Source organism: Mobula hypostoma, chromosome 10 (genome assembly GCF_963921235.1).
Source record: "Mobula hypostoma chromosome 10, sMobHyp1.1, whole genome shotgun sequence".
Taxonomy (NCBI): Eukaryota; Metazoa; Chordata; class Chondrichthyes; order Myliobatiformes; family Myliobatidae; genus Mobula; species Mobula hypostoma.
The window spans coordinates 45570967-45715145 of NC_086106.1; the positions used below are offsets into that span (position 1 = coordinate 45570967).

At 43.2% G+C, this 144179-nt stretch overlaps 1 protein-coding gene and 1 long non-coding RNA gene across 5 annotated transcripts; one reads left to right on the forward strand and one right to left on the reverse strand.

Moving 5' to 3' along the window:
* Nucleotides 1-16447: 16447 nt before the first annotated feature.
* Nucleotides 16448-94565, forward strand: LOC134352881 (probable G-protein coupled receptor 174). 4 transcript variants are annotated; one of them, XM_063060445.1, is made up of 4 exons: nucleotides 16448-16661; nucleotides 17141-17368; nucleotides 75212-75310; nucleotides 90346-94565. In XM_063060445.1, exon 4 carries the CDS (start codon nucleotides 90397-90399, stop codon nucleotides 91357-91359), a length of 963 nt encoding a protein of 320 aa, XP_062916515.1. In that variant the 5' UTR covers nucleotides 16448-16661; nucleotides 17141-17368; nucleotides 75212-75310; nucleotides 90346-90396; the 3' UTR covers nucleotides 91360-94565. The 4 variants fall into 4 exon arrangements, with proteins under 4 accessions (XP_062916515.1, XP_062916514.1, XP_062916516.1 ...); XM_063060444.1 differs by having other exon boundaries at nucleotides 90349-94565; XM_063060446.1 differs by lacking the exon at nucleotides 75212-75310.
* Nucleotides 58982-106058, reverse strand: LOC134352883 (uncharacterized). The gene is made up of 5 exons (XR_010019493.1): nucleotides 105773-106058; nucleotides 75177-75318; nucleotides 61841-61942; nucleotides 61124-61224; nucleotides 58982-60999 (listed from the first exon to the last, which is right to left on the reverse strand). It is a non-coding gene; the product is annotated as an uncharacterized LOC134352883 (long non-coding RNA).
* Between the last annotated feature and the right edge of the window lie 38121 nt (nucleotides 106059-144179).

The following is a 144179-nucleotide window of genomic DNA, read 5'->3' on the forward strand; positions in this document are numbered from 1 at the left end:
CTGTCAAAGTCCTTCTGTAACTTCCCTACTTCCTCAAAACTACCTCCCCCTCCACCGATCTTCATTTCGTCAGCAAACTTTGCAACAAAGCTATCAATTCCATCATCCAAATGGAATGATGAAAACCAGCCACTGCTTTATCCATGCCATTATACCATGGGCTCATAGCTTGTTAAGCAGCCTCATGTGTGGCACCTTATCAAAGGCCTTCTGAAATCCCAAATACACATCAACCGGTTCTCCTTTGTCTATCCTGCTTGTTATTTCTTCAAAGAATTCCAACAAATTTGTCAGGCAAGATCTTCCTTTGTGGAAATCATTACTAATCCCTCCACAATCTCTTCAGCCACCTCTTTTAGAACCTTGCTGTGTACACCATCTGGTCCAGGTGACTTATCTACCTTCAGACCTTTCAGTTTCCCAAGAATCTTCTCTCTAGTAATGGTAACCACACACTTCATGACCCTTGACACCTGGAAATTCCACCATAGAGCTAGTGCCTTCCACAGTGAAGACTGATGCAAAATACTTATTTAGTTCATCTACAATTTTGTTGTCCCCAATTACTACTTCTTCAGCATCATTTTCCAGCAGTCCAGTGTCCACTCTCAACCTCTCTTTACATTTTATGCATCTGAAGAAACTGTTGTTATCTTCTTTAATCTTATTGGCTAGCTCACTTTCATATTCCATCCTTACCTTCTGAAAGACTTTCTTAGTTGTTTCCGTTAGTATTTAAAAGCTTCCCAATTCCTCTAACTTCCTACTCATTTTTGCTCTATGGTTTTTATGTTGGCCTTGTCTTGTTAACCACGTTTGTGTCATTTTTCCTTTAGAATACTTTTTCCTGTTTGGGATGTAAACATCCCGTGGTTTCTGAATTGCTTCCAGAAATTCTAGCCATTGCTGCTCTGCCGTCAGCCCTGCCAGTGTTCTGGACAGCTTCTCTCTCAAGCCTCTGGAATTCCCTTGACTCCACTGTAATACTGATACATCTGAATTTTTCTTCTCTTCCTTAAATTTCAGTGTGATTTTGATCATGTTATGATCACTTGCACCCCAAAGGTTCTTTTACCTTAAGCTCTCTAATCAATTCTGATTCATTGCAGAACAGCCAATCCAGAATAGCTGATCCCCTAGTGGGCTAAAACACAAGCTGTTTTAATAAGACATCTCATAGCATCCCAGAAATTCCACCTCTTGGAATCCTGCACAAACCTGATTTTTCCCAATCTACCTGCATATTGAAATCCACCAGGACTTTTGTAACTTTGGTCTTTTGGCAAGCATTTTCTATCTCCCATTGTAATTTGTAGATCACATCTTTGGTATTGTTTGGGGGTCTGTATATAACTTCCATCAGTCTTTTTACCCTTGCAGGTCCTTCAGCTCTGTCCACAGTGATTCAACACCTTCCGACCCTATGTCATGTCTTTCTAAAGATTTGATTTCATGTTTTACCAACAGAGCATTTTTAATGCAGCCAAACTGAAAAAAACAACCAGAAGGACCACCAGTAGCCTAGTTGGTAAGCTATTGGAATTACTGAGCTGGAATTGCATTCTCTACACAACTCTTGGCAGCTTGCAGTCATGTCCAGAAACAACTCCAATTTTCATCATTATCTGCTGTCTCTGAATATCTCTGACAACTAATGAAGTCTTCACTGTGGAAGACACTAGAAGTGTGCCATATGTTTAAGGGTGTTTAGGAAAAGAAGTGAGTGCAGTTACTATTACAAGGGAGAAGGTGCTCGAAAAGCTGAAAGACTAAGGGTACTAAGTCACCCGGACCAGATGAACTGCACCCTAGGTCTCTGAAAGAGGTAGCGGTGGAGATTGTGGCGGCATTAGTAATTATCTTTCAAAAATCATTGGACTCTGGCATGGTGCCAGAGACCTGGAAAATTGCAAATGTTACTCCACTCGTTAAGAAAGGAGGAAAGCAGCAGAAAGGAAATTATTGACCAATTAGCCTGACCTCAGTGGTTGAGAAGACATTGGAGTCAATTGTTAAGGATAAGGTTATGGAGTACTTGGTGGCACATGTGACGGTGTCCTAAATTACCCCTATGAACTGTGCTTTTGAAAAGAGGGAGAGAGAGAGTTTTTAACACCAACAACTTGTTTTAAGAGAGAGACAGAGAGAGACAAAGACAGCTTTGGATGATGTTATGGGTTTTCTGCAGCATGTTTACATTTTTACAAGGACACTGGTTTTAGCTTCTGTATTCTAACAGAGAGAGGGGAGGAGCTGGTTGATGGACAGCCAGTATTCGGCACGGTGAGATAATTAGAGGGTCAGCTGTTAGACCTGTAGACACATGGTTTTGGACACTGAATGAGCTTTGTTGTGCCCACAGAAAAAGTGGATTTTGGAGAATCGATCAGGCAGATCGATCAGTGGCTCTCGCAGTGCGAAAAGGGCGTGACCAGTGGGGAGTTATTTGTGTGTCCACCCCTCCCCTGGGTTGATAATTCCACCACAGAGGAATGGTCCCCTTTGTTGTGGTCACAGTCTGTGACTTCTAAAGGATTCCAGAGCAGAACCGGAAGATCGACGACATCAGCTCACCTGAAGACTCAAATCTCTCCCTCTCTCTCTCTTCATCACTACTCAACTCAATACCACGAACTGAACTGAACTTTACTCATCATTGTAAGACTATCTATTTACCCCTAGACTTGAAGAAGTATATCTGCATTTATATTACTGTATTGCATAGTTACTAATAAATACCATTAGATAATAGCAATACTGGACTCCAAAGTGTTTTCCATTTTTGCTGGTTCTTTAACCCGTCACAGGCTACATGAAAAAATTGGGGCCTGCATCCGTGATATGAACAAATTGGTTGGGGGGCTTGTTTGAATTGATTGGGAAAAATCCCTTTTGATTTGCTTCTGTGGAATGTCAGCAGAAATGGAGTTTTGGATTAGTAAGTTTGTGGCAGAACCAACCCCTGAGACGTTGGATGATGCTGAAAGGGATGCGCTGTTGGCAGTTGCTCAAAAGTTAAGACTAAAGGTGACCTCTAAAATGTGGAAAGCATTCGGGGAGGAAATTTCCCAGTTTCAAGTGTTACTTTTGTGGGAAACCTGGTCATGTGGCGTCCAACTGTTTTGCTATGAAAAGAGAAAAAGGAAAAGGGAAAGAGAAAACCCAAAATGCCTGCGTTCAGACGGTTAAAACACCACTGAAGAAAGTGGGGTCTGACCGAGTTCAAGAGGGACTCGAGAGATTTATTTCAAATGGGTTTGTGTCTGTGAAGGAGGGGTCAACCCTAGTTCCAGTGAGAATCTGGAGAGATACTGGAGCTTTTCAGTCACTGATATTAAAGAATGTTTTGGAATTTGGTGCTAAGACGGAGACTGGTGAAAGACATATTATCAAGGGCATTGGAAAGGGAACTGAGGCCATGCCTTTGCATAAGATAATTTTGGAATGCGACTCTGTATCCAGACCTGTCACAATAGGGGTACGATTTGAACTACAGATAGACAATGTTAATGTCTTACTCAGTAATGACCTTGCAGGTGGAGATGTTTACCCAGCAGTTCAGCTCACAAGTAAGCCTGCTGCTGCTGAGGACCCGTCCATAGATCCTGATGTCTATCCCACATGCGCAGTGACCCGAAGCATGTCCAGAAAGGTTTTGATGCTAATATTGATTTATCTGAGACTTTCCTACCATCCCTATACCAACAGGACTTAGAGGGTAGTAAGACTGAGGAGACCAAGGAGGAAGGGAACGACTTGTCCTTATCGAGGAAGGAATTTATAGAGGAACAGAATAAAGATCCTGAAATTGTGGCTTTAAAAGAGACAGCTCTCTCTGAGGATGAAATTCAGAAAGAGACAGTGGGATATTACCTTAAAGATAGGTTGTTGATGAGGAAGTGGAGACCAGCCACTGTGCCTGCAAGTGAAGATTGGGTATTGTGCATCAGGTGGTGGTTCCAAAGGTTTACAGAGCTGAAATTTTAAACCTGGCCCACAAGATGCCTTTAGGGGGACATTTTAGAGTAAAGATGACAGTGCACAGGATTATGAGGGAATTTTATTGGCCTAACATGAGGAAAGATATTGTCAATTACTGCAGAGGGTGTCATACCTGCCAGTGTGCAGTTTTGGTCCCGTAATCTGAGGAAAGACATCTTTGCCATAGAGGGAGTACAAAGAAGGTTCACCAGATTGATTCCTGGGATGGCAGGACTTTCATATGAAGAAAGACTGGATGAGCTGGGCTTGTACTCGTTAGAATTTAGAAGATTGAGGGGGGATCTGATTGAAACGTATAAGATCCTAAAGGGATTGGACAGGCTAGATGCAGGAAGATTGTTCCCGATGTTGGGGAAGTCCAGAACGAGGGGTCACAGTTTGAGGATAGAGGGGAAGCCTTTTAGGACCGAGATTAGGAAAAACTTCTTCACACAGAGAGTGGTGAATCTGTGGAATTCTCTGCCACAGGAAACTGTTGAGGCCAGTTCATTGGCTATGTTTAAGGGGGAGTTAGATATGGCCCTTGTGGCTACAGGGGTCAGGGGGTATGGAGGGAAGGCTGGGGCGGGGTTCTGAGTTGGATGATCAGCCATGATCATAATAAATGGCGGTGCAGGCTCGAAGGGCCAAATGGCCTACTCCTGCACCTATTTTCTATGTTTCTATGTAAAACCTAACCAGGCTATCCCAAAGGGACCACTTCAGCCGATACCTGCTTTGGTGAAACTTTTTCTGGAGTCATAGTGGATTGTGTAGGACCGTTGCCAAAACTGCAGCAGGTCATCAGTACTTGTTAACGATTATGTGTGCTGAATCTAGGTTCCCAGAAGCTGTGCCCCTCAGAAACATCCAGGCCAAGACTGTGGAAAAGGCACTCAGCAAGTTTTTCACACTAGTAGGTTTATCTAAAGAAATTCAATCTGACCAGGGTAGTAGCTTTACTTCAAGAACATTGCAGCAAATAGTTTCTGAGCTGGGGAGGTTAAAAAAATTGTGTCATCTGCCTACCTCCCGGAGTCTCACGGGGCTTTGGAGCGGTTTAATTCCACTTTAAAAACCATGATTAAAACCTACTGTTATGAGAATGGCAAGGACTGAGATGAAGGGATACACTTACTACTTTTTGCCATGAGAGACACCATTCAAGAGTCCTTGGGTTTCAGCCCGTTTGAGCTCATTTTCGGCCATAGGCCCAGAGGACATCTGACCTTGCTCAGGGAGCAATGGTCTAACCCAAAAGTGTGTGTCAGCATGTTAGATTATGTTTTAAAATTTCGCAAAAGACTTAACAAAGCTTGTGACTTTGCCAAGAAGAACCTGCAAAACTCCCAAATTAAAATGAAACATTGGTTTGATAAGAGAGTGAGGGAACAGGTGTTTGAGGATGGAAATAAAGTGCTGGTGCTGTTCCCTCTTGTGACCAACCCCCTCCAAGAAAATTGATTCTTTGAATTATGTTATCGAAACTCCCGACAGAAGGAAGGCGACCCAACTGGTACACGTACATATGCTGAAGCCCTATTACGATCCTGAAATGGTACCAATAAGTACTGTTATGAAAACAAATGGGGCTGAGGAATTTGATAATGAGGTACAAGATAATTTTACCAAACTGAATATTGTATCAACAAGACTTGAGAATTCCACTATTTTGAAAAACCTTACTGGTAAAGTCTGTCATCTTGAGCCTGCACAGAGAGATCAATTGCAGGAACTAATTAGCAGGCATAAAGATTTATTTCCTGACATTCCAAGACGGTGCATAGGTGCAGTGTATGATGTCATTATAAATTCAGCCCAGCCCATTAAACAGCATCCTTAGAGAAAAGCAAAATGGTTGAAAAAGAAATTGGCTACATGCTGACAGCTGGTATCATTAGGCCCTCTACCTGAGACTGGGGGCCGCCCTGCATCCTTGACCCTAAGCTGGATGGTAGCATGAGATTCTGTACTGACTACAGGAAAATCAATGCAATAACCGAGACAGACACTTATCCTATCCCAAGAGTGGATGACTGTATTGTGTTACGTACCCCGTAACTGGGTTGCCAAACCAGCAGAAATGGATCACTCAGTTGGAGTCTGGACTACTGGAACTAAGAAAGTTTTATTAAAGAAACAAGCAACACAGCACTCTAATCAAAGGGATAATAAATGCAACAGTTCAGCAATGATAAACACACGTGTACACAGAATTAGGATAATAGGATCAATCAAGCTCTATCGTCGTCTAGGGGTAAATGACCAGTTTCAAAGTGACGCAAAGTTCAGTTCAATTGAGTTCAGTTCAGTTCACAGTAATCACTGCCGTGGCGGTGGACGGGGGGTGGGGGGGGGGGAAGGAGAGAGAGAGCAAAAACGAATGAATATTCAAACGGCTTCCACCCAGACCTTCGATATTCTTCGCAGTCAGCTTTCGGGCGAGCCCTTTGTGATGTCTTCTGAGGTCACTGACCGTGACCCCTCCGTTTCCAGATACGATCATTTCTCTGCGGTGAACCTGGCACTCAGGCAAGGGTGGACACACACCAGGTTCCCGCCGATCGTACCTTTCCACCCTGTGCGTCTATGGCTTGGTCCCGCGACCAGCCTTCCAAACTCCCACCGACTTGTGGGAGGCGCACCGCTTCCAGGGTCTCATTACCTCGTGGTGTCGTGTGTGTGTCGCCTTAGCGAACCTGTCCCTTTTTATCCCCCTGCTGGGGTATCGCCTGTCCATCACTTCAAACAGTTCAGGGTTCAAAGGGGGGCCGATCTTGACAGCTCTCCTTCCGTCCCTTCATTAACATCTCCAAATGCTGCTCCATTGTTTTCCTTATCTCTCTTTCTCCTGAAGACAGGTGGCAGACCAACTGCTGATCCCACTGGTGCCAGCACAGGACAGCTAACATCTTAATCTATGTGTATTCTCGTCACAATTGATAGAGTAGGAAAGGCTAAATACCCTACGAAGATTGACTTGTTAAAAGGATATTGGTGTGTTCCTTTAACAGAGGGGGCTAAAGAGAGTTCAGCATTTGTGACACCATCTGGACTGCATGAGTACAATGTTTTACCCTTCGGGATGAAAAATGCTCCAGGGACATTTCAAAGAATGATCAATTCTGTGATTAGAGGGTTAGAAAACAGAGGGGCTTATATCGATGATTTAGTCGGCTAGAATGACACGTGGGAAGAGCATATTGCAGGGGTAGAAAAACTGTTTGACAGACTTTCTAAGGCCAATCTCACTGTGAACCTCACTAAAAGTAAGTTTGGCCATGCCACGGTTACAGCTCTGGGCTATGTAGTAGGCCAGGGCTAACTGGCTCCTGTACAGGCCAAGGTTCAAGCTATTGCTGAGGTTCCTATTCCGACCAGCAAAAAAGCATCAAGAAGGTTTTTGGGAATGGTTGGGTATTATCGTAAGTTCTGTAAGATCTTTGCTGACATTGCTCTCCCCCTAACAAAACTTCTAGGGAAGAGTGAAAGATTTATATGGAGTGATTTTTGCCAGGAGGCATTTGAAGGCCTGAAAACCATCCTGTGTTATCATCCTGTGCTCAAGACACCTGATTTTTCCAAGCCATTTTCAATAGCAACGGACACTAGTGACGGAGTTGCTGGGGCAGTACTGTTATAGAAGGGTGTGGATGACATTGAACACCTAGTAGCCTATTTCTCAAAGAAATTTAATGTGCACCAGAAAAATTATTCCACTGTTGAAAAGGAATTACTAGCACTTATTCTGGCTTTACAACATTTTGAAGTCTATGTTTGTCCTGCCCAGAGACCACCTGTGGTTTACACGGATCACAATCCATTGGTGTTTCTAACTAAGATGAAGGATAAGACTAGACGGTTATTAAATTGGAGTCTGATATTGCAAGAATACGACTTAAAAATCATACACATCCAGAGATCCTTTGTAGACAAATTCTCCAATATGTCCTGTCTGAGCAATGCCATGATGAGTGATCCCACACCTCTGCATTAATATCTCCCCTTATCTCATGTCTAAGGCAATGGAAGGTCAAAACACTGAGCTGCCAGTCTTGCCCCTTCTGCAACCATCTTACTAATGTCTACAATACAATAATTCCACATGCTCCAAGCTCATCCACCCTACTTGGTACTCCTGGTACTGAAACAGGTGCCATTCAGAAGATTATTCCCACCTTTTGGTCTCTTTCTTTATACGTAGGCTCAACAATTTTTCTCAGAAACCACTTCACTATCTGCCCGAGCACTGTTTCCCAGCCCCTGTAGCTCAAATTTAAAACTCAGACCAGAACTATACTTCATACTTTATTGTCGCCAAACAATTGATACTAGAACGTACAATCATCATAGCGATATTTGATTCTGTGCTTCCCACTCCCTGGATTACAAATCGATAGTAAATATTAAAGATTTAAATTATAAATCATAAATAGAAAATATAAAAATGGAAAGTAAGGTAGTGCAAAAAAACTGAGATGCAGGTCTGGATATTTGGAGGGCATGGCCCTCCAAAAAAAAGGGGGCACACACCCCCACAAACCGTAGGCACATCCCAATTAACCCTGGCAACACCCCCACAAACCCTAGGCACACCTCGATTAACCCTGGCCAAACCCCGACACACCCGATGACCTGTGTCAGGAGGGGCAAGATCCAAGAAAGGCAAGTGTTGGACCTGGTTAATGAAGGCGTGGGCCAGATCAAAGTGGCAGGATTGCATGAATCTGAATCTCAAGTGAGGAGATCAAAAAGCACAAGAGGGCTGATTTGCCCACTGCCCGCATACTCTCAACCACCAGCAAACATTCCTGCAAGATCCTACTCCAATTCAGATATAGATTGTCCTATCTGTACAGGTCCCACCTTCCCTAGAAAAGGGCCAAAAGATCCAAAGATTTAATCTATTAAATCTATTTTATCTATTAATCTGTTAAATTTAGCCACAATTTAATCTATACTATCTTTCTGTTTCTGGCCTCACTCACACATGGCATGGGTTGCAATACTGAGATCACCACCTTGGTGGTGCTATTGTTTAATTTAGCTCCTAAATTTCTGAACTGACTTTGCAGAACCTCATCACCCTTCCTGTCTATGTCATTGAAATTAATGTGGACCAGGTCCTCTGTTTGCTGCAGAATGCTATGTACTCAGTTCAAGGTGTTCCTAACCCTGGAATTTGGAAGGCAATGTACCATCCGGCAATCTCATTCTCACTCAAGAACTTCCAGTCTGTTCTCCTAACCAATAAATCCCCTATTAATACTGCCTACCTCTTTTACCCCACTTCCCTGTGAGGCACAGAGCCAGAAACCACAGTGTCGTGGCTTTTCTCTGCTAGGCCATCCCTCCAAAGGAATCCAAAACAATATTTTTGTTATGGAGTGAGATGGCCACAGGTGTACACTCCACTGCACTGGCTACCCATGCCCTTTCCCTCTCCTGATGTCATAAGGGGGGCGCTGGTGGCGGACCAAAATGCAAGACACAGACACTGACGTACTAGGAATAGGACAGGACTAGAGGTAGGGACGTGACTGGATGCAGACTTGGACTAGGACTTGGCTAGGAAAGTGGTAGCAGGACAAGGAACTGGGAACTAGGAGCCTGGGCTTGGACTCTGAGACGGAGACTGAACAGGGACCCAGAACCTGGGTCTTGACTCGGGCTCGGACCCCAGAACTAGGTAAGAACATGACAAGGCTTGAGTTCCTCGAGGCGTGGACATGACAAGGCTTGGGTTCAGACTCCAAGCCAGAGACTGGACAAGGACCCAGAACCTGGGTCTTGACTCGGGCTCGGACCCTAGAATTAGGTGAGAACATGACAAGGCTTGGGTTCCTCGAGGCGAGGACATGACAAGGCTTGGGTTCAGACTGGACAAGGACCCAGAACCTGGGTCTTGACTTGGGCTCGGGCCCTGGAACTAGGTGAAGACATGACATGGTCGTGGGAGACAGGACTAGGCGAGACTACAGGACAGGACGAGAGAACTCCAGCACAGGACGAGAACAGGAAGCCTTGATTTGGTACTCAGGAACAGCCGAGCCTTGGACTTGGGACAACAGGAACCTCGGAACCTTGGACTTGGGACAACAAGGAATGCAGAACACAGAGCCTTGGTCTTGGGAAGGACAGGAACACAGAGCCTTGGTCTAGAGCATGGGAACACAAGGACATAGAACACAGAGCCAGGACCCCTTCTTGGGAACAGGACTTAGACTGGAACTCATACACAGAACACAGAGCCAGGACCCCTCCTTAGGAACAGGACTTGGGGCCAGGGCTCTACACAGAATGCTGAACACAACAAGAAAGTTCCCAACACTAGGTAGCGGCAAACAGCCAGACCTACCTAGCGAAGGCGTGGACACAGAGACAGGTCCCAACACTAGGTAGCAGCAAACGGCTGGACCTACCTAGTGAAGATGTGAACAGAGAGACAGTTCCAAACAACGATAGGCAGTTCCTTATCTTGCTCCAGCAGTTGAACTTGACAGCAGTACAGGCAAAGGTTACAGGCAAGGCAAGGCAAGGCAAGGCAAGGCAAGGCAAGGCTTCAGGAGGAAGGGCCAGAGAAGGGATTCAGACAGGGGGTTTTGACAGGAACAATCCAGCAACCAAGCCCTGGTCTCTGGAGGTGTTTATGTGTCTGCCCAAACGAGAATCATGTGCCTTAATTAGAGCACCCAACAGAACAATGGAAAACTGGAAAACCTGGAATGCAGCTCGATGGACCGGACCGTGAAACGGAATACAGACTTCATGGACTGGACCATGACACCTGATGGTCACACAGTTAACTGTGCCATGCACCTTGGGTGTAACTACCTCTCTGTGTTTCCTGGCAACCAATTGGCCTGTGAGTTTGATGTCAGTGGTGGGTAAATTGATGGAAAGTATTCTTAGAGATGGTATATACCAGGGGTCCCCAACCTTTTTTGCAACGTGGACTAGTTTATTATTGACAATATTCTTGTGGACTGGCCGACCCGGGGGGGTGGGGGGAGGTGGTGGTAGGGTTGCCAACGGACAAGAGTAGCAGTCAAATACGTTGTGTTTACCCAGAGAAACACTACAATGACCATGAAGCCTTGCACGGGCACCAGTGCACATGCGTGACTTGCGCATGCGTGTACGTGCCTATTTTTTTCTACAAATTGTTTTTAGCAATTCTGTTTGGGGGGGTGTTAATCACGACAGGAATATCGGTGATAAGTGGCTAATACACGCAATTTTGTTTCTAAAAGGGTTTATCTAACGAATTTAATATTAAACACACAGCGCATATTTTCCTTGCATGAATATAGTGATAAATCAATTATCGGGGAGATTGAAGTAAGTGTTGAATGAACTTCCAGTAGAAGTGGTAGAGGCAGGTTCGATATTATCATTTAAAGAAAAATTGGATAGGTATATGGACAGGAAAGGAATGGAGGGTTATGGGCTGAGTGCAGGTCGGTGGGACTAGGTGAGAGTAGCGTTCGGCACGGACTAGAAGGGCAGAGATGGCCTGTTTCCATGCTGTAACTGTTATGTGGTTATATAAGTCACTTATAAGTCAATAGCATTTTAAGTAATGTTTAGATATTAAACACACAGCGCATATTTTCCTTGTATGAACATATAAAATCATTGCAACACACCAATATCGCTGAATCAGTGGGAGCCCTGGGCTGAATACTTGTTTCCTACAACAAGACGGTCCTATCGAGGGGTGATAGGAGACAGCGATACTCGAAGGGGGTTCCTTATGTCCAGTCTATTCCGCAATTTAGTTTTCGTTGCATTCATTGCAGAGATATGTTGGAAATGGAAGCAACGTTTTCAGTGCTTTCGTGGTAATCTCAGGATATTTAGCCTTGACTTTGATCCAGAATGCCGGCAGAGATGTTATGACGAACAAACTTTTCAGCCCACCATCCATTGCAACCTCGAGGAGTTGATCTCCTTCCCGCGCTGACATGGATGACGCGCGGGTAATGACCTCGTGTGCGTTCAAGCTTAACGGTGGCCATGACAGGGAATAAGGAAAGGTGCAGCTGATTCCTATTGCCAAATCATATCGTTAACTCGCGGCCCGGTAGCACTTGCTTTGCGGCCTGGTACCGGTCCGTGGCCTGGTGGTTGGAGACCACTGTTATATACAATTATCTGGATAGACAGGGTCTGATTAGGAACAGTCAACATGGATTTGTGCGTGAAAGGTCATGCTTGACAAATCTTATTGAATTTTTTGAAGAGGTTACTACGAAAGTTGACGAGGGTAAGGCGGTGAATGTTGTCTATATGGACTTCAGTAAGGCCTTTGACAAGGTTCCACATGGAAGGTTAGTTAGGAAGGTTCAATCGTTAGGTATTAATATTGAAGTAGTAAAATGGATTCAGCAGTGGCTGGGTGGGAGACGCCAGAGACTAGTGGTGGATAACTCTTTGTTAGATTGGAGGCCGGTGACTAGTGGTGTGCCTCAGGGATCTGTACTGGGTCCAATGTTATTTGTCATGTACATTAATGATCTGGATGATGGAGTGGTAAATTGGATTAGTAAGTATGCAGATGATACTAAGATAGGTGGTGTTGTGGATAATGAAGTAGGTTTTCAAAGCTTGCAGAGAGATTTAGGCCAGTTAGAAGAGTGGGCTGAAAGATGGCAGATGGAGTTTAATGCTGATGAATGTGAGGTGCTACATTTTGGTAGGACTAATCAAAATAGGACATACACGGTAAATGGTAGGGCATTGAAGAATTCAGCAGAACAGAGGGATCTAGGAATAATGGTGCATAGTTCCCTGAAGGTGGAATCTCATGTGGATAGGGTGGTGAAGAAAGCTTTTGGTATGCTGGCCTTTATAAATCAGAGCATTGAGTATAGGAATTGGGATATAATGTTAAAATTGTACAAGGCATTGGTGAGGCCAAATTTGGAATATTGTGTACAGTTCTGGTCACCGAATTATAGGAAAGATGTCAACAAAATAGAGAGAGTACAGAGAAGATTTACTAAAATGTTACCAGGGTTTCGGCACCTAAGTTACAGAGAAAGGTTGAACAAGTTGGGTCTTTATTTTTTGGAGCGTAGAAGGTTGAGGGGGGACTTGATAGAGGTATTTAAAATTATGAGGGGGATAGATAGAGTTGACGAGGATGGGCTTTTTCCATTGAGAGTAGGGGAGATTCAAACAAGAGGACATGAGTTGAGAGTTAGGGGGCAAAAGTTTAGGGGTAACACGAGGGGGAACTTCTTTACTCAGAGAGTGGTAGCTGTGTGGAACGAGCTTCCAGCAGAAGTGGTTGAGGCAGGTTCGATATTGTCATTTAAAGTTAAGTTGGATAGATGTATGGACAGAAAAGGAATGGAGGGTTATGGGCTGAGTGCAGGTCGGTGGGACTAGGTGAGAGTAAGCATTCAGCACGGACTAGAAGCGCCAAGATGGCCTGTTTCTGTGCTGTAATTGTTATATGGTTATATAATCCCCCAGGTTTACGAATGGTCTGGAGTTCCTCTCGCTCCAGCTCCAATTCCCTAACACACTCTGTAAGATGGATGCCAGAGGTCCCCCTGTCCTCTCAAGTCCCACAAGAGGAGCTCTCCACTGTCCTGACTGGCATTTCCACCACTCTAAATGTGCAATAACAAAGAAAGAAATTGATCGGAAACTTACCTTTGCCTCCATCCTCTCACCAAAACCTCCTATGCCAATGCCTTAAGCTCCTCACTCTAATCCTGACCCATTCACACACTGGCCACTCCGCTTAAACTGAACTTCATTGTTGGTTCTCCTCAAGTACTTCCTTACCCAACAATTTCAAACATGCCAAATGTACCAACAAGCCTCACTCACCTTTCAAAATCTTACACTCATTCACCACAAGTAGAGCTTGTGCAATTTGAAGCCTACCAGATGCAGCAGCACACTCTGCTCATTTTTTCAATCTCACACTCACTTAGTTAATTGTTCTTACAGATGTGAGAATCCCTGCATTCCAGTTTGCTACAAACATCTGGGTGATAGAAAAACCTTCTTCAGAAACACACTGAGCCTCATAGTTTGAATCTATCTGCTTTGGTCTTGGATGCCACTGCTATGTGAAAAGAAAGCTTATGGGATGTTAGCTTTCATAAATCGAGGGATAGAGTTTAAGAGCCGCGAGGTAATGATGCAGATCTATAAAACTCTGGTTAGGCCACATATGGAGTACTGTGTCCAGTTCTGGTCACCTCACTATAGGAAGGATGTGGAAGCATTGGAAAGGGTACAGAGCAGAATTACCAGGATGCTGCCTGGTTTAGAAAGTATGCATTATCATCAGAGATTAAGGGAGCTAGGGCTTTACTCTTTGGAGAGAAGGAGGATGATAGGAGACATGATAGAGGTGTACAAGATAATAAGAGGAATAGATAGAGTGGATAGCCAGCGCCTCTTCCCCAGGGCACCACTGCTCAATACAAGAGGACATAGCTTTAAGGTAAGGGGTGGGAAGTTCAAGGGGGATATTAGAGGAAGGTTTTTTACTCAGAGAGTGGTTGGTGCGTGGAATGCACTGCCTGAGTCAGTGGTGGAGGCAGATACACTAGTGAAGTTTAAAAGACTACCAGACAGGTATATGGAGGAATCTAAGGTGGGGGCTTATATGGGAGGCAGGGTTTGAGGGTCGGCACAACATTGTGGGCTGAAGGGCCTGTACTGTGCTGTACTATTCTATGTTCTATGAAACGGATTGTCTTGTTGACTAAGTAGACATGCAGAGTGGAGAATCCTGAGACCTGCAATGTAATTCAGAGTGTAAAGTTAAATTTTGTAGTAAATGGGAGTGCTGACAAGATGAGATACAAAATGCAAGTCCATGGACCCCTGGCAGTGGCAGGAGAGATGGATAGGGTGGTAAATAGGGTACTTGCCTTCATTAATTGTGGAATGAAAAATGAGAGCTGGAGCATCATGTTAAAACTTTACAAATATTGCTTAAGCCATACATGGAGTAGCTGGCCAGTGATGTAGTGGCATCAGCATCAACCTTGAGGCCAATGGTCCCAGGTTCAAATCCATCCAGCTCCCTGAATGTTTTCCATCTGTGTTGAGTTGAGTGACGAGCTAGCAACTCAGCCTTGTAAAAGTAACAGATGAATGCTAAGGAAACAGCAATAAAAAATGCCACCCGATATGCCACAAGGCCGAAAAGGAACAGCAAGAAAACACACTATGTGCAGTTCTGGACACGACATGATAGGAATTATTTCCTTATACTGTAGACCAATTTCCCCCAGGATCAATAAAGTATGACTATGACCATGACTAGACACTGCTAGAGAGATTCAGCAGGATATTTTCAGTCTAGTTCACAATACAAAATTTCCATTTCTACGGATAATTCTGTTCTGTGTTTTCTGGACTTGTTTCTTCTTACCTTTAGTTAGACTGATTCTACTCTTCCAGTTCAGATTTCAGATTGTTTAATTCCACATTTTGATTTTCTGACTATTATCTCTGGTTAATGCTCTATTCTCATGTCAATAACATTGCTACCCCTCCTACTCTTTTACGTCTATTGTTCCAAAAACAAATCTTGGATATCTAGTTCCCAGCCCAAGTCACCTGAAGCACATAACTTGCATCACATTTAGGTATCATGGATAACTCTTATGATCCTTTCAACATTCAGATGCAGAAGATTTAGATTTGCCCGTTTCAGCTTTTAACACATGCTAACACTTTTGTTTATTTTCCTTAACTCGGTTGCATTTATTATCACTGATCTTACCATTATTAGTGCAAAATCAATTACCTGTACATTCCCATAGTTCAGACAAAGGGTCTCAAAACTGAAAACTCAGCTACGTCCATCCTCAGATGCTACCAGATAGATAGTTTCCCCGTTTGTTTTCTGTAGTTCCATCACCGCGCCCGTGGCCCAAGTTCAAACTACTCTTCTACGTTCTCCCAGTAAACGTGTAAGTTTCCTCCGGGAGCCCCGGTTTCCTGCTACATTCCAAAGGCGGTCCGTTTAGAGGGTTAATTGGTCACGTGGATGTAATTAGGCGGAGCTATTTCTTTTTTACTGTGCTGTATTTCTAAATAAATTAACACCCCCCGTTCTTCTTTCAGATCGCCCGCGTAATTCTGCGTTAGTTTGAAAATATTATAATAGTTTGCGTGAAACATAAGTCCTTGTACTTCGGACGCACGAAACCGGTACAGGAATCGGGGAGCTTTCACTATGAATCTATTTTTAAACGCGCTTTAGCTTCTTCAATTTTGAGCAGCCGTTAGTTTGTCGCTTAACGAAATCTTGCGATACACACGCCTCCGCAGACTGCCGACTTGAAATCATTGATCTGCTGAATCCGAACTCGGGACCACCTTCCGGCGGGTGGTACAAGACACCAAGTAATTAAAACAAAGTGCTCTCCGTGAACAGTCAGTTTGAATTTGTGGCCCATGTGCTCTGTGGATTCAGATTTGATCAAACAACTTCCCTGTTCAGTGACGACGGCAAGTGACAGTGATCACGGCAAGATCTAGACAACCGCAAGGAGGGTTCTGTCCTGCTCCCTTCGACCATTTCCGTGGCTCAGCCGTCTAATGCATTTACCTGCTTTCTGCAACCGTCAGTACTCGGAGGAACTGCAGAAGGAAGTGTAAACACCGATCAGTTTTGACATGCCATACTTCCAGCCGTGAGTACTCTGCTGTTTACAAAAAGTTGTAAGAGGTGTATGTGTGTAAGTCAGAAAGCGCGTCCATCTGTAACAGCGGCAATGATGACTTAAAGTGCTTTGGGCAAAAAATGTCACGTTGGGGTGTTAGAGGTTTCGTTTTAAGCGGAAAACTCATCTTGTTTAAAATTCGCGCTGGAAGTACAGGGCTCGTGGATCTGAGGAGCGTAGACTGACCGAAGGTACAGTAGTTGTGAAGCAGCTCCGACGAAATTACGCTCCATTTCGCAAGGGCGTAAACAGATTCATAAGAAAAAAATCTGAAGAAATTAAAGATTCTATGTTCCAAAATGGTATTCTAATATCCTGGTGTGAGCGGTTAGAAACTCACTATTTAACGAGAAAATTCAAGGTACCTTTCAAAACCTGATGAAACATCAAAATATACTCCCGCAACATGTACATTTATTCACTGTTTCCTGTTTTTTTCTCTGATTCAGTTTCATCGCCTTTGCTGACTTTCCACCACTTCTGCTCTGTTCATTTTTCATAAACAATTGTTTCGAATGTGAGCAATGCAGTCCTCACAGAATGAACGGTCTCACATTATGAGGAGCTTGTCCCACTTTTAATCAACAAAGGAACCCAGATTTGTATATCTGCAGCAAAACCTTTGATATCTTCTGAAACAGACTCGAAATATACAGTTTCTGTGTCAAAAAGTCCAGGTAATTCTTCAATTTAAGAGCTGAAATTATTGTCACTGCCGGGATGATTTATGGTGTATTTTAAGCATTTACTGTTTTCAGTTCTTGATTTCAATGTATTATTTTTGTCAGCATTATTATACTTAGCAAGGAGGGAAGAAATGGGGAATTTACAGAGCTATGAAGGGTTTGTCTCTATGCCCATGTCTCAATCAATTGTCTATTCTGCACAGATTCACCAAATACTTGGGGGTAACTGATTGTTTTGTGTAGAAAGTCAGCCCATTATTTGTCAGCATAAACTTTTTGAGATGTGTGCCGAGTTTGTATTGAAACATCATTATTTAGATGTACGGAAAATAGAAAAATAGGAAACCAGATCACACCCATTGGGCCATCATATAGTGCCTATCTAATTTAGCTAATGATGTCTGATTAAATTAATCCCTTGTGTCAAATCTATATCCCTTCTGCTGCTGCCTCAGAAGCTTTTAAGTATTTCGATGATACCTATCTCTGTCACTGTGAGTGCATTCCAGTAAACTACCACTCTATTTTTAAAAAAAACTTGCCTCACATTTCTTCAAACTTTTGCCCTCCCACCTTAAATGCATGTCCACGAGTATTAGACATATTGATCCTGGAAACATGATACTCCCTGTCTACTCTATCTAAGCCTCTCATTATTTTATCAGGTCTCCCCTCAGCCTCTCCCACTCCAGAGAAAGCAGCCCAAGTTTGTCATAATTTGTTTAACTTGATGTTATCCAAGAAGTAGAATCCAAGTATTGGTTATGTGATGGCCGTCTATCATGTGCGATGATGATTATTATTCTTGTGCAGAACATTTGTTATGGTGGCTGTGGAATCCAAGTTTTGAGAGCCAGACTCGTTCACAGTGAGGGTAGGCGAACAGTCCTGAGTCAGCTGGAATAATTACTGCTGCAAGTTTCCATTGCTCCTGGGCAGCAACAGATCTGCATGATGCCTCTCCTCATTTTGTCATGGGCGAGTCTTTCCAAGGCACGCCATCTAGTTCGGTCTTGTGCACACTGTTCCAGCTGTTTTGGAGTAAGTCCGGCCAATGCAATGTTACTTTCCACATAATCTTTAAATCTCTTGTGAAGCCCAACTTTGTTCCTCTTGCCCAGAGATTGCACAGCATACATGCCATTCAGTAGCTGTTGGGGATCCTGGAGTCCTCCCTGTGTATGACATATCCTGTCCATCCAAGGTAGGTTTTCAGGATCATAGTCTCAATGTTCATGGAACCACTAGCGAGGATTGGTTATGCATTCCAGTTACAGTGACTATAAAAAAAAGTATTCACCCCCTTTGGAAGATTTCATGTTTTATTGTTTTAAACATTAATTAACAGATTAGATTATGAGGACACTCAGTCCTCATTTATTGTCATTTAGAAATGCATGCATTAAAAAATGATACAATGTTCCTCCAGAATGATATCACAAGAAATACAGGACAAACCAAGACTAAAACTGACAAAACCACATAATTATAACATATACACTGTAGTTACAACAGTGCAAAGCAATACCGTAACTTGATAAAGAGAAGATCATGGGCACGGAAAAAAAAAGTCTCAAAGTCCCGATAGCCCCATCATCTCACACAGATGGTAGAAGGGAGAAACTCTTGCTGCCATGAATCTCCAAGTGCCGCCAACTTGCCGATGCAGCACCATTGGAAGCATCCGACTGCAGCAGACTCTGAGTCCATCCAAAAACTTCGAGCCTCCGACACCGAGCACCATCTCTGCCGAGCGCTTCGACCCCGCTCCGGCCACCGAGCAACAAGCAAAGCCGAGGACTGGGGCCTTCCCCTCCGGAGATTTCGGATCACACAGTAGCAGCGAAACAGGCATTTCAGAAGTTCCACCAGATGTTGCTCCGTACTCTCACGTCTGTCTCCATCAAATCAGGATTGTTCACAGCACTCTACCTGACAAATAACAGACATCACCACCAGAGTGGCCACTGCGAGCTGTGTCGCGCCGCCATCTTCTCCTCCTGCCAGTAATTTAATTTGGCTTTTTTGACACTGATTAACAGAAAAACACTCTTTAATGTCAAAGTGAAAACAGATCTCTAAAAAGTGATGTAAATTAATTATAGATATAAAACACAAAATAATAGATTGCATAGTATCCTTCCCCCCCACTTTAATATGACACAGCAAATCATCACTGGTGCAGCCAATTGGTTTTAGAAGTCACATAGTTAGTTAAATGGAGATATGTTTTAGAGACCTGTGTGCAGTCAAGGTGTGTCAATTGATTGTAGTAAAAATACATCTGTATCTGGAAGAGCCAACTGTTGGTAGTCAGTATCCTGGCAAAAACTGCACCACGAAGACAAATAAAAAAACACTCCAAGCAACTCCGCAAAAAAGTTATTAAAAAGCACAAGTCAGGAAATGGGTACAAGAACATTTCCAAGTTACTGAATATCCCTTGGAGTACAGTTAAGTCAGGTCATCAAGAAATGGAAAGAATAATGCACAGCTGTAAATCTGCCTAGGGTAGGCCATCTTCAAAAAAAATGGAGTGACCGTGCAATTAGACTAGTGAGGGAGGCCGCCAAGAGCCCTATGATAACTGTGAAGGAGTTACATATTTCAGTTGCTGAGATGGGAGAGGCTGCACATATAACTATTGCCCAGGTGCTTCACCAATCACAGCTTTATGGGAGAGTGGCAAGGAAAAGGCCACTGTTGAAAAAAAACATATGAAATCTTGGCTAGAGTTTGTTAAGAGGCATGTGGGAGATTCTGAAGTTAGCTGGAAGAAAGTTCTGTGGTCTGAGGAAACCAAAATTGAGTTTCTTGGCCATCAGACTAAACAATATATTTGGTGTAAGCAAAAACACACGTCATAAAAAGCACACCACCGCTGCCTGTGGGGCTGCATCACGCTGTGGGATGTTTCATTGCAGAAAACCCTAGAAGGCTTGAGAAGGTAGAGGGTAAAATGCAGCAAAATACAGGGAAATCCCGGATGAAAACCTGATGCAGTCTGCAAGAGAACTGCAACTTGAGAGAAGATTTATTTTACAGCAAGACAATGACCCTAAGCATAAAGTCAAAGCTACACAGGAATGGCTTAAAAACAACAAAGTTAATATCCTGGAGTGGCCAAGTTAGAGTCCAGACCTCAATCCAATTGAGAATTTATGGTTGGACTTGAAAACGGTTGTTCTCTCACAATCCCCATGCAATCTGACAGAATTTGAGCAGTTTTATAAAGAAGAATGGAGAAAAATTGCAGTGTCCAGATGTGCAAAGCTGATATTGACCTATCCACACAGAGTCAAGGCTGTAATTACTGCCAAAGGTGCATCTACTAAATACTGATTTGAAAGGGGTGAATACTTATGCAATCAACTATTTTGTGTCTTATAATTGTAATTAATTAAAATCACTTTGTAGAGATCTGTTGTCATTTTGACATGAAAGAGACTTTTTCTGTTGATTGTGTCAAAAAAGCTAAATCCACTATGATCCAATGTTTTAAAACAATAAAACAAGAAAACTTCCTTCTTTCTTTATTAATCTTTTTGTTGATTTGGAAAGAGCATATATACAAACAAGAGGAGAATTATCTCAAATATATATAACAATAACAATACAAACAGAAAGTGAAATAGACATTGTCAAAATCATACATAGTATTAAGCAAATATGTAATATATAGTAAAAAAGAAAGACAACTAATTCTCCTCTTATCAATTCATGGAGAGAAAAAAAACTTTAAATTTTTAAAATGAGAAGAAAAAACCCACTACACTATAAGAAAAAACCAAAAAAAAAGGGGACTGGGCGGTCTATTCTGAAGAAACACACATAAAAGTTGCTGGTGAATGCAGCAGGCCAGGCAGCATCTAAAGGAAGAGGTACAGTTGATGTTTTGGGCCAAGACCCTTCGTCAGGACTAACTGAAAGAAGAGCTAGTAAGAGATATGGAAGTGGGAGGGAGAGGGGGAGATCTGAAATGATAGAAGAAGACAGGACGGGGAAGGGATGGAGCCAAGAGCTGGAAAGTTGATTGGCAAAGGGGATAGGAGAGGATCATGGGACGAGAGGCCTAGGGAGAAAGAAAAGAGGGAGGGGGAAGCCCACAGGATGGGCAAGGAGTATAGTGAGAGGGACAGAGGGAGAAAAAGGAGAGAGAGAGAGAGAGAGAGAGAAAATTAATAATAATAATAAAATAAATAAATAACGGATGGGGTATGAAGGGGAGGTGGGGCATTAATGGAACTTAGAGAAGTCAATGTTCATGCCATCAGGTTGGAGGCTACCCAGATGGAATATAAGGTGTTGTTCCTCCAACCTGAGTGTGGCTTCATCTTTACAGTAGAGGAGGCCAAGGATAATGTTAAATAACGTTAGCTATGCTAATGAATGAATGACACCTGTTAAACTCACCTCAAAATGTCTTTTACATTTTAACCCACCATGGGCAATAGAAAAGTCACTGTTGCAAACAGTGCAGTGAGCAACACTGTCATTATTTTTGAGGTCGACTGTAAAGTCCACCCACAGAGAAAACTGATAGGTCTACTTAGCACGAAGAGAGACCAATCAGGATGCTCACTCTTGCTCTCCCTCTCCCTCTCAAAAAAATCGATTTCCAGGATATTGTATATAATTTCCAGGCGTCAGGGAGCCGCTATCAATATGTGGGAGACTCCCGGAATTTCTGGGAGAGGTGGGATGTCTGTATTTATCCACTAACTGAGAAAAAGGCATTAAACAATCCCCTGAAAACAAATCTGAAAAAGTTGTTATTCCCTTGGTTTTCCAAATTAAAAAGGCCTTATCCAAAATTGTGGACACGTGGCCAAGTGGTTAAGGCATTCGACTAGTGACCTGAAGGTCGTGAGTTCGAGCCTCAGCCGAGGCAGTGTGGTGTGTCCTTGAGCAAGGCACTTAGCCACATATTGTTCTGCGACTACACTGGTGCCAAGCTGTATTGGCCCTCGTGGAGAGGGGCGACTTGCAGCATGGGCAACTGCCGGTCTTCCATACAACCTTGCCCAGGCCTGTGCCCTGGAGCGTGAAGACCATGCGGAAATCCATGGTCTTCGCAAGACTAACGGATGCCTTATTTATTTATCCAAAATTGATGGTTTTAAAAAATAATTTAGATGGATATGACTAGAAAGAACAAAATTGTTTAACTCAAAAAATTTACGAAACTGAAACCAAATTCTTCTTTCTTTTTCTTTTTAAATCTTTTTATTGAATAAGTATACAAAAAGGTAAGCCATATAGGCACTAATACACTGTTAGAATATAATAAAATTACAGAAGATATTAATACAAAAAAAACTACAATGTAATTTAAACATAACGTACCAAGGTAATATAATAGTATACTAATTTTTATATATATATATATCAATAGAGAAAAGGAAAAAAAAACCCCACCGTGCAACTAACTAAAAGCAAAGCAAAGCAATGGGCTAACTTGAAACCAAACAGAGTTAAACTTAAAATCACATCCTCAATCCCGACCTCCATTAAAAACAGTAAAAAAAAACAAGAAGGGTATATATTACATTAAATGAAAATGTTGAATAAAAGATCTCCAGGTCTGTTCAAATTTAAATGAGGAGTCATAAAGATTGCTTCTAATTTTCTCCAAATTCAAGCATAATATTGTCTGAGAAAACCAAAAAAAGGTAGTTGGAGCATTAAGCTCTTTCCAATGTTGTAAGATACATCTTTTCACCATTAAAGTAAGAAATGCAATCATTCTACGGGCTGAAGGGGAAAGATTACTGGAAATTTTAGGTAATCCAAAGATAGCAGTAATAGGATGAGGAGAGATATCTATATTCAATACCTTGGAGATAATATTAAAAATGTCTCTCCAAAAAGTTTCCAGAGTAGGGCAAGACCAAAACATGAGTTAAAGAGGATATCTGCCCCGGACATCTATCACAAAAAGGATTAATATGAGAATAAAAGCGCGCTAATTTATCTTTGGACATATGTGCTCTATGAACAACTTTAAATTGAATTAGGGAATGTTTAGCACAGATAGAGGAAGTATTGATTAATTGTAAAATCTGCCCCCAGTCATCCACGGAAATGATAAACCCCAATTCCTGTTCCCAATCTACCCTAATCTTATCAAATGGAGCTTTCCTAAGTTTCATAATAATATTATAAATCATAGCCGATGCACCTTTCTGACATGGATTAAGGTTAATTATCGAATCTAAAATGTATGTAGGAGGAAGCATTGGAAAGGAAGAAAGTATAGTACTTAGGAAATTTCTAACTTGTAGATATCTAAAAAAATGTATTCTTGATAAGTTATATTTATTAGATAATTGTTCAAAAGACATAAGGGAACTATCTAAAAATAAATCCAAAAACCGTGAAATACCCTTAGTCTTCCAAATTTGAAAAGCACGATCCGTAAAAGAGGGAGGAAAAAATATGTTACCTAAAATAGGAATCGCTAACCCAAATTGATTAAGATCAAAAAATTTTCTGAATTGAAACCAAATACGTAAGGTATATTTAACTATCGGGTTAGACACCTGTTTAAGGCATTTCAAATCAAAAGGAAGAGAGGAACCTAAAATAGAGCCAAGTGTATAACCCTGAACAGATTGTAATTCCAATGCTACCCATTTAGGAATGGATAGTATATCCTGGTCAAGTAACCAGAATTCCCAATAATAAAATCTAAAGTTAGGTAATGCTAAGCCTCCATCTCTCTTAGCTTTCTGTAAATGTATTTTACCCAGTCTCGGGTTTTTATTTTGCCAAATAAATGAAAAAATTTTAGAGTCGACTTTGTCAAAAAAAGATTTTGGAACAAAGATTGGTAATGCCTGAACTATATATAAAAATTTTGGCAAAAAACTATCTTAACTGCATTAATACGACCAATCAAAGTTAAATATAAAGGAAATCATTTAGATGAAAGTTGAATAATATGGTCTATTAATGGTAAAAAGTTAATCTTAAATAAATCTTTGTATTTACAAGTAATTTTAATCCCAAGATATGAAAAATAATTATTAATCAATTTAAATGGAAAGTTATGATATAAGGGAAGTTGTTTATTAATCGGGAAAAGTTCACTCTTACTAAGATTTAATTTATAACCTGAAAAAAGACCAAATTGTGCTAATAGCTCTAAAACAGCCGGGATGGATTTTTGGGGATTAGAAATATATAAAAGTAAGTCATCAGCATAGAGTGATATTTTATGGGACTTTAAGCCCCGAGTTATCCCAGTAATATTTGGAGATTCTCGAATGGCAATTGCAAGAGGTTCTAATGCAATATCAAATAATAAAGGACTAAGAGGACAACCTTGTCGAGTACCTCGAAAAAGAGGGAAAAAAGATGAACTTAAAGAGTTAGTACGGACCAAGGCCACAGGAGAATGATATAACAGTTTAATCCAGGATATAAGTTTTGAGCTAAAATTAAACATTTCAAGCACCTTAAATAAATAAGGTCATTCTACTCTATCAAAAGCTTTCTCAGCATCTAAAGAGATAACACACTCAAGAACATTTTGTGAGGGAGTATAAACAATATTTAACAGTGTGCGAATATTATAAAAAGAGTAACGAAATGGTTATAGAGTCATAATCACATTTAATCACTGAAGAAATAAGACGAGAATCAATAAAGAAATAATCAATTCTTGAATAGGAATGGTGAACATGTGAAAAAAAAGAAAAATCTTTTTCCTGAGGATGCAAAAAACGCCAAATGTCCGTCGACCCAGAATCAGAAAGGAATGAATTAATCAAAGTTGCAGATTTATTAGGTAAGGTCCGTAGAGGAGCCAAACGGTCCAAAGCTGGAGACAAACAGGTATTAAGATCTCCACCCCAGATCAATGAAAACTCATTCAAATTCGGAAACTGATTAAATAATGATTTATAAAATTCCGGACAGTCCATATTAGGAGCATAGACATTAACCAAAACTACCTTTTTATTAAATAGTAGACCACTAACCAATAGAAATCTACCATTCGGATCAGAAATAATATCATGTTGTATAAAAGTAACTGAGGAGTCTATAAAAATAGAGACGCCTCGAATCTTAGCATTGGAGTTCGAATGAAACTGTTGTCCCTTCCAGAATTTAAAAAAACGTAGTCTGTCCCCCCTCCGCACATGGGTCTCTTGTAAAATTAAAAATTGTGCTTTAAGTCTCCAGAACATTTGAAAAACGTTTTTCCTTTTAATAGGATGATTAAGATCATTAGTATTCCAGGAGACAAAATTAATAATAGACTCCATAAACCCTAAAGTCAACCCGCAACAAGGAGGATTGACGATAGGCTCGACCCACGAACCCAGAAAGGGAACAGAACATACAAGAGATACCGGGAAGAAGAACGCAACCAATACTTCAATAATGTACATAGCCCAAGAAGAAGGAAACTAAAACGTGAAGCCCCTCCCACCACCACCCACCCCATGACCTCAAGGCTAAATCTAACGCAGACCAGCCCGAAAGAAGCAAGCACTAAAACTACCCCCATGACTTCCGGTATACGCTCCCTAAAAAAAGTGTAAATATAAAAAAGATCAGCTGATTATAAAACAGTAAAAGAATAAAAAAAGATAACTCAATTAAAATAAACACATACTATAACAGAATAAAAGCCAGAAAATATAAAAAAACCGCAATAAACCCCAGACCCATGAGTAAACAAAACAAAAAAAAATGAGATTATTAACATAAACTAGTTATAAAAACCTACAAAACAAAATAGATTTTAAAAAACTACAAAATTTAAGGCCACAAAGGAAATACGTAAAATGACGGTGAGGAAATAACCACCCAGAATCCCCTGGGAAAAAGAAAGAAATGACGCAGTTAAAAAGAAAGTTTGGCAACCATATTAAGTAATCAAAAATAAACTTTTCTGCCCATATAGGGCAAAAAAAAAATTAAGACCGACAAATTCACAACTTCCGATCAACGGAGATAGTTAAAAAATTACGATTAAGATGTTGAAGGTGAAAATTGATCCAGATAACTCTGGGCATCCGATGGAGATTCAAAATAACGGAGGGCTCCATCCAACGTACGAATCCTTAGACGTGCAGGGTAAAGCAGCGCTGGTTTTAAATCCATCTTGTAGAGTTCCGACATCACAGATCTGTAACGAACCCGGAGATCCATGGTCTTCGCAAGACTAACGGATGCCTTATTTATTTATCCAAAATTGATGAATATCCATCTAAAAAATAATTTAGATGGATATGACTAGAAAGAACAAAATTGTTTAACTCAAAAAATTTACGAAACTGAAACCAAATTCTTAATTTATGTTTAATAATGGGATTAAAATCTTGTCTACTAATCTTAGAAAACTAAAAGGGAAGAGGAGCTCCTGGTAAAGAGGCCAAAGAGAACCCCTTCACTGAGTTTTCTCCCAATTCCAACCATGAAGGACATTCATGTATGTCTGAATAACGAATCCAAAAAGTAATGTATCAAATATTAATTGCCCAATAATATATTCTAAAATTTGGCAAGGCCATACCACCATCCTTTTTTTAATTTCTGCAGTGAGGGTTTACTCAATCTAGGATTTTTATTATTCCAAATATAAGATAAGATTATAGAGTCTATTCTGTCAAAAAACGTTTTAGGAACAAAGGAAGGAACTGCCAGAAATATATATAAGAATTTCAGAAGAACCATCATTTTAAAAGCATAAATTTGACCTATTAATGATAATATCATAGGTGACCATTTAGAAGGCATTTGTTGGGTGTAATCAATTAATGGTAGAAAATTATATTTATAGAGGTCCTTAAAATTTTTAGTAATTTTAATACCAAGATAAGAGAAGTAATTTTTAGCAATACTAAAAGGTACTTGATGATTTTGTTCCAAGTAATTATTAATGGGAAATAACTCACTTCTATGTAAATTTAATTTATATACAGAAAAACTACTGAATTCAGAAAATATAGATAACATAGAAGGAATAAATTTCCTAGGATCTGAAATATAAACTAATATCTGAATACAACGAAACCTTGTGTACTTTGTCCCCTCTCTTAATACCCTGAACAGTATTAGGATCTCTAAGAGCAATAGCAAGGGGTTCTAAAGCTAAGTTAAATCATAAAGGGCTAAGAGGACATCCCTGCCTAGTACCCCTGTATAATCTTAAGTAAGGAGATTTTTTATTATAAGTTATAACTGCAGGCATAGGGGCTTGATAGATCAATTTGATCCAGGAAATAAATCCTGGACCAAAATTAAATCTCTCCAAAACTTGAAATAAGTAAAACCACTCCACCCTATCAAAGGCTTTCTCTGCATCAAGAGAAACAACACGTTCAGGTTCTTTAGATGGAGAAGAGTGAATAATGTTTAATAATCTTCGAATGTTAAAATGTGAATATCTATTTTTAATAAATCCAGTTTGATCACTGGAAATAACACTAGATAAAATACTCTCAAGTCTATTAGCCAAGATCTTAGAAAGAATTTTAAAATCCACATTCAGTAGAGAGATTTGTCTATAGGAAGCGCATTCAGATAAATCTTTTTCTCTTTTAGGAATTAATAAGATTGATGCTTCATAAAAAGTTTTCGGGAGAATCCCAGAGGATATAGAGTCAGTCAAGACTTGACATAAATGAGGTGTGAGTATTTCAGTGAAAGTCTTATAAAATTTCACTGTGTATCCGTCCAGTCCCGGGGCCTTACCTGTTTGGGAAGAGGATATAGTCCTTGCTATTTCCTCTTGTTTAATAGGTGCATCTAATGTATTCATATCTTGAATAGAAATTTCAGGTATATTCAATTTTTGCAAAAATCTATTTGTAAGAAATTGTCTGAAATTGTAATATTGTCTGAAAATTCAGATTTATAAAGATTAGGGATTTATAAAGATTAATAATACCTTATTAATTTCATAAGGATCTACTGTTTCATTTCTATCAGGTCTTCTTATTTTCAGGATCAGTCTTCTAGCCATATTTGCTTTTAATTGACCAGCCAATAATTTGCCTGACCTGTCCCCATGTATATAAAATTGACTTTTAGATTTAAGAAGTTGCTGTTCAATAAGAAAAGTCAAAAGCAAATCATATTGTGTTTGGAGTTCAACCCTTTCCTTAAAGAGATCTTTTCTAGCCATCACTGAATAAACTTTATCTATTTCTTTAATCCTATCAGTAATCACTAGAAGTTCCTCCTTGGTTTTCCTTTTTAAACCTACTGAGTATGAAATTATCTGTCCCCATAAGAAAAGATTTCATCGTAACCCAAATAACCAAATTTGACATTCCCTCAGTTGTATTTATGATTATGATATGATTATGAGGACACGCAGTCCCCTTTTATTGTCATTTAGTAATGCATGCATTAAGAAATGATAAAATGATTTTCCAGAATGATATCACAAAAACACATGACAAACAGACTTAAAAACTAACAAAAACCACATAATTAGAACATATAGCTACAACAGTGCAGAGTAATACCATAATTTGATAAGAACAGACCATGGCACAGTAAAAATAAATTTAAATTCACAGTAAGTTTAATTCAAAAAATAGAGAAATTTTCTCTTTAATAAAATTTATGAAAGTTGAATCTTCTAACAATGAAACATTAAGTCTCCACTGAGGTATCTGAATATTATCAAAAAACTTCAAAGTTAGTTTCATAGGTGCATGATCTGACAACGCAATCACATCAAATGCACACTCAGCAACAGAGGGCACGAATCATGTGTCCAGCAAAAAATAGTCAATTCTTGAATATTTATGGTATACATGGGAAAAAAAATCTTTTTCTTTAGTATGTCTAAATCTCCAAATATCCACCAAACCGTATTCTAATAAAAAAGTATTAATGCAAGTTGCAGCTTTATTAGGAAGCAACGGATTGGTGGACGATCTGTCAATCGACAGATTGAGACAGCAGTTAAAGTCACTGCCCATAATCAACTTATATTCATTTAAATTCAGCAGCACAGAAAATAGCTTCTTAGAAAACTCAGGGCTGTCTATAGTAGGTGCATAGACACACACCAAAGCCTCCTTTTGACCACATAACAGACCAGTAACAATTAAATATCTTCCAATTAAATCAGTAACAGTGTTAAAATGAACAAAAGGGATTTTAGAATTAATAAAAATAGATACCCCTTCCAAAATTTAAAAGAACGATTTTCATCCTGCCTACGGATGTGTGTCTCCTGCGCAAAAATAACATCTGCATGAAGTGTTTTTAATTTCTTAAAAATATTTCTGCACTTAATAGGTTGGTTCATACAGTTTAAATTCCAAGATATTATATTAATTTTATTAAGATCCATATTTAGAGTTTAATTAAAAAATTTTATAAAGTTAATGCGCAGGCACAAACTAAATCCGAAGAAAGGACAGATGACTCGATCAGAAAGAAAAGAAATATAATTGACAAAAAAAACCTCTCAGGACTGACCAGCCAAAAAAACCTAATCTAATAGACCCACACTCCTCCCCCGAAAACCCAGAAACTGTCCAACAGGCGAACGGCATGCTACTCTAATGACCCTTGACCCCTGTCTCCAGATAGCAGCCCCTGCTTACAAAGTAACATGTTACCACCACCAAAAAGCCATGATAAAGAATACATAAAGAAATAAACAGACTCCAAATATTTTCATATTATGTCTAACAATAGTTAACACCGAACTAAGGACGACCATCTTAAATCCATTTAAAATACGTAACCATGTATTCAAAAAAAGATAAATCCAACCAACTAATATATAACCATATAACAATTACAGCACAGAAACAGGTCATCTTGGCCTTCCTAGTCCTTGCCGAACTCTTACTCTCACCTAGTCCCACTGACCTGCACTCAGCCCATAACCCTCCATTCCTTTCTTGTCCATATAGTTGTCCAATTTAACTTTAAACAACAACATCGAACCTGCCTCAACCACTTCTGCTGGAAGCTCGTTCCACACAGCTACCACTCTCTGAGTAAAGAAGTTCCCCCTCATGTTACCCCTAAACTTTTGCCCTTTAACTCTCAACTGATGTCCTCTTGTTTGAATCTCTCCCACTCAATGGAAAAAGCCCATCCTCGTCAACTCTATCTATCCCCCTTATAATTTTAAATACCTCTATCAAGTCCCCCCTCAACCTTCTACCTCCAAAGAATAAAGACCCAACTTGTTCAACCTGTCTCTGTAACTTAGGTGATGAACATTCTAGTAAATCTTCTCTGTTCCCTCTCTATTTTGTTGACATCTTTCCTATAATTCAGTGACCAGAACTGTACATAATACTCCAAATTTGGCCTCACCAATGCCTTGTACAATTTCAACATTACATCCCAACTCTTATACTCAATGCTCTGATTTATAAAGGTCAGCATACCAAAAGCTTTCTTCACCACCCTATCCACATGAGATTCCACCTTCAGGGAACTGTGCACCATTATTCCTAGATCCCTCTGTTCCACTACATTCTTCAATATACTACAACTAATGCTAAAGACTTACAAAACAAAGAAAAAATAAGAATATATATATATATATATAAAATCCAAAACTAGATTAACTATTAAAGCAAACAGCTACAGATCTAAGTAAGTCAACCAAATCCATGTCTGGGCACTCATAAAACATGGAGCGGACTTTCATCAAAACCGTAACAAATAACTCCCAGCTAAGGATTAACTTTTCAAATTGCTTGCGAGGTGGGCTTAAACTCCTTTATAAATTTCCAACTGTCTTCTGGGGAGTCAATCTGTTTTGGACGAGTATTAGGTGGAGTAGGTGGAGGAGGAGAAGATGGCGGCGCGACGGCAGTGCACGCGCCCTCTCCGGTGATTGATATCTGTAATCTGTCAAGTAGGGGACCGTGCACAGTTCTGATTTGATAGAGACAGACATGAGAGTACGGAGGAACATATGGAAAAACTTCTGAAATGCCCACTTCGCTGCCACTGCTACTGTGTGGTAACCAGAATCTCTGGAGCAGAAGGCCCTGAATCCTCAGCTTTGCTTGTTTCAGCAGCCGGGGCGAGGTTGAAGGTGCTCAGTAGAGGTTGGCCCTCGGGAGGCTGTATCGGAGGGGCTGGTCGGAAGCTCGTATTTTTCAGATGGACGGACTCAGTGTCGGCTGTGGTCAGCTGCTTCCAAGGCATCGGCAAGTTGACGGTGCCTGGAGGTTTATGGCAGGGAGTTTCTCCCTTTTGCCGCCGCTATCGGGGACTCGGGAGTCGATCGACTCGGGGACTTTGAGACTTTTTTTTACCGTGCCCATGGTTTGTTCTTCATCAAATTATGGTATTGTTTTGCACTGCTGTAACTACATGTTATAATTATGTGGTTCTGTCAGTGTTAGTCTTTGGTTTGTCCTGTTTTTTCTGTGATATCACTCTGGAGAAACATTGTATCATTTCTTAATGCATGTATGCATTTCTAAATGACAATAAAAGAGGACTGAGTGTTCATACCCTAATTATCGGTCGAGCCAGATAACGCAAAGAGGAACAACTGTTAATCTTATAAAATTCAGCCATAACTTCCCAATATTTAATTCTTTCAGCTTAAATCTCTGGGGTAAAATCTTCCACCATACGAATCTTTACTTCACTATAAATTAGCTTATCCCTTTTCCTTGCGTCCCGAAGAATAGCTTCTTTGGTTGCAAAATAATGCAAACACAGAATCACAGGACGTGGTTTCATTTCGGCTGAAGGCTTAGGTGGTTGAATTCAGTGGGCTCTGTCCAGAATCGGACAGGCTTCGAGAATGTCACAAAAAAGTGAATATAACATGTTCGAAAAGAACTTTAATGGCTCACCAGTTTCCGTATTTTCAGGAAAACCCAGTCCCGTAAATTCATCCTGCGACTTCTGCTGCTTTCCAGATTGATCATTTTCTTCTAATTTCTTGATAACTCCGAAGCAGCCTGATTAATTTTCTGGCAACACACATCAAAGTTGCTGCTGAACGCAGCAGGCTGGGCTGCACCTCTTCCTAGAGATGCTGCCTGGCCTGCTGCGTTCACCAGCAACTTTGATGTGTGTTACTTGAATTTCCAGCATCTGCAGAATTCCTGTTGTTTGTGTGATTAATTTTCTTTTCCATAAAAGACAACTTCATTTCTTGTTCTTTAATAGTCTGATTCATTAACTCCTGTTCTCTTTCAATTCTGTGAGTGTTCTGTTTAAGCATCTGATACTGAACTTCCAATTTCTTCAAAGATTCCTGAACAGCAAAAATGTTTTTTTCCGGCTTTTCATGAGCGTCCGTCAGTTTATCGATCTTAGTGTCCACCGTACCGATCTTCGTATTAATAGCTTCTATTAAAGAGAGCATTCTTTCTGAAGTAGAGACTTCCTCTGATTTTTTTGTTTGTTCAACTTCGGGAAGAATTTTGCCACCTCTTAATTCGATTCCAGATCAAGTATCAGCCATCATAATTAAATCGTAGATCCTTCAGCAAAAATAATAAATCTTCAAACTTTAAACAAATCTAACAGTGGAAAGTAAGTTGTGAAAATAGAGCTACAATGAAAACGTCTTACTCCATGAGCCGCCAAGAGGAGACCACAAGAAAATTTCCAAGGGTGGTGAATACTGTTTATAGGCGCTGTAAATACTATGGAATTGTAATAATGAATACTCTGATCCTTATTTCCAGAAATATCTTAGCGCCAGAATTTGTTTTTTAAATTGTAGTTTTTATATTTTTGCAAATTTTCTGAGATGATTGAGGTGTATCGTTTCATCTCTTGTTAATGGGTTCACCTGGATTTAGAACATAAGATATCAGAGCAAAATAAGGCCATTCAGCCCATAAAGGCAATTGAATCATGGCTGTTATTTTATTTTCAACTTCATTTTTATACGGCGCTTCTATGAGCCTTCTCTCTATAACCCTTAGCCCCTTCTTCAATCAAGAATCATTTGGCCACCACTGCACTCACTCTAGAACATGGAATATAGAGCACTACAATGCAGTACAGGTCATTCAACCCTGACTTTATAAATTTATTCTAATATCAATCTAACCCTTCCTTCCTACATATCCTTCCATTTTTCTATCATCCGTGTGCCTATCTAAGAGTTTAAGTGCTCCAATGTATCTGCCTCTAACCACCACCACTGGCAGGGCACTCAACTACTCTTTGTGCTGTTAAAAAAAATCTTGCCTCTGGTATTCCCCCCCCCACCCCATACTTTCCTCCAGTCAAGTTTAAATTATGCCCCTCATACTAGGAAAAATTCTCTGGCTAGCTGCTCAATCTATGCCTCTTATTGTCCCTTGTAGACCTCAATCACATCAGCTCTCATCCTCCCTTACTCCAGAGAGAAAAGCTAGCTCACTCAACCTATCCTCATAATCAGAGTATCATCCTGATTGTAAACCTCCTCTGTACCCTCTACATCCTTCCTATCATGAGGCTATCAGAACTGAACATAATATTCCAGGAACACACATCAAAGTTGCTGGTGATCGCAGAAGGCCAGGCAGCATCTCTAGGAAGAGGTGCAGTCGACGTTTCAGGTCGAGACCCTTCGTCAGGACTAACTGAAGAAAGAGCTAGTAAGAGATTTTCCAGGTGTAGTTTAAGCAGTGTTTTAGAGAGCTGCAGCATGACTTCATGGCTTTTGAACTCAATCTCATGTCTAATGAAGCCCAACACACTATACACCTTCTTAACAACCTTATGAATTTGCAGAGCAATTTTGATGGATCTGTAGTCAAGGACCCTAAGATACCTCTATCCCCCCAAACTGCTAAGAATCTTCCCATTAATCATGTATTCTGTTTTCAAATTTGACCTTCCAAAATGAATCACTTAACACTTTTCTGGGTTGAACTCCATCTATAGCGGAGTACAACCCAGAATGAATTTCACTGTTTACCAATCTCTGGCTGAAGGAATTCCCCTTTCGGGATTTCTTTCACTGAGAACCGCTCCCACCCCATCCTTCTGAACTCCATCAAATACGGACCCAGAGCCATCAATCACTTCTCATACATCTAGTACTTCATTGCTGGGATCGTTCTTATGAACCTGCTCTCTCCAGGGCATTCTTTGTTAGACAAAAATTGCTCACAATATTCCAGATGTGTTCTGATCACCACCTTAAAAATCCTCAAGAGTACATCCCTGCTTTTATATTCTAATCCTCTCAAAGTGATAACTAGCATTACGTTTGCCTTCTCTGGCACTGAGTTAATCTTGAGGGAACCCGGAATTAGAATTTGCACATTGAAATTCTGAATGCTTTCCCAATTTAGAAAGTAATCTATACCTTTATTCTCCCTACCAAAATGAATGGCCCATGCTTCCCTGCACATCTTGCACTTCTTCACTCACACTCCCAACCTGTGCAATTCCTTCTGCAGACTTCTTGCCTCTGCAAAACTACTTGTCACTTCTCCTATCATTTGATCATATGTAAACTTGGCTGGAATGCTATCAATTACTTTTTCCAGATTATTAATTTTGAAAGGAAAAAGTTGTGGTCCTTCATGAACTTTTTTATTAGTCACCAACAGACATCCTGTAAAATACCCTTTCAGTGTTCCCTCTAAATTTTTTTTAAAGATGCGTGGACCAACCATTTCTCGAAGCAGGAAATTGTTACATGGCCTGAAAACTGTGCAGCATGTTTTATAAAAGAAAATTCCAACTTGCGACAACAAAGGCTATGTGCGCGGGAGCATTTCAGTTACTGTGTGGCTGTACACCTGCGTAGCTTAGAGGGAACAGTAACCCATTTATACCCACTCTGACGTCTACCAGCCAGCAGTCTTCTATTCATGCTGGTACCTTGAGCTTTTATCTCATTTACCAGTCTTGTGTGTGGCATCCTGTTAAAGGCCTATTGAAAATATATGTAAGTTACTTCCACAAGCTCTCCTTATAACCATTTGTTAATTTCTCAAAGTATTCAAATGCATTTCTCTGGTAAGATGCCCCCTAAATGAAACAATGCTGACTTTGTCCTATTTTATCATGTGCTTCTAAGTACTCTGAAATTTCACCATCAATAATATACACAAAAAATCTCACCAATCACCAAGGTCAGGCAAGCCACCCTATCCTTTGCCTCCCTTCCTTCTTAAAACAGGGTGTGATATTTACAATTTCCCAATGCTCTGGGTCTATCCTTGATTCCAGTGATGCTTGAAAGATCATACTAATATCTCTGCAATCTCTTCAGCTGCTTCTTTCAGTACAAAGGGATCTGGGGATACAGATCCATAATTCATTGAAAGTGGTGTCAGGTTGAGAGGCTCATAAAGAAAGCTTTTGGGACATTGGCCTTTGTAAATCAAAGTATTGAGTACAGGAGATGGGATGTTATGTTGAAGTCGTATAAGTCATCGGTAAGGCTTAATTGGGAGTATTGTGTGCAGTTTTGGTCACCGACCTACATGAAAGATGTAAATGAGGTTGAAAGTGTACAGAGAAAATTTACAAGTAATAAATTATGAGGGGTATAAATAGGCTCTTTCCACTGAGGCTGGGTGGGACTACAACTAGAGGTCATGGGTTAAGGGTAAAAGGTAAAAAGTTTAAGAGGAAACTTCAATCAGAGGGTGGTGAGAATGTGGAATGAACTGCCAGCACATGTGGTGCATGGGAGGTTGATTTCAACATTTAAGAGAAGTATGGATGGTAGGAGTATGGAGGGCTATTGTGCTTGTGCAGGTTGGTAGGACTAGGCAGTTTAAATGGTTCAGCATGGACTAAATGGGCTGAAGGGCCTGTTTCTCTGTTGTACTTTTCTATAACTCTAACTCTGGTCTGTAGTCTATTTGGCCCAGCTGATTTTTTCCATTTTCAGGTCTTTCCTCTTCCTCAGCATCTTCTCCTTAATAATGGACACTTCACCTGCATCTGGCCCTGAACTTCTTGCGTTCTGATGCAGTATGATTTTATGCACTTCCCCTCAGTATTTTAGAGGAGTACTCATCTACTTGATTTCTCTTTGTAGGTATCAGTTTCCTGTGGATAGCTTCATAGTTTTCATTGGCATTTGTTCTTGTTACTTAAGGAACACCATTCACATTACACAGAACAAATGGTAATATTTGCATGGTCCTTACCTTTCCCAAAAAGGATTTACTGGAGTTCTTATCGTCTCTGTTACTCCTAGATTTTCCTCTTTTTTTCTGTCTCACAGTTATGGGAGATAATCGGATGGAACAGAGGCTGAAGGGGGGGGGTGCGGGTTGGAAAATAAAGTTTTCTTCATAATGTCTGAATTGCAGGATTAATGAAGCAAGGAGCAGTTTCTGGGCCATTATTTTTGTAAGCTTGATAACTATATTTAGTTCCTAAGTTTAATGAAATGATCACATCAGTCAGTTAACACATGCAGGGACCATGATTAAAAGCCGGAAGAACTATACGTTATGACCTTATCATTCATTTTCTGCCATTACCTTTGCCTTCTACGTGCCCTATATTCCAAAAAAGTGAACAACTGAATCAATGGCTGGTCAAGAACTCCAGCATTCACAGCACTTGAATGAAACTTCGTGTGGGAAACATTTGCAAAGCAGTACTTACAGACAGCAAATGACTGAAGACAGTTTTATTTGTACTTCTAACCTGACTTCCCAGAACTTATTATCGCATGCTTGTTAGGATTAAGTTCCTTCTACCAGTGCTCTGTCCAACTTTGCAAGTGATCAATATCCTACTGTAGCCTTGGGCAGCTATCCATAATGCCCCAGATTCTTGTATCACCCACAGACTAATCATGCCTCTTGCATTCACATCTAGGCTTAACATGAATATTTGGCCCTGGGGATTTATTCACCAAGACTTCCATAATTCCACCTTCTTTATGTTGACCTACTCCAGATCTTCAGTGTATCGTTTCCTGCGTTCACTATCAGCCACATCATCGACTTGGTGATCATTGAAAATGAAGCTTAGAAATAAATGAAGTAGGAGCAGTAGCAGTCTATTGATTTTGTTATCTCAATAACATATTCCTCTGTTCTGTGCATTTGTAAAATATCCTCAGTAGTTATTCCACCAGTTCCGCCAGTGTTGTGCTCCTCATCCAGCATCCACAGAAATGCTATCCCACATTGTGTGTGAGTTCTTGCAGGGGACACTTGACAAATATGTGGCTAAGCACAGCTACAAGTTTGCTGATGACACCTCAGTCATTGTCTGAAATAAAGGTGGTGATGAATCAGCATTAGGAGGGAGTTTCAGGCTGGGGTCTTGAGGCTTGAGCTTGGGGACAGGCTGGGGTCTTGAGGCTTGGAATGCAGAGGCTGGAGCTCGGAAACAGACTGGGAACTGTACATCAACATAGAGCCAGGACTTTTCCTTCTAAAAGCCGGGACTCATCTTTAACACAACACCAACATAAGACAGGACAGTACATAGACATAGAGCCAGGACTTATACTTAGACAAGCCGGGACTCAACTTCTTCTCCACACCAAGGTGGGACAGGACCATCCATCGGGTAACGGCAGAACGGCCGGAGTTACCCAACAGAGGCAAAGACAAGACAAGACAGGTCCCCCCACAGGGCAATGGCAGAATGGCCTGGATTACCCCACGGAGGTGAGGACAAGACAAGACAGATCGCCCTGCAGGGCAACGGCAGAACGGCCTGACTTACCCCACGGAGGTGAGGATAAGAAGAGACAAACACCGAAGAACGACAGACAGTTCCATCTCTGTATTGAGGTTGCTCCGAGTCGCAGTTACGGCCAGTGACCTCAGTTGGCTACTGAAACAGCTGGATCCCTACCTAGCTCAGAGTGGCTGACGGCCACTCAGCTGGCCCGGGAAATGGCCGAATCCATACCTCAAAGACAGCTCCGACTATCGACAGCAAGGCTCCATGAGGGGATGGTTCCCCAATGTAGCCTAAAGATGGCAAGTGGCCGCTCTAGCCTTCCACCGGCAGATTGCTCTCAGGGAATCTTGACAAGACAAACCAGCGGCCCACAGGCATCCCCAAGGCTACTTACATTCCAATCCTCAAGATGGGAATCAGGTGCCTATGATTAACTCAACCAAAACAAGGGACAGCTGGAAGACCCAGAGTCCTGAATCCATGGACCGGACCGTGAACCAGAATGTGGACTTCACAGACCGGACCATGACACCAAGTTGGTGCAGTCTTTCATTGATTCTGTTGTGGCTATTATTCTATGGATTTTTTTGAGTATGCCCACAAGAAAATGAATCTCAGGGTTCATTTTCATAAATGTATATATAATTTGATAATAAATTTACTTGGAACTTTTTAGAATAATTGTCAGTAAATGAAGCAATTCTAACAAAGCTTTCATTGTATTTGTCACATCAATGTGATAAATAGTGCAGTTTTTCTATTTCTGTCAACCACAGATTTAAAATAAAGGCAAGAATAGATTTAAACTGATCATTTTAGAGCTGAGGTTCTCAAAGCTTTTTGTTTGTACATTGCTCAGCAAATACTGATAACACTTCAACAACTCTTGGTACTCCTGCTTGGATCTCCTGCTTTCTCTTCTAGTGTCTATCAATGAAACCTAATGAATTGAAACAAGTTCTTTTTAAGCTGTAAACCTATAAGACCAACCTCAATACCTATGATTATTTCTGCTTTTTGTGGTAACTGTACCCAAGAAAATACAGGTGCAGAAACCTGAGCCATCTAGATAACCTCTATCACCTTGCCCTCAGATATCCTCTTCCTCAACTCTTCGAAATCAATCAATTATCTTAGTTACAAGTAATTTGCCCCTCTATTTGAATTACATGATTCCTTATGAAGTGGTGTAAAAAACATCCTTGCATAGCAGTTTCTTTCAACAATAGTGAGAGCTAGTAGTCATACAGGTCAGAAGAAGGTAATTTAGTTTGTGCTGTGGCTAGAAAATACTATTAGGTAATAAGTAAAACACAAGTTTTAATTGTAGAACTATAGTTGAAGCAGACCCTTCAGCTGGTCACTTCCAGCTCGACCATTTGTCTACAATAGTTTTTGGTTGTGGCCTAATATGCCCTAAAAGTTGAAGAACATGCTTGATGTATGCTAAACATTGCCACAAAACGCCTAAATCAAAAATGATTCCTGAAGTAGATCATAATCTATTTCAATCCAAGTAGTTAGGATAAATAGGATCCTGGCAGACATTCTTCTGCAGGGTCATCTGATTTTTTTTTTCATTAGATTAAACCAGCCCAAGGAGCAGGAAAGTCATTGTACAATACTCATGCTAGTACAAATGTAAGTGATTAGAAGTTGATACAGAGATGTGTATAAGACTGAGATGTTCTGTTGATAATTAATTTTTTCCCATGCATTGAAAAGCATTAAGCATTTCTGTGACAGGAACTAAAAAGTGATGTAACAGTGCTTTGTTTTCAGATCTGTGGCATCGCTACAATCTTGATCTTTAGCTAGACTCGAGTTGCATATTTTCTGTGGTTCATCAGTGCTACCATGCTAACCCTAACCCTAACCTATATTGCTAGTTTTTTATGGGTTGCGTTGAGACAGATGGTTGGATTATTTCAGACGTTTGGCTGAGGAGGCCCAAGCGTGACATCATTTCTTCACCATTTCCTCTGAAAAACAAGTTGCCCAAATCCAACAACCACTCACCTTCAACCCTGAACCTTGTCTTCACAACCAGCACGTTGCCAAACCTACGCATAAGAGATCTGTATTTTCATTAGCTTTTTATGCAAAACCCTAATGCAACTGACAAATGTAAGGTAAAGTTATATTGCCACTACACTTTATTATTCTGTGATTGTTCTCTTTGGAGAAGAGAGAGAGAAAAAGCAAGATGATACACTCTGGACTTAGAGAAAACGATCAATGTCATTGCTGGGAATCTGGGGGGATTAAAAAGGAATGTTCTCCTGGGATTTTCATTCACAAGAACAGTTTACAGAGAATAGTATTTAAAAACTAAAAACTGTGAGTGACAGTCCTGCGAGCAAAAACGCCTTGTTAATGAGAGGTCAGAGGAGAATGGCCAGAATTACCAAACTGACAGGAAGGTGATTGTAACTGAAATGATCATGCATTACGACAGTGGTGTGCGGAAGAGCATTCCAGGTTATTAGGAATATCTTGTACCTAATGAAGTGTCCACTGTATGTAGAATACTACAGACATGGGCAGAGAAATGTCAGATGAAGTTGCACTTTGGGAGGTCACATTTAAGAGCAAAGTTACAGTTAATGGCAGGATCCTTAAAAGCATGATTTTGGGTTTCAAATCTACAGCTCCCTGCAAGCAGTCAGAATGGTAAAGAAGGTGAATGACATGTTTGTCTCCATTAGTCAAGGCATTGAGTATATGGGACTAACACACATCAAAGTTGCTGGTGAACGCAGCAGGCCAGGCAGCATCTCTAGGAGGAGGTACAGTCGATGTTTCGGGCCGAGACCCTTCGTCAGGACTAACTGAAGGAAGAGTTAGTAAGAGATCTGAAAGTGGGAGGGGGAGGGGGAGATCCAAAATGATAGGAGAATACAGGAGGGGGAGGGATGGAGCCAAGATCTGGACAGTTGATTGGCAAAAGGGATATGAGAGGATCATGGGACAGGAGGCCTAGGGAGAAAGATAAGGGGGAGGGGGGAAAAAAGCCCAGAGGATAGGCAAGGGGTATAGTCAGAGGGACAGAGGGGGGAAAAGGAGAGAGAAAGAATGCGTGTATATAAATAAATAACGGATGGGGCACGAGGGGGAGGTGGGGCATTAGTGGAAGTTAGAGAAGTCAATGTTCATGCCATCAGGTTGGAGGCTACGGAATATAAGGTGTTGTTCCTCCAACCTGAGTGTGGCTTCATCTTTACAGTAGAGGAGGCCGTGGATAGACATATCAGAATGGGAATGGGATGTGGAATTAAAATGCATGGCCACTGGGAGATCCTGCGGACAGAGCGTAGGTGTTCAGCAAAACGATCTCCCAGTCTGCGTCGGATCTCGCCAATATATAGAAGGCCACATTGGGAGCACCGGACGCAGTATATCTCACCAATATATAGAAGGCCACATCTCGCCAATATATAGAAGGCCACATGACTTCTCTAACTTCCGCTAATGCCCCACCTCCCCCTCGTACCCCATCCGTTATTTATTTATATACACACATTCTTTCTCTCTCTCTCCTTTTTCTCCCTCTGTCCCTCTGACTATAGCTTTTGCCTATCCTCTGGGTTTTCTCCCCCCCTCCCCCTTTTCCTTCTCCCTGGGCCTCCTGTCCCATGATCCTCTCATATCCTTTTTGCCAATCACCTGTCCAGCTCTTGGCTCCATCCCTCCCCCTCCTGTCTTCTCCTATCATTTTGGATCTCCCCCTCCCCCTCCCACTTTCAAATCTCTTACTAGCTCTTCTTTCAGTTAGTCCTGACGAAGGGTCTCAGCCCGAAACGTCGACTGTACCTCTTCCTAGAGATGCTGCCTGGCCTGCTGTGTTCACCAGCAACTTTGATGTGTGTTGCTTGAATTTCCAGCATCTGCAGAATTCCTCGTGTTTACGAGTATATGGGACTGTTCTGTTTTACCTGAGGGACATCGAGGACTGTTATGTTTATTGTTTCTCAGAGACTTGGATATCCTCACACCATTCCAGATGCAGTGATACAGCTTGCTGGCTTCATGATTCACTACCAAGATAGGACTGCTAAGTCTTTCACAGGCAGAAGAGCTGCTGTATGCATTATGACTGAGGAGTGGCTGCCCTGGCCGGTTCTGCTCACTCAGGTTAAGTGTCATCTGTTTTATCTGCCCTGGGAGTTTTCAGCCATCATTTGGTTAATGGTGTATATCCTGCCTCATACCCCTGTCAAAGAGACTCCAGATGAACTGAGAAACATAGTCAACAGGTAGGAACCAGTGTACCCTGATGCCTTCCCATCATTTTGGAGGATTTTAATCATGACAGCTTGAAAAAGTCTCTAAATAATTATCAGCAACATATCACTTGTGGAACCAGAGGAGCCAACACACTGGACCACTGGTACACCACCTTCATGAGCCCTTGCCGTGCCATCCCACGCCCACACTTTGGAAAGTCTGATCATCCGACTGTAATTCTATTCCCTGAGTGCAGACAGAGACTAGAGTCCACAGCACCAGTGGAGAGGACCAAGAAGATATGGACAAGGGAAGCAGAAGGCTGCTTACAGAACCGCTTCGAATCGGTAGATGGACAGTATTTAAGGATTCATTTTGAGTCTGAATGAAAGTGCCACAGTTGTCTCTGTTCATTAAAATCTCTGTGCATGTGTGCCTATGAGAACATACTGTACATAGGACAAGTGGAAAAAATGGCTGATGGAACACAGTGCTGGAATGTGTATGGTCATGCACTTTGGTATACAAAATTAAAGGGTTGACTATTTTATAAACTGAGAGAAAATATAAAAATCTGAGGTGCAAAGGGATTTGGGAGTCCTTGTGCAGGATCCCTTGAAGGTTAATTTGCAGGTTGGATCTGTGGTGAGGAAAGCAAATGTAATGTTAGCATTCATTTGAAGAGGAATAGAATGTAAAAGCAAGGTTGTAATGTTGAGACTTTATAAAGCACTGGTGAGGCCTCACTTGGAGTATTGTGAGCAATTTTGGATCCCTTTTCTTAGAAAGGATGTGTTGAAACTGAGAGGGTTCAAATGAGATTCACAAAAATGATTCCAGAATTGAACGGCTTGTCACATGAAGAGTGTTTGTTGGCTCTGGGCCTGTATCCACTAGAATTCAAAGGAATGAGGAGTGACCTCGTTGAAACCTATCCAGTGGTGAAAGGCCTCGATAGATGTTTCCTGTGGTGGGAATGTCTAAGACCAGAGGACACAACCTCACAATAAAGGGGCGTCCTTTTAGAATGGAGATGAGGAGGACTTTCTTCATCCAGAGAGTGGTGAATCTGTGGAATTCCTTGCCACAGGCAGCCGTGGAGGCCAAGTCTTCATGCATGTTTAGGACAGGAGCTTATTGATCAGAGCATGAAGAGATACGGAGAGAAGGCAAGAGATTGAGGCTGAGAGGAAAATTGGATCAGCCATGATGAAATGGTGGAACAGACTGGATGGGCCAAGTGGCTTAATTTTGCTCCTGAATCTTATGGTCTTATGCCTGAATTAGGATATTCATAGTCTGCTGAGGGTTAGATTGATAGCATTCAAGTCTGGTGATCCAGGACTATACAAGAAGGGCAGGTACGAATTATGGAGGGCTATCTCAAAGACAAAAGAGCAATTCCAATTGAGATTAGAGGGGGAATCGGATGCACATCAACGCTGGCAGAGTTTGCAGGTCATGACTTCCTACAAAGCAAAACCTAACATCTTAAGACACACACGTCAGGCCGCAGTTGGAGTACTGTCAACAGTTTTGTGTCCCTTATCTCAGAAAGGATGTGTAACATTACATTAGAGAGAGTCCAGAGGAGGTTCATGAGGATGATTCCAAGAATGAAGTGGTTTACATATGAGGAGCGTTTGATAGCTTTGGAATTTAGAAGGATGCTGGGGGATCTCATTGAAACCTACCGAATGTTGAAAGGACTAGATAAGGTGGATGTGGAGAGGATGTTTCCTAGACTGGGAGTATCTAGAACCAGCGGGCACAGCCTCAAAATTGAGGGGCGACCTTTTAGAACAGAGGTAAGGAGGAATTCCTTTAGCCCGAGAGTAGTTAATCTGTGGAATGCTCTGCCACAGACTGAAGTGGAGACCTAGTCCGTGGGTATAGTTAAGGCAGATGTTGATCGTTTCCTGACTGGTCAGGGAATCAGAGGATATGGTAAGAAAGCAGGTGTATGAGGTTGAGTGGAATCTGGGATCAGCCATGATCGAACGATGGAAAAGACTTGATGGACAGCATGGCCTAATTCTGCTCCTTTGTCTGATGATTCGCAGTGATGCTTCTCTTCAGAATCAGAAGCAGATTTAATATCACCGGCATATGTCGTGAAATTTGTTAACTTAGCAGCAGCAGTACAATGCAATATATAATAAATGTAGAAAACGTGAATCAAGTATACAGTGGCACGCAAAAGTTTGGGCACCCTGGTCAAAATTTCTGTTACTGTGAATAGTTAAGTGAGTAGGAGATAAACTTATCTCCAAAAGTCATAGAGTTAAAGATGAAATATTCTTTTCAACATTCTAAACAAGATTAGTGTATGTAAAGCATCTCTTAGTCTTGCGAGACCATGGATCTGCACCTGGAAAGTCTTCACTCTCCAGGGCACAGGCCTGGGCAAGGTTGTATGGAAGACCGGTAGTTGCCCATGCTGCAAGTCTCCCCTCTCTGTGACACCGATGTTGTCCAAGAGCAGGGAAAGGGCTTGGCACCAGTGTCGTCACAGAGCACTGTGTGGTTCAGTGCCTTGCTCAAGGACACAACACATTGTCTCGGCTGGGGCTCGAACTCATGACCTTCAGATCGCTAGTCGAATGCCTTAACCGCTTGGCCAAGGTTAGTGTATTATTTTTGTTTTGTACAATTTTAGAGTGAAAAAAAAGGAAAGGAGCACCATGCAAAAGTTTGGGCACCCCAAGAGATTTGAGCTCTCAGATAACTTTTACCAAGGTCTCAGACCTTATTTAGCTTGTTAGGGCTATGGCTTGTTCACTATCATCATTTGGAAAGGCCAGGTGATGCAAATTTCAAAGTTTTATAAATACCCTGACTCCTCAAACCTTGTCCTAACAATCAGCAGCCATGGGCTCTTCTAAGCAGCTGCCTAGCACTCTGAAAATTAAAATAAATGGTGCCTACAAAGAAGGAGAAGGCTGTAAGAAGATAGCAAAGCATTTTCAGATAGCCGTTTCCTCAGTTCATAATGTAATTAAGAAATGGCAGTTAACAGGAATGGTGGAGGTCAAGTTGAGGTCTGGGAAGACCAAGAAAACTTTCTGAGAGAACTGCTCGTAGGATTGCTAGAAAAGCAAATCAAAACCCCCGTTTGACAGCAAAAGACCTTTAGGAAGATTTAGCAGACTCTGGAGTGGCGGTGCACTGTTCTACTGTGCAACGACACTTGCACAAATACGACCTTCATGGAAGAGTCATCAGAGAAAAACTTTCCTGCATCCTCACCACAAAATTCAGCATCAGAAGTTTGCAAAGGAACATCTAAACAAGCCTGATGCATTTTGGAAACATGTCCTGTGGACTGATGAAGTTAAAATAGAACTTTTTGGCAGCAATGAGCAAAGGTATGTTTGGAGAAAAAAGGGTGCAGAATTTCATGAAAAGAGCACCTCTCCAACTGTTAAGCATGAGGGTAGATTGATCATGCTTTGGGCTTGTTTTGCAGCCAGTGGCACGGGGAACATTTCACTGGTAGAGGGAAGAATGAATTCAATTAAATACCAGCAAATTTTGGAAGCAAACATCACACCGTTTGTAAAAAAGCCGAAAATGAAAAGAGGATGGCTTCTACAACAGGATAATCATCCTAAACACACCTCAAGATCCACAATGCACTACTTCAAGAGGCACAAGCTGAAGGTTTTGCCATGCCCCTCACAGTCCACCGACCTAAACATCATCGGAAATCTGTGGATAGACCTCAAAGGAGCAGTGCGTGAAAGACGGCCCAAGAATCTCACAGAACTAGAAGCCTTTTGCAAGGAAGAATGGGCAAAAAGATTCAAAGATTCAAAGATTCAAAAAAACTTTATTGTCATTCTAACCGTACATCAGCTCTGCAGGGCAGAATGAGACAGCGTTTCCCAGGAGCAGTGCAATCATAACATAACAAACGCAACACTAAATAATAAATATAACAATAAATAGTAAAACACAACAGCCACATGTCAGTTAAAATCAAGTTATAAGTGTCCAGTGCAAGTTAAAAGTGTCCAAAGCAGAGTCAGGTGGAGAAGCTATTTAGCAGTCTGACTGCCTGTGGGAGGAAGCTGTTAGTAGCCTTGTGGTTTCAGTTTTGATGCTCCTGTAACATTTTCCTGATGGCAGAAGAACAAACAGTTCATGGAGAGGGTGTGAGGGGTCTTTAATGATGTACCGTGTCTTCTGGAGGCATCGACTCTGAAAGAGGTTTTGGACAGAAGGTAGGGAGACCCCAATAACCTTCTCTGCTCCCCGAACCACCCTCTGCAAGGCTTTTTTGTTGACAGCACTGCAGCTGGAGTACCAGGTTGTGATGCAAAAGGTCAGCACACTCTCAACCACGCCTCTGTAGAATGTAGTTAAGATGTTAGTGGGGAGTGATGCTTGTTTAAGCTTCCTCAGAAAGTGCAATCTCTGCTGGGCCCGTTTCACAATCCCAGTGCTGTTCTTGGACCAGGTGAGATTGTCCGAAATCTGCACCCCAAGGAACTTGATGTTTTCCACTCTCTCCACTGTGGAGCCGCTGATGCTGAAGGGTGTGTGCTCAGGCTGAGACCGTCTGAAATCGACGATCATCTCCTTGGTTTTGGTGACATTAAGCATCAAGTTGTTATCACTGCACCAGCTCTCTAGGTGTTTGACCTCCTCCTTGTACATTGTTTCATCATTTTTGCTGATGAGCCCCACCACTGTGGTATCATCAGCAAATTTAATGATCAGGTTCTCCTTGAATCTGGCTGCACAGTCATCCCCCAAACAAGAGTTGAAAGACTCTTAGTTGGCTACAGAAAGTGTTTACAAGCTGTGATACTTGCCAAAGGGGGTGTTACTAAGTACCAGACATCCCACCTCTCCCGGAAGTTCCAGGAGTCTCCCGCATATCGATAGTGACTCCCTGACGCTCGGAAATTATATACAATATCCCAGAAATAGATTTTTTTGAGAGGGAGAGGGAGAGAGAGAACAAGCATTCTGATTGGTCTCTCTTCGTGCTAAGAGTGGTCCCCAACCACCAGGCTGTGAGGAAACAAAATGATTTGGCGATATGAAACGATATGAGTCAGTTGCTCCTTTCCTCATTCCCTGTCACGCACTGTTGAATTTTAACGCACGCGAGGTCATCAGTGACCCAAGACGTGCAAAGGAATGGGTCTGTGACCCATTTGTGAATGTCCCCGGTGAATCATCCATCTCAGTGCGGAAAGAGATCAACTCCTCGAGCTTGCAAATGACGGTGGGCTGAAAAGTATGTTTGTCATAACATCTCTGCCAGCATTCTGGATCAAAGTCAAGGCTGCATATCCTGAGATAGCCACGAAAGTACTGAAAACGTTGCTTCCATTTCCAAGTTATTTCTGTGAAGCGGAGTTTTCTGCAATGAATGCAACGAAAACTAAATTGCGGAATAGACTGGACAGAAGGAACCCCGTTCGAGTATCGCTGTCTCCCATCTCCCCTCGATAGGACTGTGTTGTTGCAGGGAAACAAGCCCAGGGCTCCCACTGATTCAGCGATATTGGTGTGTTGCAATGATTTTATATGTTCATACGAGGAAAATAGGTGCTGTGTGTTTAATATCCAAACGTTACTTAAACTGTTATGATGTTATTGACTTCTAAGTGACTTATAATTCAGTGGTCTCCAACCTCTGAGCCGCGAAGAATACAGCGGTGGCCAGAACACACCCAGCACATCTTTAAGAAAAAAGCCAAAATAAACAAGCTAATTGATTAGGTGCCACCCGGCACGTAAATGTCGGCCCAGATCAGAGGCGATTGCCGATTGCGTTGCCTCTGATCTGGGCCGACATTTACGTGCCGAGTGGCACCTAATCAATTAGGTGCTTGTTTATTTCGGCTTTTTTCCTAAAGATGTGCTGGGTGCGTTCTGGCTACCGCTGCACCGCTGCATTCTTTGCGGCCCATGGTCAGCAGAATGCCATCGCAGCTCAGTCCGTTCTAGAGTTCTAAGGTCAATGTAAAGAGTCTTCTATCAACTCCGTGGAATACGTGGGTTTCCCCTGGGTGATCCAGTTTCCTCCTAGAGTCCAAAGACTGTGGTAGGTTAATTGTCTATGTAAATTGTTCAGGGATTAGGTTAAGGTTCTTTGGGTTTGTTAGGGGGTTGCTTGTTGGCATGACTTGAAGGATGTGGTCCATTTGGTCCAGTTGATTTATCTGCCTTCCTACCTTTCAGCGTCCCAAGCAGCTTTTCCTCAGTAATAGCAACTACACTCTCTTCTGCCCACACACTCAAATATCTGGCATACTGCTAGTGCCTTCTGCAGTGAAGATTGACAAAAAAAAAACACTAATTTTTTGCTATATTATATCCCCTCTAATTTGCTTTTATGCTGTCTTTCACTTCAATTGTCAGCCGCGGTTGCTTCATCCTGCCTTTAGAATACTTGTTCAGCTTTGGGATGTATCTATACTATGCCTTCCAAATTGCTCCCAGAACTCCAGCCATTGCTGTTCTGTCATCATCTCTGCTAGTGTCCCCTTCCAAATAACTTTGGCTAGCTCTCATGCCTCTGTAATTTCCTTTACTTTAATACTGGTACATAAAAATGTTGACTGTTTATTCATTTCCATAAATGCTGTCTGACCTGCTGAGTTCCTCCAGCATTTTGTGTGTGTTGCTCCTTTTCCTTAAGCTTACTAATGAAATCTGGTTCACTACACAACACCCAATCCAGAATTGCCTTTCCCCACATATGCACAAGCCACAGACAAATGAATCATCCTGCACAGAAGTTGAAGACGCTGGAATGGATTTCCATTTTTCTGTCATTCTTCTTGATGTTTATTACCATTTCTAATAATCCTGTACCGCTCTCTTCATTTAAAACTTTTCTTTGCCACTTGGGTGACTTCATACACGTATGATATTTTTCTGATGCCTTTTAATACAAGTGGTCTGAAAGCTTCTGGAGACCGAGATCCCAGGTGCCCACAATTAATGCTGTGAAACTTGAGTACACAAACCTTCCAGCTATTAACAGATCAGCTATTTGATGTACCAAGTGATAGTATCAATCATGTCTGCAAGCTTCCTTGAGCCAAGTAACTTAGCCATTATTGTCTGGTTTGATTCAAGCCAATTAACATAACCCACTGTTTTACACTGTCTCTCTGGAACAATAAGCCCGAGTGCTGCACTCCAGCAGGTCTGTGCTGTATAGGCAACCCTTGTTTGCAAAGTTGTTGAAGCCAAATTGTTTCAAACAAATATGGTAGTGTTTTTAATTGAAGTAGCAGAGGGGGTTACTGAGAAAATTTGGAAGTTTGGAGAGGAGGGGACTTCAGTCAGGTCCACCAGCTGAGGATAAAAGGCATGAGCGGATTGCGGCAGCATAGTAGAGTTTTGACCAGCAGCCATTTGGTGTTTGAAATTAATTAGTAAAAGCAAATTAAAGGAAGGTGGGGCAAGCGGAGGGGCCTTTGGCTGAGTGGACAGAGACAAGGTGGTGATCTTAAGGCTTTAGCTCTTCGAGGCTTCAATCAGCGAAAGCAAAGCTCAGCATTTTTTTTCCTTCTCTTCTTTACATCTGCTCAGCTAGGTGGAGGTGACATCAGAGCAGTGCAATGCTCCTCTTGCAGGACGTGGGAAGGCAGAGAGACCTCCAGTGTCCCTGATGACTACAACTGCGAGAAGTGCATCCAGCTGCAGCTTCTAACAATCCACATTAAGGAGCTGGAGCTGGAACTGGATGAACTCCGGATCATTCAAGGCGCTGAAGGGGTGATAGACAGGACACATAGAGTGGTAGTTACACCCAAGATCCAGGACACAGGAAACCGGGCGACAGTCAGGATGGGGAAGGTGCTTAGGGGCTGGTGCAGAGTACCACTGTGGCCATCCCCCCAACGAAAGGTATATCACTTTAGATATTGTTGGGGTGTGGGTTGGAATTACCTAACAGTGGAAAGTCACAGTGGGTGGGTCTCTGGCACTGAGGCAGCCTCTGTGACTCAGATGAGGCGGTGGGAGGGGGCGGGACAGAAGAGCAATGCTGTGGTTATAGGGGATTGGTTAGTTAGGGGAATGGACAGGAGGTTCTGTGGTGGGAAAGAGATTTCTGGATGGTATGTTGCCTCTGGTGTGCCAGGGTCTGGGCGGGGTATCTCGGATCAAGTCTTCAGCGTTCTTAATTGGGAGGGTGAACAGCTAGAAGTTCTGGTCCATGTAGGTACCAATGACATGAGCAGGATGACTGACAACTTCCGCAAAGGTAGTTCAGGGAGTTAGGTGCAAAGTTAAAGGACAGGACCTCCAGGGTTGTGATCTCAGGATTGCTATTCGGGCTACATGAGGCCAGACCTGGATGACTATACACTTTAATACGTATCTAATGAGTTGCTGTAAGATTTTTGGATCATTGGTTGCTCTTCCAGGAAAGATGAGACTGTGCAGAAGGGACAGCTTGCATCTGAACTGCAGGGGTTAATATCCAGGTGGGAAGGTTCGTTAACGCTGCACAGTGGAGTTGGGGTGGGAACAAGCGTGCCGGAAAAATTAGTGGATTGGTTGTGGAGGCAGGTGTTGGTAAGACCTCAGACAAATTAGGAATCAGAAGATTGAGCATGGTGTGACAAAATTGAAAAAGGTGAACACAGGATTGAAGGTATTGTATTTGAATGTGCACAGTATATGGAATAAGGTAGATGAACTTGTAGCACAGTTGCAGATTGGCAGGTATGATGTTGTAGGCATCACTGAATCATGGCTCAAAGATTATAGCTGGAAGCTTAATGTCCAAGGATACACATTGTATCAAAAGGACGGGCAGGAAGGCAGAGGGGGTGGCATTGCTCTGTTGGTAAAATTTGAAATCAAATCATGAGAGAGAGATGATATCAGAAAGTGTTGAATCATTGTGTGTAGAGCTAAGTAACTGGAGGGGTAAAAAGGACCAGATGCGAGCTTTATACAGACCCCCAAACAGTAGTAAGGATATTGCCTGCAAATTAAAATAGGAGATAGAAAATGCATGCTAAAAAAACAATGTTACAGTAGTCATGGAGGACTTCAATATGCATGTGGATTGTGAAAATCAAGCTAGTGCTGGATTATAGGAGGAGGAATTTCTGGAGTACCTATGAGTTGTCTTTTTAGAGAAGTTCATGGTTGAGCCCAGTAGAAAATCAGCTATTTGATTGGGTGTTGTGCAATGAACCAGAATTGATTAGAGAGCTTGAGGTAATAGAGCCCTTGAGGTAGGTGATCATAATATGATCGAATCAACCCTGAAATTTGAGAAGAAGCTGAAGTCAGATGTGTCAGAAAGGAGTTAAAGGAATTACAGAGGCATGAGAGAAGAGTTGGCATGTATTCATTGGAAAAGAACACTGGCAGGGATAGCGGCTGAGCAGCAATGGCTGGAAGCGATTCAGAAGGCACCAGATATATGCATCTCAAAGAGGAAGAAGAATTCTAAAGTAAAGATGACAAAACCATGGCTAAAGAGAAGTCAAAGCCAACATAAAAGCCAAAGAGAGGGCATATAATAGGGCAGAGATTACTGGGAAGTTAGAGGATTGGGAAGCTTTTAAAAACCAACAGAAACAACTGAAAAAGTCATTAAGAAGGTAAAGGTGGAATACGAAAATAAGCTAGTCAATAACATTAAAGAGAATATGGAAAGTTCCTTCAGATACATAAAATGTAAAAGAGAGGCGAGAGTGGACCACTGTAAAACAATGCTGGAGAGGTAGTAATAGCGGATAATGAAATAGTGGACAAACTGAATAAGTATTTTGCATCAGTCTTCACTGTGGAAGACACTAGCAGTATGGTGGAAGTTCCAGGTGTCAGGGGGCATGATGTGTGTGAAGTTACCATAACTAGAGAGAAGGTTCTTGGGAAGATAAAAAATCTGAGGGTAGATAAGTCACCTGGACAAGATGGTGTACACCCCAGAGTTCTGAAAGAGGTGGCTGAGGAGAACGTAGAGGCATTAGTAATGATCTTTCAAAAATCACTAGATTCTGGAATGGTTCCAGAAGATCAGAAAACTGCAAATGTCTCTCCATTCTTTAAGAAGGGAGAGGGGCAGTAGAAAGGAAATTATAGGCCAGTTAGTCTGACCTCAATGTTTGGGAAGATGTTGGAGTTGATTATTAAGGATGAGGTCTCAGGGTATTTGGAGGCACATGGTAAAATAGGGTGTGGTCAGCCTATTTCCTCAAGGGAAAATCTTGCCTGACGTATTCAATCTCATATTTATACATATAACCTGTAATTAATTATTTGAATGAAAAATAATGCTTAATCTCATGTATATAGATATATACACCCACAAAAGTACTTAAAAGTTACTTAAATATTAAATATAAAATACACAACAATCCTCCCAGCTTGGCTATAAATTCCAACTCACTAGAGAAAATAACTCAACTACCTACACAGTATAATACAATTATTATACAATGCTATAGACCAACTACACTACTAATACAACTTCACATAATGATACAACTACTATATACAGACATCCACAGCATAGTCAACTTTAAATTGTCCCATTCAAGCCTAAAGATTTAATCGCTGTGGAGGATTTCTTACACTTGTGGGATAATGTCTTTCTGACATGGGGAACACTATTCTTGGCAGGTGAGATTTGTGACTGTGAAACAATCTCAGGTTCTGGAGCCTCCTCCTTGGTGGTTATAAGGTTAGCTCTAAGACTGTAGGAAATGGTGCGTTGTCGCTGACTAAGTGTTCTGGAAGACCAGTCCTTGTGAAGAGGCTTCTGAATACATCAACAGTGTCTGAGGCGATTGGGAACACTTCTAGCCACTTTGTAGCTGCATCCACTATTACCAAGAAATTTGTGCCCATAAGCAGTCCGGCAAAATCCACAAGAATCCTCTGCCAGGGCAATGCAGGCCATTTCCAGGGATGGAGGGGTGCTGCTCTTGGCATCTTCTGGACATGTTGGCATCCCATACAATGAATCTGCTGATCTATCCCGAGCTGTCAGACAAAGCTTTCAGCCAACACTTCCATTTTAACCACAGCTAGCTAACAGGCATGAAGCTCCTCTAACACTTTAGCTCTCAGCTTGGATGGTACAACAACTCTCAATCCCCACAAAAGGCAACCTCAAGGGCAAGTTCATCTTGGTGCTGGTAAATAGAAATAGTTGCACATTTATGCCATTTTGGGTGGCCATGTAGACCTGGTACAGTGTGGTGTCTTTTGAGGTTTCCCTTTGAATCATCTCTGCTGTAACAGGCAGACTTTCAATTTGTGCTGGCGAGAATACGAGTGTCTTTTTTAGTAATTTTTTTGGTACTTCTATTTCCAAGGGTAAAGGGGACAATCCATCAGCACTTCCATGGTTAGTCATCTTCTTGAATTCAATCTTGTGATTGTGTCCTCCGAGAAAGAGCACATCTCTGCATTTGTGCTACTGCAGTTTGTGGAACACCCTTCTGTGGATTCAAAATGAGCACTAGTGTTTGATGATCAGTATCTCTCCCATACAAATACTAGTTGAAATGTTTTACACCCCAAACAGACTCAAGGCCTTTCTGTCAATCTGTGTGTAATTTTTCTCTGCAACAGTAAGGGAAGGTGATGCGAAGGCTACGGGGTGTTCACTCCCATCACTCATAGCCTGTGATGTGACTGCACCTATACTAAAAGGCGAGACATCACAGGCATTCTTCATTGATGTGTATCACAATGTGTGAGTACAGTGTCTGACATCACCATTTCCTCTGCCTCTTTGAAAGCCACCTTACACTGCTTTGCCCATTCTCAATTCTTCCTGATCTGTAGTAATTGAGTTCGAGGGGTAGAGCACAGTAGCCAGATTATGCAGGAACCTGTTATAGTAATTAACAAATCCTAAAAAAGACTGAAATTGTGACATGTCTTTGACCTTGGGGCATCCACTGCTGCTTGAATTTTCTCAGCACACTTGTGTGATCCTCATGCGCCAATCATGTGAGCACAGTAAGTGAAGCTTGGTTTAAAGAATTCACATCTGTTGCATCATGCTCTGACCCTATAATCTTCTAATCTTTTCAACATTGTCTTGAGATTTTGGAGATGTTCCTTGTCATCCTTACCAGTAACAGTGATGTCATCCAGGTAACACTGAGTGCCCGGGCAGCCTTGCAGTACCTGGTCCATGGCTTTCTGCCAGAGAGCAGGTGCAGGTGCTGCTCCAAAAATACGCCCATTATAGCAATAAATCCCTTTGTGAGTGATTATGGTGAGAAACACTTTGAACTCTTCTTCCATCTCCATCTGTAGGTAAGCTTCAGCTAGGTCACTTTGCTGAAGTATTTTCCTCCAGAAAGTTTTGCAAAGATGTCCTCTATCCTGGGCAGAGGGTATTGATTTACTTTCAGTACTGGATTGATGGTGACCTTAAAATCACCACATATCCTGACAGACTACTTGGCTACACGGACCACTTTGTCTGTGCAACATGCTCTTTACATGTGTCCTATTTTAGATTATGAAGACACGTAGTCCCCTTTTATTGTCATTTAGTAATGCATGCATTAAGAAATGATACAATATTTCCACCGGTGTGATATCACAAAACACAGGACAAACCAAGACTGAAAAAACTAACAAAACCACATAATTATACATATAGTTACAAACAGTGTAACAATACCATAACTTGATGAAGAAGGTCCGTGAGCACAGTAAGGTTCAAGGTTTCTCAAATGTTCCACATCTCACGCAGACGGGAGAAGGAAGAAAAACTCTCCCTGCCATGCCGACCACAATATGACTCTGAGTCATCCAAAAACTTCGATCTCTGATCAGCTCTCCGACACCGAGTACTGAGCGGCATCTCTGCTGAACGATTCGACCTCCTTCTCGGTCACCAAAAACAGGCAAGGCCAGGGATTTTGAGGCCTACCCTGCGAAAGATTCCCGACTGCACAGTAACGACAGCAGCGGGCAGGCATTTCAGAAATTTCTCCAGATGTTCCTCTGTGATTTCACAACCATTCTCCATCAAATCAGAATTGTCCACGGCCCCTATTTAACAGATACGACATCATTTTTCACCAGAGAGCTGCGCACGCGCAGCGCGCTGCCATCTTCTCCTCCCGCTGATTTCGTTGCATTTTCTGCACATTTTGTCTTCAAGTCTGATTTTGTTTGGTGAATGTGAGCTCCTGCCAAAATGGTAATACAGCTTGTTCAGCCAGGCAGGGTTCTGTTTAGATGCTGCAATTTTATTCATGCTCACTCTCATTCTTGACTGTAACTCAGCCGTCTGTGGTTTTCATGAAACAGAGATTTCAAATGCTCTTTTGAATGCATATTGTGCTTCAGTTAGGAGCCGCTCTTGAATTTTTTTTAAAGATTCCACAAATAGAGTTTGTGAAGTGTGTCCAGGGTGGATTCCTGTCACAGTATGTTGACAGGCCGACTAGGGGGAATGCCATACTAGATCTAGTATTAGGTAACGAACCGGGTCAGGTCACAGATCTCTCAGTGGGTGAGCATCTGGGGAACAGTGACCACCACTCTCTGGCCTTTAGCATTATCATGAAAAAGGATATAATCAGAGAGGACAGGAAAATTTTTAATTGGGTAAGGGCAAATTATGAGGCTATAAGGCTAGAACTTGCGAGTGTGAATAGGGATGATGTTTTTGCAGGAAAATGTATTGTGGACATGTGGTCAATGTTTAGGGATCTCTTGCAGGATGTTAGGGATAAATTTGTCCCGGTGAGGAAGATAAAGAATGGTAGGGTGAAGGAACCATGGGTGACAAGTGAGGTGGAAATTCTAGTCAGGTGGAAGAAGGCAGCATACGTGAGGTTTAGGAAGCAATGATCAGATGGGTCTATTGAGAAATATAGGGTAGCAAGAAAGGAGCTTAAGAAGGGGCTGAGGGGAGCAAGAAGGGGGCATGAGAAGGCCTTGGCAAGTAGGGTAAAGGAAAACCTCAAGGCATTCTTCAATTATGTGAAGAAAAAAAGGATGACAGGAGTGAAGGTAGGACCGATTAGAGATAAAGGTGGGAAGATGTGCCTGGAGGCTGTGGAAGTGAGTGAGGTCCTCAATGCAAACATGAGGAAATCTGCAGATGCTAGAATTTCAAGCAACACACATAAAAGTTGCTGGTGAACGCAGCAGGCCAGGCAGCATCTCTAGGAAGAAGTACAGTTGACGTTTCGGGCCGAGACCCTTCATCAGGACTAACTGAAAGAAGAGCTAGTAAGAGATTTGAAAGTGGGAGGAGGAGGGGGAGATCCAAAATGATAGGAGAAGACAGGAGGGGGAGAGATGGAGCCAAGAGCTGGACAGTTGATTGGCAAAAGGGATATGACAGGACACGAGGGGGAGAGGGGAAAACCCAGGGAATGGGCTTGGGGTATAGTGAGAGGGACAGAGGGAGAAAAAGGAGAGAGAGAGAGAGAAAGAATGCATGTATGTAAATAAATAACGGATGGGGTAAGAGGGGGAGGTGGGGCATTAGTAGAAGTTTAAGAAGTCGATGTTTATGCCATCAGGTTGGAGGCTACCCAGACGGAATATGAGGTGTTGTTCCTCCAACCTGAGTGTGGCTTCATCTTTACAGTAGAGGAGGCCGTGGATAGATATATCAGAATGGGAATGGGACATGGAATTAAAATGTGTGGCCACTGGGAGATCCTGCTTTCTCTGGCGGACAGAGCGTAGGTGTTCAGCGAAATGATCTCCCAGTCTGCGTCGGGTCTCGCCAATATATAGGAGGCCACATCAGAAGCACCGGACGCAGTATATCACTCCAGCCGACTCATAGGTGAAGTGTCGCCTCACCTGGAAGTACTGTCTGGGGCCCTGAATGGTGGTGAGGGTGTAAGTGTAAGGGCATGTGTAACTCTGCTCTCAAACGCATCTCCCCCATTTCACGCACATCTGCTTTCATTCCATCCTCCCGCCACCCCACTAGGAATAGGGTACCCCTTGTCCTCGCCTACCACCCCACCAGTCTCCGCACCCAACATATAATTCTCTGTAACTTTCGCCACCTCCAATGAGATCCCACCACTAAGCACATCTTTCCCTCCCCCCCCCCCCCGCTTTCCGCAGGGATCACTCCCCACGCAACTGCCTTGTCCATTCGTTCCTCCCCACCGATCTCCCTCCTGGCACTTATCCTTGTAAGCGGAACAAGTGCTACACATGCCCTTACACTTCCTCCTTCACCTATGGTGGTCCAAGGGGTCGCAGTGTGAAGGAGAAGTTGGGTCCTGAACTCCAACTGTTTGTGCACCAAGAGATTGAACTTTGATAAGTGTGGCGCCTTTTATTTTCCTTTTATATTTTATTCTCTATTAATTATATAGTTCCAGTAATATCTATAAACTGTAAATCATTTAATCGTATCTGGTGTATTGTCTGTTATTTGGGCGGGGTGGGGTACGTCACACAGCATCCACACAAACTAATTACCGAGTTTGGCGGGGCTGAGGGCTGTTTCCCTAGACGACAGCAAGCTGAGCGACCCTGAGGCTGGCCAGGGGGGCTACAGAAGGATGTAGAAGCATTGGAAAGAGTACAGAGGAGATTTACCAGGATGCTGCCTGGTTTAGGGAGTATAGATTATGATCAGAGATTAAGGGAGCCAGGGCTTTAATCTTTGGAGAGAAGGAGGATGAGAGGAGACATGATAGAGGTATACAAGATATTAAGAGGAATAGATAGAGTGGACAGCCAGCGCCTCTTCCCCAGGGCACCACTGCTTAGTACAAGAGGACATGGCTTTAAGGTAAGGGGTGGGAAGTTCAAGGGGGATATTAGAGGAAGGTTTTTTACTCAGAGAGTGGTTGGTGCGTGGAATACACTGCCTGAGTCACTGGTGGAGGCAGATACACTAGTGAAATTTAAGAGACTACTAGACAGGTATATGGAGGAATTTAAAGTGGAGGGTTATATGGGAGGCAGGGTTTAAGGGTTGGCTCAACGATGTGGGCCGAAGGGCCTGTAATGTGCTGTACTATTCTATGTTATATGTTCTATGTAAACTAAACAATCTTAGTGTATCATTGAGCCCAATACTGAACTGACAGTGTTCAAACAATCTCCTTAATTCAGTCACATACATTGAAGTGGACTCCCCTTTTTGATTCCATTTCCGAAACTTGAAGTATTCTGCAATCAACAATGGCTTTGGTCCTAAATGTTCCTGTATTGCATTGACAATATCAGTAAATCTCTGTTCTGCTGGTTTGGTTGGAGCAGTCAAGCTTGAAAGCCAACTGTATGCCTTTAAACCAATGCATTCAGCAAAATTGGCACTTCTTCTCATTGCCTGTTTGCTTCAAAATGTGGTTGAATTAGCTCAGTATACATGAGCCAGTTACCCATTGAGCAATCAAATGTGTCAATCTCTCCGATGTAATCAGCCATTTCTGCTCTTTTTGTTACGAATATTATCAGCTGGTACTCACACTTTATCAGCTTGTGAGTTGTTCTGTTTTCTGACTTTAAAAAAACTCAATCTTTTCTTCCCTTCTAAAGAACATGTGCTGGGATGCATTTTTTATTCACTATCGGGTAAAACCAAAACACTGTGCTTTTTTCCTATGTTGAAATATCTTCCTGCATTTTACCAGGTTGATAGCCATCTCATGTTAGTTTTAAAAATGAAATGAAATGAAATATCTTTATTGTCATTGCATAGTACAGTTGTCATGCACCAATACAGCGAAAGTGAGTTTGCAACTCTCGTACTCAATGCTCTAAAATAACAAATAAAATAAATAAAATCCAGTAACCAGCCAGTACAAGCAATGTCCAGCAGTACAAAAACACAACTCAGATGCATGACAGCCATAAAACCAGTATTAAAGTAGCAATATAACAAATTTATGGATGATGCTTGATCGATTGGTTCACAGCAATTATAGCTCTGGGGAAAAAGCTATTTTTCAGTCTGGAAGTGCGGGCATAGAAAATCTTATAATGTCTGCCAGATGGAAGAAGTTGAAACAAATGATTGCATGGGTGTGTATGGTCCTTTCCTCAGGCAGCGAGAGCTGTAGGTGTCCTCCAGGGCTGGGAGCTGTGTCCCAATATTATGTTTTGTACCTTCAAAACATTTAAACAAATTCAATGGAAGACACAGGAGTCCGAAATACAGATCTAACTTTGTGATTATTTTGTGAGGCAGACATGTATCACATGACTGCATGATGACATATGTATTTCACATATTTATACATATAAGATATAGGAGCAGAATTAGGCCATTTGGCCCAGCGAGTTTGCTCTGCCATTTCATCATGGCTGATCCATATAACCATATAACCATATAACAATTACAGCACGGAAACAGGCCATCTCGGCCCTTCTAGTCCGTGCCGAACTCTTACTCTCACCTAGTCCCACCAACCTGCACTCAGCCCATAACCCTCCATTCCTTTCCTGTCCATATATCTATCCAATTTAACTTTAAACGACAACATTGAACCTGCCTCAACCACTTCTGCTAGAAGCTCATTCCACACAGCTACCACTCTCTGAGTAAAGTTCCCCCTCATGTTACCCCTAAACTTTTGCCCTTTAACTCTCAACTCATGTCCTCATGTTTGAATCTCCCCCATTCTCAATGGAAAAGGCCTATCCATGTCAACTCTATCTATCCCCCTCATAATTTTAAACAACTCTATCAAGTCCCCCCTCAACCTTCTACGCTCCAAAGAATAAAGACCTAACTTGTTCAACCTTTCTCTGTAACTTAGGAGATGAAACCCAGGCAACATTTTAGTAAACCTCCTCTGTAATGTCTCAATTTTATTGACATCTTTCCTATAATTCGGTGATCCAATTTTCTTCTCAGCCCCAATCTCCTGCCTTCTCCCTGTATCCCTTCATACCCGGACCAATAAAAAAAATCTATCAACCTCTGCCTAAAATATACCAGTACATAAAGTCTTGGTCTCTACACATTCACCACTCTCTGGCTAAGAAATTCCTTCTCATCTTCATTCTAAAAGGATGCCCCTCTATTCTGAGGCTGTGTCCTTGGGTCTTAGACTCTTTGACCATACGAAACATTTTCTCCACATCCATATCAAGGCCTTTCACAATTCGATAGGTTTCAAGGAGGTCACCCCTCATTCTTCTGAATTCCAGGAATACAAGCCCAGAGCCATCAAACAAGCCATTCAATCCTGGAATCATTGTTGTGAACCTCCTTCGAACCCTCTCCAGTGTCAGCACATCCTTTCGAACCAGTTTCTGCACATCCTTTCGAACCTGCTCACAATACTCCAAATGACGCCTCACCAGTGCCTTATAAAGTCTCAACATTACATCCTTGTTTTCCTCTAGTCCTCTTGAAGTGAATGCTAGCATCACATTTGCTTTCCTTACCTATAATTTGTAATGAATTATTTGAATGAATGAGAATGCATAATAAATATATATACACAAGAGTACTCAAACATACTTCAATATTAAATACACAACAATCCCAAGTATTTATTTTGTACTTTATCACTGCCCTCATTACCAATGGATATGTTCACATTTTTAGCTCATGTTTGGCTCCACTCCAAATGATGTACTATTTAAACATATAGTAAATATTTCCCTGTAAAACATTTGAATTCACATTTATGTTATCAGCTATTTGTTTTCTCTCATCTGATCTGTCTCTCTTAATTCAGTTTCCACTTCTGCTTTCCATCTGCAATGAGCCAGGTTCTCTCTGGTCTGGTCTTCACAATGCTGCCTTTGTCATCAGCAGCCTTTCTTTTCTGTTGTGTCTTCTCTTATATGTTGAGCATTCGCTGATATTGAGATAAAAATGACGAAAACTATAAAACAGAAACAAAGAGAAATGTAGCCATCATTACTGAAATCTTAGAAATGACAGCATGACTATATGAAATGACTTCAGTGCAAAACGTAAAGAACCTTTTATAAAAGATAACCCCTTACTTTAACAAATAGACCTTTGTCAACTGTAATGATGGTGGAAGATTTGTCGTGCTGTTCCTTTACTGATTGTTTTTAGAGCTCCTGTGCAATTTTTCATATACCTTTGGAAAATAAATTAAAACACAACATAATCTTACTACACACAGTAAGGGCATTTATTCTCAAAAGCCAAGACTGGCTCAATGAACAAGCTCTCCAAATTTGGCATATTCCCATGTTCGATGTTCTTCTCCCTCCTCCCTCTCCCTCCCCCACAAATGTGTATCCATTTCCCTATTTTAAGTCGCTATTGAATCACCTGACACAACACTTGCAGGTGGTGCTTTCCAGATCAAAACAATTTGGTATGGAATCTCCCTTCTGTGTTTTTTTTTATTAAAACTGTCTTAAATCTGTGGTTCTCTAGTTCCTATGATTGGATCATGTTTCCTGTATTTAAAATCTTTACAACTCTATATATTTTACAGAAAATATTTTACAATTCAATTTAATCTCAGTTTGAATGTGACAATGACATCTTGAAAATAGTCATCATCATTGGAGGGTAAAAATATACCCACAGATATATTTTCTGATTAAGAGGACTGCTTTGAAGTTTTAAAGGCTGCTAATTGTGAAAACATCAACCTTTGAAGGAACGATTACATGAGTCTCCCACCTCAGCTCATGCCAATGTTGATATGATATGTATGCATACTACCGACAGCTCGCCCTCACCTCATGAAACAAGCCACATTAAGCAAGCACTGCTTTTTATTGTCCAGCTTTCATGCAATCAAATTTTAAGCAACCTCCACAAAATGAATCACTGAAATAAATCTGCAAAAATAAGATCAGTATAAATGTTAGTGGGTGTTTGATGATCTCCTCAGATATCATTAATTACAGGACACTGCTTTAGCGTAAACACTGGAAACTACCTAGGACTCTGCACATACAGATTGGGGCACTCCATAAGTTTATGTCAGTGACATTTTATTTAATGGCACTCATTTTGAAAAGGAAAGATTCAAGTCTGTGAGTCAGCAGACATTTGTGGGTTCACCAACTGTCACTCCAGAGAATAAGCATGAAAATCCAGGGTGACAAACCACTCTGACTGATACTAAACCTTGGAGTACAAACAAGCCACAATACTGGACGAAGATATGAGATGTACATTGAACTGAGCAGTTTATCTCCATCGTATGAGATGGCTTTTTAGAACAGTTTGTTGTTGAGCCTACTAGGGGATCAGCTATACTGGATTGAATGTTATGTAATGAACTGGAAGTGACTAGAGAGCTTAAGGTAAAAGAACCCTTAAGAGGCAGTGAACACAATATAGAAACATAGAAACATAGAAAATAGGTGCAGGAGTAGGCCATTCGGCCCTTCGAGCCTGCACCGCCATTTATTATGATCATGGCTGATCATCCAACTCAGAACCCAGCCTTCCCTCCATACCCCCTGACCCCTGTAGCCACAAGGGCCATATCTAACTTCCTTTTAAACATAGCTAATGAACTGGCCTCAACAGTTTGCTGTGGCAGAGAATTCCACAGATTCACCACTCTCTGTGTGAAGAAGTTTTTCCTAACCTCGGTCCTAAAAGGCTTCCCCTCTATCCTCAAACTGTGACCCCTCGTTCTAGACCTCCCCAACATCGGGAACAATCTTCCTGCATCTAGCCTGTCCAATCCCTTTAGGATCTTATACGTTTCAATCAGATCCCCCCTCAATCTTCTAAATTCCAACGAGTACAAGCCCAGTTCATCCAGTCTTTCTTCATATGAAAGACCTGCCATCCCAGGAATCAATCTGGTGAACCTTCTTTGTACTCCCTCTATGGCAAAGATGTCTTTCCTCAGATTAGGGGACCAAAACTGCACACAATACTCCAGGTGTGGTCTCACCAAGGCCTTGTACAACTGCAGTAGTACTGCAATATGATTGAGTTTAGCTTGAAATTCAATAATTCGATTGAAATTCGAAAGTCTGAAAGTTAGAAAGTTAGAAAGTAAAGTTAGAAAGTAAAGTTAGAAAGAGGTCACATAGGATCGGAAGGTGCAGAATCTTTATGGGTTGAGCTAAGAAATTGCAGGGGTAAAAGGACCCTGATGGCAGTTATATACAGGCCTCCAAACAGCTGCAGTGATGTGGACTACAAATTACAACAGGAAGTAGAAAAGGCTTGTCAGAAGGGAAGTGTTATGATAATTGTGGGGGATTTTAACATGCGAGTGGATTAGGAAAATCAGGTCGGCACTGGATCTCAAGAGAGAGAATTTGTAGAATATCTGCGAGATGGCTTTTTAGAACAGCTTGTTGTTGAGCCCACTAGGGGATCGGCTGTACTGGATTGGGTATTGTGTAATGAACCAGAGGTGATTAGAGAGATTGAGGTGAAGGAACGCTTAGGAAGCAGTGATAATAACATGATTGAGTTCACTGTGAAATTTGAAAAAAAGAGGCTGAAATCTGATGTGTCGGTATTTCAGTGGAGTAAAGGAAATTACAGTGGCATGAGAGAGGAACTGGCCAAAGTTGACTGGAAAGGGACACTGGCGGGAAGGATGGCAGAGCAGCAGTGGCTGGAGTTTATGCGAGAAGTGAGGAAGGTGCAAGACAGAAATATTCCAAAAAAAGAAGAAATTTTTAAATGGAGAAAGGATGCAACCGTGGCTGACAAAAGAAGTCAAAGCCAAAGTTAAAGCAAAGGAGAGGGCATACAAGGAAGCAAAAACTAGTGGGAAGATAGAGGTTTGGAAAGTTTTTAAAAGCTTACAAAAGGAAACTAAGAAGGTCATTAAGAGGGAAAAGATGAACTATGAAAGGAAGCTAGCAAATAATATCAAAGAGCATACTAAAAGCTTTTTCAAGTATATAAAGAGTAAAAGACAGGTGAGAGTAGATATAGGACCGATAGAAAATGATGCTAGAGAAATTGTAATGGGAGATAAGGAGATGGCAGAAGAACTGAACGAGAATTTTACATCAGTCTTCACTGAGGAAGACATCAGCAGTATACTGGACACTCAAGAGTGGCAGGGAAGAGAAGTGTGCGCAGTCACAATTACAACAGAGAAAGTACTCAGGAAGCTGAATAGTCTAAGGGTAGGTAAATCTTCTGGACCAAATGGAATGCACCCTCGTGTTCTGAAGGAAGTAGCTGTGGAGATTGTGGAGGCATTAGCAATGATCTCTCAAAAGTCAATAGATTCTGGCATGGTTCCGGAGGACTGGAAGATTGCGTATGTCACTCCGCTATTTAAGAAGGGGGCAAGGAAGCAAAAAGGAAATCATAGACCTGTTAGCTTGACATCAGTGGTTGGGAAGATGTTGGAGTCGATTGTCAAGGATGGGGTTACGGAGTACCTGGAGGCATATGACAAGATAGGCAGAACTCAGCATGGTTTCCTGAAAGGAAAATCCTGCCTGACAAATGTATTCCAATTTTTTGAGGAAATTACAAGTAGGGTAGACAAGGGAGATGCGGTGGATGTTGTATATTTGGATTTTCAGAAGATCTTTGACAAGGTGCCACACATGAGGCTGCTTAACAAGATAAGAGCCCATGGAATTAGGGGAAAGTTACATATTTGAATAGGGCATTGGCTGATTGGCAGGACACAGAGAGTGTGAATAAAGGGATCCTATTCTGGTTGGCTGCCGGTTCCACAGGGATCAGTGTTGGGGCTGCTTCTTTTTACATTGTACATCAACGATTTGGATTATGGAATAGATGGCTTTGCGGCTAAGTTTGCTGATGATACGAAGATAGGTGGAGGGGTCGATAGTGCTGAGGAAACAGAGAGTCTGCAGAGAGACTTGGATAGATTGGAAGAATGGGCAAAGAAGTGGCAAATGAAATACAATGTTATGCACTTTGGCAGAAGAAATAAACGGGCAGACTATTATTTAAATGGGGAGAGAATTCAAAGTTCTGAGATGCAACGGGACTTGGGAGTCCTCGTACAGGATACCCTTAAAGTTAACCTCCAGGTTGAGTCGGTGGTGAAGAAAGCGAATGCAATGTTGGCATTCATTTCTAGAGGAATAGAGTATAGGAGCAGGGATGTGATGTTGAGGCTCTATAAGGTGCTGGTAAGAACTCACTTGGAGTACTGTGGGCAGTTTTGGGCTCCTTAATTTAGAAAGGATGTGCTGACGTTGGAGAGGGTACAGAGAAGATTGACAAGAATGATTCCGGGAATGAGAGGGTTAACATATAAGGAACGTTTGTCTGCTCTTGGACTGTATTCCTTGGAGTTTAGAAGAATGAGGGGAGACCTCATAGAAACATTTTGAATGTTGAAAGGCATGGACAGAGTGGATGTGGCAAAGTTGTTTCCCATGATGGGGGAGTCTAGTACGAAAGGGTATGACTTAAGGATTGAAGGTCACCCATTCAGAACAGAGATGCGAAGAAATTTTTTTAGCCAGAGGGTGGTGAAGCTATGGAATTTGTTGCAATGGGTGGCAGTGGAGGCCAAGTCATTGGGTGTATTTAAGGCAGAGATTGATAGGTATCTGAGTAGCCAGGGCATCAAAGGTTATGGTGAGAAGGTGGGGGAGTGGGACTAAATAGGAGAATGGATCAGCTCATGATTAAATGGCGGAGTAGACTCGATGGGCTGAATTGCCGACTTCTGCTCCTTTGTCTAATGGTCTTATGGTCTGATGTAGCAGTATATCAGTGGAGTAAAGGAAATTACAGTGGTATGAGAGAGGAGTTAGCCAAAGTAAATTGGAAGGAGAAACGGGCAGGGATATCAGCAGAGCAGCAGTGGTATAAGTTTCTGGGAAACATGAGGAAGGTTCTGGATAGGAGTATTCCAAAAACAAAGAAATACTCAAACGGCAAAATAGTAGAAATGTGACTGACGAGGAAAGTCAAAGCTATTGTAAAAGCAGAAGAGAGCGCATACAACAAAGCAACAATTATTGGGAAGACAGAGGATTGGGTAGCTTTTTAAACCCTACAGAGAGAAGCTGAAAGAATCATTAGGAGGGCAATGATGAAATATGAAAGCAAGCTAGTAAACAATATCAAAGTGGATAGTCAAAGCTTTTTTAAATATGTTAAAAAATAAAAGAGAGTTGAGAGTGGATATAGGACCGCTAGAAAATGAGACTGGTAAACTAATAATGGGGGACAATGAAAAGACAGATGAACTAAATGAGTTTTGCATTAGTCTTCACTGTGGAAGACATGAGCAGTGTGTGAGATGTTGAAGGGTGGAAGGAAGAGATGTGAATGCAGTTACGATTACAAGGGAGAAGGTACTCAAAAAGCTGAAAGACCTAAGGGTACATAAGTCACCTAGACCTGATGAACTGCACCCTAGGGGTCTGAAAGAGGTAGTGGTAGAGATTGAGGAGGCAATAGACAATAGGTGCAGAAGTAGACCATTCGGCACTTCGAGCCTGCACCGCCATTCTGAGATCATGGCTGATCATCTACTATCAATACCCGGTTCCTGCCTTGTCCCCATAACCCTTGATTCCCCTATCCATAAGATACCTATCTAGCTCCTTCTTGAAAGCATCCAGAGAATTGGTCTCCACTGCCTTCTGAGGCTGTGCATTCCACACCTCCACAACTCTCTGGGAGAAGTTCCTCCTCAACTCTGTCCTAAATGACCTACCCCTTATTCTTAAACCATGCCCTCTGGTACTGGACTCTCTCAGCATCTGGAACATATTTCCTGCCTCTATCTTGTCCAATCCCTCAATAATCTTATATGTCTCAATCAGATCCCCCCTCAATCTCCTTAATTCCAGCGTGTACAACCTCTCTGCGTAAGACAGTCCGGACATCCCAGGAATTAACCTAGTGAACCTACGCTGCACCTCCTCCACAGCCAGGATGTCCTTCCTTAACCCTGGAGGCCAAAACTGCACACAATACTCCAGGTGTGGTCTCACCAGGGCCTTGTACAAATGCAAAAGGATTTCCTTGCTCTTGTACTCCATTCCCTTTGTAATAAAGGCCAACATTCCATTAGCCTTCTTCACTGCCTGCTGCACTTGCTCATTCACCTTCAGAGACTGATGAACAAGTACTCCTAGATCTCTTTGTATTTCTCCCTTACCTAACTCCACACAGTTCAGATAATAATCTGCCTTCCTGTTCTTGCTCCCAAAGTGAATAACCTCACACTTATTCACATTAAACGCCATCTGCCAAGTTTCTGCCCACTCACCCAGCCTATCCAAGTCACCTTGAATTCTCCTAACATCCTCATCACATGTCACACTGCCACCCAGCTTAGTATCATCAGCAAACTTGCTGATGTTATTCACAATGCCTTCCTCTAAATCATTGACGTAAATTGTAAACAGCTGTGGTCCCAATACCGAGCCCTGTGGCACCCCACTAGTCACCACCTGCCATTCCGAGAAACGCCCATTCACTGCTACCCTTTGCTTTCTATCTGCCAACCAGTTTTCTATCCATGTCAATATCCTCCCCCCAATGCCATGAGCTCTGATTTTACCCACCAATCTCTTATGTGGTGCCTTATCGAATGCCTTCTGAAAGTCAGGGTACACCACATCCACTGGATCTCTCGCGTCTATCTTTCTGGTTACATCCTCGAAAAACTCCAATAGATTAGTCAAGCATGATTTGCCCTTGGTAAATCCATGCTGGCTCGGCCCAATCCTATCACTGCTATCAAGATATGCCGCTATTTCATCTTTAATAATGGACTCTAGCATCTTCCCCACTACTGATGTTAGGCTAACAGGGTGATAGTTCTCTGTTTTCTCCCTCCCTCCTTTCTTAAGAAGTGGGATAACATTAGCCATTCGCCAATCCTCAGGAACTGATCCTGAATCTAAGGAACATTGGAAAATGATCACCAATGCATCCGCAATTTCCAGAGCCACCTCCTTTAGTACCCTAGGATGCAGACCATCTGGACCTGGGGATTTGTTAGCCTTCAGACCCATCAGTCTACTCATCACCATTTCCTTCCTAATGTCAATCTGTTTCAGTTCCTCTGTTACCCTATGTCCTTGGCCCATCCATACATCTGGGAGATTGCTTGTATCTTCCCTAGTGAAGACAGATCCAAAGTACTTATTAAATTCGTCTGCCATTTCTCTGTTTCCCATAACAATTTCTCCCAACTCATTCTTCAAGGGCCCAACATTGTTCTTAACTATCTTCCTTCTCTTCACATACCTAAAAAACTTTTGCTATCCTCCTTTATATTCCTAGCTAGCTTGCGTTCATACCTCATTTTTTCTCCCCATATTGCCTTTTTAGTTAAGTTCTGTTGCTCCTTAAAAATTTCCCAATCATCCGTCTTCCCACTCACCTTAGTTCTGTTATACTTCCTTTTTAATGCTATGCTATCTCTGACTTCCTTTGTCAACCATTGTGGCCACTTTCCCCCCTTTGAATCCTTCCTTCTCTGGGGGATGAACTGATTTTGCACCTTGTGCATTATTCCCAAGAATACCTGCCGTTGCTGTTCCACTGTCTTTTCTGCTAGGATATCCAACCAGTCAACTTTGGCCAGCTCCTCCTTCATGGCTCCATAGTCTCCTTTGTTCAACTGCAATACTGACACTTCTGATCTGCCCTTATCCCTCTCAACTTGCAGATAAAAACTTATCATATTATGGTTATTACCTCCTAATGGCTCCTTTACTTCAAGATTACTTATCAAATCCTGTTCATTGCACAACACTAAATCCAGAATAGCCTTATCCCTGGTCAGCTCTCGTACAAGCTGTTCCAAAAATGCATCCCGTAGGCACTCTACAAACTCCCTATCCTGGGGTCCAGTACCAACCTAATTTTCCCAGTTCACCTGAATGTTGAAATCCCCCATAACTACTGCAACATTTCCTTTGCCACATGCCATTGTTAACTCCCTATTCAACTTGCACCCAATATCTATGCTACTGTTTGGGGGCCTGTAGATAACACCTATCAGGGTCTTTTTCCCTTACTGTTTTTCAGTTCTATCCATACTGATTCTACTTTTCCTGATTCTATGTCCCCCCCTTGCAAGGGACTGAATCTCATTCCTCACCAACAGGGCCACCCCACCCTCCCTGCCCACCTTTCTGTCCCTTTGATAGCATGTATACCCTTGTACATTCAATTCCCAGGTCTGTTCCCTCTGCAGCCATGTCTCCGTTATCCCAACAACATCATAGTTACCCATTCGCACCTGAGCTTCAAGCTCACCCGCCTTATTTCTGACACTTCGTGCATTCAGATATAGAATTTTTAACCCTTTTCTCCTCTCTCTGTTTAAATCGCTGCCTATTGTGCATAACCCAGCTCCCCGAACTCTCACCGGGCTATACACCCCTTGAATTTTGTTGTACTTCTTAAATTTACTTACTCTTTCTGCACATTTAACTCCATGCTCCGTCAGACCATCCCTCTACACATGTATCCTCCTTATCACTCGTTCCGCCTCACCTTTCTCTACTTCACACTTAATATTCCGGAACCGTGTAGTCCCCAACTGTCCTTTATACTTCATCTCGCTATCCTCTCTCACATTCTGGATCCCTGCCCCCTGCAAATCTCACCTTCCCTGGAACAAAGCCCAATTATCTAAAAACCTGAAGCCCTCTCTCCTGCACCATCCTCTCAGCCACGTATTAATCTGTATAACCCTTCTGTTCCTCGCCTCACTCGCACGTGGCACAGGTAGCAATCCTGAGATTGTTACCCTGGAGGTCCTGTCCTTCAGCTTCGCACCTAACTCCCTGAACTCACTACACAGGACCCCCCCACTCTTCCTACCCACGTCGTTGGTCCCTACATGGACCACAACATCTGGATTCTTGCCCTCCCTCTCAAGAATAACCTGCACCTGATCTGAGATGTCCCGGACCCCGGCACCAGGGAGGCAACATACCATCCGAGTCTCCCAATCTCCCCCACAAAATCTCCTATCTTCCCCCCTGAGTATAGAATCCCCTGTCACTACCGCTGTCCTCTCTTCCCTCCTCCCCTTCTGAGTCAAGGGTCCAACCTCAGTGCCAGAGACAGGACCACTGCAACTTGTTCCTGGTAGGTCATCCCCACCAACAGTATCCAAAACGGTATACTTACTGTTGATGGGAATGGCCACAGGGGTGCTCTGCTCTCTCTGCCTGCTCCCCCTCGATCTCCTGACAGTCACCCAGTTGCCTACCTCCCGTCTTTTCGGTGTGACTACCTCCTGATAACTCTTATCTATCTCTGTCTCTGCCTCCCGAATGATCCGTAGTTCATCCAGGCATTAGTAAAGATCTTTCAAAAATCATTGGACTCTGGCACAGTGCCAGAGAACTGGAAAATTGCAAATGTCACTCTACACTTTAAGAAAGGAGGAAGGGAGCAGAAAGGACAGCATGGTTTCCTTAAGGGAAAGTCCTTGCCTGACAAAACTTCTGGGATTCTTTTGGGAGATTACACGTAGGATAAAGAGAATGCAGTGGGTGTTGTATATTTGGACTTTCAGAAGGCCTTTGACAATGTGCCACACATGAGGCTGTTTATCAAGTTAAGAACCTGTGGCATTACAGGAAAGTTACCAGTGTGGTTAGAGCATTGGTTGATTGGTAGGAAGCAGTGAGTGGGAATAAAAGGATCCTTTTCTGGTTCACCTCCAATAACTGGTGGTGTTCTGCAGGGGTTGGTGTTGTGCTGCATGTTAATGATTTAGTTGATGGAATAGATGGCTTTGTTGCCAAGTTTGTAGATGATATCAAGATTGGTGGATTGCTGTAGAAATAAATATGTAGACTATTTTCTAAATGGGGAGAAAATCCAAAAATCTGAGGTGCAAAGGAAGTTGGGAATCCTTGTGCAGAATACCCCAAGGGTTAACTTGCGGATAGAGTTGGTGGGAGGAAGGCAAATGCAATGTTAGCATTCATTTCAAGAGGTCTAGAATACAAGAGCAGGGATGTGATGCTAAGGCTTTATAAGGCACTAGTGAGGCCTCATCTTGATTATTGTGAGCAGTTTTCAGCCCTATATCTTAGAAATGATGTGTTGGCATCAGAGAGGGTTCAGAGGAGGTTCACAAGGATGATTCTGGGAATGAAAGGGTTATTATTCGAGGAATATTTGATGGGTCTATACTCGCTGGAATTTAAAAGGATGAAGGGGTATTTCATTGAAACCCTTCGAATGTTGAAAGGCCTAGACAGAGTAGATGTGGAAAGGATGTTTTCCATGGTGGGAGAGTCTAGGACAAGAGGGTACAGCCCTCAAGATAGAGAGGTGTCCATTTAAAGCAGAGATGCAGAGAAATTTCTTTAGCCAGAGGGTGGTGAATATGTGGAATTTGTTACCACAGCAGCAGCTGTGGAGGCCAGGTCATTGGGGTATTTAAGGGAGAGCTTGATTGGTTCTTAATTGTTCAAAAGTTACAGGAAGATGGCTGAGGAAGGGAAAAAAGGATCAGCCATGATTGAATGGTGGAGCAGATTCGATGGGCCAATTGGCTTAATTCTGCTCCTATTCCTTATGGTCTTATAAAAATAACCTAGCTATCCTTGGAGTGACAAAGGATGAAAGGTGACCTGATAGAGCTGTAGAAGATGATGAGAGGCATTGATCTGGAAACCATAGAAAGGGTACACAGGAGATTTACAAGGATGTTGCCTGGATTGAGGAGCATGCCCTATGAGAATAGGTTGAGTGAACTCAGCCTTTTCTCCTTGGAGTGGCGGAGGATGAGAGGTGACCTGATAGAGGTGTATAAGATGATGAGAGGCATTGATCGTGTGGATAGTCAGAGGCTTTTTCCCAGGGCTGAAATGGCTAGCATGAGAGGGCATAGTCTTAATGTGCTTGGGCGTAGGTACAGAGGAGATGTCAGGGAGAGTGGTGAGCGCGTGGAACGGGCTGCCGGCGACGGTGTTGGAGGTGGATACGATAGAGTTTTTTAAGAGACTCCTGGACAGGTACATGGAGCTCAGAAAAACAGAGGAGACCGTAGGTAGTTCTAAAGTAAGGACATGTTTGGCACAGCTTTGTAGGCCAAAGGGCCTGTATTGTGCTGTAGATTTTCTATGTTTCTATTATCACCTGATTACTCTGACAACAAATAATAGACATAAAGCCAAGGAGCATTGCAGCATACAGACAGGTCCTTTAGCCTATCAGTCCATGTTGAATTGTTATAGTTCCATCAAGCCTCACCTGGACCTTTGCCCTCCATACTCCTCCAGTTGGTGTCTTTATCCAAACTTCTCTTCAATATTGAAATCAAACCTGCATCCGCCATTTCCGCTGGCAGTCCATTCCCCCCTCAATGCTCCCCCTCAGGTTCCCTTTTAAATGGATCACCGTTTACCCTCAACTTGTGACCTCTAGTTCTAGTTTCACCAAACTTCAGTGGAAAAAGCCTGTTTGCATTAACCCCAGATCTCCCCTCATTCTCATAAACTCCAGGGTGTAAAGTCCTACCTATTCAATATTATCCTATTACTCAGGTACTCAAAGTCTTGGCAACATCCTTATCTGTTTTCTCTGTACCCTTTTAATCTTATTGGTATCTTGCCTGCAGGTAGGTGAGCAGAATTGTACATACTTACTCCAAATCTGGTCTTACCACATCTTATACAACTTCAGTATACCTTCCCAACTCCTGTACTCAGTGCACTGATTTACAAAGGCAATTGTGCCAAAGATCCCTTTACAACCCTATCTACCTATGATGCAATTTCCAAGGAATTATACATCTGTACTCCCAGATCACTTTGTTCTTCTGAGTTCCTCTATGCTCACTGTGTAAGTTTTACTCTAGTTCTTGCAAAGTGCAGCACCTCACACGTCTGCATTAAATTCCATCTCCCATTTTTTTTAGCCCATTCTCCCAGTTGGTCCAGATCACACTGCAAGGTTTTGTAGCCTCCCTTGCATCTACACACTAATCTTGGTGTCATCCACAAATCTGCTGATCTGGTTTGCCACATTAATGTCCAGTTTACTGATATAGATGACAAACAATGAATCCATCACCAACCTATGCAGAAGACCCTTAATCAGAACATCCCCCCCATCAGAAAGGCAGCCATCTACTACCATTCTCTGCCGCCTTTTGTGAAGCCAATGTCTAATCCAATTTACCACCTCGTCCTTTTTGACCAGGACTTTGGACAAATAGTTTTCTGTCTTGCAAGAATAACTAAATTTAATTGGCTATAAAGTACTTTTGGATGACCTAAGGTCATGGGATGTCAAAACAATGTAAGTCTTTCATTACATTTCAGAATGCCCTTATAAATATTGAAGTAGCCACAAATGCCCCTGTTGATGGAATGTACTCCTATCAATGGGATGTACTGCAAATGCTGAAATAGAACCATAGAACCATAGAAACTACAGCACAGAAACAGGCCCTTTGGCCCTTCTTGGCTGTGCCGAACCATTTTCTGCCTAGTCCCACTGACCTGCACACGGACCATATCCCTCCACACACTTCCCATTCATGTATCTGTCCAATTTATTCTTAAATGTTAAAAAAGAACCTGCATTTACCACCTCGTCTGGCAGCTCATTCCATACTCCCACCACTCTCTGTGTGAAGAAGCCCCCCCAATGTTCCCTTTAAGCTTTTCCCCCCTCACCCTTAACCCATGTCCTCTGGTTTTTTTCTCCCCTTGCCTCAGTGGAAAAAGCCTGCTTGCATTCACTCTATCTATACCCATCATAATTTTATATACCTCTATCAAATCTCCCCTCATTCTTCTACGCTCCAGGGAATAAAGTCCTAACCTATTCAACCTTTCTCTGTAACTGAGTTTCTCAAGTCCCGGCAACATCCTTGTAAATCTTCTCTGCACTCTTTCAACCTTATTTATATCCTTCCTGTAATTTGGTGACCAAAACTGAACACAATACTCCAGATTCGGCCTCACCAATGCCTTATACAACCTCATCATAATATTCCAGCTCTTATACTCAATACTTCGATTAATAAAGGCCAATGTACCAAAAGCTCTCTTTACAACCCTATCTACCTGCGACGACACTTTTAGGGAGTTTTGTATCTGTATTCCCAAATCCCTCTGTTCCACTGCACTCTTCAGTGCCTTACCATTAACCCTGTATGTTCTACATTGGTTTGTCCTTCCAACGTGCAATACCTCACACTTGTCAGTATTAAACTCCATCTGCCATTTTTCAACCCATTTTTCCAGTTGGTCCAAGTCCCTCTGCAGGCTCTGAAAACCTTCCTCACTGTCTACTACACCTCCAATCTTTGTATCATCAGCAAACTTGCTGATCCAATTTACCACATTATCATCCAGATCATTGATATAGATGACAAATAACAATGGACCCAGCACTGATCCCTGTGGCACACCACTAGTCACAGGCCTCCACTCAGAGAAGCAATTCTCCACTACCACTCTTTGGCTTCTTCCATCGAGCCAATGTCTAATCCAATTTACCATCTCTCCATGTATACCTAGCCACTGAATTTTCCTAACTAACCTCCCATGCGGGACCTTGTCAAAGGCCTTACTGAAGTCCATGTAGACAATAATAGGAGGGTTACTGGGCAAGTGTGAATAGGTGTTGGTTCAGATATGAAAAATGGACCACAGAAAGACGTGATCATGTGCAGAGAGGTTGTACCATGTATTTGGAATCGGAATCATACAGAATTTGAAGTAAAATATTGAATGGCTTTTGCAAATGTGGCCATTTTAAATCTCGTCTAGCTTTTTGTTTAAGAAGACTCACTGTTGGAACTGAGATCATAGTTTAGTGACTAATTTCCCTGTATTTAGTATGTAATATTTAACTGCACTGCAGTTCTATTGTGTGATAATAATAAACAATGAAACAATTCCACAGTGAGATGATGTCGTAGGACAGGAAGGGTCTGCGTTGTTTCGAGCTGGCATGGCCAGATCGATTGTTTGTTGGAGATTTTCACTCCAGGTTGAAGATCCTCAGTTCTCATTGGAGGGTATTAGAGAACCAGGAAGGTAGAACTAATTAACTCAACAGGACTGATCAACCGGGAGACTGATTTGGCTGCAGGGCAACAACAGATGCAGAAAAGATAACAAACAAAATCCAAACCTGAGTTTCTTTCTGCTTTATTTTTGCTTTTGCAGATGCCACTAACGTACTCACAAACAACTGCAGCTGCACAAGTTGCAGAAGTCCGTTGTTAGATGAGATCTCTGCAGATTGAGTGTTGATGACGCAGAAGGGTGGGTATCTAAACAACAAACAGAGTGCACGGTTAAGCATTTGGGTAAACATGAGCAAAATTGTATCCTGTGCAATGTGATCAAACATAAAAAGGATTTACAAATAACGAAATGTGATGATTCACACCCTTTTGTCGATGTGACTGAATTTGTCAAATTGAGGGTCTTCATTTAAGTGCAGAACCAACACGCTATTTCTCTGTACAGTGATTGTGGTTTTATATATGAGATGCTTTGCACTGACAACCCAACAGTAGCAAGAAATCTCCACCAGCTTATGTGTACAGTAAAACTCCTAATAGGTGCTTGTGCTCCATTCTGAACTGAAATTAGATATTAAGCAAACATACTTATAGTTCACTTTTTCTGCATTTTACAAAATGGGGTAATGTAGTTTGCAATGAGCTCAGTAGCAGGAAACAAGACCTGGTGTATTTCAGCTTGTCACAGTACCGGCCTCTGCCTTCAATGGAAAGCCTCCTCATATTCCTGACCCTTGGTGTTCCTCATGGTCACTCTCGTCAGACCCACTTTAGTTTCTGCTTTTTTTTTACCATATGTAATGGCCACAGCAGCAATGTTGGAAGCCAAAGAGTTGAATAAGATGAGTGCATCTGTGGAGCTGATGCAGGAAGTGACCACAAAGCTCTGGCTGCCTTGAGCATGGTCTGGTCCACTGTGGGCTGAGAAATTGGACAGTGAGGAAGGGGTGCACTTGTGGGGGCATCAAGCTTATGACAAGGTTCTAGATGGAAGTTCTTAGTTTTGAGCAGGAATATGAACTCAGAGGAGATTAGAGAAGAGAGTATTCGTTGTTCCCTTACCCACAATCCCACTCCCCTATCACATTTACTTTCCTTAGCCCACTCTTATTCTGCTATTCACTTCCTTTCCAGTCCTGATGAAGGCCTCAGCCCAAGACACTACATATCTGCAGAGTAGTTGTGGTTTTATATGTGTGATGCTTCACTCTGCCAATCTAACTGCAGTTCCACTTCATAGATGCTGCCTGACATGTTGAATTAAGACCATGACATAGGAACAGATTAGAGTGTGGGAATCACACTAACTAACGCTATACTCTACAGTAGTGAATGGCAAGCCTGAAAATACCACTATTTCTTCTGTCCAAATTTCTCATAATATGCCAAATACAGAAGTGTCTCATTGTTTTTCAACAACAATAACACTCCGAGAAAAGTCTAAGAGAATGGCGTGTTACCGAGGGATGAGCTGATTGCGTCTTCATTGTAATCAATTATGAGGCACAGAGTATAAAATACTGTAGGCTATTTCTTAAATTAAGCCTGTAATCCCTCAGCTGCCTCCTTTGCTATTAAGTCCCCCCGCCCCAGCACTCCCATTATTTTTATTTTTCCCCTTAGAAACTCCCACCAGCCCCTGGTGGTGGTAGGGGTATATCATCCACTTTGGGAATCACTGGTTTGGATAAAGTGGACGTGGGAATGTTGTTTCCTGTACTGAGGAAGCCTACAGCTTCAGAATACAAGTGAATTTGATTTTGTTTTGACAGAGAGTGGTGAATCTGTAGAATGCATTGCCAGGGATGTCTGTGGAAGCCAAGTCATTGGGTATATATAAAGTGGAGGTTGATTAATAAAGGTGTCAGAGGTTGTGGGGAGCAGGCAAGAAAATGGAGATGAGCTAACTCAGCCATGATTGAGCGAATAGCCTAATTCTACTCCTTTGTCTTATGCTCTGTGTTAACTCATTACAGATACATGCTACCTCTATGGAAAAAAAAAAGTATATCTCACAGGTCTTTGTAAAATCTCTCCCATCTTGTATCTGTGTCCTCTAGATTTATGACAGGCCACCCTATCCATGCCCCTCATGTTTTTCACAAAATTCTGAGGTCACCCTCCATTCTCCTGCACTCGAGGGAATACCAGCAACGACAGAGTCTCCCTGTAACTCAAGTGCTCTGGACCAGGCAGCATCCTATAGCCTATCCAGCTTGACAATGTCTCTCCTGCAAAAATGACCCAATCGCATACAATCCTCCAACTGCTGACTCACCAATGACTCATTTTAACCAGTGTACTCCCAGTGGCCAGTTTATTAGGTACACCTGTACACCTGCACACCTGCTTGTTAATGCAAATATCTAATCAGCCAATTATGTTGCAGAAACTCAATGCACAAAAGCATGCAGAATTTGATCAAAGTGACTTTGACGTGGAATGATTGTTGGTGCCATATCAGTATCTTAGAAACTGCTGATCTCCAGAGATTTTTACACACAACAGTCTCTGGAGTAGTCACCGAGGGTACTACTCTCCTTCAAATACTTGATGCTTTGACTCACAAAGGCCAGCATACCAAATGCCTTCTTCTCCAACCTGTCTAATTACATAGCCATTTTCAGCAAACTCTGTACTTGTACTGTTCCAGAACACTCACCGGTGCCTTGTCATTCACTGTATAAACCTTATCCTAGAATTAACTGACCAAAATACATCACGTTACACTTGTCCACATTGAAATCCATGTGCCATTCATCAGCCCATCTCCCTAATTGATGAAGATCTCACTGCAAGTCATTGTAACCTGCTTCACAGTCAACAATTTAGTATCATCAGCAAGCTTGCTCATTAGGCTGTGTGTAATCATATTCATCTCTTTTACATAATTAATGAGAAACTCAAGATCCTAACACTGACCTGGGGCACCCACCAATCACAGGCCTCCAGTTAGAGAATCAAACTCTGCTTCTTATTGAAGAGTGATGTTAGAAGCAGAATAGATAGGCATATGAATGAAAGAAATAATGGAGGGCTCTGTGGGAGGGAAGGGTCTTGGAGTAGGTTAAAAAGTCAGCTCAACATTGGGCCAGATGGCCTGTTCTATATTCTTTCATTGAGCCAATTCTGAATCCTCCTCGATAGCTTCCCCTAAGTCCCATTCTATATAACCCACCAGATCAGCCTGCCACTTGGAACCTTGTCAAAGCCTTATTAAAGTTCAGTATCCACTGCTGTGCATTCATCTATTCCTTCAATTACCTCTCCAAAAGATTCATCAGACGTGACCTGCCACACAAAACTGTGTTGACTATTCCTGATCAGGCCTTGACCATCCAAGTGATTGTAGATTTTGTCCCTCAGAATTCCCTCCAGTAACTTCCCTACACCTGACATCAGGCTCACTGGCATCAGGCTGTAGTTTCCCGGTCTTTCCTTGCTACCTTTCTTGAACAATGGTACAACATTAGCCCTCTTACAGTCTTTGGGAACTTACACAGTGGTTAATGATGAAGCAAGCATCAATAAAAGGGCCTTCACAATTATGTCGCTGGCCTCCCATAAACAGTCAATGGCCTGGTAGACATAGTCAGTAAATTATGCTGTATTTAGCACAGCCCATTACTATTGGAATAATTTGTGAGAATTTGTATTGATACACTGTGTCATCTGGTTCTTATTGAACATATGATCAGTCTCAGAGAGTGCTATCACTGATCGGCTGAAAAAAGATCTGTCAGGACGGGAAGCACTCAGAATTGACTCCACCAAAATTAGTGTTTCACTGAAAATCGTTATCATGGCAAATTCAGTGAAGTGTGTGTGCACAAAATCTATACCATTTTATAAATGGTACAAAGCTGGATTCTAACCTTCAACACGGACCCAAGAGGCTTTAGTCTGGATTTCTTTAGTTTTTACTCCAAGGCCTTTTGTGTTACATAGAAACATAGAAACATAGAAAATAGGTGCAGGAGTAGGCCATTCGGCCCTTCGAGCCTGCACCGCCATTTATTATGATCATGGCTGATCATCCAACTCAGAACCCAGCCTTCCCTCCATACCCCGTGACCCCTGTAGCCACAAGGGCCATATCTAACTTCCTTTTAAACATAGCTAATGAACTGGCCTCAACAGTTTGCTGTGGCAGAGAATTCCACAGATTCACCACTCTCTGTGTGAAGAAGTTTTTCCTAACGTCGGTCCTAAAAGGCTTCCCCTCTATCCTCAAACTGTGACCCCTCGTTCTAGACCTCCCCAACATCGGGAACAATCTTCCCGCATCTAGCCTGTCCAATCCCTTTAGGATCTTATACGTTTCAATCAGATCCCCCCTCAATCTTCTAAATTCCAACGAGTACAAGCCCAGTTCATCCAGTCTTTCTTCATATGAAAGACCTGCCATCCCAGGAATCAATCTGGTGAACCTTCTTTGTACTCCCTCTATGGCAAGGATGTCTTTCCTCAGATTAGGGGACCAAAACTGCACACAATACTCCAGGTGTGGTCTCACCAAGGCCTTGTACAACTGCAGTAGTACCTCCCTGCTCCTGTACTCGAATCCTCTCGCTATAAATGCCAGCATACCGTTCGCCTTTTTCACCGCCTGCTGTACCTGCATGCCCACTTTCAATGACTGGTGTATAATGACACCCAGGTCTCGTTGCACCTCCCCTTTTCCTAATCGGCCACCATTCAGATAATAATCTGTTTTCCTATTTTTGCCACCAAAGTGGATAACTTCACATTTATCCACATTAAATTGCATCTGCCATGAGTTTGCCCACTCACCCAACCTATCCAAGTCACCCTGCATCCTCTTAGCATCCTCCTCACTGCTAACACTGCCACCCAGCTTCGTGTCATCCGCAAACTTGGAGATGCTGCATTTAATTCCCTCATCCAAGTCATTAATATATATTGTAAACAACTGGGGTCCCAGCACTGAGCCTTGCGGTACCCCACTAGTCACCGCCTGCCATTCTGAAAAGGTCCCGTTTATTCCCACTCTTTGCTTCCTGTCTGCTAACCAATTCTCCACCCACACCAATACCTTACCCCCAATACCATGTGCTTTAAGTTTGCACACTAATCTCCTGTGTGGGACCTTGTCAAAAGCCTTTTGAAAATCCAAATATACCACATCCACTGGTTCTCCCCTATCCACTCTACTAGTTACATCCTCAAAAAATTCTATGAGATTCGTCAGACATGATTTTCCTTTCACAAATCCATGCTGACTTTGTCCGATCATTTCACCGCTTTCCAAATGTGCTGTTATCACATCCTTGATAACTGACTCCAGCAGTTTCCCCACCACCGACGTTAGGCTAACCGGCCTATAATTCCCCGGTTTCTCTCTCCCTCCTTTTTTAAAAAGTGGGGTTACATTAGCCACCCTCCAATCCTCAGGAACTAGTCCAGAATCTAACGAGTTTTGAAAAATTATCACTAATGCATCCACTATTTCTTGGGCCACTTCCTTAAGCACTCTGGGATGCAGACCATCTGGCCCTGGGGATTTATCTGCCTTCAATCCCTTCAATTTACCTAACACCACTTCCCTACTAACATGTATTTCGCTCAGTTCCTCCATCTCACTGGACCCTCTGTCCCTTACTATTTCTGGAAGATTATTTATGTCCTCCTTAGTGAAGACAGAACCAAAGTAATTATTCAATTGGTCTGCCATGTCCTTGCTCCCCATAATCAATTCACCTGTTTCTGTTTGCAGGGGACCTACATTTGTCTTTATCAGTCTTTTCCTTTTTACATATCTATAAAAGCTTTTACAGTCCGTTTTTATGTTCTCTGCCAGTTTTCTCTCATAATCTTTTTTCCCCTTCCTAATTAAGCCCTTTGTCCTCCTCTGCTGAACTCTGAATTTCTCCCAGTCCTCAGGTGAGCCACTTTCTCTGGCTAATTTGTATGCTACTTCTTTGGAATTGATACTATCCCTAATTTCTCTTGTCAGCCACGGGTGCACTACCTTCCTTGATTTATTCTTTTGCCAAACTGGGATGAACAATTGTTGTAGTTCATCCATGCAACCTTTAAATGCCTGCCATTGCATATCCACCGTCAATCCTTGAAGTGTCATTTGCCAGTCTATCTTAGCTAATTCATGTCTCATACCTTCAAAGTTACCCCTCTTTAAGTTCAGAACCTTTGTTTCTGAATTAACTACGTCACTCTCCATGTTAATGAAGAATTCCACCATATTATGGTCACTCTTACCCAAGGGGCCTCTCACGACAAGATCGCTAATTAACCCTTCCTCATTGCTCAAAACCCAGTCCAGAATAGCCTGCTCTCTAGTCGGTTCCTCGACATGTTGGTTCAAAAAACCATCCCGCATATATTCCAAGAAATCCTCTTCCTCAGCACCTTTACCAATTTGGTTCACCCAGTCTACATGTAGATTGAAGTCACCCATTATAACTGCTGTTCCTTTATTGCACACATTTCTAATTTCCTGTTTAATACCATCTCCGACCTCACTACTACTGTTAGGTGGCCTGTACACAACTCCCAGCAGCGTCTTCTGCCCCTTAGTGTTACGCAGCTCTACCCATATCGATTCCACATCTTCCCGGCTTATGTCCTTCCTTTCTATTGCGTTAATCTCTTTTTTAACCAGCAACGCCACCCCACCTCCCCTTCCTTCGTGTCTATCCCTCCTGAATATTGAATATCCCTGAACGTTGAGCTCCCATCCCTGGTCACCCTGGAGCCATGTCTCTGTGATCCCAACTATATCATAATCATTAATAACAATCTGCACTTTCAATTCATCCACCTTATTACGAATGCTCCTTGCATTGACACATAAAGCCTTCAGGCGCTCTTTTACAACTCTCTTAGCCCTTTTTAATGCTTGCCCTGGATTTGTCGGCCTGCCACTTTTACTTTTCCCCTTTGTACTTTTTGCTTCTACGCTCACTTTACACTCCTCTGTCTCTCTGCACTGGTTCCCATCCCTCTGTTGTGAACTAACCTCCTCACACCTAGCCGCTTTAATTTGATTCCCACCCCCCAACCATTCTAGTTTAAAGTCACCTCAGTAGCCCCCGCTAATCTCCCTGCCAGGATATTGGTCCCCCTAGGATTTAAGTGTAACCCGTCCTTTTTGTACAGGTCACACCTACGCCAAAAGAGGTCCCAATGATCCAAAAACTTGAATCCCTGCCCCCTGCTCCAATCCCTCAGCCACGCATTTATCCTCCACCTCATCGCATTCCTACTCTCACTGTCGCGTGGCACAGGCAGTAATCCCGAGATTACTACCTTTGCGGTCCTTTTTCTCAACTCCCTTCCTAGCTCCCTATATTCTTCTTTCAGGACCTCATCCCTTTTCCTACCTATGTCATTGGTACCTATATGTACCAGGACCTCTGGCTCTTCACCCTCCCACTTCAGGATATCTTGGACACGATCAGAAATATCCCGGACCCTGGCACCAGGGAGGCAAACTACCATCCGAGTCTCTGGACTGCGTCCACAGAATCGCCTATCTGACCCCCTTACTATCGAGTCCCCTATCACAACTGCCCTCCTCTTCCTTGCCCTACCCTTCTGAGCTACAGGGCCAGACTCTGTGCCGGAGGCAGGGCCACTGTCGCTTCCCCCGGGTAAGCTGTCCCCCCCAACAGTACTCAAACAGGAGTACCTGTTGTTAAGTGTTATTCTTTAATGTTGCATCATGGCTGATTCTCTGAGCTTGCAAATTGCATTGTGGTCTTCCTTTTACTCATGATGTATGGACTCTTCCCTGGCCTGGATTGTTACTGATGGGAATGTCCAGTGTCAGTGATATCGAATTCTCTTTAAGCCCACATCAACTACCCAAGGGAGTGATATTTAGAATTAGTATTAAACCTATTGTTCTGGACAGTCTCAAGACATGGTAACATTTTCAAATAAGGTTGCTGTGATTCACATTCCATGGGCCTATACTGCAAGTTAGAAGTTGATTTGAATCTGATTCCATGGTTATCACAGGGCTAACACTAGAAGCAGTGTTTCTTTTTACATATTCATCATTCCGACTTGGGAGTAGAGCACAATTTCTATAGCTACAACTGACATAAAACTTTGAAGCGTGATAGTTATGCAATATACAAACGGTAGTTGGACTATATATATGTGTATAATATATATGGAGGTGAAAGTTAATGCTGAGAAATATGAAGTGATATATTTTGTCAGAAGATTTAGAAGAGAAATATAAATACTATGCTCCACTCTCCTACTTTGTCCCCTTCCTACTCAACTGAAATAAGAGACCGCAATGACACACTGAAGCTAAATTCAGCTAGACCTCTGTGCTGCTGACCTCAAAATTCTATCCACTCATTGCCCCTATTGCTCTTTATAATTAGGGCCAAAACTCTGAGATAGACCACACCAAGAGGTATAATACGCATTATTATTTATTTTATCAATCTGCTGCAGTAAAGAGTAGCAGTAATTAAATGTTTTTAAATGTAATACTGCATGTTCACATTTTATTAGAAACATCCAGTTTCTATGTCACGTGGTTTCAATACATAGCTTGCTTTCTAGGCTGCTTCATTTAACTGTGTAGTTTCAGTGTGTAGTTCTGGACTTAATTCAAAAACACACTATCCAGTTGACAGATAAACTACAGATTATAGATATCCAAAATAAAGCAGAAAATGACTTAACAGCTCAGGCAGCATCTGAAGAGAAATAGTTATACTTAAGCGTGATGATCTTTTGCCAGAGCTGAGAAATTGTGAACGTCAAGTAAGTTTTAATCCATAAAAGAGAAAGAAGGGGAGAGAAACAAAGCCACAGTAAGTGTTGGGGTCAATGTGCCCCTGGAATTCAATTCCTTTCTCCAAGAAACAAGGCTGTGCTGAGCTCAGGTTCCTGTGAAAGCAGATTATTCGTAAGTGCAGCTTGTCAACAACACTGCAAATCTTTGGCTCATGACTGAGAGTAAACTAGTTGAGTAGTGATTAACTAGTTTGGAGTTGTCCTACTTTTTGTTGCCAGGATATAACTGAACAATTTTCAGGTTGTAAGAGCTTAGACTTTTCAATGGGTGTCTGTGCACAGAATCGAGTTGCATTTTCAGGAGCGCTGATAAATAGTCTGTTTTGCTCATTGCAGCTCAGCATTGTGTGAATCATTCAAAGGTTTTAAAGGTACATTTAATGCCAGAGTAATGTATACAATATGTATCCTGAAATACTTTTTCTTCACAACTTTTCTTGAAAACAGAGGAGTGCCCCCAAAGAATGAATGACAGTCAAATGCTAGAACCTCAAACCTCCACCCCACCAGCTCCCCCTCCCTCGCGTAAGCAGCAGCAAAGCAACAATCCCCCCTCCCCACCAGCAAAAAAAGCATCAGTAGCCCCCAACGAGCACTCAAGCGTACAGCAAAGCATCAATAAACACACAGACTTGCAGTACCCAAAAGACCACTTGATCACCCGATAATTTGACATACCACAGGCTCTCTCTCTCCCTGATAAGGGAAAAAGGGGTGTCTCCATTTTACAGCGAGAAGGGAGACATAACAAACAACTCGCTGATTTATGACGTTAGAAGTCCGTTGTGTCGCTTTTTCTGAGCTCTGTGCCCAAAGAACTCGGGTCGCTGGGTACACAGCCACCAGCCAGTTTGCTGCTTTTGATTTTCCGTCTCCCACGAAACACCGATTCCTGCAGAGGCACCCACCCCCAGAACCACAAAATCCCAAAACCCTGAAGGCAAGGTAATCTTCTAGGCCGTGTCCTTGGCGCATTGAATGACAGCCACACAAAATAATCTGCAGATGCTGGGGTCAAAGCAACACTCACAACATGCTGGAGGAACTCAGCAGGTCAGGCAGCATCCGTGGAAAAGATCGGTCGACGTTTCGGGCCGGAACCCTTCGTCAGGTCTGTAGAAGGAAGGGGCAGAGGCCCTGTAAAGAAGGTGGGGGGAGGGTAGGAAGGAGAAGGCTGGTAGGTTCCAGGTGAAAAACCAGTAAGGGGAAAGATAAAGGGGTGGGGGAGAGGAAGCAGGGATGTGATAGGCAGGAAAGGTGAAGAAAGAATAGGGGAAAACACAATGGGTAGTAGAAGGAGGCGGAACCATGAGGGAGGTGATAGGCAGCTGAGGGAGGGGGCAGAGTGAAATAGGGATAGGGGAAGGGAGGGGGAGGGAATTACCGGAAGTTGGAGAATTCTATGTTCATACCAAGGGGCTGGAGACTACCTAGACGGTATATGAGGTGTTGCTCCTCCAACCTGAGTTGAGCCTCATCATGGCAGTAGAGGAGGCCATGTATGGACATATCTGAATGGGAGTGGGAAGCAGGGTTGAAGTGGGTGTCTACTGGGAGATCCTGTCTGTTTTGGCGGACGGAGCGGAGGTGCTCGACAAAGCGGTCCCCCAGTCTGCGTCGGGTTTCACCGATGTAGAGGAGGCCGCACCCGGACCACTGGATGCAATAGATGACCCCAACAGACTCACAAGTGAAGTGTTGCCTCACTTGGAAGGACTGTTTGGGGCCCTGAATGGTGGCAAGAGAGGAGGTGTAGGGACAGGTGTAGCACTTGCAAATGACGGCCAGTTGTGAGACCCGGAGAGGGGGTCCCATTCCTGCAAAGAACCATAGTCAGTGTGTAACTCCAGGTCAGGGTCTTCAAAAGAGCCATGAAAGGGGAAAAAAAGAGATATTAAAGATAGAAGTAAAGCTGTTTCCAAAGATACAGGCAAAGGAGTTGTCGTTAGGCACCGTTGTCTCCTCCTAAGCTCCTCTTTCACCATCAACATTACCCAAGTTGATGCTATGTATTAAGTTTCTATCTTTGCTTTCCAGTTATAAAGCTTTGCAATCATCTGCATCAAATATCTTATGCCTATTTGCAAATATTTCATTGACGTCTCTGTAATTCCCTGGACACAAATACTTAACGCCAGTTTATGCTGTAGTCCCAAATACTGTTGGCTCTTAAAGCACATCCTTTAAAGACACTGCTCACTTTATCTGATTAATTAGTGGACACTCACTTCCTTCTAATCCACATATATGTTCATCCTGAAATATTTGATTATCTTACTTGGTACTTCAGCATGGTATTGGCTAGCTTGTGTTTAAAACAACAAATTTTATTGAGTGAGAAATGATTAAAAACATACCATTAATTCCAACAATACATTACTCTTGTAATCATAAAACTGAGCAGATAGGCAGGACTGGCAGCTCAGTGGTGTGGGGTACCAGAGGTTGAAGTAAGAGAGGAGGGAAATCTGTATCATTGATTAGGGAGAACACAAAAGCAGGTACTTAGAGTATCCAGAGGAAAGCTCCAGAAAGGGGGTGAGGGTGGAACTTGGAAAACTGCCATTAAACCATTGGCTCCCAAATTGTCAGTAGAAATATGTGGAGAAACTATGTATAGAAATCAAAGATAAATTTTGGTAAATAGGGTCAGAACAGTGATTGGAATATTGATGAGGACTGCATTAGTGACAAGGAATTACATGAGACAGAGTTTGTTTGGTGTGTCCAGGGAAGTTTTCAGAAGTAACATGCTTCTGAAGATCCAAATAGAAAGGGAGATACACTCGTCATCCTCTTAGAAAATAAGGTTGGACAAGTGACTGAAGTGTCAGTGGGCAGCACTTTAGGACCAGTGACTATGATTCCATTAGCTTCAACGTGGTTATGGAAAATAAAAGAGGACTGGTCATCAAGGTAAGGTTCTAATTGTTGATGGCATTACACAGGAACTCTGATACGTTCATTGGGAGATGAGATTTGCAGGTAACAGGATACCTGACAAGCTGGATGCTTTCAAAAGTGAAATGCAGGGGGTTCAGAACCAAAATTTATGGTTGTCACCCTCTACCTCATTGGCATGTTAAGCATACTTCACCATCATACTAAACCACATTTCCTTTTCCGGTTTCTGATGCATACTGTGTTGACAACGTGGCATTTGCAATGATTAACTTTCAGGTTTTAGAATCGTCTTATTTATACCGTTTTATTGAAAAAATTATTCAGTGTGCACATGTTGTTGTCACTGGGCAAAAAATTGCACAGTGCAAGATTTTTATGCACAGTGGTCTTTGCAGATCAGAGGAAGCATTGCTGGCAAGCTCCAACAACCCTGATCTGATTAAACCCTAACCTAATCATGGGACAATTTACAATGACCAATTACACTACCCAGTACGTCTTTGGATTGTGGGAGGGTGTACAAACTCCTTATGGAGAACACTGCAATTGAACCCCGAATTTTCATGCTACGAGCTGTAATAGGGTCGTGCTGACCGTGGTGCCTGTCAGAGGGAAGGGGAAGGATAAATCGGTATTAGGGATCCCTGATTGATGAGGAATACTGAAGACTGGCTCAAAGAAAAGAAGAACACTAATGTTAGAGGTGATCAGATATGGAGGTTCCCAGGTGAGCTAGACGATGACATACAAAAATGACTTAGTGGTAGTGGAGGTTTGATTTCTCAGTCTGGAGGCCGATGACCATTGTGTACCGCTGGAATGAGCGCTGGGTCCACGGTTGTTTGTCAGATAAAAATAACTGGATGAAATGTAGTTTGTAAGTTTTGCAAACTATACTGAAATTGGTGGTCGAGTAGACAGTGAAGAAGATTACCTTAGATTATAACATTGGTGAAGTGGGAAGAGGAATGACAGTAAAAATATAACTTGGAGAAATGGAAAGTGAGGCATTTTAGGAAGTTAAGTCAGGGCAGAACATGCTACCTGGACTGGGTGACTTGAGTCATAAGCAGAGACTGAATACGCTGTCTGTTTTTCCTAGAGCAAAGGAGGGTGATATGGTGAAGATGTAAATATCATATTATGAGAAGTAGAGATGGGGTAGGCAACTGAAGTTTGTTTTGCATGGTAGGGTAATCTTAAAATAGAGAGTATAGGGTTGTGAGAGGGAAAAAGGTTTAAAGGGGATCTGACAGGTAACATTTTTACAGAAATAGTTGTTGGCATCTGGAAAAGAAATGCCAAAGAAGGTGGTGGACGCAGAAATGGTGATGCTTTTAAGAAGCATTTGGACAGGTACTTGAGTCAACAGGGCAGGGTATATAACTAATGCAAGTGATGGAGTTAGTATAGAAAGGGCATGATTGTCAGCCTGGACATAATGGGCTGAAGGGCCTGTTTCTGTACTGTATAATCTATTCTGTACAACGCCAATAATCCGTGACACAATACTGCAGAAATCCGGATGGTTTGCCATCTGACTCAGTAGATATTGTTTGCCGTTACAACCTTAGCAAGCACCAGAACCCCAGACCCTGCGCTTACTGGAACTCACTGAAATTCCACTTGCTGCACTTCCCAGTAGTTCATTACGGACCCCCCTCCCACGCTCCCATTTGACTTGCCAGGTTCACCAGGACAAGAACTATTCACTATGTAACATCCAGACTAAAACAAATTGAAATTGTGTTCCATTATTAATTGGCATCTCATCCAGACATTGGGTCCACCCATGTGAGCTGAGGGGATCAAATGCACCTGTGAGTTATTTGGAGATAATTTCACCAGGGACACTAAAGCCAGCATTCTCCTAATGCCTCATCATAGAAATCCTGCTAATATTCCAACATGAGCAAGCCTGCTCATGCATTCACTTCCTTTCAGTATGCGTATTCAAGTTATGGCTACTAAAAGTTACAATTTCAATCCCTAGTTGGTTTGGTCATATCCATGTCTCTGCTCAATGCTACAACATCTTTCTTCTGCTCCCAATCCCTTACAGTTTAGTCTTCATCTCAACCTCACCATTTCAAACCTGTCCTAAAATCACAGTCCATTTCTGTGCTGTGCTGCCCATGACAATGAGAAATGAGACATACGATTCTCAGTAAATCTTTTATCGCTTGAACGTCTCCAGCATGTTCTACCCCAAACTCATCTCTGTGAACAATAGACTTGTGTGCATACTGGGATTTGGATGCCCTCCGCATTAGTGTTGCTATACCACAATCTCAGCTGTCACCACGGAAATGACATTATTTTGGCATCAGCAGCACTTTACTGCATTCTCCCTCCCTCCCACCCAACAATTTCTAAAGCTTCCCCCCCACCCCTCCAACTGCTCCCTTTGAAACAGGATCTCCTTGGATCCCATCCAAGCTAGGCCCATTCGCCAGTGTTTGCCCCATAATATCATAAACCTTTCCATGTACTTGTCCATATCCTTACAGAGTTGTTATTGTATCTGAACCAACCCATCTCTGGCAGCTCATTGTACATACTGCATACACCAACCTTTGTCTTAAAAAAAAATCCTCAGGCTCTGGTTGAATCTCTCCCCTCTCACCTCACACATATAACCTTTAGTTCTTGACTACCCCTCTCACAGGAAAAAGACTGAGTGTGCTTACTCTATCTATGCTCCTTGTGATTTTACACACCTCAATAAGATTATACCTCTGTCTCATACACTTGAAAGAATAAAGTCCTAGCCTGCCTAATCTCTCCCTACAAATCAGTCCATAAGTCTCAGGAACATCCTTGTAAATCTGTGCTCTTTCTTGTTTCATAACATATTTTCTACAAGTAAGGTGACAAAAATTGAACCTCAGCAGCATCCTGAACATCTGAACCATTACCCTCCAACTTTTATACTCAGTGTCTTGACTGATGAAGGACAGCATGTCAGAATTCTTGGTCACCACCCTGTGTACATGTGATTCCACTTTGGGTACAGCAAGGTCCCTCTGTTCTACAGCAATCCCCAGGGCCCCATCATTGACTGTGAAAGCCACACATGGAATTAGCATTCCCAAGTGTAACACATCATACTTAGCTGAATTAAATTCCATTTGGCATTCCTCAGCACACTTAGATAATCAAGATTCCCCTGTAGTGTTTTGATAACCTTCTTCGCTGTCCACTTTCCCACCGAGTTAGTGTCAGCTGCAAACTCACGAATCAGTACTTGTGCATACTTGTCCAAACAACAATCGACCAGCAGTGACCCCCAGGGCAGACCACTCATCACCACACACCACTTTCCACTATCAAGCCAGTTGTGGATCCTATTAGTCATCTTCCCTGCATTCATAAGGTACAAATGAGATACTTGGGACACATTCAAAGAATGGAAATATCTTGGAACAGGAGCTGAGGAAGACTAAGGAAACATTCATGAGGGCTACATATAGAAGGCATCACTCTAGTAGGTAATTGACATGCAGTCATATTGTGTCAATGATGTTTATCAGACTGATTATATTTTAACCTTTTTTTTTCCAGCAGTTGATAAGGCATTTTTGTTGAAGACGGAAGAATTGACAAACAGCAAAGATGTCAGCGAACACGACCTCTCCCTGCGGAGAAGAAAACTGGAAGAACGAGCTGTTTCTTTATGCATTTTTTTATGGAATAATTGTCATTCCTGGGATCTTGGGTAACAGTGTGGCCTTGTGGGTCTTAAATGGGAACATCAGGAGGGAGAAGAAGGCAATAATATTCATGATGAACCTGGCCATAGCCGACCTGGCACATATGTTGACCTTGCCCTTGAGGGTCTTCTACTACATAACTCGCAGCTGGCCTTTTGGAAAATTTATGTGCTTATTCTGCTTTTATCTAAAGTTTGTCAACATGTATGCCAGCATCTTATTTTTAGTTTGCATCAGCGTTCAGCGCTGTGTTTTCTTAATCAGTCCTTTTAAGTACAGCACCTGGAAACGTAGGTACGATGTGGCCATCAGTATTACTGGTTGGGTAATTGTCATTGTGATGTGCCTACCATTCCCCATCATGCGGACCACCGAATCGTTCAACAGCTCACTCTGTTTTGTGGATCTTCCCACGAAGCAGGTCATGCTGGGATCTTCCATATTCATGCTTACAGCAGCAGAATTACTGGGATTTTTAGGGCCTCTAATCATCATCGTTGTCTGCACTTGGAAAACTACAGAGTCTCTAAGGGTGAAGTCAACGCTGCCCAATAACCAAGGTGGAAAGAAGGCTTTAAAATTACTACTGATGTGTGCAGTGGTGTTCCTGGTTTGCTTTGCTCCCTATCACATACTCTTCCCGCTCAACCAGCTCAGAAAGATGAACTTCATCACAGATTGTTCGATGAGGATGAATATCGTGATTCTGCACTCATTGTCGTTGTGTTTGGCAAGCATGAATGCCTGTTTGGATCCAATCATCTATTACTTTGTCACAAATGAATTTCGCGAGCAGTTGTCACGCACAGGTAGCTTCCTTCTGCGAAGTCGCCACTGGAGCAGAGAAAGCACCACCAGTCGGTAATCTCTGATGATCTCAGATATTTCCATTTTGGAGCTCAGGGTCACCTCTCACTCTCTGCCCTGTCTCTGTGCAGAATGGCAGTAGACTTTTTAGAGATAGAAATCAATACAGTAGGCTGCCATGTGGAATGAATCATATTTTCCACCCTATGCAAGAAAGATTGCAGCAACTAGCTTTTCTTGCAAGTAGTACTTTAATAATTGGCAGAAAAAGTCTTCTTGTTTCCCTTAAGTACTTCATACTTCATATTCTCTCACTATTAAGCTAAGATCAAGAATACTTCTTCTGCATTCTTTACTTTAAGCTCAAAATGTAATGGTCACATCTGCCATAGAGTGTGGAAACACACACCTTACTCAGGTTAAAGCAACTGCTCACTCTGGCAGGAAACTTCTTGATAAAAGAGGCTAGAATAACAATTTCTTAAAGACATTTTGGTGATATACTTTTCCAGTGTAATGCTATGCACCAGCAGATTTTCAGCTGCTATTAGAGTAGTTTACATTTAGTGTGAGTAGTTGCTGATATTGACAGGTGGCTATTCTGCAATACTTGAAATATGACATTCATTATCAGATATGAACTCTCATTTGCTATGTGTATAAGGTTAAGTAGGTTGATAATTTGAGAGCTGCATGTCTCTTGCCACTGGTTTAGTGATTTGCTCTGGTTATTTTGCACTCAACGAATGAATTATGATGCAATCAATTAGATATTAATATTTCTGATATGCAAAAAGAGTTTCAACTACAAGGAAGCCACCACAAAACAAAGTTTGCATTTTTTTCCATCATCTGCATCAGAAAATGATATTTTTGGCATGTCCCACTCTAGCCCAAAACTGAAAGAGCATGGGGGTGAAGGAAATTAACCTGCTACAGTCTCAATAGTTTCCTCACACGAGCCAGTGGGAAGCTGGAAACAGACAATGAAATACGTCATTTGCATCAATGACCAAAAAAGTATGTATATGTGCTGGGGGGCAGCCTGCAAGAATCACCAAACTTTGGCACCAACATAACATGCCCACAGTTTACTAGTCCGAACTGGTACGTCTTCGGCATGTGGAAGGATATTAGAGCATCCGAAGATTCCCATACAGTCCCAGGCAGAGCATACAAACTCCTTAAAGACAGTGGCAGGAATTAAACTCCTATCCCTGATCATTAGCACTGTAAAGTGTTACACTAATTACTACATTACTGTGTTTATGTACCCTGCTGAATTTACAGTAATGTTTGGGTATTAGGCTGGTAAGTGTGTAACAGCCCATCTGGGCATTGGCAAAATATTCCACTGTTAATGGTGTTTTCTGGACTTCTGACTAGAGCTGGAATTGTTTCATTTAATGGTAAATCAATGTAGAACTGGATAGAATGTGTAGCACAGAAATAAAAATTTGTTTCCACTGAAGGAGAAGATACATGCCTATGTATTCTCCTTCCACATATTCCTTCTTACCTTCTAACATTCCCCTCACACATCTTCCACCACTTACTTTCACTATCAAGATGGAGCGTTTCCCAAGAGTTACATTTTCCAATGGGGGGGAAGTTGATTTGTAAAATAAGATGTGGGAGGGTCAGGGAATCAGAGTACAAAATCCCCATTAGGTTACGGGCACATCTGCTGGTTTCCCTATAGCTAAACCATCAAGTAGGAATGGGGAAGAAACAAGCAAGTAGACCATGACTGGAGCAGAATTAGGCCATTCGGCCATTGAGTCTGCTCTGCTATTCAATCACTCTCAAACACATTTTCCTGCCTTCTTCCCATAATCTTTGATGCCCTCACTAATCAAGCATCCCAACAACCTCTGCCTTAAATTACTTGGTCTCCACAGCCATCTTTGGTAATGAACTCCACATATTCACCAGCTTCTACCTGAAGAAATTCCTTCTCATTCCTGTTCTAAAGGGACATGCTTCTTTTGGGAGGCTGTGCCCACTGGTCCTCGATTCTCTTATTATTGGAAACATACTCTCCTCTTCCACCCTATCTAGGCCATTCAATATTTGGTAGGTTCCAATGAGATACCCCTTCACTTCTAATCTCTAGCAAGCACATGCCCAGAGGCATCAAATGCTCCTCATACCCTTAACCTTTTCATTCTTGTAAACCTCCTCTGTTTCCTATCCAATGGCAGCACATTGTGTTATAGATATGGGGTACGAAACTACTCACGATACTCCAAATATGGTTTGAACTCAAATAAAGCCTCAGCACCCCAAGTAACCTGCTTTTATAACTTAATCTTCTCAAAATGAATTTCAGCATTGCATGTGCCTTCCTTACAATGAACTCAACCTACAAGTTAACCTTTGGAAAATCCTGCAATAGGTCTCCCAAGACCCTTTGCAACTCCAATTTCTGAATTCAATCCCCATTTAGATAAGTCTCTGCCTTTAATCAATCCACCGGAGTACATGACCATACACTTCTCTACACTATATTCCATCTTCCACTTATTTGCCCATTCTCCCAATCTTTTCAAGTCATTTTGCAGACTTCCTGCTTCCTCAACTACCTGCCCCTCCTCCTAAGTTTGTATTATCCACAAACTTGGCCACAAAGCTACCAATTCCATCATGCAGAACATTAACATATAATGTAAGAAGTAGGTGGGCCACAAAACTGTTTAGGTATCTATATTTACAATACTCTGAGCAGGTCAGTACTTTATTACTCCAGTAGTAAATGGATCAACATATAAACTTTAAGCACTTCAACCAGAGTGTTAAGGTGTGTTCTGGAGTTATGGAGTATAGAAAATATTAACTTCAACAGCAACCAGACCAGATCTGAATGTGGATTGTAGATTGAATTTAAAATGCAGCTCAGAACCATGGTCATCTTGGAGCTGCGGACTGTGGTCGACTGCAAACCAGGATACACCCCATTGACCTGAACTGTCTGCATATGCATGAAGGCAGCTCAGAGACAGCGGTGATTAACATTCAATTTAGGGTGTCTGGAGTGTAGGTGTGAAGACCTAGGTGTTTGAAAATCATATGTAACTCAACTGAAGCATTATGAATACATTGTAAATATAGAATTGTCCTGCTGTTACCTTTAATCTTTAGCATCTAAAAATGTCATGTAATGTTGAATCAGGGAGCCTCTCTCCAGAGTGACTCCAAATACTGTCAGCTTGTGTGTACTGAATAAATACTTTTATACTACCTGCTACATGTCTCTCCAGTGACTTTCGTTGACAGTCACAACACATAGGTGGGCAATACGACATGGATACAATCCCATAAAGAACCATCCACAAATAACGTGTGGCCAATATATAAAGATCTTATCTCCCTTAAGATAAAACAAAGAACAATACAACACAGGACCCACAATGTTCATAATGAACATGATGCCAAATTAAACAGATCCCACCTGCTTGGAGCTGGTCTATATCCCTCTATTCCCTGCCTGTTCAAGTAAACATTGCTGTTGCCCCTGCTTCTGCCACCTCCCTGCTTTTAAAGCACTCTCTCCTTTTATAAAAAAAAGGTTGTACATTTCCTTTCAGCTTATAAGACCATAAGACCATAAGACAAAGGAGCAGAAGTCGGCCATTCGGCCCATCGAGTCTGCTCCGCCATTTTATCATGAGCTGATCCATTCTCCCATTTAGTCCCACTCCCCTGCCTTTTCACCATAACCTTTGATGCCCTGGCTACTCAGATACCTATCAATCTCTGCCTTAAATACACCTAATGACTTGGCCCCCACTGCTGCCCGTGGCAACAAATTCCATAGATTCACCACCCTCTGGCTAAAAAAATTTCTTCGCATTTCTGTTCTGAATGGGTGCCCTTCAATCATTAAATCATGCCCTCTCATACTAGACTCCCCCATCATGGGAAACAACCTTGCCACATCCACTCTGTCCATGCCTTCAACATTCGAAATGTTTCTATAAGGTCTCCCCTCATTCTTCGAAACTCCAAGGAATACAGTCCAAGAGCGGACAAACGTTCCTCATATGTTAACCCTCTCATTCCCGGAATCATTCTAGTGAATCTTCTCTGTACCCTCTCCAACGTCAGCACATCCTTTCTTAAATAAGGAGACCAAAAGATTATGAGAGAAAACTGGCAGGGAACATAACAACTGACTGTAAAAGCTTTTATAGATATGTGAAAAGAAAAAGATTGGTTAAGACAAATGTAGGTCCCCTACAGACAGAAACAGGTGAATTGATTATGGGGAGCAAGGACATGGCAGACCAATTGAATAATTACTTTGGTTCTGTCTTCACTAAGGAGGACATAAATAATCTTCCAGAAATAGTAGGGGACAGAGGGTCCAGTGAGATGGAGGAACTGAGGGAAATCCATGTTAGCAGGGACGTGGTGTTAGATAAATTGAAGGGATTAAAGGCAGATAAATCCCCAGGGCCAGATGGTCTGCATCCCAGAGTGCTTTAAGGAAGTAGCCCAAGAAATAGTGGATGCATTAGTGATAATTTTTCAAAACTCTTTAGATTCTGGACTAGTTCCTGAGGATTGGAGGGTGGCTAATGTAACCCCACTTTTTAAAAAAGGAGGGAGAGAGAAACCAGGGAATTATAGACCGGTTAGCTTAACATCGGTGGTGGGGAAACTGCTAGAGTCAGTTATCAAAGATGTGATAACAGCACATTTGGAAAGCAGTGAAATCATCGGACAAAGTCAGCATGAATTTGTGAAAGGAAAATCATGTCTGACGAATCTCAGAATTTTTTGAGGATGTAACTAGTAGAGTGGATAGGGGAGAACCAGTGGATGTGGTATATTTGGATTTTCAAAAGGCTTTTGACCAGGTCCCACACAGGAGATTAGTGTGCAAACTTAAAGCACACGGTATTGGGGGTAAGGTATTGATGTGGATAGGGAATTGGTTGGCAGACAGGAAGCAAAGAGTGGGAATAAACGGGACCTTTTCAGAATGGCAGGCAGTGACTAGTGGGGTACCGCAAGGCTCAGTGCTGGGACCCCAGTTGTTTACAATGTATATTAATGACTTGGATGAGGGAATTAAATGCAGCATCTCCAAGTTTGCGGATGACACGAAGCTGGGTGGCAGTGTTAACTGTGAGGAGGATGCTAAGAGGATGCAGGGTGACTTGGATAAGTTAGGTGAGTGGGCAAATTCATGGCAGATGCAATTTAATGTGGATAAATGTGAAGTTATCCACTTTGGTGGCAAAAACAGGAAAACAGATTATTATCTGAATGGTGGCCGATTAGGAAAAGGGGAGGTGCAATGAGACCTGGGTGTCATTATACACCAGTCATTGAAAGTGGGCATGCAGGTACAGCAGGCGGTGAAAAAGGCGAACGGTATGCTGGCATTTATAGCGAGAGGATTCGAGTACAGGAGCAGGGAGGTACTACTGCAGTTGTACAAGGCCTTGGTGAGACCACACCTGGAGTATTGTGTGCAGTTTTGGTCCCCTAATCTGAGGAAAGACATCTTTGCCATAGAGGGAGTACAAAGAAGGTTCACCAGATTGATTCCTGGGATGGCAGGACTTTCATATGATGAAAGACTGGATGAACTAGGCTTATACTCGTTGGAATTTAGAAGATTGAGGGGGGATCTGATTGAAACGTATAAAATCCTAAAGGGATTGGACAGGCTAGATGCAGGAAGAATGTTCCCGATGTTGGGAAAGTCCAGAACGAGGGGTCACAGTTTGAGGATAAAGGGGAAGCCTTTTAGGACCGAGATTAGGAAAAACTTCTTCACACAGAGAGTGGTGAATCTGTGGAATTCTCTGCCACAGGAAACAGTTGAGGCCAGTTCATTGGCTATATTTAAGAGGGAGTTAGATATGGCCCTTGTGGCTAAAGGGATCAGGCGGTATGGAGGGAAGGCTGGGGCGGGGTTCTGAGTTGGATGATCAGCCATGATCATACTGAATGGCGGTGCAGGCTCGAAGGGCCGAATGGCCTACTCCTGCACCTATTTTCTATGTTTCTATGTTAAAACTGCCCACAGTACTCCAAGTGAGGTCTCACCAGCACCTTATAGAGCCTCAACATCACATCCCTGCTCCTATACTCTATTCCTCTAGAAATAAATGCCAACATTGCATTCGCCTTCTTCACAACCGACTCAACCGGGAGGTTAACTTTAAGGGTATCCTGTACGAGGACTCCCAAGTCCCATTGCATCTCAGAACTTTGAATTCTCTCCCCATTTAAATAATAGTCTGCCCGTTTATTTCTTCTGCCAAAGTGCATAACCATACACTTTCCAACACCGTATTTCATTTGCCACTTCTTTGCCCATTCTTCCATTCTATCCAAGTCTCTCTGCAGACTCTCCGTTTCCTCAGCCCTACCGGCCCCTCCACCTATCTTTGTATCGTCAGCGAACTTAGCCACAAAGCCATCTATTCCATAATCCAAATCGTTGATGTACAATGTAAAAAGAAGCGGCCCCAACACGGATCCCTGTGGAACACCACTGGTAACCGGTAGCCAACCAGAATAGGATCCCTTTATTCCTACTCTCTGTTTCCTGCCAATCAGCCAACGCTCTATCCACGTATGTAACTTTCCCATAATTCCATGGGCTCTTATCTTGTTAAGTAGCCTCATGTGTGGCACCTTGTCAAAGGCCTTCTGAAAATCCAAGTATACAACATCCACTGCATCTCCCTTGTCTTGCCTATTTGTAATTTCCTCAAAAAATTGTAATAGGTTTGTCAGGCAGAATTTTCCTTTAAGGAATCCATGTTGAGTTCTGTATATGCATATCTTGTCATATGCCTCCAGGTACTCTGTAACTCATCCTTGACAATCGACTCCAACAACTTCCCAACCACGGATGTCAAGCTAACAGGTCTATAATTTCCTTTTTGCTTCCTTGCCCCCTTCTTAAATAGTGGAGTGACATTTGCAATCTTCCAGTCCTCCGGAACCATGCCAGAATCTATCGACTTTTGAAAGATCATTGCTAATGCCTCCACAATCTCCACAGCTACTTCCTTCAGAACACACGGGTGCATTCCATCTGGTCCGGGAGATTTATCTACCTTTAGACTATTCCGCTTCCTGAGTACTTTCTCTGTCGTAATTGTGACTGCGCACACTTCTCTTCCCTGCCACCCTTGAGTGTCCGGTATACTGTTGATGTCTTCCTCAGTGAAGACTGATGTAAAATACTTGTTCAGTTCCTCTGCCATCTCCTTATCTCCCATTACAATTTCTCCAGCATCATTTTCTATCGGTCCTGTATCTACTCTCACCTGTCTTTTACTCTTTATATACTTGAAAAAGCTTTTAGTATCCTCTTTGATATTATTTGCTAGCTTCCTTTCATAGTTCATCTTTTCTCTCTTAATGACCTTCTTAGTTTCCTTTTGTAAGGTTTTAAGAACTTCCCAATCCTTTGTCTTCCCACTAATTTTTGCTTCCTTGTATGCCCTCTCCTTTGCTTTAACTTTGGCTTTGACTTATGGCCTGTCATTATAAAATGATGCCCTCTAGTATCTAAAATTTGACATTTCCAGGTGTGATATGAACCGCTATCAATCTATCTAAGCCTGTCATAATTTTGAATACTTCTATCAGGAAACACATCCTATCCACTTGTGTCGCCACTATAAGTGAGCAATGGAGTTAGAACCAATGTTTGCTTTGCACATCAAAGTTGTTAAAAGTCCTGCCATTTACTGCATAATGTTCTCTAAAATTTGACAGGACCATAAGACATAGGAGCCAAATTAGGTTATTCAGCCCATCGAGTCTGCTCCACCCTTCCATCATGGCTGATCCCAGATCCCACTCAACCCCATACACCTGCTTTGTCGCCATATCCTTTGATGCCCTAACCGATCAGGAAATGATAAACTCCCACCTTAAAAATACCTATGGATTTGGCCACCACTGCAGTTTGTGGCATAGTATTCCACAGATTCACCACTCTTTGGCTAAAAAATTTCCTTCTTACTTTTGTTCTAAAAGGTCACTCCTCAATTTTGTGTCTGTACCCTCTAGTTCTGAATATTCCCACCATAGGAAACATCCTCTGCACCTCCACCCTATCTAGTCCTTTCAACATTCGGTCGGTTTCAATGAGATTGCCATGCATTCTTCTAAATTCCAGTGAGTAGAGGCGCAAAGCTGCCAAACGGTCCTCATATGTTAACCCCCTCATTCCTGGAATTATCCTTGTGAATCTTCTCTGGACTCTCTCCAATGATAACACATCCCTTCTGAGATCTGGGGCCCAAAACTGTTGACAATACTTTGAAGTGCAGCCTAACTAGTGACTTATAAAGGCTTACAACTTTATCTCTTTGCTCTTATATTCTATTCCCCTTGAATTAAGTAGCAACATTGCACTTGCCTTCTTTACCAGAGACTCAACCTGTAAATTAACCTTGTGGGAGTCTTGCACAAGGACTTCTAAGTCCCTCCACACCTCTGATGTTTGAACCTTTTTCCCATTTAGATAACAGTTCACACTATCGTTCCTTTCATCAAAATGCATTATCATATATTTCCCAACACTATATTTCATCAGCCACTTTTTTGCCTATTCTTAAAATTTGTCTAAGTCCTGTTGCAATCGCATTGTTTCCTCAGCACGACCTACCCCTGCACATGTCTTTGCATCATCCGCAAACTTTGCCACGAAGCCATTATTTCTATTATCTTAATCATTGACAAACAATATGAAAAGTAGCAGTCCCAATACTGACCCCTGAGGAACACCACTAGTTACTGGCGGCCAGCCAGAAAGGCCCCCACTCGCTACCTCCTGCCAGTCAGCCATTCCACTATTCATACCAGTATCTATCCTGTAATAACATAGGATTTTATCTTTTTAAGCAGCCCCAGAAATGCCTTCTGAAAATCCAAGTAAAGGACATCCACTGCCTCTTGTTTCTCCACCTTGCTTGCTAATTCCTCAAAGAACCTACAGCACAATACAGGCCCTTCGGCCCACAATGCTGTGCTGAGCATGTACTTACTTTAGAAACTACCAAGGGTTACCCATAGCCCTCTATTTTTCTAAGCTCCATGTACCTATACAGGGAGTCTCTTAAAGGACTCTATCATATCTGCCTCCACTACTGCTGCCGGCAGCCCATTCCACACACTCACTACTCTCTACAGAAAAAAACTTACCCCTGACAGCTCCTCTGTACCTACTTCAAGGAACCTTAAAACTGTGCCCTCTCATGCTAGCCATTTCAGCCCTGGGAAAAAGCCTCTGACTATCCACTTAATCAATACCTTTCATCATCTTATACACCTCTATCAGGTCACCTCTCATCCTCCGCCACTCCAAGGAGAAAAGGCTGAGTTCACTCAACCTATTCTCATAGGGCATGCTCCTCAATCCAGGCAACATCCTTGTAAATCTCCTGTGTACCCTTTCTATGGTTTCCAGATCCTTCCTGTAGTGAGGTGACCAAAACTGAGCACAGTACTTCAAGTGGGGTCTGACCAGGGTCCTGTATAGCTGTAACATTACCTGTTGGCTCTCGGTTGATGAATGCCAATACACTGTAAACCTTCTCAACCACAGGGTCAACCTGCGCAGCAGCTTTGAATGTCCTATGGACTCAGACCCCAAAATCCCTCTGATCCTCCACACTTCCAAGAGTCTTACGATTAATATTATATTCTGCCATCATATTTGACCTACCAAAATGAACCACCTCACACTTATCTGAGTTGAACTCCATCTGCCACTTCTCAGCCCAGTTTTACATTCTATCGATGTCCTGCTGTAACCTCTGACAGCCCTCCACACTATGCACAACATCCCCAACCTTTGTGTCATCATCAAATTCACGAACCCATCCCTCCACTTCCTCATCTAGGTCATTTATAAAAATCACGAGGAGTAGGGATCCAGAACAGATCCCTGAGTCATGCCACTGGTCACCGACCTCCATGCAGAATATGACCCATCTACAACCATTCTTTGCCTTCTGTGGGCAAGCCAGTTCTGGATCCATAAAGCCCCTTGGATCCCCTTGGATCCCATGCCTCCTTACTTTCTCAATAAGCCTTGCAAGGGGTACCTAATGAAATGCCTTACAGAAATCCATATACACTACATCTACTGCTCTACCTTCATCAATGTGTTTAGACACATAGAAACATAGAAACATAGAAAATAGGTGGAGGAGTAGGCCATTCGGCCCTTTGAGCCTGCACCGCCATTTATTATGATCATGGCTGATCATCCAACTCAGAACCCAGCCTTCCCTCCATACCCCCTGACCCCTGTAGCCACAAGGGCCATATCTAACTTCCTTTTAAACATAGCTAATGAACTGGCCTCAACAGTTTGCTGTGGCAGAGAATTCCACAGATTCACCACTCTCTGTATGAAGAAGTTTTTCTTAACCTTGGTCCTAAAAGGCTTCCCCTCTATCCTCAAACTGTGACCCCTCGTTCTAGACCTCCCCAACATCGGGAACAATCTTCCCGCATCTAGCCTGTCCAATCCCTTTAGGATCTTATACGTTTCAATCAGATCCCCCCTCAATCTTCTAAATTCCAACGAGTACAAGCCCAGTTCATCCAGTCTTTCTTCATATGAAAGACCTGCCATCCCAGGAATCAATCTGGTGAACCTTCTTTGTACTCCCTCTATGGCAAAGATGTCTTTCCTCAGATTAGGGGACCAAAACTGCACACAATACTCCAGGTGTGGTCTCACCAAGGCCTTGTACAACTGCAGTAGTACCTCCCTGCTCCTGTACTCGAATCCTCTCGCTATAAATGCCAGCATACCGTTCGCCTTTTTCACCGCCTGCTGTACCTGCATGCCCACTTTCAATGACTGGTGTATAATGACACCCAGGTCTCGTTGCACCTCCCCTTTTCCTAATCGGCCACCATTCAGATAATAATCTGTTTTCCTATTTTTGCCACCAAAGTGGATAACTTCACATTTATCCACATTAAATTGCATCTGCCATGAGTTTGCCCACTCACCCAACCTATCCAAGTCACCCTGCATCCTCTTAGCATCCTCCTCACTGCTAACACTGCCACCCAGCTTCGTGTCATCCGCAAACTTGGAGATGCTGCATTTAATTCCCTCATCCAAGTCATTAATATATATTGTAAAATTCAATCAGGCTCATAAGCCACAACCTGCCCTTGACAAAGCCGTGCTGACTATTCCTAATCATATTATGCCTCTCCAAATGTTCATAAATCCTGCCTCTCAGGGTCTTTTCCATCAACTTACCAACCACTGAAGTAAGACTCACTGGTCTATAATTTCCTGGTCTATCTCTACTCCCTTTCTTGAATAAGGGATCAACATCTGCAACCCTCCAATCCTCCGGAACCTCTCCTGTCCCCATTGATGATGCAAAGATCATTGCTAGAGGCTCAGCCATCTCCTCCCTCGCCTCCCACAGTAGCCTGGGGTACATCTCGTCCAGTCTCGGAGGCTTATCTATCTTGATGTTTTCCAAAAGCTCCAGCACATCCTCTTTCTTAATGTCTTTATGTTCAAGCTTTTCAATCTACTGTAAGTCATCCCTACAATTGCCAAGATCCTTTTCTGTAGCGAATACTGAAGCAAAGTATTCATTAAGTATCTCTGCTATCTCCTCTGGTTCCAAACACTCTTTTTCACTGTCGCACTTGATTGGTCCTGTTCTCTTGTGACTTATCCTTTTGCTCTTCACATACTTGTAGAATGTCTTGGGGTATTCCTTAATCCAAGAGAGGATCAAAAGGATTTTCATTGCCCCTTCTGGTTCTCCTAGTTTCTTCTTAAGCTCCTTCCTGCTAGCCTTATAATCTTCTAGATTTCTACCATTACCTAGTTTTTCAATCCTTTCGTAAGCTTTTCTTTTCTTCTTGACTAGATTTTCAACAGCCTTTGCACACCACAGTTCCTGTACCCTACCATCCTTTCCCTGTCTCATTGGAACGTACCTATTCAGCAAGTATCACTTGAACATTTGCCACATTTCTGCCAAACATTACCTTGAGAACAGCTGTTCCCAACTTATGCTTCCAAGTTCCCGCCTGATAGCTTCATATTTCCTCTTAAATGTTTTCCTAACTTGTCTGTTCCTATCTCTCTCCAATGCTATGGTAAAGGAGATAGAATTGTGATCACTATCTCCGAAGTGCTCTCCCACTGAGAGACCTGACACCAGGTTCATTTCCCGGATCAAGTATAGCCTCTCCTTTTGTAGGCTTATCTATATATTGTGTCAGGAAGCCTTCCTGAACACACCTAACAAACTCTACCTCATCTAAACCTCTTGCTCTAAGGAGATGCCAATCAAAATTTGAGAAATTAAAATCTCCCACCATGACAACCCTGTTATTATTACACCTTTGCAGAATCTGTCTCTCTCTCTCTGCTCCTCTCTGTCTGTTTTAATATTAGGTGGTCTATAAAAAACATCCAGTTGGGTTATTGACCTCTTCCTGTTTCTAACTTCCACCCACAGAGACTCAGTAGACAATCCCTCCATGACTTCCTCCTTTTCTGCAGCCATGACATTATCTCCGATCAGCAATGCCACACCCCCACCTCTTTTGCCTTCCTCCCTGTCCTTTCTGAAACATCTAAAGCTTGGCACTCTAAGTAACCATTCCTGCCCCTGAGCCATCCAAGTCTTTGTAATGGCTACAACGTCATAGCTCCGAGTACTGATCCACACTGTAAGCTCATCTGCTCATCTCATATTCTTAATCTTTTTATAGTAATTGAAGGATTCACCTCTATCTGACCTTCTATTCCTAATTTATGATTCCTCCCTTGTCTTGACCAGAGACTCAATATCTCTGATCAGCCAGTGTTGCCTCAAATTGTCAGTTTACTCTGGTACCTCTGTCACACCTGACACAGAGTCCTGGTTATCAGTACCTTGGAACATTGAGCTCCCAATTCAGCCTTTCTTTCAGTCAGCAATGGTATAAGAGCTAATCCACATTTTACTTTACTTGTTAATTCTCATGTAGTAAAATAAATACAGTTTAATTCTGTGTTCCTTCCAAACAACCCCCCCTTAATTGTGCTCCTGACTATCTTGATTATTAAACTTTTTCTTTCATATTCCCTGACTTGCTCCCGCCAGTCTAGTTTAACTCCTCCTGTGTAGCATGAGCAAACGTCCTTGGAAGTGTACTGGTCAAGTACAATCCATTCCTCTTGTAAAGGTTGCCATAGCCCAGAAGAGACCTCGGTGGCCTGAGAACCTGTACCCATGTCCTCAACATCAGCTCCTCAGCCACAAATTCATCTCGCTTAACTTTGTTGGACTTCACTTCTATGTGGCACCAGGAGAAGCACTCCCCTCAAAGTGCTACTTCTTAACCTCTACATAATGGCTCATATTCATTCTGCCCATCAACACAGATGCACATCAAGGATTCATCTTTAGCCCTCCACCTCTACTCTCTTTACAACCACGGCTGTGTGGCTCAACACAGCTTCTATAATAAATACAAATTCACCGACGAGCTCACTGTTGTCAGCTGAAACATGGATGGTGATCAGTAAGAACACAGGACCAAGATAGAGCACGTGCCTTAAATGTGAGAGACGTGGGGGCAACATTGCATTTGAACTCCTTACCCCTGACTCGAGGTGCAAGTTGACCTTCAGGGAATCCCACATGAAGGCTCCCAAGTCCCTTGCTCCTCTGATTTCTGCATTTTCTCCCCACCTAGAAAACAGTTTAAGTCTTTATTCCCTCCACCAAGGTGAATGACCACACGCTTCTCTGCATTGTATTCCAACTGCCACTTTTTTGCCCATTTTCCTAATCCTGCAGACTCCCTGCTTCCCTTCTACCTATTATTGTATCATCTGTAAACCTGGACACAAGACCATCATTTCTCTCAGCTAATCATTGACATATAATGTGAAAAGAAGCATACTCAACACCGACCTCTGCAGAACACCACTAGTCCCTGGCAGATAACCACGGCTCTCTTTATTCACACTCTTTGCCTCCTGCCAGTCATCCAATCTTCTAACTATCCTGTTATCTTTCCTGTAATACCATGGGCCTCTTGCTAGAGGCCTCATGTGTGCCGCCTTGCCAAAGCCCTTCTGAAAATCCAAGTAATAAACATCCGTTGACACTCCATTGTCTATCCTGCCTGTAATTCCCTCCAATAAATGTATCGGACAAGATTTCCCTTTCAGGGAACCATGCTAAGTGTGGCCCATCTTATCTTGTGGACTCCTAACACCTTCACAATCAATGAAGTCATGCTTTGAAACTGCCCTAATTTTGGGAGTAAAATGCTATTGCTTAGTTTGTACAAGCTGAGGCCCAGTTTACTCTGCGAGAAATCACTACCGATGACACTAGGTGGTCGCATCACTCAGCAGTTCCACAGCATTAAAAATGGTGAGTTTAATAGGACAGCTGTCAAAACTCGATGAGTACTGATTGCTGAAAACTTACCTTTCTCACCGCTGACAGACTTCTGGGCTATTGGAATTTGAGCGTGCCAAAGAGTTGCTCGTTTTGCCCGGCCTTGGCGATGCTAAGCCATCAGAGCTAATGGACCACGTGCTGTCTCTCCTGGGAAATCACCATCCTTGTTTTATTTTTTAAAGAACTCTTCATGTAGCAAATGCTTGATCAAGTTCACTTAGCCCTTGCTAATGCACCCTTGAAGGACTATTGGGTGCTTGCTAAAATGGCTGATAGTTTACACTCAGCCAGGCAGAGGTGCATCATTCCTGCTTCTTTCCCTGCTTCAATAAGCCTGATCATCAGGGCCTGCAGCATAAGCACGCAAAACAGTCAAGCACTTAAACCAGCACGGGTTGATTATTAACCCTGCTAAATGCGAGTTTGTGCTGTCAATCATTGACTTTCTCGGCCATCACATCTCCGCAGAAGGTCAGAAACCCCTCCCATCAAAAGTAGCCACTATATGGATTTCCCTCTGCCCCGTGCTACTAAAAACTGCAGGAGTTTTTAGATATGGTGAATTTCGATCACTACTTCATTCTGTGAGCTGTTGAACCAATGCTTCACCTGTAGAGTTTGCTTGAAAACAATACTCCTAGTCAAGTGCTTGACTGTTCAGCAGACGTGATGAGGGTCTTTGGTGATACCAAATGAGCTCTTTCCAACATGACCCACTGGTGTACCTGCTCCCCAGTGCACCCATGGACATTACTACTGATGCCTCAGACTATGGACGCTGTGCACAAACAGTTGACCAGAGGTGTGTGATAGCCACTCACCTTCTTCAACTGATAGCTCCTCTCCCCCACCGCCCCAAAAGGAAGTATAGCACATTTGATAGTGAGCTTCTCAGTCTCCATTTCACAGCGTTCATTGACCACAAACCTCTCATGCACACGATGGCCAAAATATCATGCCCTTGGTCTGCACAGCAGCAATGCCACCTGGCCTACATACAGTATCAGAGTTCACAATGGATAAACAACATATCAAGGGGAAAAACTAACACCATGGCTGATTGCCTCACACGGTCAGTCGTCGTGACCGTACACATAGGGGTTGACCATACCTGGATGGCAGCCGACCAAGCTACTGGCCCAGAAGCCCAGGCTTACTGAACCAGTCACGGGCCTACTGTGGTTTGCTGACATTAACTTTGGGGAAGCAGGGATTTCTCTCTTGTGTGATGTCTCAACCAGTCAGCTTCAGCCCAGAGTGTACACAAACTGGAGGGGGACTGTTTTTGATTCCATACATGGCCTCTCGCATCCAGGCCGGAAGGTCTCACGGAAACTGGTTGCACTAAAGTTTGTATGGCATGGCCTTAGGGATAGACTGCAGCCTGTGTGGAGTGCCAACGGGCAAAAATTAACCATCATGTTCAGGTGCCACTGGCATCGTCTAAGCTCCCTGAGTGACGGTTTGAGCATGTCAATATGGGCCTTGTTGGTCCTCATCCCCCATCCCATGGTTTCATGCACCTTCTTATCGTGGTGGACTGTACCACCAGGTGGCCAGAGGTCATCTCTCTAGCATTAACAATAGCAACAGACGTGGCTCGTGCGTTGATCAGCACCTGCGCTGCTTGGTTTGGCACCTCATCTGATAGTTTCTCTTAATGCGGTCCCCAATTCAGATCAGACCTCTGGGCTACGATGGCCCAGCACCTCGGCATTTGGCTACAACACACCATGGCGTATCACCCGCAGTCTTATGCCCTGTGTGAGCAGTTTCACTGCTCTTTAAAGGCTGTTCTGAGGGATTCCCTGACCGATGAGTGTAGGCATGGTTGTCTCCTGTGAGTTCTGCTTGGGCTCAGAACAGCTCCAAAAGGGGACCTGCAGTTGTCCGCAGGTGAGTTACTGTATGGTCAGCCATTACGAGCATCAGGTGATTTTATTCCTGATGCCACGACTGTCTGGCTGACCTCTCAACAGCATACAACCCTCCTCAGAAAATTCAACTCTTTGCACCTATTCCCATCTCCCATCATGGTGTACAGCACCCTTGGATTCCCTTTGACCTGCATTCCGCCTCATTTGTTTTCATCCGCCATGATGAAATGGGGGAGATCTTAAATAGGTTTTTTGCGTTCTGTATTTACTAAGGAAATTGGCGTGAAATCTATGGAATTGAGGGAATCAAGTAGTGAGACCATGGAAACTGTACAGATTGAAAAGGAGGAGGTGCTTGCTGTCTTGAAGAAAATTAAAGTGGATAAATCCCCGGGACCTGACAGGTGTTCCCTCGGACCTTGAAGGAGACCAGTGTGGAAATTGTGGGGGCCCTGGCAGAAATATTTAAAATGTCGCTGTCTACGGGTGAGGTGCCGGAGGATTGGAGAGTGGCTCATGTTGTTCCATTGTTTAAAAAAGGATCGAAAAGTAATCCGGGAAATTATAGGCCGGTAAGTTTAACGTCGGTAGTAGGTAAGTTATTGGAGGGAGTACTAAGAGACAGAATCTACAAGCATTTGGATAGACAGGGACTTATTAGGGAGAGTCAACATGGCTTTGTGCATGGTAGGTCATGTTTGACCAATCTGTTGGAGTTTTTCGAGGAGGTTACTAGGAAAGTGGATGAAGGGAAGGCAGTGGATATTGTCTACATGGATTTCAGTAAGGCCTTTGACAAGGTCCCGCATGGGAGGTTAGTTAGGAAAATTCAGTCGCTCGGTATACATGGAGAGGTGGTAAATTGGATTAGACATTGGCTCAATGGAAGAAGCCAAAGAGTGGTAGTGGAGAATTGCTTCTCTGAGTGGAGGCCTGTGACTAGTGGTGTGCCACAGGGATCAGTGCTGGGTCCATTGTTATTTGTCATCTATATCAATGATCTGGATGATAATGTGGTAAATTGGATCAGCAAATTTGCTGATGATACAGAGATTGTAGGTGTAGTAGACAGTGAGGAAGGTTTTCAGAGCCTGCAGAGGGACTTGGACCAGCTGGAAAAATGGCAGATGGAGTTTAATACAGACAAGTGTGAGGTATTGCACGTTGGAAGGACAAACCAAGGTAGAACATACAGGGTTAATGGTAAGGCACTGAGGAGTGCAGTAGAACAGAGGGATCTGGGAATACAGAATCAAAATTCCCTAAAAGTGGCGTCACAAGTAGATAGGGTCGTAAAGAGAGCTTTTGGTACATTGCCCTTTATTAATCAAAGTATTGAGTATAAGAGCTGGAATGTTATGATGAGGTTGTATAAGGCATTGGTGAGGCCGAATCTGGAGTATTGTGTTCAGTTTTGGTCATCAAATTACAGGAAGGATATAAATAAGGTTGAAAGAGTGCAGAGAAGGTTTACAAGGATGTTGCCGGGACTTGAGAAACTCAGTTACAGAGAAAGGTTGAATAGGTTAGGACTTTATTCCCTGGAGCGTAGAAGAATGAGGGGAGATTTGATAGAGGTATATAAAATTATGATGGGTATAGATAGAGTGAATGCAAGCAGGCTTTTTCCACTGAGGCAGGGGGAGAAAGAAACCAGAGGACATGGGTTAAGGGTAAGGGGGGAAAAGTTTAAAGGGAACATTAGGGGGGGGGCTTCTTCACACAGAGAGTGGTGGGAGTATGGAATGTGCTGCCAGACGAGGTGGTAAATGCGGGTTCTTTTTTAACATTTAAGAATAAATTGGACAGATACATGGATGGGAGGTGTATGGAGGGATATGGTCCGTGTGCAGGTCAGTGGGATAGGCAGAAAATAGTTCGGCACAGCCAAGAAGGGCCAAAAGGCCTGCCTCTGTGCTGTAGTTTCTATGGTTCTATGGTATGGTTCTATGCACACCAACGTCCCCTTAGGCCCTCTTACAATGGTCTGTTCCATTCTTTGGAATGGAGAGAAAAGACTTTTATCATAGATAAGAGGGGTAATCCTTAATGTGTTTCAGTAGATTGTCTTAAACCAGCCCACCAAGGCTTGGAGGTTTCCACTACCACACCCCTGCTGGTTAGACATGACCACGAGCATGTCAAGACACCTCTGGACGAGCCAGAGGCAACACATGGAACATAGGACGCAAGCCAGGTGTCTTGTCTGAGCTCCGGACGGGCTCATAATGCCAGTGTTAGTGAATTCTGGGGGGATGGGCAAGTGATGGTGGCTGTGTGATGTAATGTAACTGATGGAAACATACATACAGTATATAGTTTCGGAGTGTTGTGGCAGTTGTGGCCTCACTAAAGAAGTCATGGGGGCTAACCACATATATCCCCTATAAAGATCAGCAATCACAGGAACATACCCATGAGGTTTCTGGTAAGGTGGATTGCCTTGAGATGCTGGAACTTTCAATTTGCCTCAACGACATTAGTGCAGTTGGTTTTGTTTGTCTCATTGGAGCTGGTCTTGTGACTGCTCCTTTATTAAGGCCAGACAGTCATTTCAATTTGCAACAAATTGATTACAACTATTCAACATGTAAGGCCACCAGTATAATATGGCTAATTCCGCATGAGTGGCTTGTCCACCGTCATGATTGTGTCCAAATCCTTTGTGGTTTTCTGTTGTTGTTATGACAGCACTCAGCCAGACTTTCTATCTCATCACCTTCTTTGATTCGGCCTACGACAGTGGTGTCGTCAGCAAACTGGAATATGGCATTGGAGCTGCGCTTAACCACACAGTCATAAGTGAGTAGAGCAGGGAGCTAAACACACAGTCTTGTGGTTCCTCTGTGCCGATAGAGATGATAGGGGAAGTTTTGCCAATCTGAACTGACTGTGGTTTGCAAGTGAGGAAATAGAGGATCTAATTGCACAAGGAGTTATTCAGGCCGAGGTGTGGGAGCTTATTAGTGAGCTTCGAAGGGATGATGGTATTGAATGCTGTGCTGTAGTTTATAAAGAGCATCCTGATGTATGTATCTTTTCTGCCTAGATGTTGCAGGGTTCTAGAACATAGAAATCTACAGCACATTACAGGCCCTTCAGCCCACGATGTTAGGTCAACCATGTAACCTACCCTAGAAACTGCTTAGAATTACCCTACTGCAGAGACCTCTGTTTTCCTGAGCTCCATGTACCTATCTAAGAGTCTATTAAAACACCCTATTGTATCTGGCTCCACCATCATGGCTGGCAGTGCATTCCACGCACCCAACAACCTCTCTGTGAAAAACTTAACTCTGACATCCCCCTTGTACCTACTTCCAAGCACCTTAAAACTATGCACCCTTGTCTTAGCCATTTCAGCCCTGGGAAAATGCCTCTGACTATCCACATGATCAATGACTTTCATCATCTTACACACCTCTATCAGGTCCCCTCTTATCCTCTGTAGCTCCAAGGAGAAAAGGCCGTGTTCACTTAACCTGTTCTCATAAGGCACGCTCTCCAATCCAGGCAACATCCTTGTAAATCTCCTCTGCACTCTCTCTATAGTATCCACATCCTCCCTGTAGTGAGGTAACCAGAACTGAACGCAATGCTGCAAGGGACATCTAACTGAGGTCTTATATAGCTGTAACAATAACTCACAGCTCTTATGGGGATCCCATGGTTGATGAGAGCCAATACACTTAACAACACTGTCAACGTTCTACTGACACGGACCCCAAAATCTTGCTGATCCTCCACACTGCATTAGTACTACATTAGTCTTAGCATTAGTACTACATTCTGTCTTCAAATTTAACCTACTGAAATGAACCACCTCACACTTATCTGGGTTAAGCTCCATCTGCCACTTCTCAGCCCAGTTCTGCATCCTATTGATGTCCCGCTGTAACCTCTGACAGCCCTCCACACTATCCACAACACCCCCAACCTTTGTGTCATCAGAAAACTTACTAACCCACCCTTCTACTTCCTCATCCAGGTCATTTATAAAAATCACAAAGGGGAGGGGTCCCAGAACAGATCCCTGAGGCACACCATGGGTCACTGACCTCCATGCAGAATACAAACAATCTGCAACCATCCTTTGCCTTCTGTGGGCAAGCCAGTTCTGGATCCACAAAGCAAGCTCTCCTTGGATCCCATGCTTCCTTATTTTCAGAAGGAGCCTTGCATGGGGAACCTTATCAAATGTCTGTCACAAAGGAAGGGAGCAAGGGTGGACCCAAATGCAAGACACAAACACGTCTTGTGAGATGAATTAAATTCAGTTTATTGCTTGTTCCAAGGAGAGCAAAGCAGAAGCGGGATTAACGCAATGGACAAGGACTAGGCTGGGACTAAGGGTCTGAGCCAGGACTCGGAACACGGACCTCGGAGCCAGGAACTGATACCTGAAACCCCCAGAGCCAGGACTTGATACCTGAAACCCCCAGAGCCAGGACTTGATACTTGAAACCCCCAGAGCCAGGACTTGATACCTGAAACCCCCAGAGCCAGGACTTGATACCTGAAACCCCCAGAGCCAGGACTTGATACTTGAAACCCCCAGAGCCAGGACTTGATACCTGAAACCCCCAGAGCCAGGACTTGATACTTGAAACCCCCAGAGCCAGGACTTGTTACTTGAAACCTCTGGAGCCAGGGTCTCTTCTTATTCACGGGACAGACTCAGACAAAGGACATAAAACACTGAGCTGGGAATCCTTCTTAGACACAGGACGGAGTTGGGACTCTTCTTGACACAGGGTCAGGACCCTTCCAGGGTACAGGGCCGGGACCCCTTTTAGACGCAGGACATGGATACGGAGACCACTCAATGATGGTCAGTACTCTAACTGGGCACATGTGAGCTCCAGGCATCGGCAAGCTCTTGACTCACCCCGGCGGGTTAACTTTGACTGACCCGCTCTGGCAAGGGAAGGCGGCTTGCTGGCACTTGCTTCGGGAGGAGACTAGGTTTGCTCCAGCAGGAAACTTAGTTGGCTCCGGCCAGGTGACATTGGCTCGCATTACCTTCGGTGACTTCGTAACGCTCTCGCTCCGAACGGCTGAAAGCCGGAGACTTATAAACTGCCGGTTCAGCCAAGAGTAAATTGCCTCTAATCACCAAGCCTGAGGGACACGGGAAAACAGGGAATCGAAGGGAAACAGAGAGTCAACGGTCCAGATTGTAACATGAACAAAGTAAATTTAAAGGGAACCCAATCTGGACCATGACAATGTCTTACTGAAATCCATATACACTACATCCACTGCTCTACCTTCATCAATGTGTTTTGCTACATTCTCAAAGAAATCAATCAGTTTTGTAAGGCATGACATGCCCTTGACAATGTCATGCTGACTATCTCTAATCAGATATATCTCTCCAAATGCTCATAAATCCCGTCTCTCAGGATCTTCTCCAACAACTTGCCCACCACTGAAGTAAGACTCACTGGTCTATAATTTCCTTGGTTATCTCTACTCTCTTTCCTGAACAAGAAAAACAACATTTGCAACCCTCTAGTCTTCCAGTACCTCTCCCGTCCCTATTGATTATGCAAAGGTCGTCGTCAGAGGCTCAGCAACCTCCTCCCTCGCTTGCCACAGTAGCCTGGGGTATATCTTGTCTGGTTCTGGTGATTTATCTAACTTACTGCTTTTCAAGAGCTCCAGCACATCCTCTTTCTTAATGTCTATATGCACAAGCATTTCAGACCACTGTAAGTCATCCCCACAATTGCCAAGGTCCTTTTCTCCTGGTGAATACTGAAGCAGAATATTCATTAAGTACCTCTGCTACCTCCTCCGACTCCATGCATGCATTTCCACTATCGCACCTGATTGGTCCTATTCTCACATGGCTCATCCTCTTGCTCTTCACATACTTATAGAATGCCTTGGGGCTTTCCGTAATCCTGCTCACCAAGGCCTTCTCATGGACATTCTGGCTCTCCTAATTTCATTCTTGAGCTCCTTCCTGGCAACTTTGTAATTTTGTAGAGCTCTATCAGTACCTGGTTTCTTGAACCTTTTGTAAGCTTCTCTTTTCTTCTTAACTAGATTTTCCACATCCTTTGTACACCATGGTTCTTTTACCCTACCATCCTTTCCCTAACTCGATGGAACATACCTATGCAGTATGCCATTCAAATGTTCCCTGAACATTTGCCACACTTCTGCCATGCATTTCCCTGAGAACATCTGCTCCCAATTAATGCTCTGAAGTTCCTGCCTAATCGAATTATATCTCCCCCAACCCCTATTAAATGTTTTCCCAAATTGTCTGCTCCTATCCCTTGCCAGTGCTATGGTAAAAGGGACAGAGTTGTGATCACTACCTCCAAAATGCTCTCCCACCGATAGATCTGACACCTGACCAGGTTCACTTCCCAATATCAGATCAAGTACAGCCTCTCCTCTGGTTGGCTTACCTACATATTGCTTCAGGAAACCTTCCTGAACACACCTAACAAACACCACCCCATCTAAACCCCTTGCGCTAGGGGGAAGTCAATCAATATTAGGAAAGTTAAAATCTCCCATCACAACAACCCTATTATTATTGCACCGTTCTAGAATCTGCCTCCCTATCTGCTCCTCAATATTCCTGTTACCGTTAGGGGGTCTATCAAAAACACCCAGTAGAGTTATTGCCCACTTTCCTCTTTCTGACTTCCGCCCACACTGACTCAGTAGACAATCCCTCAATGACTTCCTCCTTTCTGCAGCCATGCTACTTTCCTTAATTAGCATTACCATGGCCCCACCTCTTTTGCCTCCCTCCCTGTCCTTTTTGAAACATCTGAAGCCTGGCACACTCAGCAGCCATTCCTGCCCCCTGAGACATCCAAGTCTCTGTAATGGTCACAATGTCACACTTCCATGTACTGATCCACGCTCTTAGTTCATCTGCCTTGTTTATGATACTCCTTGAATTAAAATAGACACATCTCAAACTATCTGGCCGACTGCATCTTTGTTCTATCATCTCCCTATCCTTTCTCACAAACTCTCTACAAGCTGTCTCTACTTGTGCACCGACCGCCCCATCCTGTGCCTCTTCACTTCAGTTCCCACCCCCCTGCAAATGTAGTTTAAACCCTAGCATTAGCAAACCTCCCTGCCAGGACATTGCTCCCCCACCCCCGGGTTCAAGTGCACCCTATCCCTTTTGTACAGGTGACACCTGCCCCAGAAGAGGCCTCAATGATACAGAAATCTGAATCCCTGCCCCCTTACACCAATCCATCAGCTATGCATTTATCCTCCACTTCATTCTGTTCCAATACTCACTGTTGCATGAATTCCTGATTTTCAGCTTCCTTCCTAACTCCCTGTATTCTGTTTTCAGGACTTCCACCCCTTTTCTGCCTATGTCATTTGTACCAATCTGTGTCACAACTTCTGTCTGCTCACTCTTCCTTTGCAGGATAGCGTGGATGCGATGAGAAACATCACGAACCTTGGCAGCTGGGAGGCAAACTACCATCTGCGTTTCTTTCCTGCACCAACAGAATTGCCTATCTGTCCCCTTAACTATAGAGTCCCCTATTACTGCTGCCACCCTCTTCTGTTCCCTACCCTTCTGAGCCACAGGGCAAGACTCAGTGCCAGAGACACGGCCACTGTTGCTTCCCCCAGGCAGGTCGTCATCCCCAACAGTACTCAAAATGGAGTACTTATTGTTAAGGGGTGTTCTCCACTACCTGGCACTCTCTCCTAACTCTCCTGACAGTCACCCACGTATCTGTCTCCCATGGTCCCGGGGTGACTACCATCCTCTAACTCCTATTGATCACCTCCTCACTTTCCCTAACAGGCCGAAGGTCATCGAGCTGCAGCTCAATGCGCCTGGAGCAAATGTGGCCATCAGGGAGGCTGAAAGTCTCCTGGATGTCCCACATCTGACTCCCAGAGCAGAAAATTGGCCTCGCAGTCATACCCACTCTTCTGAGGTTCGAGGAAAAAAAGAGATATGAAAGTAACTTACCTCTTTACCTCGCCGAAGCCCTACTACTCTAACTCACGCTCCTTCCATGCCTGCTACGCTAGGCAGTGTCTCCCTTTTATCCCGGAACCTTCTCAGCAGTCTTGCACAATGACAAAATACTGTGTCTGTGCAGTTCTCCCAATCGAACCTGTTGAGCGAAAAGTCAATGAGATGGCATCTGCTGAGGATCCTGTTGCTCTGGTAGGTAAATTGGAGCGGATCCAAGTCACTTCTCAGGCAGAAGTTGATAGGTTTCATCACCAACCTCTTCAAGCACTCCATCACTCTGGATGTTAATGCTGCTGTTAGGGAGACAAGTCACCAAGTTCTTTTTGGGCACCAATATAACTAAAGCTTATTTGAAGCAGGTGGGTACCTCAGACTGCAGAAGTGAGAGGTTAAAGATCTCAGTGACTACTCCAGCCAGTTGATCAGCACAGGTCTTTAGTCCTTGGCCAGGTACCCTGCCCGGGCCGGAAGCTTTGTGTGGGGTCACCCACCAGAAGGCTGCTCACACATCAGCCTCAGAGACTGAAATCACATGATCATTGGGGGCTGCAGGACTTTGTCATGGTTCCTCTGTGTTTTAACAGTCAAAGCAAGCATAGCAAACTTTGGGCTCATCTCAAACTGAAGCCCTGCTGACACTTATATCATTTGATTTAACTTTATGAGACGTGATAGTAGTCAAGCCCTGCCACAACTGTCGACTAACCTTCATTGATTCAAGTTTAGTCTGGAATTACCATGAGATGTCTTTCCAGGGCTCATGCCTAGATCTCTTGAAACTCACCGGACATGAATGCCTCTGACCCAGCCCTCAGCAAATTGCAGATCTCATGGTTCACCAGGTCTTCTGATTGGGGAAGACTCTGAATGACTTAGTGGGCTCACACTCATCTACAGCTGTTTTAATCAAGTTTGTTATGTCCATGGTGCACTCATTCAGACCCACAGCTGAGTCCTTGAACATGGCCCAGTCCACCAACACAAAGCAATCCCGTAACTGCTCCTCTGCCTCCCGTGACCATCTCTTTGCCGTCCTGATCTCTGGAGCTGTGCTCTTCAGCCTTTGCCTGTCTGCAGGTCAGAGAAGGACAGCCAAGTGATCCGATTTACCAATCTTAGTAATTCCTGATCTTAGTGTAACAGTGGTCTAGTGCGTTACTTTATTACAATAGCTGTGTAAGAGGCCTGCAGTATGTCCTACAATGTGGAACACCTGTACTAATTGTCAAGTCAATAAATATTCATGAATATTTTTCCATGTGGAAGGAGTTTACCTCTGTGTGATCTACATCAAGTAGTTAATCAGGTGGGAAGATGTCTTTCTAGTGCATTCCTAACATAATTAAAGTCAGTCCATATCAGGACCGGTTCTGTCATATTTACTTGCTTTCAACATAATTCTAGGACTTTAGGGTCTGCTAATTAAGCTAAATATTAGCTTAAAGGATGATTCCCTAAAGGATGCACTTGCAACTCATGTAGTTCAGATGCAGTTTCCAATTAAAATTTTCCTTTTATAATCGCAGTTCCTGCCTGTAATTGAGTGAATCCATCTTTATATAACCATATAACCATAACAGCACGGAAACAGGCCATCTCGGCCCTTCTAGTCCGTGCCGAAATCTTACTCTCACCTAGTCCCACCGACCTGCACTCAGCCCATAACCCTCCATTCCTTTCCTGTCCATATAGCTGTCCAGTTTAACTTTAAACGACAACATCGAACCTGCCTCAACCACTTCTGCAGGGAGCTCGTTCCACACAGCTACCACTCTCTGAGTAAAGAAGCTCCCCCTCATGTCACCCCTAAACTTTTGCCCTTTAGCTCTCAACTCATGTCCTCTTGTTTGAATCTCCCCCACTCTCAACGGAAAAAGCCCATCCTCATCAACTCTATCTATCCCTCTCATAATCTTAAATACCTCTATCAAGTCCCCCCTCAACCTTCTATGTTCGAAAGAATAAAGACCCAACTTGTTCAACCTTTCTCTGTAACTTAGGTGATGAAACCCAGGTAACATTCTAGTAAACCTTCCCTGTAGTCTCTCTATTTTCTTGACATCTTTCCTATAATTTGGTGACCAAAACTGTACACAATACTCCAAATTTGTCCTCACCAATGCCTTGTACAATTTCAACATTACATCCCAACTCCTATACTCAATGCTCTGATTTATAAAGGCCAGCATACCAAAAGCTTTCTTCACCACCCTATCCACATGAGATTCCACCTTCAGGGAACTATGCACCATTATTCCTAGATCCCTCTGTTCTACTGAATTCTTCAGTGCCCTACCATTTACCATGTATATCCTATTTTGATTAGTCCTACCAAAGTGTAGCACCTCACATTTATCAGCATTAAACTCCATCTGCCATCTTTCAGCCCACTCTTCTAACTGGCCTAAATCTGTCTGCAAGCTTTGAAAACCTACTTCATTATCCACAGCTCCACCTATCTTAGTATCATCTGCATACTTACTCATCCAATTTACCACCCCATCATCCAGATCATTAATGTACATGACAAATAACATTGGACCCAGTACAGATCCCTGAGGCACACCACTAGTCACCGGCCTCCAACCTGACAAACAGTTATCCACCACTACTCTCTGATGTCTCCCATCCAGCCACTGTTGAATCCATTTTACTACTTCAATATTAATACCTAACGATTGAACCTTCCTAACTAACCTTCCATGTGGAACCTTGTCAAAGGCCTTACTGAAGTCCATATAGACAACATCCACTGCTTTACCCTCATCAATATTCCTAGTAACCTCTTCAAAAAAACTCAATATGATTTGTCAAACATGATCTTCCATGCACAAATCCATGTTGACTGTTTCTAATCAGACCCTGTCTATCCAGATAATTATATATACCATCTCTAAGAATACATTCTATTAATTTACCCACCACGACGTCAAACTCACAGGCCAATAATTGCTAGGTTTATTCTTGGAACCCTTTTTAAACAATGGAACAACATAAGCAATACGCCAATCCTCTGGCACCATCCCCGTTTCTAATGACATTTGAAATATTTCTGTCAGAGCCCCTACTTTTTCCACACTAACTTCCCTCAATGTCCTAGGGAATATCTTGTCAGGACCCGGAGACTTCTCCACTTTTATATTCCTTAAAAACTCCAGTACTTCTTCTTCTTTAATCATCATAATTTCCATAACTTCCCTACCCGTTTCCCTTATCTTTCACAATCCTAACAGGAACATGAAGATTCTGTACTCTCAAAATTTCACCTTTAAATGACTTCCATTTCTCTATTACATCCTTCCCATAAAACAAATTGTCCCAATCTACTCCTTCTAAGTCCTTTCACATCTCCTCAAAGTTAGCCTTTCTCCAATCAAAAATCTCAACCCTGGGTCCAGATCTATCCTTCACCATAATTATATTGAAACTAATAGCATTGTGATCACTGGACTCGAAGTGCTCCCCAACACAAACCTCCGTCACCTGGCCCATCTCATTCCCTAACAGGAGATCCAACACTGCCCCTTCTCTTGTTGGTATCTCTATGTATTGCTGCAAAAAACTATCTTGCACACATTTTGCAAACCCTAAACCATCCAGCACTTTTACTGTATGGGCTTCCCAGTCTATGTGTAGAAAATTAAAATCTCCCACAATCACAACCTTGTGCCTACTACTAATATCTGCTATCTCCTTACAAATTTGTTCCTTCAATTCTCGCTCCCCACTTGGTGGTCTGTAATACACCCCCATAAGAGTTACTGCACCTTTCCCATTCCTCAATTCCACCCAAGTAGCCTCCCTAGACGAGTCTTCTAATCTAGTGGTCCCCAACCACTGGGCCGCGGACCGGTACCGGGCCACAAGGCATGCGCTTCTGGACCGCGAGGAAACAATATGATTTGGCAATAGGAGTCAGCTGCACCTTTCCTCATTCCCTGTCACGGCCACTGTCGAGCCATTACGCACGTGTCATCCATGTCAGCGCGGGAAGGAGATCGACTCCTAGAGCTTGCAAATGACGACGGGCTGAAAAGTATGTTTGACATAACATCTCTGCCGGCATTCTGCATCAAAGTCAAGGCTAAATATCCTGAGATAGTCAGGAAAGCACTGAAAACATTGCTTCCATTTCCAACATATCTCTGCAACGAATACTAAATTGTGGAAGAGACTGGACATGAGGAACCCCCTTGAGTATCGCTGTCTCCCATCACCCCTCGATAGGACCGTGTTGTTGCAGGAAAACAAGTATTTAGCCCAAGAAACAACAGGAATTCTGCAGATGCTGGAAATTCAAGCAACATACATCAAAGTTGCTGGTGAACGCAGCAGGCCAAGCAGCATCTATAAGAAGAGGTGCAGTCGACGTTTCAGGCCTTCGTCTCGGCCTGAAACGTCGACTGCACCTCTTCCTATAGATGCTGCTTGGCCTGCTGCGTTCACCAGCAACTTTGATGTATTTAGCCCAAGGCTCCCACTGATTCAGCGATATTGGTGCGTTGCAATGATTTTATATGTTCATACGAGGAAAATATGCGCTGTGTGTTTAATATCCAAACGTTACTTAAAATGTTAAGATGCTATTATAAGTGACTTATATAACCATATAACAATTACGGCACGGAAACAGACCATCTCTGCCCTTCTAGTCCGTGCCGAATGCTACTCTCGCCTCGTCCCACTGACCTGCACTCAGCCCATAACCCTCCATTCCTTTCCTGCCCATATAGCTGTCCAAGTTTTCTTTAAATGATAATATCGAACCTGCCTCTACCACTTCTACTGGAAGTTTGTTCAATACTTACTTCAAGCTCCCCTGTCCTCCCTTGATAATTGTCTTATCGCTATATTCATGCGAGGAAAATATGCGCTATGCGTTTAATATTAAATTCGTTAGATAAACCCTTTTAGAAATGAAATTGATTGTATTAGCCACTTATCACCTATATTCCGGTTGTGATTAACACCCCACGCCGAACAGAATCGCCAAAAACTATTTTTTTTAAATCGGCACGTACACGCATGCGCAGGTTACGCATGCGCACTGGTGCCCGCGCAAGGCTTCATGGTCATTGTAGTCTTCACGGGGTAAACCTAACGCATTTGACTGCTACACACATGAAAGTTGCTGGTGAACGCAGCAGGCCAGGCAGCATCTCTAGGAAGAGGTGCAGTCGACGTTTCAGGCCGAGACCCTTCGTCAGGACTAACTGAAGGAAGAGTGAGTAAGGGATTTGAAAGTTGGAGGGGAGGGGGAGATGCAAAATGATAGGAGAAGACAGGAGGGGGAGGGATAGAGCCGAGAGCTGGACAGGTGATTGGCAAAAGGGGATACGAGAGGATCATGGGACAGGAGGTCCGGGAAGAAAGACAAGGGGGGGGGGACCCAAAGGATGGGCAAGAGGTATATTCAGAGGGACAGAGGGAGAAAAAGGAGAGTGAGAGAAAGAATGTGTGTATAAAAATGAGTAACAGATGGGGTACGAGGGGGAGGTGAGGCATTAATAGAAGTTAGAGAAGTCGATGTTCATGCCATCAGGTTGGAGGCTACCCAGACGGAATATAAGGTGTTGTTCCTCCAACCTGAGTGTGGCTTCATCTTTACAGTAGAGGAGGCTGTGGATAGACATGTCAGAATGGGAATGGGATGTGGAATTAAAATGTGTGGCCACTGGGAGATCCTGCTTTCTCTGGCGGACAGAGCGGAGATGTTCAGCAAAGCGGTCTCCCAGTCTGCGTCGGGTCTCACCAATATATAAAAGGCCACATCGGGAGCACCGGACGCAGTATATCACCCCAGTCGACTCACAGGTGAAGTGTTGCCTCACCTGGAAGGACTGTTTGGGGCCCTGAATGGTGGTAAGGGAGGAAGTGTAAGGGCATGTGTAGCACTTGTTCCGCTTACACGGATAAGTGCCAGGAGGGAGATCAGTGGGGAGGGATGGGGGGCACGAATGGACAAGGGAGTTGTGTAGGGAGCGATCCCTGCAGAATGCAGAGAGAGGCGGGGAGGGAAAGATGTGCTTAGTGGTGGGATCCCGCTGGAGGTGGCGGAAGTTACGGAGAATAATATGTTGGACCCGGAGGCTGGTGGGGTGGTAGGTGAGGATCAGGGGAACCCTATTCCTAGTAGGGTGGTGGGAGGATGGAGTGAGAGCAGATGTACGTGAAATGGGGGAGATGCGTTTAAGAGCAGAGTTGATAATGGAGGAAGGGAAGCCCCTTTCTTTAAAAAAGGAAGACATCTCCCTCGTCCTAGAATGAAAAGCCTCATCCTGAGAGCAGATGCGGCAGAGACGGAGGAATTGCGAGAAGGGGATGGCGTTTTTGCAAGAGACGGTGAGAAGAGGAATAGTCCAGATAGCTGTGAGAGTCAGTAGGCTTATAGTAGAAATCAGTGGATAAGCTGTCTCCAGAGACAGAGACAGAAAGATCTAGAAAGGGGAGGGAGGTGTGGGAAATGGACCAGGTAAACTTGAGGGCAGGGTGAAAGTTGGAGGCAAAGTTAATAAAGTCAACGTGTTCTGCATGCGTGCAGGAAGCAGCGCCAATGCAGTCGTCCGGAACAAGTGCTACACATGCCCTCACACTTCCTCCCTTACCACCATTCAGGGCCCCAAACAGTCCTTCCAGGTGAGGCGACACTTCACCTGTGAGTTGGCTGGGGTGATATACTGCGTCCGGTGCTCCCGATGTGGCCTTTTATATATTGGCGAGACCCGATGCAGACTGGGAGACCGCTTTGCTGAACGTCTCCGCTCTGTCCGCCAGAGAAAGCAGGATCTCTCAGTGGCCACACATTTTAATTCCACATCCCATTCCCATTCTGACATGTCTATCCACAGCCTCCTCTACTGTAAAGATGAAGCCACACTCAGGTTGGAGGAACAACACCTTATATTCCGTCTGGGTAGCCTCCAACCTGATGGCATGAACATCGACTTCTCTAACTTCCGCTAGGCCCCACCTCCCCCTCGTACCCCATCTGTTACTTATATTTATGCACACATTCTTTCTCTCACTCTCCTTTTTCTCCCTCTATCCCTCTGAATATACCTCTTGCCCATCCTCTGGGTCCCCCCCCTCCTTGTCTTTCTTCCCGGACCTCCTGTCCCATGATCCTCTCGTATCCCCTTTTGCCTATCACCTGTCCAGCTCTTGGCTCTATCCCTCCCCCTCCTGTCTTCTATCATTTTGGATCTCCCCCTCCCCCTCCAACTTTCAAATCCCTTACTCACTCTTCCTTCAGTTAGTCCTGACGAAGGGTCTCGGCCTGAAACGTCGACTGCACCTCTTCCTACAGATGCTGCTTGGCCTGCTGCGTTCACCAGCAACTTTGATGTGTGTTGCTTGAATTTCCAGCATCTGCAGAATTCCTGTTGTATTTGACTGCTACTCTTGCACGTTGGCAACCCTAAACCCCGCTCGGCCGGTCCGCAGGAATATTGTCAATATGAAACCAGTCCGCAGTGCGAAAAAGGTTTGGGACCCCTGCTCTAATCTATCCTGCCAGAGCACCGCTGTAAAATTTTCTCTGACAAGCAATGCAAACCCTCCCCCTCTTGTCCCTCCTATTCTAGGTGTTGAAGTATATCAACGCCTGTCTAAGTGGCGACTTGGATCCACTCCAATTTGCCTACCGGAATAACAGGTCCACAGCAGATGCCATCTCATTGGCTCTTCAAACAATTCTGGAACACCTGGATAGCAAAGATGCATACATCAGTATGTTTTTTTTAATCAATTACAGCTCAATATTTAACACCATCATCACTTCAAAATTAATCAGTAAACTCCAAGATCTGGGCTTCAAAACTTCCTTATAACCATATAAACATTTAACAATTACAGCACGGAAACAGGCCATCTTGGCCCTTCTAGTCCGTGCCGAACTCTTACTCTCACCTAGTCCCGCCGACTTGCACTCAGCCCATAACCCTCCATTCCTTTCCTGTCCATATATCTATCCAATTTAACTTTAAATGACAACATCGAGGCTGTGGAAGTGAGCAAGGTCCTCAATGAATACTTTTCTTCGGTATTCACCAATGAGAGGGAACTTAATGATGGTGAGGACAATATGAGTGAGGTTGATGTTCTGGAGCATGTTGATATTAAGGGAGAGGAGGTGTTGGAGTTGTTAAAATACATTAGGACAGATAAGTCCCCGGGGCCTGACGGAATATTCCCCAGGCTGCTCCACGAGGCGAGAGAAGTGAATGCTGAGCCTCTGGCTAGGATCTTTATGTCCTCGTTGTCCACGGGAATGGTACCGGAGGATTGGAGGGAGGCGAATGTTGTCCCCTTGTTCAAAAAAGGTAGTAGGGATAGTCCGGGTAATTATAGACCAGTGAGCCTTTCGTCTGTGGTGGAAAAGCTGTTGGAAAAGATTCTTAGAGATAGGATCTATAGGCATTTAGAGAATCATGGCCTGATCAGGGACAGTCAGCATGGCTTTGTGAAGGGTAGATAGTGTCTAACAAGCCTGATAGGGTTCTTTGAGGAGGTGACCAGGCATATAGATGAGGGTAGTGCAGTGGATGTGATCTATATGGATTTTAGTAAGGCATTTGACAAGGTTCCACACAGTAGGCTTATTCAGAAAGTTAGAAGGCATGGGATCCGGGGAAGTTTGGCCAGGTGGATTCAGAATTGGCTTGCCTGCAGAAGGCAGAGGGTGCTGGTGGAGGGAGTACATTCAGATTGAAGGATTGTGACTAGTGGTGTCCCACAAGGATCTATTCTGGGACCTCTACTTTTCATGATTTTTATTAATGACCTGGATGTGGGGGTAGAAGGGTGGGTTGGCAAGTTTGCAGATGACACAAAGGTTGGTGGTGTTGTAGATAGTGTAGAGGATTGTCAAAGATTGCAGAGAGACATTGATAGGATGCAGAAGTGGGCTGAGAAGTGGCAGATGGAGTTCAACCTGGAGAAGTGTTAGGTGGTACACTTTGGAAGGACAAACTCGAAGGCAGAGTATAAAGTAAATGGTAGGATGCTTGGTAGTGTGGAGGAGCAGAGGGATCTCAGGGTACATGTCCACAGATCCCTGAAAGTTGCCTCACAGGTGGATAGGGTAGTTAAGAAAGCTTATGGGGTGTTAGCTTTCATAAGTCAAGGAATAGAGTTTAAGAGTCGCGATGTAATGATGCAGCTCTATAAAACTCTGGTTAGGCCACACTTGGAGTACTGTGTCCAGTTCTGGTCACCTCACTATAGGAAGGAAGTGGAAGCATTGGAAAGGGTACAGAGGAGATATACCAGGATGCTGCCTGGTTTAGAGATTAAGGGAGCTAGGGCTTTACTCTTTGGAGAGAAGGAGGATGAGAGGAGACATGATAAAGGTGTACAAGAAAATAAGAGGAATAGATAGAGTGGATAGCCAGTGCCTCTTCCCCAGGGCACCACTGCTCAATACAAGAGGACATGGCTTTAAGGTAAGGGGTGGGAAGATCAAGGGGGATATTAGAGGAAGGTTTTTTACTCGGAGAGTGGTTGGTGCGTGGAATGCACTGCCTGAGTCAGTTGTGGAGGCAGATACACTCATGAAATTTAAGAGACTGCTAGACAGGTATATGGAGGAATTTAAGGTGGGGGCTTATATGGGAGGCAGGGTTTGAGGGTCGGCACAACATTGCCTGAAGGGCCTGTACTGTGCTGTACTACTATTCTATTCTATTCTATTCTACTCTATTCTAACATCAAACCTGCCTCAACCACTTCTGCTGGAATCTCATTCCACACAGCTACCACTCTCTGATAAAGAAGTTCCCCCTCATGTTACCCCTAAACTTTTGCCCTTTAACTCTCAACTCATGTCCTCTTGTTTGAATCTCCCCCATTCTCAATGGAAAAAGCTTATCCTCGTCAACTCTATCAATCCCCCTCATAATTTTAAACACCTCTATCAAATCCCCCCTCAGCCTTCTACGCTCCAAAGAATAAAGACCTAACTTGTTCAACCGTTCTCTGTAACTTAGGAGATGAAACCCAGGCAACATTTTAGTAAACCTCCTCTGTACTCTCTGAATTTTATTGACATCTTTCCTATAATTCAGTGACCAGAACTGTATACAATACTCCAAATTTGGCCTTACCAATGCCTTATACAATTTCAACATTACATCCCAACTCCTATACTCAATGCTCTGATTAATAAATGCCAGCATACCAAAAGGTTTCTTCACCACCCTATCCACATGAGATTCCACCTTCAGGGAACTATGTACCACTATTCCTAGATCCCTCTGTTCTACAGCATTCTTCAATGCCCTACCATTTACCATGTATGTCCTATTTTGATTAGTCCTACCAAAATGTAGCACCTCACATTTTTCAGCATTAAACTCCATCTGCCATCTTTCAGCCCACTCTTCTAACTGGCCTAAATCTCTCTTCAAACTTTGAAAACCTACTTCATTATCCACAACACCACCTATCTTAGTATCATCTGCATATTTACTAATCCAATTTACCACCCCATCATCCAGATCGTTAATATATATTATCATAACTGTAGAAACCCTTTGGATTTATTTTCACCTTACTTGCCAAAGCATCCTCGTATCTTCTTTTAGCTTTTCTAATCTCTTCTTAAGATTCTTTTTGCATTCTTTATATTCCTCAAGCACCTCATTAACTCCAAGCTGCCTATATTTATTGAAGATCCCTCTCTTTTTCCAAACCAAGTTTCCGATATCCTTGAAAACCATGGCTCTCTCAAACTTTTAACCTTTCCTTTCAACCTAACAGGAACATAAAGATCCTGTACCCTCAGAAATTCACCTTTAAATGACCTCCATTTCTCTATTACATCCTTCCCATAAAACAAATTGTCCCAACCACTCCTTCTAAATCCTTTTGCATCTCCTCAAAGTTAGCCTTTCTCCAATCAAAATCCTCAACCCTGGGCCCAGTCCTATCTTTCTCCATAATTATATTGAAACTAATGGTATTTTGATCACTGGACCCGAAATGCTCCCCAACACATACCTCTGTCACCTGCCCTACCTCATTCCCTAACAGGAGATCAAACATTGCCCCTTCTCTAATTGGTACCTCTGTGTATTGCTGCAAAAAACTATCTTGCACACATTTGACAAACTCCAAACCATCCAGCCCTTTTACAGAATGGGCTTCCCAGTCAATGTGTGGAAAATTAAAATCTCCCACAATCACAACCTTGTGCTTACTACAAATATCTGCAATCTCCTTACAAATTTCCTCCTCCAGTTCTCGGTCCCCATTAGGTGGTCTATAATATACCCTTATAAGCATCACTACACCTTTCCTATACCTCAATTCCACCCAAATAGCCTCCCTAGACGAGTCCACTAATCTATCCTGCTAGAGCATCGCTGTTATATTTTCTCTGACAAGCAATGCAACACGTCCCCCTCTTGTCCCTCCTATTCTATCACACTTGAAGCAATTAAATCCAGGAATATTTAGTTGTCAATCACACCGCTCCTGTAACCATGTTTCACTAATAGCTACCACATCACACTTCCAGGTATCAATCCATGCTTTAACCATATAACCATATAACAATTACAGCACGGAAACAGGCCATCTCAGCCCTTCTAGTCCATGCCGAACTCTTACTCTCACCTAGTCCCACCAATCTACACTCGGCCCATAACCCTCCATTCCTTTCCTGTCCATATATCTATCCAAATTAACTTTAAACGACAACATCGAACCTGTCTCAACCACTTCTGCTGGAAGCTCACTCCACCTTTCTTACAATGCTCGTAGCATTAAAATAAATGCATTTAAGAAATTTTCCATCTCTTACTCTCTGTTTATCAATAACTGTGCAAACAATTTTACTATTTTCTTTTTCTTCCTTCTTCCTTACATCTGTTCCAACATTCTGGTTCCCCTGCCTCCTCGTATCTAGTTTAAATCCACCAGAGCCTCTCTAGAAAACCTACCCGCAAGAATATCTGTCCCCCTCCATTTCAGATGTAGACTGTCCCGCCGGAACAGGTCCCACCTTGCCTGGAAAACTGCCCAATTATCTATAAATCTGAAGCCCTCTCTCCTGCACCATGTCTTCAGACACGTGTTGATCTGCACTATCTTGCTATTTTTAAACCCGCCTGCACGTGGCACTGGTAGCAATCCCGAGATTGCTATCCTGGAGGTCCTGTTGGTTCAGCGTCTTCCATGACAGGTAAAGAATGTAAGTCAGAGCTCTCAGCAACATACTCCCACCCTGAGGAGTCATCTTCTTAAAGTGTTTTCCTTTCTCTATATCTCATGATGGTCGCTCTCCACTCATTGTGGGCAATTTGCTGTCATTTTACAAAGCTGCAAACTCTGTATAATAATGACTTTGACCCTTTGTAATGGTCTTACTGAAATAAGGGTATGCAACACGATAGTTAGACATCATTTTAAGGCAGTAAATTTCTGTCCAGTCGGGGTGAAAACATATGAGGCATAGTCTATGGGGGCCTGTGCTTTTTCTCCCTCATTATAGCAGATGGCTACCATAGTTTTTAGAGAAACATGAATGTGCAGAACAAGAGATTTTGTTAGGTCTCTTGTCAAAGGCCTATTTTGAACTGAATTCATCAATTTCTCTTTTGCCTCATAATCTTCTGGGGTAAAAACAAGATTTTTCACTTTTTGGTGTAGCCAGGGATGGTAACCTATTAGATGTTCCCAATGGCGTAAGCCTCAATTAGCCTCTGACAACCAAGTCCATCTCCTGGCTTCACATGTGGCCTGGCGGAACCATAAGACCACATAAGCAAAAGACATAGGAGCTGAATTAGGCCATTCAGCCCATCAAGTCTGCTCCACCATTCCATCATGGCTGATCCCAGATCCCACTCAACCCTATGTATCTGCCTTGTTGCCATATCCTTTCATGCCCTGACCGATCTGCAAACGATTAACTTCCACCTTAAATATACGCCCTAACTTGGCCTCCACCACAGTCTGCGGCAGAGCATTCCACAGATTCACCACTCTCCGCCTAAAATAATTCATGCTTCCCTCTGTTCTAAATGGTCACCTCTCAATTTTGAGGCTGTGCCCTTTAGTTCTGGATACCTCCATCATAGGAAACATTCTCTCCACATTCACCCTATCCAGTCCTTTCAACATTCGGTAGGTTTCAATGAGATTTAAATTCCAGTGAGTACAGGCCCAAAGCTGCCAAACGCTCCTCATATGTTAACCCCTTTACTCCCAGAGTCATCCTTGTGAACCTCCTCTGGACTCTCTCCAATGACAACATATTCTTTCTGAAATATGGGGCCCAAAGCTGTTGACGATACTCCAAATGCGACCTGACTAGTGTGTTATAAAGGCTCAGCATTACCTCTTTGCTTTTATATTCTATTCTCCTGGAAATAAATGCAAACATTGCATTTGCCTTTTTTACCACAGACACAACCCGTAAATTAACCTTCAGGACTCCTAAGTCCCTCTGAATCTCTGATGTTTGAACCTTCTCCCCATTTAGATAATAGTCTGTTCCTTTCACCTAAATGTATTATCATACACTTTCCAACACTGTATTCCAAAGCTCTACGCTTCTTTTTGGATTCCAGACCTAATCAGTTCCCCTCTACCACTACTCTGCTCCGTCTAGCGGAATTAGTCCTTACTCTTAATAATTTCTCCTTTTGCTCCTCCCATTTCCTCCAAACTAAAGGTGTAGCTATGGGCACCCGTATGGGTCCTAGCTATGCCTGCCTTTTTGTTGGGTTTGTGGAACAATCTATGTTCCGTGCCTATTCTGGTATCTGTCCCCCACTTTTCCTTCGCTACATCGACGACTGCATTGGCGCTGCTTCCTGCACGCATGCAGAACTCGTTGACTTTATTAACTTTGCCTTCAACTTTCACCCTGCCCTCAAGTTTACCTGGTCCATTTCCGACACCTCCCTCCCCTTTCTAGATCTTTCTGTCTCTGTCTCTGGAGACAGCTTATCCACTGATGTCTACTATAAGCCTACTGACTCTCACAGCTATCTGGACTATTCCTCTTCTCACCCTGTCTCTTGCAAAAACGCCATCCCCTTCTCGCAATTCCTCCGTCTCCGCCGCATCTGCTCTCAGGATGAGGCTTTTCATTCTAGGACGAGGGAGATGTCTTCATTTTTTAAAGAAAGGGGCTTCCCTTCCTCCACTATCAACTCTGCTCTTAAACGCATCTCCCCCATTTCACGTACATCTGCTCTCACTCCATCCTCCCACCACCCCACTAGGAATAGGGTTCCCCTGGTCCTCACCTACCACCCCACCAGCCTCCGGGTCCAACATATTATTCTCCGTAACTTCCGCCACCTCCAACGGGATCCCACCACTAAGCACATCTTTCCCTCTCCCCCTCTCGCTGCATTCCGCAGGGATCGCTCCCTACACAACTCCCTTGTCCATTCGTCCCCCCCATCCCTCCCCACTGATCTCCCTCCTGGCACTTATCCGTGTAAGCGGAACAAGTGCTACACATGCCCTTACACTTCCTCCCTTACCACCATTCAGGGCCCCAAACAGTCCTTCCAGGTGAGGCATCACTTCACCTGTGAGTCGACTGGGGTGATATACTGCGTCCGGTGCTCCCGATGTGGCCTTTTATATATTGGTGAGACCCGACGCAGACTGGGAGACTGCTTTGCTGAACATCTCCGCTCTGTCCGCCAGAGAAAGCAGGATCTCTCAGTGGCCACACATTTTAATTCCACATCCCATTCCCATTCTGACATGTCTATCCACAGCCTCCTCTACTGTAAAGATGAAGCCACACTCAGGTTGGAGGAACAACACCTTATATTCCGTCTGGGTAGCCTCCAACCTGATGGCATGAACATCGACTTCTCTAACTTCCGCTAGGCCCCACCTCCCCCTCGTACCCCATCTGTTACTCATTTTTATGCACACATTCTTTCTCTCACTCTCCTTTTTCTCCCTCTGTCCCTCTGAATATACCTCTTGCCCATCCTCTGGGTCACCCCCCCCCTTGTCTTTCTTCCCGGACCTCCTGTCCCATGATCCTCTCGTATCCCCTTTTGCCTATCACCTGTCCAGCTCTCGGCTCTATCCCTCCCCCTCCTGTCTTCTCCTATCATTTTGCATCTCCCCCTCCCCCTCCAGCTTTCAAATCCCTTACTCACTCTTCCTTCAGTTAGTCCTGACGAAGGGTCTCGGCCTGAAACGTCGACTGCGCCTCTTCCTATAGATGCTGCTTGGCCTGCTGCGTTCACCAGCAACTTTGATGTGTGTTGCTTGAATTTCCAGCATCTGCAGAATTCCTGTTGTTTACTGTATTCTATCTGCCACTTTTTGCTCATTCTTCCAACCTGTCTAAGTCCTGCTTCAATCACGTTGCTTCCTCAGCACACCACCTATAACATCCGCAAGCTTTGCCACAAAGCCATCAATTCCACTATCTAAATCACTGACAAACTGACAGGAGAAGGGGCAAAAGTGAGTTACTAGAGTCTTAAAAGCAGTCACTTCGGGCAGATGGTGCTCATCAGCCATGGTTGGCAACTCATCTAGAGGAAGGAAAACTTTGATCTCAAATCTCTGCTGCCTTATGGCATTACCCACTCATGGGGAAGGTTTTGGGAGTAAACCCTGAGGGAAAAATCCGGAGCTGGAGTCCCTCACACAGCGCTACTTTCAGTCAATGCTGACTGGCAAATCCTGCAACAGTGCTGGTAGTAAAATTTATCGGCCTCTGCCACTTTCAGATGTGTGGAGAGAGGGAGCTCGCTACATGGACAACAGTTTGCTTTCCATATCCTACTGCCCAGGCTTGCGTACCTAAACAGCTGGCATGTAATATCCATGGTTAGCTCTGACCGACAGAGGCGTTCTGTCATATAATGGTTTTATCAATTGAGCACAGTCAGGTATAAAATCTAGCATAATTCAATAGGCTTAGTGTTGAGTAAGGGTTTTAAGATCTTTGGACATCCTACCCAAGCAACTTTTTGTCTAAATTCAGGAGCTAAACCATGTCCTTGATCAGTAATTGTCATGCCTAGGAAGTGTACTTTTGTACAGCAGAGTAGAGATTTTTTAAATGCTGTTTACAGTACATAGACCCTGTCTGTCAGTCTCAATCTGTGTTAAATGCTCATCATGAGGGTGAACTGTGTAGTGTACAGCACATCATCAACATACACACAAATATCTTGTAAATATCAGGGTCCACAAATACCCTGTTATTTTTATATAGGCATCCGTTAGTCTCATGAGACCATGGATTTGCGCCTTGGAAGGTTTCCAGGGCGCAGGCCTGGGCAAAGTTGCCCATGCTGCAAGTCTCCCCTCTCGACGCCACCGATATTGTCCAAGGGAAGGGCATTAGGACCCATACAGCTTGGCACCGGTGTCGTCGCAGAGCAATGTGGGGTAAAGTGTCTTGCTCAAGGACACACACGCTGCCTCAGTCAAGGCTCGAACTAGCGACCTTCGAATCACTAGACAAACGCCTTAACCACTTGGCCACATGCCAACACAAATACCCTGTAGACTCTGAATAACTCCAGTGGACTCTTTCAAAAACCTTCTGGGAATCTGATCCACCGAAATTGTGAGCCATCAGGTGCAGTAAAGGCTATGTAACGTCTGTGTCTTTCAAAAATTCGGTGTGACTAGAAGCCATTGGCCAGATCTATGCAAGATTTATATTTTTTATGACTCAATCCTTGCAGCATTTGTTGCAATGACTATTACTGGGCTGAGTTAGTTCTGTGTGTTTATTCAGGATGATGGAGTTGATGACCAATCACCATCATCTAACCGGCTTTGCTACACCGAACTTCGAGAAGTTTCTTTGATCAAAACACATTGTTTGTAGAGGGGTCGACAGTTTCCTGTAGGGATTGCTTTTCCTTATGGTCCAGCAATATGCCACTGTTTCTGGTGTGGGGAATGCTTGCTTCCTAATTTAGTTAGTTCAGTATTCACTGCTCCACAGTGGTTAGGATGTTGTCGTAGATGGTCATAATATTTGTACATTTGTACGTCATAACGTTTGTACAAGTATGTTTCAATTTTACTCTGATCGTTTTATCCTGATGACAGTCTAGCTGTTTCTGAATGTTTATGTCGTGCTCATCCAGTGCAGTTGTATCAGTTCTTGATTTGATTAGAGTATAAATCCAATAAGAAACATCCTGTGTTCCTATTAGGAGTGCTAGTCATAGTCATACATTATTGACCCCGGGGGAAATTGATTTTCGTTACAGTTGCACCATAAATAATTAAATAGTAATAAAACCATAAATAGTTAAATAGTAATATGTAAATTATGCCAGGAAATAAGTCCAGGACCAGCCTATTGGCTCAGGGTGTCTGACCCTCCAAGAGAGGAGTTGTAAAGTTTGATGGCCACAGGCAGGAATGACTTTCTATGACGCTCTGTGTTGCATCTTGGTGGAATGGGTCTCTGGCTGAATGTACTCCTGTGCCCAACCAGTACATTATGTAGTGGATTTTCTATTTCCTCTATTTCCTGAGGAGACTGAGGTCCTTTAACATCTGCCGGACGATGCTGAGGATGTTCTACGAGTCTGTGGTGGCCAGTGCGATCATGTTTGCTGTGGTGTGCTGGGGCAGCAGGCTCAGGGTAGCAGACACCAACAGAATCAACAAACTCATTCGTAAGGCCAGTGATGTTGTGGGGATGGAACTGGACTCTCTGATAGTGGTGTCTGAAAAGAGAATGCAGTCCAAGTTGCATGCCATCTTGGACAATGTCTCCCATCCACTACATAATGTACTGGTTGGGCACAGGCGTGATCCCCCCGAGATCAATAAAGTATGACTATGACTATGACTATGAAAGCATGCAAGGAATTGGAACCCAGGATCACTCACCTGTGTCCAGTGCAGATGCCATTACACCTCTGGCTGGCTTGCAGATTGGTAAGAACATTTTGTTTGTGCTGACATTCAACACAGATGCATCTCAAGGATGTGTACTTAGTCCACTGACTTGCTTTTTCCACATCCATGACTGTGTGGCTCTTGGACTTAAAGTCCAAGAGATTTATGTAGTCAATTAGGAGAGACTTTCATGAAGTAATGAATTCCTTGTTGACACGACGTCACTGCCACTCCCAGACAGATCCTGCCTCGTCCACAGGATCCACGACGACGGAAATAAAACGGTTTTAAAGGCACTGACCTTCCTCCTCCGTAGAATAGATCCTGCACAGCCTTTTCTACCACTTTTAGCAGAGGCTATCTCATGCAGATCACTCTTCCTTAACACAGCAGGCCAGGCAGCATCTATAGGAAGAGGTACAGTCGACGTTTCTGGCTGGGACGCTTCATCAGGACTAACTGAAAGAAGAGATAGTAAGAGATTTGAAAGTGGGAGAGGGAGGGGGACATCTGAAATGTTAGGAGAAGACAAGAGGAGGAGGGATGAAGCTAAGAGCTGGAAAGTTGATTGGCAGAAGGGATACCAGACTAGAGAAGAGAGAGGATCATGGGATGGGAAGCCTGGGGAGAGAGAGAAGGGGGGAGGGGAGCCCGGAGGGTGGAGAGCAGACAAGGAGTTATAGTGAGAGGGACAGAGGGAGAAAAAAGAAAGAGAGAAAACAAAGGGGGAAAATAAAATATATATTAAATAAATAAATAAGGGATGGGGTGTGAAGGGAAGGAGGGGCGTTAACGGAAGATAGAGAAGGCAATATTCATAAGACCATAAGACAAAGGAGCAGAAGTCGGCCATTCGGTCCATTGAGTCTGCTCCGCCATTTTATCATGAGCTGATCCATTCTCCCATTTAGTCCCACTCCCCCACCTTCTCACCATAACTTTTGATGCCCTGGCTACTCAGATACCTATCAATCTCTGCCTTAAATATACCCAATGAGTTGGCCTCCACTGCCGCTCGTGGCAACAAATTCCATAGATTCACCACCCTCTGGCTAAAAAAGTTTCTTCGCATCTCTTCATGCCATCAGGTTGGAGGCTACCCAGACGGAATATAAGGTGTTGTTCCTCCAACCTGAGCGTATTCAAAACCCAGATTCCAGCAACAACCATGGATACCTTCAAAGCGATTGCGCAACCAGCAACTGTGACTCCAGCCTTGAACTCCAGGCTGGGTCTTCAAGTGCTGATATTGTGACTCCCGTCTCCCCTTCCCTCACCAACACGCTGCAACCCTGTCTCCTTCAGATCCCACCGTCAGCTCCTGGGCCCTCGGAGGCTCCTTCTTCCTCTCACCCCAACCCTCCCCTCTCCACTGAAACCACCAGCCTCCCTCCCCCTCCCCCCTCTGATCCCAGCTCTCATCCGTGCCGGGTCTTTAATATCCCCTCTGACTTTCAACTGTCTGAGGCAGAGCGTGCTGTCCTCAGTAAGGGCCTCACCTTTGTCCGGAAATAGTAGGGGACAGAGGGTCCAGTGAGATGGAGGAACTGAGGGAAATACATGTTAGTAGGGAAGTGGTGTTAGGTAAATTGAAGGGATTGAAGGCAGATAAATCCCCAGGGCCAGATGGTCTGCATCCCAGAGTGCTTAAGGAAGTAGCCCAAGAAATAGTGGATGCATTAGTGATAATTTTTCAAAACTCTTTAGATTCTGGACTAGTTCCTGAGGATTGGAGTGTGGCTAATGTAACCCCACTTTTTAAAAAAGGAGGGAGAGAGAAACCAGGGAATTATAGACCGGTTAGCCTAACATCGGTGGTGGGGAAACTGCTAGAGTCAGTTATCAAAGATGTGATAACAGCACATTTGGAAAGCGGTGAAATCATCGGACAAAGTCAGCATGGATTTGTGAAAGGAAAATCATGTCTGACGAATCTCATAGAATTTTTTGAGGATGTAACTAGTAGAGTGGATAAGGGAGAACCAGTGGATGTGGTATATTTGGATTTTCAAAAGGCTTTTGACAAGGTCCCACACAGGAGATTAGTATGCAAACTTAAAGCACACGGTATTGGGGGTAAGGTATTGGTGTGGATAGAGAATTGGTTGGCAGACAGGAAGCAAAGAGTGGGAATAAACGGGACCTTTTCAGAATGGCAGGCAGTGACTAGTGGGGTACCGCAAGGCTCAGTGCTGGGACCCCAGTTGTTTACAATATATATTAATGACTTGGATGAGGGAATTAAATGCAGCATCTCCAGGTTTGCGGATGACACGAAGCTGGGCGGCAGTGTTAGTTGTGAGGAGGATGCTAAGAGGATGCAGGGTGACTTGGATAGGTTAGGTGAGTGGGCAAATTCATGGCAGATGCAACTTAATGTGGATAAATGTGAAGTTATCCACTTTGGTGGCAAAAACAGGAAAACAGATTATTATCTGAATGGTGGCCGATTAGGAAAAGGAGAGGTGCATCGAGACCTGGGTGTCATTATACACCAGTCATTGAAAGTGGGCATGCAGGTACAGCAGGCGGTGAAAAAGGCAAATGGTATGCTGGCATTTATAGCGAGAGGATTCGAGTACAGGAGCATGGAGGTACTACTGCAGTTGTACAAGGCCTTGGTGAGACCACACCTGGAGTATTGTGTGCAGTTTTGGTCCCCTAATCTGAGGAAAGACATCCTTGCCATAGAGGGAGTACAAAGAAGGTTCACCGGATTGATTCCTGGGATGGCAGGACTTTCATATGATAAAAGACTGGATGAACTAGGCTTATACTAGTTGGAATTTAGAAGATTGAGGGGGGAATCTGATTGCAACGTATAAAATCCTAAAGGGATTGGACAGGCTAGATGCAGGAAGATTGTTCCCGATGTTGGGGGGGGGGGGTCCAGAACGAGGGGTCACAGTTTGAGGATAAAGGGGAAGCCTTTTAGGACAAAGATTAGGAAAAACTTCTTCATACAGAGAGTGGTGAATCTGTGGAATTCTCTGCCACAGGAAACAGTTGAGGCCAGTTCATTGGCTATATTTAAGAGGGAGTTAGATATGGCCCTTGTGGCTAAAGGGATCAGGGGGTATGGAGGGAAGGCTGGTGCAGGGTTCTGAGTTGGATGATCAGCCATGATCATACTGAATGGCGGTGCAGGCTCGAAGGGCCGAATGGCCTACTCCTGCACCTATTTTCCATGTTTCTATGTTTCTATGTTTGTCCCTCTTCGGCCACACCTCAATGAGTTCCGCGTGCGCCATGACACTGAAGTCCTTTTCTGCCGGCTCCGTCTGTGAGCCTACTTCTTCGGCAAGGACTCTTCCATCCCCACTGATGACCCCTTCTCCTGTCTTCAACCCTCCTCTTCTTCATAGACAGCCGCTCTGGTCTTTTGCCCGCTCTGGATCTCTTTATTGCTAACTGCCGACGGGACATCAACCTTCTCGACTTCACCACACCTTGTTCCACTTCCAACCTCACTCTTTCTGAAAGCTCTGGTCTCCACTCCCTCTGCACCAATCCTAACCTTACTATAAAACCCGCTGATAAGAGGGGTGCTGTTGTAGTCTGGTGTACTGACCTCTACCTTGCCGAGGCACAGCGACAACTCGTGGATACCCTCTCTTATTTACCCTTTGATTGTGACCCCACTAAGGAGCACCAGGCCATTGTCTCCCACACCAACTTTATCAGCTCAGGGGATCTCCCATCCACTGCTACCAACACTATAGTTCCCACACCCTGCACTTCCTGTTTCTACCTCCTACCCAAGATCCATAAACCTGCCTGCCCAGGTAGACTCATTGTCCCAGCTTGCTCCCGCCCCACCAAACTTATTTCTGCATACCACAACACTGTTTTACCCCCCCCCTGTTCAATCTCTTCCCATTTATGTTTGTGACTCTTCTCACGCTCTGAATCTTTTCAATGATTTTAAGTTCTCTTGCCCCCACCACTTTATTTTCACCATGGATGTTCAGTCCCTATATACCTCCATCCCCCTCCAGGAAGGTCTAAAACCTCTCCACTTCTTTTTGGATTCCAGACCTAACCCGTTCCCTCTACCACCACTCTCCTCCGTCTAGCGGAATTAGTCCTTACTCTTAACAATTTCTCCTTTAGATCCTCCCACTTCCTCCAAACTAAAGGTGTAGCCATGGGCACCCATATGGGTCCTAGCTATGCCTGTCTTTTCGTTGGTTTTGTGGAACAATCCATGTTCCGTGCCTATTCTGGTATCTGTCCCCCACTTTTCCTTCGCTACTTCAACAACATGCTTCCTGCACGCATGCTGAGCTCGTTGACTTCTCATTAACTTTGCCTCCAACTTTCACCCTGCCCTCAGGTTTACCTGGTCCATTTCTGACACCTCCCTCCCCCTCCTTGATCTTTCTGTCTCTATCTCTGGAGACAGCTTATCTACTGATGTCTATTATAAGCCTACGGACTCACAGCTACCTTGGCTATTCCTCTTCCCACCCTGTCTCTTGCAAAAATGCCATCCCCTTCTCGCAATTCCTCTGTTTCCGCTGCATCTGCTCTCAGGATGAGGCTATTCATTCCAGGACAAAGGTGATGTCTTCCTTTTTTAAAGAAAGGGGTTTCCCTTCCTCCACCACCAATTCTGCTCTCAAACGCATCTCTCCCATTTCACGCACATCTCACCCCAGTATATCAACCCATCCTCCCGCCACTCCACTAGGAATAGGGATCCCCTTGTCCTCACCTACCACACCACCAGCCACCGGGTCCAACATAGAATTCTCGGTAACTTCCGCCACCTCCAATGGGATCCCACCACCAAGCACATCTTTCCCTCCCCCCTCTTTCTGCTTTCCGCAGGGATCGCTCCCTATACGACTCCCTTGTCCATTCGTTCCCCCATTCCCTTCCCACCGATCTCCCTCCTGACACTTGTCCTTGTAAGCGGAACAAGTGCTACACATGCCCTTATACTTCCTCCCTTACCACCATTCAGGGTCCCAGACAGTCCTTCCAGGTGAGGCGACACTTCACCTGTGAATCGGCTGAGGTGATATACCGCGTCCGGTGCTCCTGGTGCGGCCTTCTATATTTTGGCGAGACCCAACACAGGGTGGGAGACCGTTTCGCTGAACACCTACGCTCTGTCTACCAGAGAAAGTAAGATCTCCCAGTGGCCATACATTTTAATTTCATGTCCCATTCCCATTCTGATATGTCTATCCACGGCCTCCTCTACTGTCAAGATGAAGCCACACTCAGGTTGGAGGAACAACACCTCATATTTCGTCTGGGTAGCCTTCAACCTGATGGCATGAACATTGACTTCTCTAACTTCTGTTAATGCCCCACCTCCTCCTCGTACCCCATCCGTTATTTATTTATTTAATATTCCCCCCCCCCTTTTCTCTCTCTCTTTTTTCTCCCTCTGTCCCTCTCACTATAACTCCTTGCCCACTCTCCACCCTCCGGGTTCCCCTCCCCCTTCTCCTTCTTCCTAGGCTTCCCGTCCCATGATCCTCTCCCTTCTCCAGCCTTGTATCCCTTTTGCCAATCAACTTTCCAGCTCTTAGCTGCATCCCTCCCCCTCCTGTCTTCTCCTATCATTTCGGATCTCCCCCTCCCCTGCCCACTTTCAAATCTCTTACTGTCTCTTCTTTCAGTTAGTCCTGACGAAGGGCCCCGGTCCAAAATGTGGACTGTACCTCTTCCTAGAGATGCTGCCTGGCCTGCATTCACCAGCAATTTTTGTGTGTGTTGCTTGAATTTCCAGCATCTGCAGATTTCCTCGTGTCTGCGTTATATTCAGTAAATATATTTAAGACAAGGTTGGATAGATTTTTGCAAAGGAGGGGAATTAAGAACTATAGGGAAAAGGCAGGTAGGTGGAGATGAGTCCATGGCCAAATCAACCATGATCTTATCGAATGGTGGAGCATGCTCGATGGGCCAGATGGCCGACTCCTGCTCCTATTTCTTATGTTCTTATATTCTTATGTGACGACTGTGAAATTCTAAACTCAAACAAATATTGTAAACCCTATCCGATATGGATAGCAACGGGAATCCTCACGAAAGAGAGGTTATACTATAGCCAGCTAAGGCTAGATTATTTAACTGTTTTCCCTCAGCAGTGACTTAGCTGCCAAGACCCATTATTTGAGGTGTGGGTTCCGCCTCCCCTCCCTACCAAGGAGAAGATTTTTCAGTTAACAAAGGAGTTTAAATATAGTTCATGTATTTTTAATGATACACATTTAAATTTAGAAAACATTCTGAAAATGCTTTTGTAATGTCCTAGTTCACATTTTTACTGCTAGCGTCTAGGTATTTCATTTTAGCAGTTCTGTAAGAGAAGTCTGTTTTGCTTTCTTTCGATTATTGTTGAAGATGAGGGATGCTGAAGAATGTGTGTCATCCAATTAGGATGATGAGACTGGGAGAAGGTTCTGGACAACATTAAGGGGAGAGGTTTTGTGAGAGACAGTGAGGTTGGTCTTGGTCTTTGTCCGGCGGGAGCTGAAGAGAGAAGACGCTGGAGGGAACTGGTTGTAGGATTCTATCTGGTGGGAAAACGTGATTCAATGGAGCCAAGGCACAGAGGTCTACCACGGATTGGTGAATATGGCTTTTGGGAGATTTGAGACGCAACCTGTGCATATTTGACTGTTCCATTATAATGGGCCCTTTTGTTTTCCTTCTTTCTTTTCTTTACTAACTCTTTGTTCTCAAATATACTTCTTTATAATTGTATGCCGAGTGTGATCTGTTATTTCATGAAGGGTAGTATATCACACAGCATTCACACATCCCATCCTCACAGATTTGGCAGTACCAAAGTCATATACTCCCTCAGTATAATATGTGAAGCCAGAGAAAGGTGGGTTCTTGCATAGAGTCCAGTGGTTGTTAGCGCTGGCTAATGAGCTGCATTTCCAATGAATCCCAGTAAAAGTGGGTTTCACATTTAAAACTCAGGGAATTTTATCTTATAAAATTATAGGAAAGATGTCAATAAAATTGAGAGAGTACAGAGGAGGTTTACTAAACTGTTGCCTGGGTTTCATCTCCTAAGTTACAGAGAAAGGTTGAACAAGTTATGTTTTTATTCTTTGGAGCGTAGAAGGTTGAGGGGGGCCTTGATAAAGGTATTTAAAATTATGAGGGGGATTGATAGAGTTGACGTGGATAGGCCTTTTCCATTGAGAGTGGGGGAGATTCAAACAAGAGGACATGAGTTGAGAGTTAAAGGGCAAAAGTTTAGGGGTAACATGAGGGGGAACTTTACTCAGAGAGTGGTAGCTGTGTGGAACGAGCTTCCAGCAGAAGTGGTTGAGGCAGGTTCGATGTTGTAATTTAAAGTTAAATTGGATAGATATATGGACAGGAAAGGAATGGAGGATTATGGGCTGAGTGCAGGTCAGTGGGACTAAGTGAGAGTAAGAGTTCGGCATGGACTAGAAGGGCCGAGATGAGCTGTTTCTGTGCTGTAATTGTTATATGGTTATATGGTTAAAAGATTTCCAAATTACAAACAATTTATAAAACATGACCGATTTCCAAATTACAGGTAAAATTCCAATAAGCTAAAAAGACATTCCAATGACATAGCCAGCTAGATAACTTCACGGTGAACAAGTAACCCAACACAGAAATCAAGGACAGAGGAATGGATTCCAGTGCACCCTATATTTCTGTCATTCTCCTTGATATTCCATGACAATTCCTAACAAACATGACTGCTCTTACATTTATACCATTTTTCTGCCACTTGGCTGACTTCACACCCATGTGAAACTTTTTCAGATATCTTTTCACACAGGCAGTCTAAAAGCTTCTCGGAAAAGAGTTCCCAGATACCAACAGTTAATGCTGTGAAGACGACCCTTTGAGTACACAAACCTTCCAACTATTGATGTGTTAAGTGATAGTATCAATCTGGTCCTTACACTGAATAACTTAGTCAGCGTTGTCTGATAAAAAACAATTAACACTGTTGTCTTGTACTGCATTTCATGAGTAGCCAGCCTGGTCCTGTGAGCCAGTGATCTGTGCTCTATAAACAGCGCTGTTTGATCGCAATGCTGCCTTTTTAACTTCACAGCAATTATTGTTTGTAATTTACATTACGAACTCAACACTTGCTTTTGAAGGTAAATAAGAAACTGAACAAAGAATATTGGTTGGAAGCTTAACTTACTGAAAACAATTCCTTAATATTTGGAAGTCACAGATACTGTGTTTACCAGTCTCAGATCCTGAGTTTACCACTCTCAGATGCTGTGTTTACTAATCTCGGATGCTGTGTTTACCTGTCTCAGATGCTGTTTACATGTCTCAGATGCTGTTCATCAGTGTTAGATGCTGTGTTTGCAAGTCTCAGACACTGTGTTTTCAAGTCTCAGGTGCTGTGTTTTCAAGTCTCAGATGCTGTGTTTACCAGTCTTAGATGCTGTGTTTACCAGACTCAGATCCTGTGTTTACCAGTCTCAGATCTTGTGTTTACAAGTCTCAGATGCTGTATTTACAAGTCTCAGCTGTTGTGTATACAAGTCTCAGATGTTGTGTATACAAGTATCAGATACTGTGTTTACCAGTCTCAGATCCTGTGTTTACCAGTCTCAGATACCGTGTTTACCAGTCTCAGATACCATGTTTACCAGTCCCAGGTGCCGTGTTTACCAGACTCAGATGCCGTGTTTACCAGTCTCAGGTGCTGCATTTAACAGTCTCTGATGCTGCATTTACAAGTCTCAGGTGCTGTGTTTACATGTCTCAGATGCTGTGTTTAACAGACTAAGACGCTGTGTTTACAAGTCTCAGATGCCGTATTTACAAGTCTCAGGTGCCGTGTTTACCAGTGTCAGGTGCCGTGTTTGCCAGTCCCAGGTGCCGTGTTTACAAGTCCCAGGTGCCGTGTTTACCAGTGTCAGGTGCCGTGTTTACCAGTGTCAGGTGCCGTGTTTATCAGTCTCAGGTGCCCTGTTTATCAGTCTTAGGTGCTGCGTTTAACAGTCTCTGATGCTGCGTTTACAAGTCACTGATGCTGCGTTTACATGTCTCAGATGCTGTGTTAACCAGTCTCAGATGCTGTATTTAACAGACTCAGATGCTGCGTTTACAAGTCTCAGATGCTGTGTTTACAAGTCTCAGGTGCCGTGTTTACCAGAGTCAGGTGTCGTGTTTACCAGTCTCAGGTGCTGCATTTAACAGTGTCTGATGGTGCATTTACAAGTCTCAGATGCTGCGTTTGCATGTCTCAGATGCTGTGTTAACCAGTCGCAGATGCTGTTTATCAGTCTCAGATGCTGTGTGCAAAGGATCACAGTTTGAGGATAAAGGGGAAGCCTTTTAGGACCGAGATTAGGAAAAACTTCTTCACACAGAGAGTGGTGAATCTGTGGAATTCTCTGCCACAGGAAACAGTTGAGGCCAGTTCATTGGCTATATTTAAGAGGGAGTTAGATATGGCCATGTGGCTAAAGGGATCAAGGGGTATGGAAGGAAGGCTGGTACAGGTTCTGAGTTGGATGGTCAGCCATGATCATACTGAATGGAGGTGCAGGCTCGAAGGGCCGAATGGCCTACTCCTGCACCTATTTTCTATGTTTCTATGTTAACAGACTCAGATGCTGCGTTTAACAGACTCAGATGCTGTATTTAACAGATTCAGACGCTGTGTTTACCACTCTCAGATGCCGTGTTTACAACACTCAGATGCTGTGTTTACCAGTCTCATATGCTGCGTTTACAAGTCTCAAATGCCATGTTCACCAGTCCCAGGTACTGCTTTTACCAGTCTCAGCTGCCGTGTTTACCACTCTCAGATGCTGCATTTACCAGTCTCAGATGCTGGTTTTACCACTCTCTGGTGCTGTGTTTACCAGACACAGGTGCTGCGTTTACCGGTCTCAGGTGCTGCGTTTGCCAGTCTCAGGTGCAGTGTTTACCAGTCTCAGGTGCTGTGATTACAACTCTCAGGTGTTGTGTTTTCAAGTCGCAGTTGCTGTGGTTTTCAAGTCGCAGTCGCTGTGTTTTCAAGTCGCAGACGCTGTGTTTACAAGTCTCAGACACTGTGTTTTCAAGTCTCAGACGCAGTGTTTTCATGTCTCAGACGCTGTGTTTTCCAGTCTCGGATGCTGTGTTTACCAGTCTCGGATACATGTTTAGAAGTCTCAGGTGATGTGTTTACAAGTCTCAGGTGCTGTGTTTACCAAACTGTGATGCTGTGTTTACCAAACTGAGATCCTGCGTTTTCAAGTCTCGGATGCTGTGTTTTCAAGTCTCAGATGCTGTGTTTAACAGGCTCGGATGCTGTGTTTACAGGTCTCGGATGCTGTGTTTACAATTCTCGGATGCTGTGTTTATCAGTCTCGGATGCTGTGTTTACCTGTCTCGGATGCTGTGTTTACTAGTCTCTGATGCTGCGTTTAACAGAGTCAGATGCTGCGTTTAACAGACTCTGATGCGTTTACCAGTCTCAGATGCTGCGTTTACCAGTCACAGATGCTGCGTATAACAGTCAGATGCTGCATTTAACAGAGTCAGATGCTGTGTTTACCAGTCTCCGATGCTGTGTTTAACAGTCCCAGATGGTGTGTTTATCAATCTCAGATGCTGTTTTTAAGTGTCAGATGCTGTCTTTCCCAGATCGGATGCGGTGTTTACAAGTCTCAGATGCTGTGTTTACATGTCTCAGATGTAGTGTTTACCAGTCTCAGTT

Bases quoted from the DNA above. Each gene is read 5' to 3' on its own strand.
- LOC134352881 (XM_063060445.1), top strand. From the start codon at position 90,397: ATGTCAGCGAACACGACCTCTCCCTGCGGAGAAGAAAACTGGAAGAAC.